Consider the following 108,323-nt stretch of genomic DNA (forward strand, 5'->3'; position numbering starts at 1 on the left):
CAAGTTTTCCAGATCTGGCCGACAACGGTTGGAAAGATGTGAACACTTCTTTGCTGTTCCAAATACTAAGCACAGCCCAGGACTCAGGTGGGTTTGAGAGGAAATGGTCCACACCAGGCCATGAATCGAGGTAGCCAGAGGAAGGAACGGCGATGAAAGTGCCGAGATTGAGACGGTTGTGGAGGATTGAATCGATGTCTCTAGTGAAAAACTCGATTGTGGAGAATCGGCGGCGATAGAGAGACTCGGCGTCGGGAGACCCGGTGAGCGAAGACAGGGCGAACAAAGATACAAGGGTTACGAAACTCTGCGTAACCGCATCTTTCGGTGAATAGCTTTAATGAAGCTTCGTTATCTTTCTCTGTTGCCATGTATACTCTGCTCCTTTCTCTCTCTGAACCATTCTTCCATTTTAGATACCAGCTTCAATCCTATTCCCATTCGCCTGCAATAAATTTTCACAGTTTTTGCAACAATAATTAATTAGTTCTTTTCTCCTTGATTCATGATAGAATTTTTCAAAAGTGGAGGAAGACATTATCATTATTCAAAACTTGGGGGAAAGGGGGTGATATTTACCCAAGAAAATACACCAAAGATTGATTCCTCATGTAATATACCTGGTAAATCATTGATCCAATAATATAGCCTTCTATATTTTGTTTTAATTCATGTGTCTCAAGCCTTTGGAAATAGTTGTCTTCCATCTCTTCTCGTGTCAAGCATTTACAAATGTTCTGGTAAATTCCTGCTTTAAGAAACGTCCACAATGAAATATGTTGAATGAGAAGAACAACGATCTTTTAGCAATTCATAGGCTAAGTTACAGATAATCAAGTACCCACTATAGAATAGATTAGGATGAAAATTAATTGTCATATATAGGCTGAAGTGATTCATTTGATATTATTTTTCGCATAATGAAATATTTTTTTTGCTATAAAAGACACTCATTGAATTACCAATAATGAAATGATCGGTATTACTTAAAAGTGTCATATAACTAAGGAGGGAATGTGTCTAGATAACAAAAACATGTAACTAAATTGGAATAGAATTTAACCAACCGATAGATAATATTCACCACTTTCGATAAAATAATTTCTAACTATAATCTACTTTTTGTTGATTTTGTAAAATGATAAATGCTTTTACATATATGATATAAATGGGTAGAACATTCTAACATTATCAGACACAAAGAAAGTTATGGTTGAACACAAATAATATTAATGTTGAATTTCTAGAAAAAAAATATATCTACACAAGAAACCTCATGGGAAATAACACTTCCTTGAAGTCTAAATCATTGACAAATAATCGATGCTGGAGAAGGAAGGGCACATACAAGGACTCCATCAAGATGGTTGATAAAAAAATATTGTTAGTAGAATAACATTTGTTGAAACCGTATGCTATTTATAATAACAAAGGAGATGCTCAGTCAATAAATTTAGTAATGGGAATTGACAACATATTGACACATCACCACAAATTCCGTGAAATGTATTTCCCAAATTGAAAAAAAAAAAAATTGATTTGATATATATTGGCTAAAGAAATATAGTAATGAAATTGGCAACATATTGAGACATCACTATCAATTCAATGATAATATATTTCCCAAAGTGTAACATATATATTCGCTCTATATTGCCAAAAGAAAGATAATAATGTATGCAAAGTTCCTTATACCCGTGTCTAGGAATTTTGCTACGGTCTTCAGCCTTTTAAAACTATTCACTCATGTTTAGAAAACAATATAACATTTCCATTAAATACGAAAATAAATACTTACAAGAAATATGAAAAAGGATGAACAATTACTCAGGCTTCACTAATCAAACACCGTACTCAGACTTCCGGTGGGAGTCATCTTCTCCGGAACAGACCTCTGGCTTAAGGCTATCACTCGAACAAGACACAAAACTGAAAAACACTTAGAGCTTCTTCGCTGATGGAAAAGATAGCTCTCAGACTTGACTCCACACTCTCTCCACTATAATGCTTCAAGAGCTTGAATACCCGATACCTCAATACTACTAATACATTGCCTTTTATAGACCAAAGTCGGACTTCAAACTAAAATTCAAACAAAAATAAAGACGCTCTGAAAACGAAACTCTCATTTTCAAAAGCAATGGAGATAATGACGAATATTTTCTCTGCTCTATCACGTGAGTTGACAGTACGTTACACACAGTCTTCAATGCCTCGTACTCAAGTCGAATGGCTTTATTAGGAAGTTGGCCTACACGTGTGTTTGCCTTTATGGAAAATAAAGTTAAAGCTTGCTTTTCCAGCTGTGCTATACTACTTTTTATCACTTCCAAGCATGTTTTGTCCTTCAAAAGATTCGTTTCCACCGCCTAAAGCATTTTCCCCTTCCAAAGTGAGATACAGCTCAGCATCCACTTCTATGGGATTCGTGATACCCGTGAAAATCGTTCAGCCACTTTTGGTCTTGGTGTAGTTAGGGCTTGGACTGTCACTCTAAGGTCGATTAAACTGTAGACGAACCAAATGCTGACTGGATATAAGACTTTATCTTGATCCAATCGATCCTGATTCTAGCCATTTTGGAACAATCGATTCATGGGTAATGAGGAATAAATCATTGAATCTTCATATTTGAGGGTAGATTCTATGTTTTTTTTTTCGGATCGATTTTGGGCAATTCCGATATGATCCGAGTTTAAAATATTTGGTTGAATAATTCAATTTGAATCGGAGTCAACAATGATTGATCCTAATTTTGGTCATTCCAAAATGACCGATTCTAGGGTTTTGGGGATTGTATTGCTAGGTTTTCAAATTTTAAGTTATATTCTAGGATTTTTTTAACCTATTTCAAATTGGTATCGGATAAAAATTGGCAAGGACCTATTCAATCTCCAATTCCAAATCTAAAATTCTTGATCGAATCGGCCAACTTGAACCTGGATCGACTGTGACTGATGCCATTTCGAAACGAGTATTCCAGGTTTTTGGGAGTGCATAGCTGGTTTTCATATTTGAGGGCAAATTCTAAGTTTTTCGGGATAGGAATATAGGATTGCTAGGTTCTTTATATTTGAGGGCCAATTGTATGGTTTTTGGAATTGATTTTGGTCCATTAGGATCGGATGGATCCGAATCAGTAAGGACTGATTCAATCCCTGATTCCAAGTTAAAATCCTTAGTCAAATCGGTCAATTCAAATAAGAATCGATCGTGACTGATACTGATTATAGCCATTCCAAAATGGTCAATTCTATTATTATTATTATTTTTTGGACAGGATCACTGGGTTTTCAGATTTGATGGCCAATTCTATGGTTATTGGGATCGATTTCGGCCAATTCTGATCGAACCAAGATCAGAATCATTTGGGACTAATTCAATTCTTGATTCCAAGTTTAAAATCCTTTCTCAAATAGGTCGATTCAGAGCAAAATCGATTGTGATTGATTCTAATTCAGTTCGTGCACTTGCACCCAAACACAGTCCAGTGTGAAAAGACCTGTGCACCCCCGAAAAAGGCGAAAAGGACCAAGGGTGCACAGGTCTTTTTGCACTGGGCTGTGTTTGGGCGCAGGTCACACGCCGAAGCAGAGCAGCGGTTAGGGTTCTTTCTCCCATAGAACATAGATAAACACAAGGAGACGCAAGCGGACACTACGCAGCCGGATAAGGATAAGGAACTCAATGATATTTTGATTCTATTTTCCATCTTCTGATTAGTTTGCTGTTTATAATAAACATGTACCCTTCTGCATAGGATCAAACCATAAAAATGGGGCAAAAAGCTTTCCTCTCACACTCTGCTTGCTACCTGGATAGGATTTACCTTCCCCTCCCCGTGACGGTGACGCGACGACATCTCCGGTTAGGCGGCTTCGACAACGGTAAGTCCTGAGTTTGAATTTTCATTTTTGTTTTTAAAATTTTTTTCTTCTTTAGTTGTTCTTCATCTTCTTCTCGCTGTCATGAACCTGAACTTTGCCCCGGCGGCTTCTTCCTCCAATCAAGACATCTCCGGATGCAGCTTCTCTCTGGAGGCATCCTGTGCGGTAAGTCAGTTGCATTTTTTTTCCTGCTTGTAATTCTTCTTCTTCTTCCTCCCGGTAACGCAGTTTCCGGTCTGTTTTCTACTTTTCCCTCTTCCATTTCTCTGTATGCTGTAACTAGTAATCTGTAAACGATTTATTCCGCCCCCCCTCTTTCTTCTTCTTCTTCCTCAAGTTCCAGCTCCTAAGACTTCCACTATTGGTGGATTCGAGTTGAGTTTCAGTCTGAACCAACTGGTACCTCCAGTTCAGACTTCAAGAGTTTGTGGTTGGTGAAAAACCTAATTTATGGAGTTGATCTTGGTCAGTCTTAAGAGGCCTAGACGTTACCAATTTATACCTAAAATCTCAAACTAAACAAAGCTCTATAGAGTGAGCTCTCTCATTTGATAGTAGGTTGGGCTATCGTGTGTTGAAGAAAAAGAAGGTAATAGCCTCTTGTGCCTATATTTTTTTCTATATTAAACCCACTTCAATTTATATTTTCCTATTGTTAGCTATTATTTCTGGTGGATTATTATTGTTAGTATAATAAGTACTTACATATTTTAACAGTCCCTTCTGTTTTTTTTTTTTCTTTATATTTGTTATTACATTTCTTAATTATATGCTATTATGCTCTTAGTTTATTGATTTGTTATTTTGATGATATGCTTCTTTATATTCTATACTTTGTTCATTATTTGTTGGTTTTCTCAGATTAGGTCATTGCTAGCATAAATATACCATATTGCATTGATGATTCTTGAATCTTGATGTAGCATATAAGTAGAATTTTATAACTTCAACATGCTATTTGGTTATTTGCTATACTAGTCTACCAAATATAATGGATGCAAAAAAAAAAATAATACTTGGATGCCTTGGTCACCTAAGCGGGTAGGAGGCCCTCCAACGGTTGCCTACTGCTTTGAGAACCTTGCAGTCGACTAACTTTCTCTCTTCATACTAGTAGGTTTTTATACAAAAGATCCTATTCCTCGCTCAGGCAAACCGGGCCTGTGTTCTTCGTTCAATGGGGGGTAATGGCTTTCCTGTTCGCACAACCCAATCATGCTTTGTTTTAATCTCTATGCTTTGCTTTGTTTCAAGTCTTTCTTGAGATCCTTTCCCCAGGATGAAAGAAAGTTGATTGTGGCGATTTGATTGCAATCTTGTGGCTGTTCAAGCACAACGCATTTCCCTACTATTAAGTAGGAATATGAAGCCTGTTTGTTCATTCCAACCACGGCAACACCCTTTCTGATTGTCAAACAGATACAAAAAAATAGATTTTCCTTTTCACCATCCTAGTTCGTTCATTTCAATATTTGGGCCATCTCCTTGTGTTCGGTAATGATTGGGAATACTTTTATCTGGTTCTTGGTTATATAGGTGCCATGTTTGAAAGATTCAATCTTTGCTTTTTGGGGAAGTTTATAATTGTCGCCCCCCTCCCCCCCCCCTCACTCACAAAAAAAAATAAAAAATAAAAAAAAATCCCCCAAGATCCATGGAAGTTGTCATCAGTGTTCATGTCCTAATATACAGCACTGAACGAGTGTACTGGAGGAACAATACCCTCATATCGCAGAAACCAGTTTCTCAGGGCTGATGTACAGTCATATTGCTCAGTCCTTTCAAGTTTGAGTTATCACTACTGCTTTGTTTTTAATCAATAGAGCACCCTCACTGATGACCTTTCAATTGCTATCCAAATTAATATTTCATTGACCCATGGATTATGATTGCCCTATGGCTTGTGAATGAAGTTCTGTCTGTACATCAAGCCGTGTGCTTTAACATATTGGTACATTGATCTTAACCTTGAAGTCCACTGAATGATAAGTGGTTGATGATGTTTGGGTTCTTGCACTAGCCATATATATTTCTGGATATGCTGTATTTGATGAATCTAGTTTCCCTTTGGAACTGCCTTACGTACTAAATGAACACATGCCTGGTTCCGTTATACATTATATTGTGATTTGTGAAATGGAATTTATTTCAATTTTCATATAACTTGTATGTTATGCACGTATGATAATTGATTGATAATGTGAAATAGATACAACAAATATTAAAAAATGAATATTCAAATTATTTGCTCTAATTTTATTTTATAGCTAAACAAATAATTCCCGAATCAATCTATATCTGAATTTATTTTAAGTCCACTTCTTTGATCGAATTCATAAATTAACAAAATGATTTATTCTCAATTTGTTGCCTTCCGAATAATTCCCCAATCCAAATTTGTCAACCATTCTCTCTCTCTCTTTCTCCGGGATTTTTCCCCCTACAATTCTTTTTAGTACTCCCTCCCCCCTCGGTGAGTATCATGACTCTTTCTGACCACTTTGCTTGATCAATTTGTAGGCTTTGATTTCGTGGGTAGAGGCTCCATTAGAGGGTAACCTTCTTTCTTGTCTCAGCATTGAACGTGGCAGATTTTCAATTTGTGTCTTATTTCTTTGATGTTGTTTTTCTTTTTGAGGACAAGTTGTTTGTATATACCCTTGTTAATTTTTATGTTCTTTTTCTTTCTTCATCTGCAAATGACAACGTGGGTTTTCTATCGATTATGAGAATTTAGCTTTTTAAGGTATCTAATAACTTCAGTTCTTATATTTGGCTTCTCGCAGGATGCTTAATCTCAAATACTCTACAGCCATTGTTACCCAAAGATTGGAATCAGTGAATATTTCTGGAAAAGCTAATGCTGTTGTTGTAAGCACTCTCCTTAAGTTTGGGGCTATTATTTTAATGTTCTTTTTCTTTCTTTAATGTTGTTTGGATCTTTATCGGATGTTATTTCTCAGCTATGTGCTGCGAAAGGCCCAAGACCAAGATATCCACGAGTATGGAAAACTAAGAAGAGAATAGGCACAATCTCCAAGTCGCAAAAGCTTGTTGAATGTGTGAGGTCCTCTTTCTTTATTATTATTATTGTCATCATCTTAATCTGCATTGTTGGATCTTCTTTGTGGTGTTGATAATTTATGAGACACATTAAGCTTTATTGCATTTTCAAAATCTAAGCAAAATCTGGGAAAATTTTGAATTAATGTTTTGTACTTTTGCCATTTAGTAACTTGTGATTCTGGCTATGCTTGTTCAGATAAAGGGATTGTCAAATGTCAAAGAGGAAGTTTATGGGGCTCTTGATTCTTATATTGCTTGGGAGTTGGAGTTTCCTTTAATCGCCGTAAAAAAAGCTTTGAAAACCCTAGCAAATGAAGGAGAGTGGAAGAGGATAATTCAGGTATTGTTTATCATCCTTCTTTTCATCTTTCCCTAAAGAAAGAAAAAGAAATTATTTTGAGGAATATTTTTTTTAACTTATTCAAGTATGTTGGCTTATGGGGATGTAGGTGACAAAGTGGATGTTAAGTAAAGGTCAAGGAAGAACAATGGGGAGCTATTTTATGTTGTTAAATGCTTTAGCACAAGATGATAGACTTGAAGAAGCCGAAGAACTTTGGAACAAAATATTTTCTGAAAATCTGGAAAGCTTGCCTCGCGTTTTTTTCAACAAAATGATTTCAATTTACTATAGCAGGGGCATGTATGAGAAATTGTTTGAGGTATTTTACTTGTCATCCCATTGCTAACTTGTTAAATTGATAAGTACAAACATAATCTGTACTTATGGCTTTGTCATGAAGTCACATTATAAAAAAAGACTGTCATACTTATTACTTTGAAAAATGGAGCTTGAAGCTTCCATCTGACAATCTTCTGTGAAAACCAATGCAAAGGACATGGCCATGTGTAAAAAATACTCATGTAAATAGTCGACTGACTGCTCTGAATGCTTAAGTTGCCCACCTTTTGATGCATATACTTCAGTATATTCTGCATAGCCACTGTTATTTACTTCACCTAATTGCACATGTTTCAGTTCTAATATAATAGCTTCATTATTGTTAATTTAAAATTAGGCATTTACTCATGATCGGAGCAGCCTTCAGGTATGAAAATTGTCTCCTATATTCAGCCTTAAACCAAAAAAATAAAAAATAAAAAGAAGAAATTGGTGTACCGTCATTTCTGTGCAGCTTCATATAATGTATATGAAGTTCATAGTTGTTCAGTTTCACGAGCATATCGTGTGATTCAGATGCATGGTGGTGCTTCTATCAGGATTTGTTGAACAGTCCTATTAATCTTATTCTAATTTGATGAAATTTCTGTATTCCTATTGTAAGAAACCAAAATATGAAATTCTGATTTGGAGGGTCATCTCCTTAATCAATTCACCCAAAGGAGGTTATATTTATAGGAAGCTGTACATTGTACAAATAGAAATATACCCTTATTCAGGAGACAACAAAAAAAAAAAAAACTCAGCCTTATCCCAACTTAATGGGGTCAGCTACATGGATCCAAACAAAACAAAGTAGGGAAAACTGAGGTCTAAACAAAAAAAAAGGGGATGAAGAGATGGAGAAGAGAGGGATGGGGAATGAGATAAGAAATGCAAAAATGGAAAATGACAAATGAAAGATTGAAAATAAAAAGAAAAATGAAAAATGGAAGTAAGAGGAATGAAGCACAACCCAGTAAGTCAGGAGAATCTCATCTAAATGGGGTCTGCTACTTGGATTCTTGCCCTCCAATGGGATCTATCTGAGGTCATACTTGGTACAAGACCTAGATTATGCGTGTCCTTGCTCACAACTTCTCCTATGGTCATTTTTGGCTGCCCCTAGCTCTTTTAACTCCTTCAATCAGGATCATATCACTCCTCCTTACTGGGTTGTCCCTGGGCCTCCGTTGAACATGACCATACCACCTCAAACGACTCTCTCGAAGCTTGTCATTGATTGGGGTAACTCCCAAGTCAGCTCTAATACGCTCATTTCTTACTTTATCCTTCCTAGTTTTTCCACACATCCATCATTACAACCTCACCTCTGCTACACATAGCTTTTCAATATGACACTTCTTAACTGCCCAACATTCTGCCCCATACATCATAGCCGGCCGTACAACAGTCCTATAGAACTTTTCTTTAAGCTTTAAAGGAATACGATGGTCACACAACACTCCAAATACACCTCTCCACTTCATCCATCTTACTTTAATTCTCTGTGAAACATCATCCTCGATGTTACCTTCCGTATTTACCCCAAATATATGAAATAGTCATTTTGCAGTATTCTCTCTTTCCCCAATTCGCACCATGTCAGATCCATCATAGTATTAACTAAAATTACGCGTCATATATTCTGTTTTCGTTGTACTAATCTTAAAGCCTCTTGTTTCCAAGGTTGATCTAAATACCTCTAACTTAGCGTTAATCCCTATTTTTGTCTTATTCACCAAAACGATCATTGGCAAAGAGCATACACCATGGGGCCTCGTCTTGAATGCTCTTGGTTAGGTTGTCCATGATAAGCACAAATGGATAAGGGCTTAAGGCTGATCCTTTACCTTGATGTAACCCAATTGTAATTGGGAATTCCTTGCCTTGACCTCCCACAGATCTCACACTATTCACCACACCCTCATACATATCTTTAATTACATCCACATATTTACTCGACACAACTCTCTTCACTAGAATATGCCGAATTAAATCTTAAGGGACTCGGTCATAGGCTTTTTTCAGGTCAATAAAGGCCATATGAAGATCCTTCTTGCTATCTTTATATCGCCTTCTTGCTATCTCTATATCTTTCCATGAGCCTCCTCAATAAGTAGATAGCTTCTGTCGCGAATCTACCCGACGTAAGGCCAAATTGGTTCACCGAGATATGAGTCTCTATTCTCAAACGAGCTTCAATAACCTTCTCCCAAAGTTTCATAGTTTCATAGTGTGACTCATTATCTTTATGTTTCTCTAGTTATTGCAGCTTTGGATATCACCTTTATTTTGGTAGATCGGGACTACAATGCTTCTCCTCCATTCGTTTGGCATCTTCCTTATGTTCATAATCCTGTTAAATAGATTGGTTAACCAATATACCCCACAACCTCCTTGGGTTTTCCAGATTTCTATTGGAATCTCATGGGCCTAGTGTTTTGCCTGCTTTCATTTTTTTTTAAGGCTTCTTTAATTTTCACCACACTAACCTTTCTTACATATCTGTGGCGTGTGGTGTCTTGTTGAATAATGTAATTGTCCGGGTCATTTCTACTTGGCCTATCTCCATTTAGTAGGTTGCAAATATACTCATCCCTTACCAACACTTTTCCATCATCACCCTTAATACACCTTACCTAATCGAAATTTCTACTCTTCCTTTCTCTCATCTTAGCTATCTTATATATAGTTTTTTCCCCTTCTTTTGTGTTTAGGTTGATATAAGGATCCTCATATTTCTTCGCCTTAGCCGTCCCCACAATCTTCCTAGCTTCATTTTTGGCATAATAATACCTCTTTTTAACCTTTGGTTCTTTAGTCCTTTGTCATGTCTTAAAACAATCTTACGTAGTCTTAGTGGCTGCTTGGACCTCATCGTTCTACCACCAAGTCTCCCTAGGGGCCTGACGACTACCCTTTGTTTCCCCTAGTACATCTTTGGCAACCCTCTTAATAGTCATCATCTCGTTCCACATCACATTGGTGTCTCCCTCAAAGTCCCACTCTCCTTGTTTGACCACTGATCAGTAAATGTCCTTAGGGTGATGCAGAACCAAGGCAAGGTTTTAGGTCTCGGTTTCGCCCTTGGTTTCGCCAGGCCACGAAACTGAGTTCTGGCGAGATCTCGGCAAGTTGGTGTATTTTCTCCCGTCTTGACTCGGTGGTGTGTTTCGGTGGCCATATGGCCAAGATAGGTCATGAAACTTGATACCCACCCTATTTTAGGCCTTCTAAACACAATGAAAAAATTAGTTCTACAAATTCAAACCCAAAATGGTATTTTGACTACGGACCCTAGGTTGGTAGTCTATGGGTAGGTGAGCTCAACCCTAGGCTATTCCCCACAATATTTAGAATACATATAATTAAAGTAGAGGTGTAAAACAACTTAATTAAGTATTAGGAATTAAAAAACATCAAACCATAAACCATTTAAGCATTAGGCATCATATTCATAATCATACATGGTGATGATTTGACGGTTTGTGAATAATTGTTAGAAACTTGGAAAGAGACATAAATTAAACAATACAAGTGTAAGTGTGTAACAAGTTCTACCATTTGAGAGTAGCTAGTACTGAAATGAGTGTCGGTGGACATTGTATCACATATAAAATCTATATAGTCAACAAAAAAGTATTGATCATGAATTTATGAAAAAAAATACCAAAACCCTCTCTTGATGTTGAAGCTTCAATCTTGAATCTCCAAGCTTTAATCTTCATTTGAGGTGAGATTTACCCAAAAAAAGCACCAAAACCCTCAACTCCAAGTGTTTTTTCTTTATAGTAGGGTCGAAATCTCGCCGAGAGGGTGCCTTTTTATAGCTTGGTTTTCGACCGAGTCGAATCCAGATCGAGATATACCACGAGATCTTGACCGAGATATTGCACAAATCTTGTATCGCTTACCGTCTCGTCTCGAGACTTCACAAAACTGAGTTATTTTTGAGATCTCGCCGAGATATTGTACCATGAACCAAGGGTGTACTCAAGGAAGAAAAAGGAGGCTGCTGCCTACCTTGGCAGCTAGCACGATTTTGAGTCTCAACTACTGCTGGTGTAACACTGTTCCCATGGTACTGTTCACGTGAACAGTGCTGTTCTATGGACTCTATTGGGTTGTTATGTTTTAATTTTTGAGTCATGTAATAAACTAATGAACCGGCTGGTGCAATTGGTCTAGTTTAAGTTATGGTCAGCCATGTGGGCTAAGTTAGTAGTCTTGGATATTTACTTTCTAATTTCATGTTAGTAGTTAGTTTCTATTTTCATAATTAATAGGTGATTAAAATAGTAGTTACATCAATTAGAAGCTGATTGTGTTCTGTAATTTTGTAATCCAAGTCAAGGATCAAAATTAGAAGTTTCTAATTTAGGACTTTCTAATTTTGTTCCCTTGCCTTTATTCTCTTTATGACAGTCAATAAATACAACTCAAGAGGCCATACAGGCCATGATTTCTATTATACAAATACTACTGCTTGCATGTTGCTTCAATGAAGCTATTTCCATGGTGTTCAATCTTGGTGATGGAGCTGGTGTGTGATCCAAGTTGATTCCTTGCGGTGGGAAGCCAAGGAGGTTACTCTTCAGTCCTTGTTCTCTTTTTTTTTCAAGCAATCCAGCCATTAGAAGACATCCCCACTCCAGCCAAGAACCACTGCTGCTGCTCCCCTGCTTCTGTGACTGGTTTGAACCTATTTTCAATACTTTCTATTTCCATTCTCCCTCTTTCCTGCCCTATCCAGCCATCACTTTTCTTCCATCTTTTGAGCACCTTTTCCCCCATCCTAGAGCTCCACTCAATCCCCATTTCAGCCCCTTCTGATCCGTTGATTGGCCTCCACAAGAAATCTCTCCAAAACCCATTAAATCCCTATTTCCTAGCCTGCTACTCAAATTGGCAGAGAAGAAAAACCTTCTACAGATCTGTTTGCTTAACCCCTTGTTTCCTACTGTCCCAGACCTATCCCTCCACACTAACCTCACTCTTGAACTAAACCATACCCTATCAAATCATCCCAGCCTTAACCCATCGAACTGAACCAATTTTCCCTGTTTTTAGATTCTGTTTTGGGACTGGTTGAGTTTTCATTCCTGTCCTACATTATAGGGACTCCCCTTTTCTTCTCCACCACCTTATCTTAGGGTACATAGGTTCTCTCCTCCTATGCTTCTGTGCACGACTGCACGGAGGCACAAATCCAGGACCACAAGTCTATGTTGGGTGGTTAGGCTCTCTCTAGGGATAACCTTACAGTCCTTACACACCATTCTGTCTGCCCTTCTTATTAGGAAGAAGTCTATTTGGCTGGTATGATTCCTACTTTTATAGGTAACTAAGTGCTCCTATCTTTTTTCAAAGAAATGTTCACAATGGAAAATACAAAACACCCTCATCTATATACACCTTTAAGTCCTCAAATGCAAATGAAGTTAGCATTTTGTCGAAACAAAAATTTACCAAAAAAAAAATAAAATTAGTTGTGAAGTGATGTAGATCAAAACATGAAGAAGAAGAGGCCAAAACACTGTTCACGTGAACAGTGTCACAGCCCCTTGATTTGGCTTGGTGAGAATATTCCTAGAAGAATCGTGGGGCAGAATAGTCTTTTATTTATTAGAGAATTCAGGTACTGGAAGAATCCTATTCGAGAGTTGCTGCTGCTGCACACAACCAAGAGGAAGGCTGCTACACACCTGTGGCTCTGTTTTATGCTCAGATTCTGCTACACCTTTGGAGGCTCAGATCTCTGCAACCATCTGCCTGATTGGAGAGTTATTCGGTGCACAACCTACCTTGGCACAACCATCTGCCTGATTGAGAGCTATTCGGTGCACAAATGTCAAATTTGCATTCTGTTTGAAAGAAACAGAGGTCGGGGTTTGAACCTCCAGTACTGCATCTCTTTTTTCCTTAGGCTGATAGCATGCTCTGATTGCTCCCCAAATTTATCAAGATGTATTAGGTTGTGTTATCTGTTGACTGGTTTAGGTTTTGGAAGTAAAAGGAAACAATCTGTCATATCAATGGGTCCTAGTCTGTCTTTGTAAACTTCATTCTCATTACATGAGTATTCTCTGTATTAACAGCAGATATGACCCTAAAAAATCTGTGGACCTTGGTGCAACGGTATGGTTACTCCATTGTGACCAAGTGGTCATGGGTTTGAGTCTCTGGAAACAGCCCCTTTGCAAAGCAGGGGTAAGGCTGTGTACATTATGACCCTCCCCAGATCCCACAGTGGCGGGAGCCTTGTGCACTGGGTTCGCCCTTTTATGACCCTAATGCAGATAAATGGTGGAGGAGGATTTATTTAGCTGACCCTAAAAAATAGTTGTGATATGTCTTGGTGAATGGAATTAGTTGGTTTTTTTTTTTTTTTTTTTCTTTTTCTTTTGAAATAAATAAGTTCTCTTTGAGGGGCAAGCCTACATCCCTCCTAAATAGATCCATTTTCAGGTTCAATTATGAAATTTTCTGCTATACACCCGCCTTTCATTTATTGTAATAGCATTTTTTTCAAATTGAGAACTTGCTCAACGCATTCAAAACTTCCCACTTGATTTGTAAATTATCCTTGATTACTCTGTTCCACTTCCGTTTGCCCACTTACTGTTTACTTTTCTTTTTAAATAAGAAGGGTGTATCCAATGCACTTGGCTCCCGCCACTGTGGGGTCTGGGGAGGATCATAATGTACACAGCCTTACCCCTGCTTCGTGGAGAGACTGATTCCCGACTTGAACCCACAACCACTAGGTTACAGTGGAGCAATCTTACCATTGCACCGAGGTCCGCCCTCTGTTTACTTTTCTTTTTGCTAGAGCTTAATTAGATCCAAAATCACCTGAGATGGCACATGCTTCTTACATAGCATAGACTTGCATATTTGTCATACAAGTTCGTCACTGAGTTAGTCTCCCAATCATGAAATAACATAGTGCATGTAAAATTAAAATGACAGAAAAACCACTTTTTTTTTTTTTAAAGAATGAAAATAGAACTCTGAGTCACATTGATCACATTTTTCCCTTCAATAACCAGTGAGCTTTAACTAAATCAAAATGTAGTTGAAAGTTTCAATTTCATTTGATTTGGGATGCTAGAACTCTGTTTAAACAGATGGGAAACTAGACTGCATGGAGCTTAACTTTTGCCATTTGTTCAAAAATCACCCCCTCTCTTTCGAGGTGGGGAGCTGCCTCTGAATATGATTTGTCCCCTGGGTGGTTCCTGCCTGGGCATTTGGAGGTTGGCCTGGCTAGAGCCTAAAACACCAAGCTATGACACCATGTGCATCTAAGAGGTCAAATTGCTTGTTAGGCAAAAAAAAATGTGCATCTAAGAGGTTTACCATTTTATATTGCAGTTTGAATGGGACATGAGATGGCTGTCTCTTGTGTTCAGCTCCACTAGGAAGAAGGGAGTTCTGTTAGTTTTATTAGTAGTTGGATGGCTTATGCTTATAGTCTTTCTTCACAGTTGGCTTATGGGTAGGAAGGTGCATGACAGCATTGACAGGGGCTTTTGTAGTGCATGCCACTTGATCTGAAACAACAGACTACTTGTGTTATGTTAATTAGACCATCCATTAACTGGATTCCTATTCATGGCCTTAGCACCCAAATGTCTGAGCATTGAATCCTTCATTGACCAATGAGAAATCTACCTTTCTCTATCACATTTCTTGAATAGTTGCTATTTTGATCTGCTGCTTGATTGTAATGAGAACTTTGGTGTCTCTGTTTTCGATGGTTTAATTTAGCTCTATGGGTCATATACTAAAACTTGAAAACTCTTCATGTCTTCTGTGTCAGTTGCATTTAAAAATAGGGAGGCTGAAGTGTAAACAATACATAATTATAACCCAAAATATTTAATTTGATTGACATAAGGTGTTGTTTCTTCATATCTTGATTAGTTAAAATTTAAGTTTCAGATATATTATGTTGCATTCAGCTAGTCAAGATCTTTGGTTTGCATGAATGAGCCTAGATTCTTCTCTTTTCTGCCCAGTCCATTATTTGGAGCAAAACAAGCTTTAATAATCTTTAGGGGTTATTATTTTCATTTAGCTCTGTAATATCACATTAAACGAATAGTAGCTTGTAGAAGTTACCCGCTAGCTTAGTCTGTAAGGTCTTGTGCTAGTAGCAGCTGAGACCTGGGATCGAATCCTGCTTCACCCTCTGTGATTATTTACCTTCCCTCTCCTCTGCCCAGATGCGCAAGTTGTCCAAAACCAATTTCGTCAAGCATTAGTATATAAATTTTCATTGCATTATAGGATCTCAACTCAGGTCATCTCTTGCAGGTATTTGCTGATATGGAAGAGCTTGGTGTCAAGCCAAACACTTCGATTGTCTCAATGGTTGGGAAGGTGTTCCAGAAGCTGGGAATGTTGGACAAATATGACAAGTTAATGAAGAAATATCCTCCTCCAACTTGGGAATACCGATACATCAAAGGGAAGCGTGTTAAGATTCAAATAAAGGACTTGAAGGATTTTGATGATGGGGGTGGTAAGGATCTAGCTGATTTTGAAGAAGAACTTGAGAATGATTGCAATGAAATTGATGAGGAAGGTGTAGAGAGTTCAAATGAACCCAAAGATGAAGCTGTTACCATATCATCCTGATAAGTCTTCTTTGATACTGTACTGAATACCTCGCCAAAAAAATATTGTTATATATTACCATTTACATTTTTGTAATCTATCTTTACAATTAATTGAAAGGAAAATCTTATTGTAACCAAAGTGGTGAATTAAGAAATTATAACCTTACTTTCTTGCCCCTTTAAGATTGTATTTTTTTTTTTTCTTCCAATGATGGTAAATCCTGCCATTTCACGGCTAAAGTCAACTATATACCCCAATGTATGATGTAAATCCTATTTGAGTATATCATATTTTGGTGTGCACCCTTTTGCACTTTTGGATTTTCAAGATTTTTTTTTCTTCTCTTTGATAGTTTGATAAACTTTAAAAGCATTAAAACCTGACATATAAGCAAGGGATCTTAAGGCCTACCCATCTAAAACAATTTGCCCTGCACCGGTAGGCTCGATATGAATCAACTGATTGAAACCTTAGCTTGGCTTGACAGATTACTAAATTATTGGACTCAAGCAACGATCAGTTAATAATTGAGTATTCTCAATACGAGTTAGTGTTTTGATAGTCGCTGGATCTGGGCCGATTGAGTATTGTGATTGATTGATAATTGATCGTTTATAGTCTGATTATTGATTATAGCCCGTTTGAAGACCTTTTGTAGTCTGATTAGTCAATTAACCCATTGAAAGCTAGATTAGCCTGATTTTGGACCAATAACTGATTGACTAAATTGAAATATATATCCATGCCCTGACCTATGAAGCCCGATTATTTAAACTAGTGGAAAAGGTTGGGACCTTAAATTGTGGGGATCAGTTAGGCCCGACCAAAACCGATCGACCAAAACCGATCGAACCCAATCGGTTGACACCCTAATGCAACCGATATTTTGGGTCAACTATAATTGGATTTCTCGACAAGATTCGTAAGGTTCAGTACTGATTCTGCTACCTCGTACCTTGACCATAAGCCTTCTAGGTTCTTGGCCAATTAACAAAGCAAGTAAACTAGGAAGGTTATTAAAATGAGAACCGGGTCGAAACGATTCCGATCCGGTACAATCCTAGATCGAAATCATCTGGAGCTGCGGATCCACCATCGATTTGGATCTGGAGCGGTTGATCCACTGTCGATTCGACGATTCCTATCTAAATCGGCAGATTCGACCGATCCGATTCCAATTTTAAAAACGTCACTGACTAGTCTTCTGCGGTGCCTCAGGGACGCAGAACAGCATCGACGCCGAAGCTGGTATGGGGTTTTAGTGTTTTGAGAGGTTTCTCATGGCCATGGCTGCCTCCGAAAATACGAAATGGTTTAGGGCGTCCATCGCCTTAATCGTTGCAGCGGTTTCTACTTCAGTAGCTGTTTCAGGTACTTGTCTACCTCCGCTGATCAGAGCAATCTCTCTGATATCGATTTCATTTTACAATATTAGAAGAGCTTGATTTTGTTTCTTCGTATGGAAGTTCTCATTTTCAGGAGGAAGTCGAGGGATTGGACTTCCAAGATTCGTGAGCTTGAGATCTCTCTCAAGGCTTCCTTAGAGAAATGTGCTGCTGAGAGGCAAGGTAGAGTTAGGGCTCAGCAGGTATTTTCTTTCAACCTGAAAGTCTATTTTCACTTATCTTTGATACTGGATTCCAAATAAAAGTGGAAAAAAGAATTTTTATTTAATATGTGGTTATGTCGTTGTAGGTTAACAATGCTATCATCTTTGGGTTCTTATGTGGTACATTAATCTAGACGAGTCCGTGATGTTGTTTGTACTGTTCCTTGTAGGCTTTGAGGGAAGCATTGACAAAAGTCACACAACATAATTCTGACAAGTTGGAGATAGTATCTTACCCCATGACACCCATTGCTGTTGTTCAATCATGCTTTACCACAAGGTAATTCGGTTATAATTATTGATATTCCTATCTCTTTTTCTAAGTTCAGTTCCCTTTTTCATTTCTTTTTGTCTTTCGTACTCTTCTAGTTATTATGTTGAAGTTCTAACCATCAATCACACACCCATATAAAATTTAAAGAGAAAAAAAAAAGGGCATATGTAGAGAGTTTAAAGGTGCATCTATTGCAATATACATTGAGAAAAGGGTAACAGACAGTGTAAAAAATGCATAGTTATATTGAGAAATGGTAATCCTTTGACCACCTAGTAACAAACAGTAGTGACTGTACATTAGGCTGATCGCTATAATGTGATCAGCATGATAATAACTTTAGTTAGGTACATTAGGCTGATCACTGCAAAGTAACCATGGGGTCCGGGGTTGGTTACTTTACGTAATTGGTAGGTGTCTTACATGCTTTATGTGGTGGGCAGATATGGTTTTGGGCGTTTAAGTTTGTAGTCAATAATGTCGAGTGGTAACTTGTACAAGGCCATCATCACTGCCATTCCTTCCAATGACAGCCTCTTCTCATAAGGGCTGCCTTTGAATAATCTGCTATTCCTCTCCTTCCACTCACCAAAGTATTATTGGAAGGGTAGCCCCACAATGGCAGGAAGAGATAAATCATGTACAATGACTGGGGTCCTGTAATTGCTTCAACAGTCAGATCGGAAAGACCAGCTCTGATGGGCCCCCTTCCTCCTAAGGGTTTTATGAAGCTGACCTTTGATTGTGCTTCTTGGGTTACTTGAACCCATCCAGTATTGGAATAATTTACATCTAATGTGGGGAGTTCCTTGGTGTGTACTGGTGGTCTATAAGTGTAAGGGAATTACTGAGAGCTGAGCTGCTGTTCCTGTGGGCTGGCATCTCTGATGTCTTCGGAGTAGGATATCAGCAGGCCATCGTGGTGGGAAATGGGCCCAGTATCTGTAGGTATTTGAGTATTTCCCTAGAGATTGATGCAGTCAGATAAATTATTTATTTGGCTTCTACTATGAACTCGTTGCATTGGAAGTCTCTGTCTGCTAATGATTGTGTATGTAATTTGGTCAAGCAAGGTGTTGTTAGGCCAAGATTGTGTCATGGGAACTTCTGACTGCCAATTTTACCCAACTTTTTGGGTGGGTGAGAAAATTTGTCCATGAAATTAGTGAAAAATCTGGGCTCCAAAAGTCTGATTGGAAGAGATTTTCTGAATGAGAGAGAGAGAGAGAGAACGAGAACCTGAAGAGCTAAGAACATTGACGGAGAAAAAAATTTGGAGCCTTTGTATCAGCTCTCTTCTTTGTAGATACTTTTATTGTGGATATTGGATCTATTTGATGACAGCTTGATTTTAGTTTGATGGAAAGAGTATAAAATTACATGTGCTCTTATCTTTGTTGCCATAAGATCAATTAGGTTCCAAAATGGCTTAGTTTAACAAATGTGAATTATCTCATGTATATAAAAATCTGTTTATGGTTGCATGGCATGTATATGCCTAGTGTTTGACCAAGGTACTTGTATCACACTGGGATATATATCATATAAATAAAAATATATATGTGAAAATATCCATCACTTTCTTTCACTTTTTCATTTATGCAGAAATGGGACACCAAGGCAACCTTTGCTTGTACCTCTTGCTAGGGCATGTTTAATATTGGATTCAAGCCGGGTTCCTCCAGCAGCCCTTGAAGGTCTTGGAGAATATTCTCATTGTTGGATTCTTTATGTTTTTCATTTAAATACAGACCTGGAAAAGTTATGGAAGCAGCCATCTAAATCAAAGTTCAAGGCAAAGGTATGTCTATGATACTCCACTATTGTTATTTACATAGGATACGTTCATTTACTATTTGTTTCTTATGTTCTTGAGATTTCTACCAAGGGGTGGCTGGAAGTGTTTTAACATGGACAGGTGAGAGTACCAAGACTCAAAGGTTGCAAAATGGGAGTTTTTGCAACTAGATCTCCACATCGACTATGCCCCATTGGGCTTACAGTTGCCAAAGTGAGTGTGAATAATGCATGCATATATTATATATCTTGTATGACCCACAAAATGTATTGTGAATATTTAAATTTTCGGAGTGTAGTGTCAGGGGCAGTAAAGTACCAAAATTGCACTATAACTTAAAAGGAGAATGATAGATTAAAAGCCATTGCTGATCCGTACCTTAATTCTTATACTTGGAATCTCGAATCTCCTATGAGGAATATAAACATCTTTTGTGGACATAATGGAGCCCTAAAAGGAAAGAAATTTTGTTACCCCTTTGTGTAATACAACATTCCAAACAACTACACTTCATATGGCTATGGGACTTGTTCAGCAATGCCATTGTAGGATTTATAGCAGGGTGCATTCCTGACAAGATGACGGAGTCAACTTCTTCATGGACTATACTGAAGTTCATCGGTTTGCACTCTGCCTGAACTAACTTAACATCAGGTCCATGGTTTGTTTCGATCTTCATATCTGCCTTAGCTTTTACTGATGAGGGCGCTAGCTGATGGAGGGGGAGGATAATTTGACACAGCCTTCTTGTATTCTTTTTTTCCTATAGCCTTAGCCTAGTCAATACACCATCCTTAAACCCAATAAAGTTATGAATGGAGGTTAGGCACGCCGCTAGCTTTATTGGAGCTAGCGGCTCAACCAATGGGAGGGGCAGGGGGGGAACTTTTCCAGGGGGGGGAGGAGAGAGGCACACACAGTGTTGGGCACAGCAGTAGTGTACCCAGCCTTTACCCAGACATTATTTAGTTTTTTTTCCTGTGAAGGGATGTGGACTGTAAGCTTGTGTACCAGCATTTCTAGGTGCAAGGGATGTTACAACCAGATTGTAACCTTACTTTGTTGCCCTTTTTGTTTGAAATTTCAGTCGAAATGACCGAAATTTCGTCCTATTTCAATCGAAACCATGCATTTTATTCAAAGGGTTCCAAAACATGGTCAAAATTTCACTGAAACTGTGAAATTTTGACGGAAACTTGGTAAGGCCTAGTTATGCACTTGCTTTCATTTCTACCTTTGTCAAAACAAAAAATATCAAGAAATTTTGGTCATTTCTATTGAAATTTCAAACATCACGAGAGAGAGGAATGTAAGTTATTTTTGTCAAGTGAAAATTTTGCCACAAAAAGTGAGATCATACTTTTATTTAGTAGTAGTGTAGCACAATATAAATACATATATTTATCTATCTATCTAAAAGAAGTTTCATCCTTCGGTATTCTAGGTGGAGGCAGTGCGAGGACGTATGGTTCTTCTTTCTGGTGTAGACCTGGTTGATGGCACAGTAAGTTTCCCCTATTGCTTTTGTGATGCACACATTGTTAAACTATCCATGGGTGTTTAGCGCCTTGCTTATTGGTCATAGCCCCAAAGCGGTACCTTAATTGCTACAATCATTTTAATCAGCAGCCTGTACTTGATGTCAAACCTTATTTACCATATTGCGACAGCATCCCAGGAGCAACAGTGCCTAAGTGGGTAATGGTAATTCTCTCTCTCTCTCTTTTTCTTATATGTATTCCACTTGCCTTCTTTGTACAAGATATTGGTGCAATTTCTCTGTATTAGGAATATATATATATTTTTTCATAGTACTATATCAAAATTGTGTTCTTACATTTTGGAAAGTGAATAATATTTTGGAACTTTCCCCCTTCAATGAGGAAAATTTTATCCAGAAAAATGAATCATCCTGTTCCGACCAGCAAAACTGATTTTGAGATTTACACCTCAGTGTTATTTAAAGATAGCTGTTGTCAATATGTTCCTTTTCTGGCTACATCACCCCTAATCAGTACCTATGCAAACTTGATACTTATGGGTACAAAATGTATTTCCTAGGCCTTTTATGGTTCAACTGTCATAAAGATTGATAAAACATTTTTATAATTATTTCTTGTATTGTGTTGCTATTAATCCCATCTAATCTGTGCAGGAGGACAATTTGTTAGCTGTTGCATCTATCAACTTCTCCCAGGAATTCTCTTCCACTCTTGCCAATTTCTGGGCGACAACTGTAAGTTTTAGTTGCAATTAATCTTTCCAACTATCAGCTCCAGTCTATTTTGAATTTAGAAAGCCTTGCTTCTTACAATTATCTTTATTTTATTGATTATTTAAAATTCAAAGCTACAATGGTTTCTAGAAATTTTCTGACAATGGCTTTTGTTCAAGGATTACTAATAAGTTAATCTATAGTCTGGGTTGTACTCAGTGACGAGTAGTGAGAATTTATGGACACAGTAATGAAAAACAGAACAACTGTAAAGAGAGAAGAAAAAATAAAGTAGGAAGTTGGAAGAAAGGATTAGACTGCACCTGGGAGAAGAGAGCTGAGAGGAAAGAGCAGAAGAAGAGAGATCAGAATGGTCGACCAAATCTGGTACAGACTGGCAGCAGTTTCTCAACCATGAGAGAAGACCCAGATCCAGTATTCTATTCAATACTTCATTATTCAACTCTGAGAATCGATGGGGTTACATAGCCATTTGAAGATGTGAAACAGAAAATAAGACCTATTCAAACTCCATGACTAACTTCGAATCGCAATCTGCAACAGAGAGAGAATTTAAAACAAGCTTGAACTCTACTGACTCCTATCCTGCTAATAACGATAACTAATCCAATATAGTGAAATAAAATTCAAATTTCAAGCTATCCCCATATAAAAGAAAAAAATAATGGTGATACCCCTATGGAACCAAAAACCAGGTTTGGACCCAATTCTTCTTAATTTGAGTTTTTCCAGTCTGGGTCAAGCCAGTCCAGCCAAGGAAGTTCAACTGCATCACTGAGGAATCTAGGCAAAGGTCTGAAAAAAGCAGTCAAAGCACATCAATGTGGCACCTACAATCTGATTAGTATAAATCCCATATGGACTGACCCTCTTATCCGATGAAGTGTACATCCAAATCTTGGATGCTTCTGAATACTCTGCTGTTAGCTTTCTCTTTTTCTTTGTTCGTCAAAGAATACTAACCCCCCCTTCCCTTTTTTTTTTGGGATAAATAAGAATGCTATTCTTTTTGGGGAAGCATATCATCTTTGATTCATGTTTTGAGATAGAACCAAGAGGTGGCCAAACTGATTGGGAATCCAGATGCTCAAATCGTTTAACTATTGACTATGAGCCAGAATTACTAAAGGAAGCATATTGTAACTGCACCACATCATGAAATGCAGTCTCATAAACTTGTTCTTTACTCTCTTTTTTTTTCAAGGAGAAAACATCACTCTATGCATCACCAGATGAGATCCAGAGCTTGATCAAGCAGGTACTTTCATGGGATATACGGTCAGTTTCACAGCGCAATCGACCTCATAATGTCTTATGGAAGATGGAAAACTGTTCTGTTGGTGATATAAGTTCAGATTTGGAAGGAGATGAAGTTTCTAGCAATGAGGGCGGGCAATTTCTTTCTAGTGATATAACTTATCATCTAATGTTGGAAGGAATTGACATATCATACAGAATTGATGTTGATCGTAACGTTATTGTAGAGAAAGCATCTCTTTCTCCTGAAGTCCACAATGGTATTCGAAACCGCTGTAATTACATGATGTGGAGAGATGGAAATGGTTAATTAATTCAGTTCAGGGACTTAAATCTTATGATTTAATTAATTTGTGTGTTATAAAATTGCCTACTACTGCATTTTCTGCAACAACATTGAACTGTATTATAGTTTTCTTACCGAGGTTTATCTTGAACAGTGTTTAAGAGGTGTGTGTGTGTGTATGTGGTTTATTCATAAAGCAGAGCGCTATTCGAATCTACTTCAACTGTTTACCCTGTCTTCATCACCAACTACTACCTTTTCTTCAAGCCAACAAGAAGTAGTTAAGAATTGTTAAGTCCTAGTTGAGTAGTTTACATTTTAAATTGTAGTTGAGAGTGTTTTATTTTCTGATTTTATTTCTACCACTGCTGTTGATACTTCTCCATCGTACGACCTTACTGATTATGATGCTCTATCTTCTGGGGATCGTCTAACTCTCATTTGTGATAGGTGCATGGATTCGGTCTCCAAATATAGCAATTGGGCATCCATTGCTCTGTTTTAAGCTAAGTTTCACTTTGCTTCTTTGAGTTATGATTTTACAGGAAGTTTGTTGGCATAAAAAACCATTAGTATCCTGTATGGGTTGCTCCAAGCGGTAGCAAAAGGGTTCAAGCAAGTAGAGATATGGGTGGTCAGTGAGGAGCTAGTTACTTGGTTAATGCAAGGCAGTCACAAGGGTTGGGTGTGTGAGTTGTTTGATATTCTGAATCAAATTTCAGTACTTGTAGCTACGTTAGATGTCTCTGTTATCTATAACACAAGTTCTTTTATATTTATAGCGTCTAGGATGGCTATCACTGTTAGAGATAGGAACCTAGATACTTGTGTTGATAGCAATATAGATTTGTTCTTATTTTATTAATGGGAAAAGGTTCTCCAAACATGAGGAGGTGAACGCCTACACATGGATTTTTTTCCTCATTTTTTTGAGGGAGAAAAATTCTAAAATAAATCATATTTGAGTACGGGTGTAAATCGATTTGGAATCGGTTATTCGGTTTCGATTCGGTTCCAGTGAGTTTTGGTGTGATCCGAAACCAAACCGAGAATCTAATAGGTTCTGAAATACGATACTCAAATCAAACCTGCTTGGTTTCGGTTCTTAACTTCTTTTATGTTTCAAAATTCGGTTCTATTCAGTCCTTACACAGTTCGGTTCTGGTTCTTGCACTCGGTCCATATATTATAGTATATTAATTCATTATAATATTATAGTATAATTATAGTATATTATAAAATATAATACTAATTTTTTTTGTATGAATATCTAACACTAACATTAGTAATAAATATTATAATATATTAGTATTATAATGAATTAATATACTATAATATATGAGTATGATAATATAGTAATATAACTAGTATCCAAATTTGGTTCGGTTTTAGTTTTGGAATTCGATGCGTTGGGCTCCTCTGTAGCACGACATAGAGTGTAGCGCACATTCAACGGCCCACAGTGCTTGGACACGCAGCCCAACACCCCACCTGTGTGTTGGATTGTGTGCCCGAGCACTATGGGCCATCGGATGGTGCGCTACACTCTGTGTCGCACTACCGAGGACCCAAATCCGAATTCGATTCCTATGTTGGACCTAGAACAAAATGAAAAATCCACCTAGTCAATGTCCCTGTGTGTGCTACCATTGGTCCTCAAGTTGCTGTAGGAGCCACACGACTGAGTAGCGTTCTTCTTCTCCCCCCCTCCCCCCAAAAAAAAGAAAATAAAATGACATCTATCTTTTAGGGGAAAAGAACACTAACTGATCGCGTGGTTTCTATGCCCTGACACAGAACCACATAAAATTACTGCTTTTCCCCTAGTGAAATTAAAGATCTCATTCAAGCTAATCCTTCTATACGTGTTCTCATTGACTAACACGTACTGGTGCAGACACTACACGACCAGACAGCGTCAGGCGCATCCACTTGAGTCTTGAGTCTTGAGTCTTGACTATGGACTATTGACCACTTCAGCAGATTTATCTCTGTCAAAAGATAAGACCGAATCCTTTAATGATTTTTGCCTTTATTACTTATGATATTAATCTATTATTATTATCTTCCCTTCCGTTTTAGTATTTTTGGTAAATAATTAAATATCTTCCCTCCCGTTTATGTTGATATTATTACCTCATTAATCTGTACGTTCCATATTTTGTAACGTTTCTAATTCAAATCCTTTCCTCATCGAAAAAATTCAAATCCTTCCCACTGTAATAATAAGGACCTAGTGATCTCTATTTGGTCGCATGGTCTCTACACAAGAGTTTCGATCAATAGGTAAACATGTCTGAATATCTACCCAGAGGCAAAAGCATCATCTCACTATACCCTGTGAGAGGGCATAGGAAACACCACCAAGTAAAGATCTTTTTTCCCAATAATATATATAAAAAAATAAAAAAAAAAAGGGAAAAGTTTTTATACACGGCTATGTAAGCCGTATAAATGAGAGAGTGGGAGTTTCAAGGCATTAATTAATGGGTGTGGGTTTATGACTTTTCCAACTCTTGGTGAGAGTCGACACGATATTAAATCTTCCCCAACCCCCCACCCCCCCAAAAAAAAAAAAAAGATTTTCCTTCCACTTATGTGTATAGTATTACCTCATTTCATTCTCTTACCAGAAATGAATCAAATACATATATAAATTCTAAGGTTTCTCACAAAAATTCATCCATCTATTAACCAACAATCATGGCTTCAGCCCCAATTACTGGTTTCTCAGTTCTTCTTTTCACTTTCTTTTTAGCTCTTTCAATCTGTTTCTGTGATGTTTCTGCATCAGTACTGAAGGAAGACTTCATTCAGCAAACATGTAAGAGCACAGACAACTACAACCTCTGTGTTTCACTGCTTCAATCTGATCCTCACACCGAATTAAAGTCGAATCTCCCCGGCATTCTGACTATTTTCATCGACATTTCAATCAACAAAGCGACTAGCAATCGTTTGTATGTTGAGAATCTCCTTAAGACAGCGAAAGACGAGGCGGCGAAGAAATGCTTGAATACTTGTAAGGAGAATTATATTTCAAGCATTTCTAATCTTCAAGAATCATTACCTGAATTGAAATCTAAGACATATTGGGCTCTGAGGATGGATTTGTCAAAGGCTCAATTGGGTGGTCATATCTGCCAATTTTCAGATTCTCCTCCTTCTTCCTTCTGTAAATCGAATTTGAAAAGTAGAAATGATGATTTTGATCAATTGTCTCGCTTCAGTTTGAAGGTTGTGGATCTTATTGATCCCAATCACAAGCCTCCTTTGGTTTAATGACTAAGAAGGAGCCAATGTAAGGTAGAATTTTTATTAATAAACTTTGTGGTGTTTGCTTCTCATTCTGTGGATTAAAATAGTTTCCAATGCTAACATTATTTTTGGGTAATTTACGAAACATCCCCTGAAAATGGAACGATACTCAGATCACCCCCTCTTATTTGAAAATACTCAGAACAACACACCCTGCATTAGAGCCCTATACTCAGATTAATTAGTCCCTACCGTTAACGTGACGACCTATGAGTTGAGCGCTGGCCGTTTAACCCCAGGCTGCAGACGAGCTCGACCCAAGATCTTGAGTTTCATTCCCACCATCTTAGTTTGGTCTTCCATTTGAATGTTTTCCTCTTTGTTATTCAAAGGGCTGATTATTTATAACTGGCCATTGGACTTGTTTCGCTAACTCGAAAACTCTTCTTCACTTCGGTCTCTCCTACAGTCCAATTTTTATCACCTGCGGTTTCCCTACCCGGTACGGTTTCCTAGTGCCTCTAATAAAAGGGGGGTGGACCCCACCCGGGCAGTGTGTTCGGTCAGGGGGTGGAATGGTCATTTCAGCTCCCCCTATTAGAGGAACCGCACAACCGTACCGGTCAGCAAACCTCAGGGGATAAAGGTCCCCTACAGTCCTACCCAAGCTTGCTGCTTCTTGCTTGGATCAGGTAAAAGATTTATAATTAGGGTTTGGGGGGTGAAGCAATCGAAGGAAGGCAAACTTAGGGGCAATAATCTCAAACTGTAGTCACGACTAATCTTTATCTCCTCCAATTCTCTTTCCACTCCAATTCCTCACATAGGAGTGAAAATGACCATCCTACCCCTTGCCCGAAAACATTGCCCAAGGTGGGATAGGGTGGTCATTTCGACTCCTATATGAGGAATTGGAGGAAATTGGAGCGAGCAGCGAATTGGAGGTGATAATTATTCGCTACCATTTCCACATAGGAGCAGAAATGACCACCTTACCCCCTCCCTTTCTTCTCTCTCCCTGCTTCCCTACTAATTTCCTTTGTCTCTTTTGCATGGTGTTTCATTCTGGCCCTCCCTTTCTGAGAGGTGATCCACCAATCCTTTTTCAACCTCAAGGTAGGTTATTCAAAATCAGCAAGAAAACCAAAACTCAGCAAGGGGGGGGAACCAGCAGTAAATCAGTTTGACCACCAAAAGAGAGCGGTGATTAAGACAAATAGTTGTCATTTCGTCCTCCATAGCAACTCACCAACCAGGATGACTCAAGGCCTCATAATAGGAACGGGAAAGATTGACACCCCCCTCCCCTCCCCTTAAAGAGCGGTAAGTCACTTTTATCAGAATAGACTCGATTCAACTAAACTACAAAGATTAGACTTTCTACCTCTAGAGATAAGACTGTGTCAGAGAAAGGACCGTCATAGTATCCCCATCTTTAGCGGAATATCTCCCTAACTATGTGGGATATATCGCCCTCCAGTCAAAGCATCGGGAAACTAACGGTGGCAACAGTCTAGAACACACGCAAGGTAGCATTTTGCTTCTTCAAACGTTTACTAGTGCAAGGCGAGATATCAACTTGCAGTGCTCTAAAGTGGTCGTAGATCACCAGCAAGAAAAGGTTTGTTGTTTGGTTTCAAGATTATTATCAATCCTATACATTTCCAATGTACAGACCCTCCCCTTCTCTGTTGAGCAGCCCGGTATAGAATCTTATTGAGGAACCTCTTGATCCTCTGCTTACAAGTGTGCAAGAAAGATATACCCCAAGTGGCCAAGTTGGCTTAAGGGTACCCCTCCAAAAGGAGGAAAGAAGAAGGGAAATGATGGGGCAATTTCCAGGCCATTAACCTCAAGGGATTCACAAGTACCCCAAGAGAGAAACCTTAGAACTGTTTGGAGTGACCCTAGATGATATACCTATGACTCATCAACAAAATCGGCATCTTACAGCAAAATTTGAAAACATAAAAAATAAAAAGAGGGAAAATAAAAAGCTTCAACCCTGAGGGAGGGGGACATGTTCCCAAACTATTCCATATATTTTACATTTATGAAGTATTGAATTTGCAGCTCACATCATACACTTTCAGAATATTAAATTGGTGCAAATTAACTCTAATGATAAAAATCCCTGTACAATAGAAGCTTTTAACCTGGCATTTGATTAATCAAACAAAATGAAATTTCCCTTGAGCCCAAGGGGTACAAATATCAGACAAACAGTAATCACCCAAGCCTTCTCGTATCAACTCGGGTATAATTATTCAATTCAAGAAACTCCGAATCATCTTTTCTCAATATGTATACAGAAAACTACTGCACAGCCAAACTTTCATCATAAATTTTAGAATCCTTTGATTGAGGCAGTCCTGCACATTAAAACCACAATACAAGTGAGAGGATGATGAGATTGTAGCCAGATTTGGTACTAAGGATGGTGGTAGAGCATGTGAGCACTGGTTGAGTAACAGATTAATCACTAGTGAGAAAGGATTAACTTACATAATAGCAACACAAACACGATTACAGTTATTAAAACCGGATCAGAGGCCAAACAAAAAAGGCCCTAGTTTCCTACTGGTATTTTATGGGAAAATTACCTAGATCCACCATATAAGAAAAAGTATTACAAAACAAGTAGACACTTTTCTTGTAACCTACTTGTTTTATAATATTTTTTTGGGTAAATTACACGTCACCCCCTGGTTTTCAAGCGAAACTCAGATCACCCCCTGGTTTTTGAAAAAACTCAAATCACCCCCTCTACAGTAACGGTGTTAGACTGCTGTTAGTTATTGGTGTGAAAGGACTATTTTACCCTTGTACTAAAACAATAGAATTAAATTTACAAGGATAAATTACACGTCACCCCCTATTTTCAAACGAAACTCAGATCACCCCGTTTTTTAGAAAAACTCAAATCACCCCCTGGTTTTCCAATATGACAAATTAGTCCCTACCGTTAGTTTTATGCTGTTAAGTGATGATGTCAGCCAGTTAAATAAATTTAAATCCCTAAACTACCCTTGACCAATGTTGAAGATGAAGGATGTGTGGTATTGTAAATTTAATTCTAATGTTTTGGTACAAGGGTAAAATAATCCTTTCACACCAATAACTAACAGCAGACTAACACCGTTACTATAGAGGGGGTGATTTGAGTTTTTTCAAATACCAGAGGGTGATCTGAGTTTCGCTTGAAAGCCAGGGGGTGACGTGTAATTTACCCAATTTACAATACTATCCTTCCTTCATCTTCAACATTGGTCAAGGGTATTTTAGGGATTCAAATTTATTTAACTGGCTGACATCATCACTTAACAGCATAAAACTAACAGAAGGAACTAATTTGTCATATTGAGGTCTAAACCAGGGGGTGATCTAAGTTTCGTTTGAAAACTAGGGGGTGACATATAATTTACCCTATTTTTTTTTATCTATTATATCTAGGAAATTGTCCCCTTTTTGTACTCCTGTTGAGGCCAAAACCTCTTTTTTTTGGGTGTGTTGGGAGGGGAGGGAACCAACAGCTTCAAACCAAGAAAAGGGGTGCTTCCAGTTCAGTCCGGTTTTAAAAACCATGAAAACTTCCCTAATCTGATGAATGAAACCTTCAATGCAAAAAGACAACCACATGTCTGTGCAGAATATCTTATATAGTCATATTATGACTGCACGAAAAACTGGTCTTAAATGGCCAGAAAAATAAATGAAATCAAATGACCCGCTCATTTCAGACACAATGCTCAATATCTCAACAGCTTATCCACCCAAAAAGCAGGAAAAGCAAGTATAACCTACGCAAATCTAGTGGTGCAACTGAAATATGGATCTCATCAACTATCAATGCAATATGCAATTATCATAGTTACCTTACTCCAACAACACACCAAAAAATCAAGAGTGGGCAGAGAGTAGGTACACTCAAGTAGATGGTAGAACTCACTCCTTATCGACAATGGGAACCATAAAAGTCATTCCTATGACCATCCGGCAACCATAAAGTCAAAGTGAAAGCCTAGATCTTGGATTTCATGATTCAGGCTATGTCCCATCCAAAAAATTAAGAGTGGGCAGAGAGTGGGTACACTCAAGTAGATGGTAGAACTCACTCCTTATCGACAATGGCAACCATAAAAGTCATTCCTATGACCATCCAGCAACCCATTAAGTCAAAGTGAAAGCCTAGATCTTGGATTTAATCATTCAGGCTGTGTCCCATCCAGAATTGATCCATCGACTGGAGAATTTGTATCAGTAGTCCATTTCGCTCTTGACAAGCAATAGAAGTTTTAAGGGAAAAGTATCTCTGAGCTGTCTACCCCACGCCCCCCTCAGACATTTTTATTGCTTTTTTTAGGGGAGGAAAAAACCAAAACTTGTGAGGGGGCATGGGCTACCCCGCCGACTCAGAGAGCACTCAAGTTTTAATTATGCCACATATTATCCCTGCATCTATTAATTTACTCTTTCCAGTTAATCCATAATAATTAGGAGTGAGGTAAGGGGAAAAGAAGTTTCAAATACATCAAGACAAACTCAACATTAGTAAAGAAGTCCAAATCGATACCTGGTCACACTTCTTGGGTTGCTGTCGAATCTATCAATTCCAGATTGCATGCCTGCATCAGTTTTACCGGTTTTGTCTGATGTAATGCTATCCATAATTTGCTTCAGACCCTGCAAGAGATTAACAAGAAGATCACATTCTGAATAGAATTAAAACTATGTCACAGGTTGTTGTGCCTTGGGTCGGGGTGGCCTTTTAGCTGTTTGGGTGGGGCATCCATGCATGCAAGCTGCATGGCACAATCCTAATACATCATCCGTTGACGCACCAAATGGTAGGTAAAATTCTATTGCGGATAATTTTATTATGTTGAGTGGCACCGCCATATCATGCAGAGTATGTGTGACAAGATGCTTTTCCATTTGCAATTGGAAGGGAAATTGGGAGAGAAACAAGAGAATTTCTGTTGGACAGTACCCTCTGTTGCAGTGATCAGACATTGAATTAGTAGGGAATTTGTTCGCTAATCCAGCAGGAATGGATCCCCATCCCTAGCATGACACACTAGTCACAAGGTTCTGTTTATAATAACACCACCTAAAAGGCTAAACAAAAACAAGTAGTGAAGAAACCTGAGTCCCTGATTGTGTGATAAAACCACGTGTCCTACTAGGAGGTTCAGGAAGTGCCTGCAAGAACATGTCCAAAAAATAATTAGATCAATAAATTAGAAGATTATATAAATGGGAATTTCTACTGATGGGAAGCAGTCAAGCAGCCACCTTGTGTCAATAATAGTATTTTTACCAATCGAACAATAGATAATATCTGTTTCTTAGATCTGCTCAAGTCCATTTTTTGAACCCTCAAAAGTTCATTGAATCTCGACATATTTTTTTAATATATGGTCCCAGACAATAATCAATATATATAAAATGTCATCTTTACCAACCAAAACAAACAAACAAACAATAGGGTCGAAGGCCAAAGCTTTTAATACAAACCTTGAAAAAATCAGTCATTTTCGGATCTTTTGCGCCAACAAATTGGCATAGGTACCACACACCAGCATTTGCAATGTCCTGTGCCCACAATTCTGTCAGCATTTGCAAAAGCAGAAAATAGCTAGTGGAGAGAAAAGACAATTACAAAAAACAGCCACACTTCAAACATAGCATCTGTTACCACAGAATAACTAGTACCAGAATATTAGCAAGTACTTGAAATGAATAACATATATGAGAAAAGAAAGAAGAGGAACTGGGAGGGAGGAAACAGCAGGAATAAAACTGAAATTAAGAACTAGCTGCACAAGAAGTGTGTGGTTTGTGTTCCCATTAACCAGAAAGCCAAGAATAAAAAAGTCAGCATCTAGTATGTAACCAAATCCAATTACCATTTACAAATGTATTACCTACAGTTAAACACTCCACGAGTTGCATGATAACTTAGTGCAAGCGCATCAAATTTGCTTTTATTGAAATATCCAATGACATTGTAACAAGCCAGTGACTGAACAAGAATATGCCACTAAGTCCGAGGTTTCAAAGGTTACAAACAACCTTCTATTTTTGGTCCATGTAAGATTCTGCTTTTATTCATGGGTAAAATAAAAAGAGGAAAGTGATGGGTTTCTAGAAGCCTAAGGGATTAGGCTCAGCAACTCAGTTGAAAACCAGAATCACAGTGACAGATTTAGAAACCAGATTTAAAAATAAATTTAATAACAGCAAATCAAAGTTTCAGATATGATCCAAAAGCTGGTCGAAGGTCAATTATAGGGAGAAGAATGGTTTCCCAAATTTGGGCTCAAATATGATGGACAGATCTGAAGTAAATAGTAATAGGTTAACCCTACTTGAGGTAGGATTCTAGAAACAAGGTTCAGAACAGTAACTGAACCCAGTATATTCAGGATACTTTAGACAACAATAAAAAATCAACTGATTTGATGGATAAACAGTGATTAGGAACCTGTAACAGCAAACATAACCAGGAATTGAAAATCAGCAATGAAATTGAAGTAGTTTCTAATTTGAGCATGTAGTAGATACTACGTAGATATTTATTGTATCTTTCTTTTTAATTTGGTTTCTTACTGTACAAGGCATCCACTACATGTGTAGGCCTCTTTTTCCTCACTTTCTATTTTCTGTTTTTCTTTCTAGAGGTTTTACAACCATCTATATATTGTATGGGCCTTAGTGCCTACACCCATGAATTATGAATGAACATTGATTTGGCTTTGTGCCCTAGTTTTCTGTGAGAAACAGTGATGGTGAGACTCCATCGTTATTAGTGCGAGACTGAACAAGGCCATAGGTGAGAGGCCTTGGTCATATCCCCCTTATTTCTCCCTTCTCTCTTTCTTTCTTCTTCTTCCTTGTTTCTAATTTGTTATTGCTACAATCTCTGTTCTGTGAAGCATTGATACATTGCATCAGTGTTGTTTGTTTTTCAAGCAGTTGAGAATTGATCTTATCAAGGACAGTACCAAGACCAAAGACTGGCATCAACCTTGGCCTGTGGCACCTGCTCTGTTGGAGCTATACTGCAGCATATCTCAGACCACATTACCTGTTATTCTGGCCAACAGAATCAATTAGTATTTGGAGAATGTAGTCCCACATTGGGGTCTTCCTTTGGAATCAATTTCAACCACAACCAGTGGCTGGATTTCCTTCTAGTCTGTGAGTGGTTATTTTTTTTTTTTTTAGTTTCTAATTTTAGTCCTAGGATGTTACCACCACATCACCATCAGATCATTGAGATCTTTTGAAGTATTAGACTACCCTCCAAGCCCTCCCTTCGACCTGAGTTGTGGCTTCATCCACTGGTCCTATCGGCTTGGGCTGTAAGCCTTAATTTTTAGTGACCACTTTCTATTCTCCGATTTGGCTGATTTCTCTTGACTCAGCCTTCAGATGATGGTGGTATTTAGAGAATTATCTTCTTTGGTTAGGGCCTACATCTGATCCAAGTATGAGGGTATTCTATCCTACGGTTTGTGAGTTGAGTTATTAATAGTTGCTATTTCTGAAATTTCATAGTAATTAATTTCATTAATCTGCTGTAACTATTAATCCATCTGTTGGATTATCATTTGGGGAAATTGTAATGTTGCTGTAGCCATCCACATGGCCTGATTTTAAGTCTAATCCAAGCTCATGTTTCTGTGGTTATTAAGCTACATATATTTGTCACACCTTAGCCAACAGTCCTATTTGATGATTGGGAATATTACTTGCTGTTTAGTGAGTTTAGCTCTATTAACAATCTCCCTGTTATTTGGTCAAAGAGACTAACGCGCTTCAAACCCTTTTCGGTTTCAGATCTTACTTTTTTCACATTCTTTTTCCCTACACTAAATTTTCCATTTTGAACATCTTCTCTTCTCGTGAAGGAAAAAAAATGCTTTTTGTTAGTATAAAATTTCCTTGACTCCTTTAGTAGATGGCAGGCTTACCCATTTGACCTAATTTGAGGACTCTTAATTTGTCCTTACTATGTGGCTCTTTAATAACTAACACACATCAGTAGTAAGTGCCCCTTGTATGGCAGCTTTGTGTGTCAAGTGAAATTAATGTTTTCCAGTCCAGACAATCCTTATTCTTAACCCCTTTCCCTTCTCCATCAAACTGTGGATACGAATAAAAATACGCAAAGACTGCAACAAGATTCCTTGTCGACAATGGAGGGCCATCGACATACGTCATTTTATTTTTAATTTTGGGGGAGGGGTGGGGAGATCATCCAACAAGTAGAAACCATGGACTTAGCATCCTGGATTTAAGCTAATATTCTCTTGGTTACAACATTCCATTATATGAAATCATTAAAACCATAATTTACAGTCCTGCCTAAACATCTAAAACTAGAACAGTTCCTGAAAGCAGGGGTATCACTGTCAACAAAAAAACATCACATAAACATGCTTCACTGGTGATACACGGGTTCAAATCAAGGAAACAGCTCCGCGAAGCAGGGGTAAGGTTGCGTACATCTGCCCCTCCCGGCCTCCCCAGACCCTGCAATAGCGGGAGCCTCATGCACTGTAACGACCTTTTTTTAGATACCAACCATTCTTACATCCAACATTAAGGCTACAAGAACATCTTCATTTGATCACCTGAATAACCTTTTCCTAGGGCCTAAAAAGTTTGATGTGCATACATTTCAGAACCTTTTTTTTTTTAATCAGAACCTCTAAACATCTTCATTTTCCTTTTTTTACTTGTATAACAGTATAAGAAGAGAATTGCAAAGCCAAAAAAATCATAACGAAGGCACCACCAGAAAAGCATATTCCAAGAGAGAAGTTTAATATAAAATTCACATGGACCACCGTTTACCTGTTTGTCTTCCAATGTTACAATCTTCCCGTCCTGAAACACAATAATAGAAATTTATAAGAAATAAGAAAACTACTTTAATGCATTTCTTTTACTTTTCAAACTAGATAACTGGACTAGCTCAATCTTATCATAAATAGTTAAAAAAGCAAGCAAACAATTAAAAGGGAAAGTAAAAAAACAATAGTTTAAAACCAGACACATCACTTCAACTAATCACATGATAGAAACTTACGAGACCACGAATCATGTCCTGTAGTGAAACCAAGTCATAGTTAATTTGACCAAGATTAGCACGAACTTCAGATACCTGTTTGACAAGTTTTAACCATCTTATGTAAATAATTCTAAAAATGCAGGAATAATTCATGGAATACAATGCTATTATGACATAAGACCCATTCAAAAAAGATAAATCCTCATTATCCTACAAGAATTCCTTTAGATCGTGCTAGGAATGCAACCAGAGGGTATGTGCTTCATGAGGGAATCAAACTGTCCCTATGATCTCTTCAACCTTTGGTTTTCCTTCTCTTTCTTAAGAAGTTTCTTTTCTTATTGATTATTTGAAACAGGGAAGAAAACAATGTGAATACCTCATTCTTAATTGATTTTGACATCTCCTTTTGATCATCCAATTTCCCATCCAAGTTCTCAATCCGTTGTGTCAAATGCCTCTTTGCAGCCTGCCCAACAAAAAGGATTCATAGGTAAGAAACTGTATACAAATTTCAGAAAAATGAAGAAACAATATTAATAATGCACTTAATAAGGAAATCTATTGAGAAAGACAATATCAGCACATTAGGAACACCATTACACCGTATTTATATGATGCTAATACTTATTGATATGAAGCCCTAATCAGAGAGGAACGGCAGAAGAGAATTCATGCAACCTGGAAAAAAGCCTAATTTAGTTTATATCAATTGACATAGGTCAATAAATGAGATATAATATTAAACTTCACATATATATAATAGGAATAATAAATTATTTAGTTTTTTTTTTGGCTTCATATGTAAATTTAATGATATTCTGAGACAAATGCAGAGCAATTGACATGCCTAATGACTCTTTTTCTACCGAGCCCATCTGCCAAATCATCCGGAGACCTAGGCATTCAGTTAAAGGGCATGACCATTGTACCAGATGACTAGTGTGTCTCAAGTTATGCATAAGTCTCCAAGGGCCACCCTCCCAAGAACAAGCCCAACCAACAAGGAGGGAAAGTCGAGCTTCACAAATCCTAATCAAGGCAACAGTTCTCGATCGCTCATGCTCGAAGATCTCGTAGCTTAGACGAGCACTTCATTAGCACTCCCAATATTGCTTTCTCATTCCTTGCACGAAAAGACCTACCCCTCAATTTTATATTTTGGTGATGGTTGGATTTGGGAGTTTGCAAAATGCAGATGCTGAGAAATTTTCAATCTATCACAAATAGTGGCAATATTGTAATTAATGAAAATTTAAACCTCAAGAGAATGGAACAAAAGGAGGAAAGTAACATATAAAGAGAGAAGGGTAGGTTAGGAATGGAAAATCAAAATATGGGTAGTAGGTAATAATAAATAAAAGGAAGGCTTTTATTCACCAAAAAAAAAATAAAAGGAAGGGCATTATGGGAAGGGGATTAAAAAGGTTTTATTTCCCAAAGGAAAAGAACTATCGAGAGAATGGGGAAAGCCAACATCTTCTTCATCCTCCAATCATCATAGGAGGCGGAGAAAACCACAGAACCAGACCAGCAGACCTGGTTTGAATGGAATCTCTTAATCATTAAAGCTCCTGTCAACTTGAAATTTCAAGCAAGACTTCGTAACACTTGGGCCTTTTAAGATCATCCACACACAGCCCGAACCAGTGCATGGAGAAGAGGATTTCAGACCTGCAACTAAATCTGGCAGTAGGCATCGTTAAAGCTCCTGTCAACTTGAAATTTCAAGCAAGACTTTGTAACACTTAGGCTTTTTAAGATCATCCACACACAGCCCCAACCAGTGCATGGAGAAGAGGATTTCAGACCTGTAACTAAATTTGGCAGTAGGGACCTGATCGAGTGTGCAATTCCCACAACTCCAGTTAGATTTGGGCTTAGGGATATGCAGGTAAGGCCGCCCCAATGGGTTGATTCTAGCACCAAAGCTTGAGGTTCAAAAGTGACTATAAGAGAGAGATCAGCAATAACGCATAAACAGAGTAGCAATAGGTAAGAGGTAACAGAAGGAAATAATAACAGAAACAAAGGCAGAAAGGATCGTGGGTAAAGGGGAAAGAGAGAAGAAGAATTGCAGAAGAGAGGGAGAATGAGAGCACACGCTCACAATTGGTAACCCGCAGGTAAAACCATCTTTAAAATTCAATTCAAACCAAAGCTTGCGTAGGTTACAATCTTGTATTTAAAGAAGCAAATAAAGACTCCTAATAGTAATCTAAAACTGAAATTAAACCCCACTCTAATTGGGACTCATAAACTCCTAAATAGACTTAATCACTAATTAGCCTAAAAAATAAAAATAGAAAATTACAAGATAAATACAATTAATAAAAAACCCTAATAAATAAATAACCTAAATATCCTACTGAGCCCAAAAATCCAATTGGACCTGGTTCATCTTCATATGGATCCCCAATGGGTTTGGGCCGGTCCAACGAATTGCTTCTGCATCAGTGGGATATGACTGAACCGTTATGTGATGTACCTAGCAGCTAAGAGCAGCATAGGTAAAATGTGGGGAAACCCACTGCTGTATGGATGGTTCAAAATCCACCTTTTGTGTGGTCCTGTCAGAACCAGTGCAAGGCCCTCTTCAACATGTAGTTATGTGCACAATTTTTTTTACCAAAAAAAAATGTGCACAATTTTGAAGTTAGGGAATGGTCGACAACCCCTTTCTGCAAATACCTTCTTCATTTGGACTTCCAGAGAGGAATTTCTGCCCCTCCCTGACTAGGGTTTGATCCCTGCAGTTTAGTAGTACACTAACCAACTGATTGGCTTTTGCTCATCCTCCTCCTAACACAATAGTCTTCAAATTCATGCATTTAGTCTTTAAATCAGGTTTCATATTTTAATTAAGTTGCTGATTTTGCAGTTGTGTACCTCTGTACAAATTCAGCTACATATATTATTATGTGATGTCTCCACCAAGGAGTTTTGTGGACAGGTGAATAGAGTTTCATGACCGCTGACATGATTGCTACTGACTTCTTTTCACAAATTTGATAATAGTGGCAAGAAAAAGTTGGTTTTGTATTACTAACATAGATTCCCCCATAAACCATTATAATGGGAGAAAGCGGCCACAACCCACCCCTCTGACTTTGGCAAGGCCACAATGAAATCCATGAAGATCTTGTTTGTATTTCCTTATTCTATATTCCATCGAACTCCCATTTTGTAGCAGCTGCAACACTGAAAGATTACAAATGGTGAGATCGGACCTCGGACTCTGGGCAGAAATCACTTTATGGTAATGGTAGAGAAAAACCTTTCAAGCACAGTACGATGAAGTTTGTAAGCTATGTCCAAGGGGGGGGGGAGTTATTGTCTATCGTTGGCCTCTATGGTAAAATCAGTCGGGGAGGTCTGAGAGGCAGTGGGCCTGCGGAAAAATAGCTTGACGCCAGGATGATAAAAAGCTTAACACTGGGGCATTATTTTTGGGGTTTTTTTTTTGTGTGTGTGTGAATTTGTAAGAAGTAAAGGACTGAATTTTATTTATTCTATCACTTTATCAAGTCACTTCTTGTTGTTTCAGTATCCTAGCTTTCTTGCTCTACTTTGTTTTTGCTTTATAGTTTTTATTCAAACTTATTATATGCGTATGGCCACTTTATGGTTAATATATGTTATGCATGAATAATTACTATGGATAGGGAACACTACAGTGATTCAAGTGATGACTCATCATTGATTCCACTTATTACAATTGGTTATGCATATCAATATTTGAAGAATGAGAGGAGTTTTGATGATGCAACGACTTCCCAAATCACAAGACAACCAATGCACACACACAACCTCACATTTCATTCCTGGATCTTTGAAATATGAAGCCCAGAAAAACATCCAAGAAGGGTTCATAGAATATTTCGTAGGTCAAGGAGCGTTTCACTAGGTTGGTATCTACCTTCAAAGAAAGAGATTTGTTAGCAAACACAAGACACATTACAGTAGAGGTTCGTTGGCGATGGCCATTTTATTAATAGTTCACAATGTTAGAAACAATGTCATCCAAGAATTGTTCCAACATTCGGGTGAAACAATGAGTCCTCGATTCCACGATGTACTGGCAGCACTACGAACATTTTCAAAAGAGATGGTACAACCACCCTCAACTCAAATCAAATCAAGTCAAAAGTATTATCCATTCTTTGCCAATTGCATTAGAGCAATAGATGGAACACACGAAAGTGCATTAATTACACTTTCAAAATAAGTGACATATGGATCCAGTAAAACAAATGAAGTTACCCAAAAATGTATGTGCTGAATGTTCATTTGACACATGTTTCACCTTCCTTTGGACTGGTTGGGAGGGTACAACACATGACAATCAAATGATGGCATTTTTAAACAGCATTCACACCAAATAAGGTTTGACCAGAATATAACTCCTTCAATATAAATCAGATTTAAGCAATTTTGGATTTGTTGGAAAGATAATTTGGTGCTCTACCTAATACAAAAAGACTCATGTAAAACCACAATCATTTGACCAATCAAACTTATTAGAGAACAAGAACATTTCTCTAAATCAAGAGCAGTTTAATTACTTATAGATAAGATCATATTTTCCAAGAACAGTATAAACCAAATGTGAAACTAGGTATACCAGGACAATGATCATTTCCAAGAACAGTATAAACCATTTATCTTTTGATTGTTTCAAACTTTCAATTGCTTGCTTCTTCAATTTTGTTGTCTTCTAGTTCTATATTGATTTTTGGTGACTTGATGTGGCTTAATGTTGATTTTTAATGACTTGATATGACTTAATGTTGATTTTTGATGACTTGATGTGGCTTAATGTTGATTTTTGATGATATAAGGTGTATATATTCACCCCAGTGCTTAGGCACCCCTCCACCGCCTTGGGTCACCTTGAAAACTATGATGCTTGGTGTACTCTGGAGTAGGTTCCAATCCAATTTGTTCAAATATAGACATAGCTGGACTTGTAAAAGAAATATCTTAAGTTTTAGGGTTACAATATTTATTCTGCCATAGTTGTCAGGGCATCTAGGCGATTCAACTTCCAAGGTGTTGGAGGGGACCAGGATGCAAGACTACACCAACAAGACACCTTGACAACTATGCATTCTGCACATAGGCCAACAAAACCTATTTCTCTTTGTAGAATCAATTCTGTAAGTAGTAACCAAACGATTTTAATTTCTGATCAAAACTTTTTCTCAAAATGATTTTGCATAAATAATTCATAAATCATAAATCAAAATTAAAACCCGACCAAAGAGAGCCCAACACTCTCCCCCTACTTTTTTCTATTGGTTTCCTCTCCTCTTCCCCTCCCCATTCCTTCTCTTCTCTCTACCAATTTTCTGTGAAACCACTAAATCAAGAAGCAATCGAGATCTCAATTTCCATCAAATATCCCCACTTCCACCCCATCTCTCTTTTCCCATCTCACTAACCACCATCTTGGATTTCTTATGCCAACTATTATATTGGAATCTCTCATAGTGAGTATAATAAATTAAACTAAGACTACATATAATGGTTTAAGATAAAGTAAGAGGAGAATCATTGGATTGGAAAACAAAATAAGGATAAGAGGGCATAATGAAATGAAGGGAGGGTAATATAAGAAATTAGAATTAAAGAGTTAAAGGCCTAAAGACTTCATCATCTTCTACCTTCGAATAACCAGGAAACCAGCAGAACACTTCTTAACTTCGATGGATAGAAGTTCTCCAAGAGAGATGCAACCGAGTGGCAACTTCAAGGAGAAATTAGAATTAGAGAGTTAAAGGCCTAAGACTCAATCGTCTTCTACCTTCGAAAAACCAGGAAACCAGCAGAACCCTTCTTAGCTTCGATGGATAGATGTTCCCCAAGAGTGGTGCAACCAAACAGCAACTTCAAGGTATGAATCACAACCCAGAACCTCTCAAATCCCAGTAATATCAAACCCAAATAAGCAATATGATTCAACCAATGAATGGTTGCAACAGATCTGGTGGAACTGTCTCAGAACCAGATCTAATTTCTGGTTATTGCTCACAATAGGGAAGCTGATGGGGTAGGGGAATCTACTGTTTGAATCGTCCAGGGAAGGGGTTCTCACACCCTAAGTTTCGGGTACGAAGGAACCATAATCCTTTCTCTGATAGAGGATCTCGGTCCCGAACAGGGGTGGGACTTGGGAACTCAACAAAAAACAAAATATAAAAGAAGGAGAAGATGAAGGAAGAGGGGACTCACAAGGGAGGGAAGAGAGAGACGAAGAGATGTCGCAGGGAAGGGGAAGAGAAGAAGATATGAGAGAAAAGGGGGACTGGATCAAACAAGTCATGCCACACGGGCACTCACAAGATTCAACTTCAATTCATTCTTTGAATCTGTCTAAATCCTTGGATTACAATCATATAAATAAGGGAAAAGACTCCAATAAGAAACAGCCTACCAAGATTTCTAACCAAAAACAGCTCTAAAACTTGAAGCTCTTCCTATGTATCCTACCCAAAATAAAAGATTACATTATATTCTAACAAATAAGTAAAATTCCTACCAACCAACCAACCATGATTGGAACCGTTTCATCATGATAGTGGCCTCCAAATGGGTTCGTTACAGACCAAGACAGCTTACTGCATCATATTTGTGTTCAGGTATTTTATGTTTCAAAAAAAAATCCCTGTTTTTCTGTTTATAAACAGAAATAGATATCATATCCAAATGATGCCTTAATGTTTTTATGTGACACATGAGTACTAGCATGAGGGGAACATAATGTCACCAGCAGACGCAGTTAAGCCTAACATTGTGAAGACATTTTTAAGTAATATAGAAGATATCTGTGGCATGAGAAGCATTACCCAAGACCTCAGAAATTTTTTCAAAAAACAAGCAGCAGAAATTGACACGTAATCAGAATACCAAAGAAAATATCAATACAGATATCTGCAGGATAGAAACTAAATATGAAAATCATTAGGTGAACACAACTTACCGCAAGAGCATTAGTTAATTGCTCCAGATGATTAGTCATGCTTGAAACAGCATTTGCCATGTGACTCTTGGTCACATACATGAAATTAGAGAAGGACAAACCCTAAAAATTAAGAGATAGAAGAGGGATGAGATAAAGCAAATCAATGCCAATTTCTAAAAAATAATTCAATACTAATAAGTCAACATTCAAAATTCAAAAAGGGAGCGGAAAAATATAAAATTCCTGAATTGTTTGCTCTCAATTTTAAATTTCGAGGTTAACATTAATTTGTTACATTTACTGAGGGAAAATGGAAAAGAACATATAGCACTGAACAACCTGAACCCAAAGTTACACGATACATCTCGACTGAAGGAAAAGGCTTAAGAATTTGTCATGACTAATCCATTACCTTCCACCACATGTATCCATAGCCCAATGCCCCTATGGCCACAGCAGGCATAGCGAAGGATGTCATGTTTCCTGCTAAAACAAATAATTCAAATTAAACTGTAAGAACCATATTCAAATAAAAAGGAGTTGAGAACATCTGACAACATCTTTATTTTACACAAAATTCCCAGCATGGAAAAAACTTGCAAGTTAAGCAGTAGGAAAAGATAAATAAACAGAAGAATATTTAACTGCATTTTGGTGCATAATGAAAAATAAGTAATTCTGTGAGGTCTTAACAACTGGCATTTAAATTTTGCATTGCAGAGGGTACCTATCTGGCTACTATTTCCATTTAAAACAGTTATCTGGCGTGATGATGCAAGTTGTCGGACCTCCATTGCTAGCCGGCGCACCTACAAGATAGAGAAGCAGAAAAGAAGAAAAAATTGAATAATAATTACAAGAGTACAATTAGCTCAATAAAAGAACATTAATAGAATCCCTGAAACGTATCACGTTTTGACTTCCTTGAGTACTTGGTTTCTGTAGAATAATCAAAATTGACATGTTGGTTTAACGGACTAGTGGTCACGGGTTCGAGTCAAGAAACAGACTCTCCATGAAGCGAGGGTAAGGTTGTGTACATTATTACCCTCCCCAGCCCCCACAATGGCAGCAGCCTCGTACACTGGGTACGCCCTTTTTTTAAAACAGACTTAAAACTGTAGCATTTTAACACATCCACGCCTACTAGCACCATCAAAATAATACACCATACTCCGTTACAGGAGATGAAAAACTATACCTACATCCCAACATAATCACCTCTATGTCTTCCATATCACCAAATACAGTGACGAGTTTCCCCTGTTTTCAATGGCAAGCTCAAGAATGGCCCCATATAATTTCATACTCAGTATTTTTAGACAATACTTTCACCTAACCAAGTGGCTCCTTGCTAATGGAGAAGATGTACCAGGAGAGCAAAACCATGTGTGGAACTTTTACAGCTTGTAATCATCAATATTGGAGTTTCCAGAAAGAATTTGAAAGAGAAAATCCCAAAACAGAACTTATGACAGATAGAATTAATAGAGAAAAGGAGAGAACAGCAAAATGAATTTAAACAGAATAGCAAAAAAATAAAGATCAAGTTAAAAATTAAACGAGCAATGTCACCAGGCTGCAAATATGGGAATACAGCAGTAAGGAAGGAGAAATCACCACGATGCTTCCTCTGTACCAGTACGAATTACCAATACCAACACCCTAAGGCTCAACTTCATTAACTCATCACACCAAATAAAGTGGTTTACCGCCTATATAGACTGCCCATCCCAATAACATGTTAACATTGACTCTAAGATGAACCTTGATTAAGGTGAGGTGAGAATGTGGGTCATAGCCCCATCTGGGTTTGAGGTGTGACAGATTGTTACATGAAGGCTTGGGAATATCAGCACATTGATCCTACTGTAGTGTTGGTTCTTAGTTGAACTGGCATCTACATTATAGGAGTTCTGCTCTGGGAGGCTCCTGCATCAGCTAATGGTGAAGATGTACAAGGACAGGAAAACTAAGTTTGGCGCTCTGAAAGCTTGTAATCATCAATACTGAAGTTTCCAAGTATTTTCTTTAGGACCCCGCATTCTCTGTACTTAGATAAACAGTAACTTAACCTGACTAGTGGAGGGCCGCCCCTTGCTAATGCCAGGGGTGGATAATATCCATGATTGAGTTGCAGCCAGATAAGTTCTGTTATCTTTTACACTACAATTACATTTTTTGCATACCTACTATCTGAATATGCCTCATTCACTTCCTTCAGCTGCAATAGTCTTCTCCTGGCTAAAAAAATTTAAACTAGTTCCCACCTTGACAGACTCAATAAGTCAGAGCCTAATTTGATGAAAGCACTCTCCAATCATTAGCATTCTAAACTGGTTCCCACCTTGACAGACTCAATAAGTTAAGTTACCTTTAAAATTTTTTCACCAGAAAAACTCATTTCTTGAAACTACTAATAAACTGCTAGCATTCGAACTATAGGAAAAGAATATCTACAAGAGATTAAACCCACCCTTCCCTTCAAATTAATCAATTGAACCAATGCTACTATTAACACCCAGATGGGTTTCTCCCATAGGCGTACCTGGGAAGCAATGGCATCAGAATATTCAGAGTCAGCATTTGACGGATCTCTAGCTTTCTCCAACCCTTTCACCAGGTCCTGTTCCAATTAAACAACAGAAGAAGTTGTCAAGGCATTTTCAAACGCATTACTTCATTCTGCATAAACCCAACAGGGGGGAAGAAAGTGACCAAAAATCAGACCTGTAGCTCGCCCAATAAATCCGACAACCGACCCTTGGTCAACAATATCGAACCAGTATACCCTGGAAGTACAAACACACACCCATATTGAAATTACAAGCTCAGAACAAAAAGGAAGAAAAGGCTAATCTTGAAACTTCATAAATCATGTAATTTTCCAACAGATTGAAACAAAACAACTGTTACCTGCTCCGACCAAAATCAGGATCTTAGAGAAGCCCATCCCAGCTTGCATGGCCATAGCTGAATAGAAACCCTAGTTTTTCTCCTTTCCTCCTGCGACCAAAACCCTGGATTTAGGGATGGTAAAAGGATGTGATTATCACGAGGTCTATGGAAGAAGTCGCTTTATACAATCAATAGAAAGGAGAAAAGAAAACAGAGTGCTTTTCCACATTCCAGAGAAAAGCTAAGAGTTGCAGAGAGCCTTTGTAAGAGTGCTTTTGGCCAAGAGAAAGGATGAGAGTAACAGAAAACTTTGGATAGGATGATAGTTGTAGAGCGACTTTGGAGAGGATGGAGAGGATGATAGTTGCAAAGCCAGCGCCTTGGAGAAGACGGCAGTTGCAGATCGCCTTTAGAGAGGATGATAGTTGCAGGAATGAGCGCCTTGGATAGAATGATAGTTGCAAAGCGAGAGAGAAGGTGAGAGTTGCAGAGAGCGAATGCCTTCGTGAATCGTGACCTCCGTCGAGACGTCGAGTACAGCACGCACAAAATTTTGTTTGGGAAATTATCAACGCCACCCCTGAGTTACATTCCAATTTTAATGCAACCCGACCAAGTACCCAAATATCAAATCCAATTCAAAAACTTTGAGGTTAGCCTTTAATTTTTAATTAGTGGTGTCAGCAAGTAAATTTTCCTTCAAAAACAATTTTGCCCTTACCTTTAAAACAATTGAACCGAGTCGCGCATAATAGCAGACATTGGAATCCTGACCTAGGCAGCCCAAGCAAGAGGCATTCTGGAGTCCCTGTAGTGCCCCGCAGGGATTGGGCGGGTGCAGTTGAAGTGTGTGCCCCCGGTGTAATCCACTGGGAATATCTTTGAGAATTCGGATCCTCTACGGTGTGCTGCCCATAGTGGCCTGAGCGGCGCACAAATAGGATGCACTGCAATAACCGTCTTATCCCTGCCCGAGCACCCTATCCGAGCGGGGCTAAGGCAATCATTATGTTGTGCCCTATTTGTGTGCCGCTCAGGCCGCTACGGGCAGTACGCCATAGACGATCTAGATCGTTGAGCTTGGAGATAGGCCCACAGTTGAAGAGAGGGTTGTAGGCCATCACGAAGGTGATGGTCATTGGGTCGGCGGTGAAGTTGGTCTGTAAGATCTTGAAAGTATTGTTGGATCGAGAGTTGAAGATGTATAGAAGGTGTGGTTGTCGTTGGCACAGAATGGCGCTCCTATAAGGAAGGAAGGCAAGGTGACAGAGAATTTAGCTCGTCTACGGGAAGCCCAGCACGCCCAGGGTACTGCCAGCCGTTGGGCTGTGCCACACACATCCTTAGGCATGTGCCGAGATGTGTGCGGCATAGCCCAACCGTTGGATGCCCCCTGGGCCTGCCCTGAGCGCTGGGCTCCCTAGAGATGATCCTGATCTGAGTGATAGAACGGTGAATAGGTAAGTCGGGGTTATGTTGTTGCAGGTTGTGGATGCACAGAGGTTGTAATAGTATGATGGGTCGTCTGTGCGGATTATCCTTTCTATGGTTTTTGTTGTAGAACTCTGTTTGGGGAGGTTAGCAGATTTCACGAGAGAATTGTGATCACCACAAACAACAAATGGGTTTTCTTGGATGCTAGCTTGGGGTTGGTTCATAAGTCAAGGACATAGCCCAAGATCAATAGAGAATTTAATTTAGATTTCAAAGGTCCTAATCCAAAATTTCATACTAGGCCAATCCAGTCTGAGACAATAATTTAGTTAGAATGCCAATCAAAATTTGATTTCATTATTTCTTTTATCAAAATATTTTAATTGAATTATTCTAAAATTTGAACCTTTCAATGAATTAAGGGTAAATGCTCTGGAGGCAGGAGCAAAGAGTAAGAGAAAGCGAGGGACAAAAGATGTGTTGTGGTGGCAGGAGAAAGAGGAGGAGATAGAATGGAGATAGCAAGAGAAAGGAAGAAGGTAGGTTGGAGAGCATTAGTCTGTACTTCGAGTTTTGGCCGGTTTGGTTGCAAACTTGCAGGTTCTCCAATGTGTTGGTCACAAGGATGGAAGATGGAGCTCGGTGCCCTATTTTCCTTCAGAGTTTTGAACTCCAATGGTAAGAAAGGGAGGCGAGACTAGGTTTTTAATGTTTTACTGTAGAGAGTAGTTTAGTCATTTGCATTACACACAGTTAACCCGTTAGTTTTTTGATTGGATTTGATATTTGGGTACTTAATGGGGTTGCATTAAAATAAGGTTGTAACTTAGGGGGTGGCGTTGATAATTTCCCAATTTTTTTTCCATCACGCCAATTTTTTATGCCAATATTGGCCATCACAACCGTGCCAAAACTCCAGTTCATTTGAAGAGCACAAAAAAAGAAGAAGAAATAGCACGTTAGTAATACAGAGCCTTGGGGAAAATTATCTCATGTGATTCTCTGTCTGGTACAGTTCCCTAGTGCCTCTAATAAGAGAGGAGTGGACTCCACCCAGATAGTGTGTTTGAGTAAAGGGTAAAGTGATCATTTCAACCCCCTATGAGAGGAATTGCAGGAACTGTACCGGGCAGGTAACCACAGGGGATAAAGGTCCAAGCCTTGGTGGCCCAAGCAGGAAACCCTTGCCCATCGTGTTTGCCATTTTTTTTGGGGGTGATATTATGATTAGGGGTGTCAATTCCAGGCCCGGCCCAGCAATCCCGACCGAGCCTGCCCGGTTAAAGCCCGACCCGATCCGAATCGACACGTTTAGTAATTAGGCGGTCCCGGTGTGAGGTCCTAGCCCTGTCAGGCACCCGATTGGACCGACCAATTCCAGGCCCTACCTAAACCGACTGGTTACAGCCCGACCCAGCCCAACCCTTTAACTTATAAACTTCCCCTCCCCCTCCCTCCAAACTTCCTGTTTTTGTTTGTTTCTTTGTTGGTCTTTGACATTTATTGGTTAGATACACTACCGTAGGTGAAATGAAGCTTAGTTTTTAGTTTTTAGATCTTACTTTGTTAGATGTGCTTCTATTTGGTGTTGTGCTGCTATTTTGTCCTCTTTTACTTACTCTGTTAGATGCGCTTCTATTCGGTTTTGTGCTACTATTTTAGTTGGGATAAGCTTTATTTGATTTTGAGTTAAGGTGTTCCGTGACTACCCAACGGTGTGATGGTTTAAACTTAAAATTTTGATTGCATATCAATGAGTAAACCCACACCGTTTAGAGACCGTTCAGAGTTAAAAGGCTCATTAACCCGTTTTGAGCCCGATTTAGGCCCGTTTAGCCCGAATAAGGATGCCCCGTTTAAAGATCGAACACCGACTGACCGAAATGAAACCGTACCATGTCCGCCCAAGGCAAGCCCGAATGCCTAAACGGTCGGACATGGTGCAACCTGTAAAATTAGTGAGGCCCAGCTAGGCCCGACCAAGACCGACCGGTTGACACCCCTAAATTTATGATTTTATTGAAAAGGGGTAAAATGGTCATTTACACCGTCAAGAAATCAGTTTGACTTTAGAAGGAGAGGAAACGACAGCAATGGATCATTGTTGCCCTCTGTCGGATCTCTCTGTCGAACTGCAGGGGTTTCCGGCGTTGCTGAGCAGAAATTTTCAGGTAGACGTCAATCTCTATCTCTTTCTCTACTGAATCTGATAAAGGGAACACCTCTGGACTAGTTTTCACTTCCTTGGATAACATCTATAAGCCCCCTTGTTGATGCGTTTGTTTTCCAGTTAGTAATTGCATTTTTGATTTGTTGAAGCTTCTTCAATGGCGGACAAGAACATTCTCTTCCTTCTCCTCATACCATTGCCTTTTATTTTAATCTTTGCCATCCTAGTCTTCATTGTTCGCCCGAGGTCCGTGAAGATCCCAATTAAGGGTCGCCATGTCTTCATTACTGGTGGGTCGAGTGGCATTGGTCTTGCCCTAGCACAACAGGCTGCTTCAGAGGGTGCTCGAGTTTCAATTCTTGCTCGTAACCTGGACAAGCTTGAAGAAGCTCGGAACTCCATCCGCCTCTCCACTGGCATTGATGTTTCCATCTTCAGTGCTGATGTTCGAGACTACGAAGCTGTTCGGAAAGCAATTGATGATGCAGGCCCCATTGATATACTTATTTGCAATCAAGGAGTTTTTACTCCAGAAGAATTGGAGACGCAGGATTTGGAGGTTATTAAGTTCATGATCGATGTGAATCTAACGGGTACTTTCCATCTGATCAAAGCTGCACTTCCTGGGATGAAGAGTAGAGGTGACCGTCTACCTGCTTCGATCGCTCTCATGTCTTCGCAGGCTGGTCAGGTATGGTGGATTTCTGTTCCTTTTGCTATGGTCAATCAGATGGTAGTTTCATATAAACGAATACTGGGCACGTTCAGAGAGTATTTTTGGGGTTTAATTGCAGTTTATAGTGGTATGGAATGCAATAGCGGTATCATTTAACTCTTATGATTTTTAAGTTGCAGTTGGTATATTTTAATGGAGATGATTCTGTAGCTGTTCTTATTTTCTTCTTTCCCTTTTTCTCCTTCAATGGTGGATTCGATTCAATTTTACTGATGATAAGAAAAACTATTGCGTATAACTTGTTTTTGTAAAATCCCTACTAGTGTCCAAAATGAGGAAGCTTCATTGATGCAGAAAGATCATGTTTATCAGGAAATTTAAAAAGAGTCACAGAACTCAAAATATAACCAACTCAAAGCTAAATTTTATAAGGGGCTCAAGATCTCTGAACAGACTACAAGATCATTTTGATATGATCTATACCAACTCATTATGCTCAAATTGGGTTCTGAATGCCTCATAGTTTCCAAAACAGTGAAACTTTGTGGACCCAAAGAGCCCATGGTTAAGGTTAACCCAAGGGGATTTAAGCACAAAGTTCTTTATTCAATGACAATCAGCCATAGAACTTGAGATACAATTAATGAACTGAAACTAAATATTTTGAATGCTGTATAAAGCATAATTCTGTCATAGCGAATAAACCAGATGTAACCAACCACAAGGAGCAATATGATAAGCATGGGGATAGCACCCAGGCCTCAGTACACAACTAATATTAACAACCAGCAACAAGGAACAATAACTAGAAGCACGAGGCCCAAACAGCAAGCTTCTGGATAGTTTTAAAACCTAAAATCGTAGACACCGTTACCCTAAAACTGCAGGGGTTTAGGGTTGTCTGCTTGGTTTGAAAGTTTGACCATAGACCATACATTATAGAGATAAAAAATCCTCCCAAAAATCATTGCAATCAACCCACGAGAGACAGGGTTCTTGGAAATTCTCCCAAAAAGTGGGTTCTGTTTGTGGTTGTTGTTTCAAAGTAGGTAATTTAAGTAGAGTCCTGGTTTATGTCTTTTGATTAAGTTAGACGAGTACTCTTTGCTAGTATATAGAAGTCTAGACATGGGATTAGTGGATGTTATTTGTTACTTGTAATAACAAATTGAATTGAGTTGAGGTTTTTTCATACTCTGTGGTTTAGTGATTTTAGTTTCTGTTTTTGCATCCACTATTGTCTAAGCTTGTGAATCATAGGTCAGGGAGTCCAATCAACTGATTTGTTTGGGTTCCTACTTCCTACTCAAGTCATTTTGGTGTTCCCTTTGAAAACTTTCATCATTTCTTATTAGTTTCTTCGAAATCTTGGTCTATACATAAATTTCTTGGATTTCTTGAAGATTCTTCAATTGATTAATTGGATTCCATAATTATAATATTTTTAAATGGCTTTGCTTTATTTCCCCATTAATCATCATCTTTTATTAGGTTAGAATCAATTTACACCTTAATAGTCTAATATATTGGTTTCTTCCATATTTGTTGAATTTTTCTTATATCATAACCTTAGGCCAAAACCTCCACTAAAAAGGTGAGAGGATTTTTCCTTACCCTAGTTGCATGGTCTGGTTAGGCCTATAATTCCTACTTTTAGAACATGGTTGGGATTGGTTACAATTTTTGAGTCTTCTCTGAAACCCTTTTGCATCATATCATTGTTATCAAGAGCTGTATCTACCTTATTCTCATACATTCATAAAACACATATATGATATATCTTTGATGAAACACACTAGAACAGTAGCTAGCATGCCATCATTTGGGGAGGCTCAATCAAAGTCATCGGTGGATGTAGATGTAGGGAAGAGAATCACGGGGTCTCTCTTTCTTGATTAGATCTGGTGGTTAGCCTCAAGTATTTGCATTGTTTTTTGATGGAAACCAAGAAGTAATAACAAGGTGGCAGATGACTCGGCTCTACAAGGGATGGTGTGGCCTATGTGTTTTGGAAAGGCTATGCCTCTTTGTTCTATTAGGGGATTTGGGCATTTGGGTTGACGCCTACATAGCGTTATGTTTCAAATTTTATGTCTACTTTGTTGTTGTTGTATTACTGTGTTGTACTTTGCTTTCTTTCTCATAAGTAAATGGTGACCCCCCCTCCCCCACCCAAAAATAATAATAATAATAAATATAATAAAATAAAATAAAAAGAAAAATATTAGAATGATAGAACCTATTTCCCTGCTATTAGCAGGGTTTGATTATTGAAATCTGTTTTTGCACCGGTGCAGTTAAATTGGCTACTTGAACATTAGTCATTTCACCTTGCCAAGGTGAGTAATGACTACATGATATGCAAATTTAATAATTTCATGACATTAACATACAAGTATATGCATTTCAAAAAAATTATGTCAAGCTACCTAAAAAGAAGTGATGAAGTCATGAGTCAAATACTTCCGAAATTATTTCTTTGATCCATTGATTCCTTTTTATATTCTCTTCAGAAAAATATTCATTGAAGAGAGGCAAAACTCATAAGATTCTTTATATGGTCCTCATCCTAGTTGTGCCATGTGGAAGGGTGATGTGGGAATTCCAACCATTGGATAGGTACTGCATGGTCTAGATTTGTCAAGTGTCAAGTCTAAGAGCTTAATTCAATCAACAACCCCCAATGTTTGGGAATTTCCCCTTGTTTTATCAGTCATCCATTTGTTTTCAACCATTTTCCAAAAGTTCCATTCTCCCCTCTGAAGCTTTAGTTGTCTTGTAGAAAATCTACATTGATTGCTCTTTTTGTTTTAAAGACATTGCTATTCATCATCTCCTTTAAGCTATGGTTTCTTTTTTTGAACTTCATTTAAAAGTAATAATCTGAACTTCTTTGCTGAGACTTGAGAGTTAATTTCCGTCAAATATTTTCTTTAGTGGGTTGAGGTCATTTTGAATTACTGATCTGAGAGCTATCTTATTTGAGTTGTTGGTTACTGTACCATCATTATTATTTTGTCATAGTCATCTTCTTTTTCTTTTTGTGAAGGGTAAACATATAGTCAGCAGGTGAATGGATCCTTTATTTTCTTTTGGTTCTCTTAGAACTTAGATCCTAGGGCACTCTCTTAGAGAGTATTTATTGAACTTATTACTTATTTTCTTCCCCACTGTCGATGGATTAAATGTTATGAGCACTACAATGCTTTAATTCTCTATATTTTTCTTATTTTTATCTCAAGTTTTATTTTTAATAAGTATTCTACCATCCTTAAGTTTGTGGAATCTGTTTCCTATAATTGTGAAAAGTCTTGACTTGGAATTTTTTTATTTTAGGTGGGCATCTATGGTTACACTGCTTATTCAGCTAGTAAATTTGGCCTTAGAGGGTTGGGAGAGGCATTGCAGCAGGAGGTCATTGCAGATAACATCCATGTGTCCCTTATATTCCCTCCTGACACTGAAACGCCAGGTTTTATTGAAGGTTTGAAATCTGACTTCAAGCTTGTAGTTTGTTGTTGTAACACGTATTTTATTACTCGTTAAAATAAAGTATAATACATTTGAAAAGATTCCCCACCCCCACTAATTTATCAGTGCATCTTGAGAGTGACAGCCCCATAGATTTAGAAGCTATTTCAAGGACACATTGTTTGAGAACTATGGTGCTTGTGTAATTACCACATGAACTGTCATGGGAGATGCATATGTATTCATAGTGTTGCTATTTGCTAATGTTATACTGTATATGTAAAATAGAGGGCACGCCTCGGTGCAATGGTAAGGTTGCTCCATTGTGACCTAGTGGTCGCGGGTTTGAGTTGGGAAATAGCCTCTTTGCAAAACGAGGGGTAAGGTTGCATACATATGACCCTCTCCAGACCCCGCAGTGGCGGGAGCCTCGTGCACTGGGTACGCCCTTTTTTTATACTTTATTTTAGTGGTGTTTCTAGAAGGATTGGATAGATATGCTACAATCCAGCCATAGTTTCTATTTTGTTAAGTTCAAGAATAATTTCTATTTTGAAGAAGACTTTAAGTTGTAAGGGAATGAACAAGCAAAATAGGGTGTCCCTTACAGCTTAAAGTCTTCTTCAAAAAAGAAACTATGGCTGGATTGTAGCATATCTATCCAATCCTTCTAGAAACACTACTAAAATAAAGAATAAAAAAGGGCGTATGCAGTGCATGAGGTTCCCGTCACTGCGGGGTCTGGAGAGGGTCATAATGTACGCAGCCTTACCCCTGCTTTCGCAGAGAGGCTGTTTCCAGACTCGAACCCGTGACCTCTTGGTCACAATGGAGCAAAGAAACTAACACTAATCCCCCTTAGGGCCTTAAATCCCACATATTTGGGCTTATGGAATTGGCCCATTACAATGGAAAACCCAAAAATACTAAATAGTCAGCCTATGATCAATATAACCCATTGGACACTCAAAATTAAGCTTATTGGTCCAATCTAATGGCTTGGTTTGCTGCTGGTCTTCTTGTTCTTTTGAACTGCGTCAAAGGGAGTTTGCCACATGGAGAATGAAGTTTTGAAAATTGTTGAAAGGTCAATATTTTCAAAAATGTTTTGGTGGCTGACAATACATGGGGAAAGTGCAACACAAGATAGGTCATATGGTTGAGGTCGGCTAACTAATTTGACATGTTGCTGGTGTTTTGCTGCTACAGCTACTAATTATTTTATTATTTGTTTTACTTGTGTGATACTCAGATTGGGTTTTCATGAATGTTACTCATTTGTTGCAGAAAACAAGGTAAGGCCACAGCTCACCAGTATCATTGCTGCTTCTTCTGGTGCAATGAAGGCTGATGAAGTTGCCAAGAGAACATTAAATGGCATAAAATCTGGAACATTTATTGTACATTGCAACTTAGAAGGGTTCATACTGTCTATAGCAACCTCTGGTTTATCACCCCAGAGATCACCCGTAATTGCCTTTGTTGAGGTAGTTGCTGCTGGTATTTTACGTATTGTAGCTCTAGCTATCCAGTGGAATTGGTATGGAAGTATAGAGAGGTGGCATGCCCAGAAGAACAGCAACTGCTCTACAAAATAAGTCTCTCTTAAAAGGGTACCAACATTCCCTTTTGGTTTGAGTTTTATTTTTTTTTCCTGTTTCTCCTTTTCTTGATGTTCATGGATATTGGTGGGAACTAACACTGTTTGAACACAGGATGATTATGTAAGATGATTCTGGAACTTGTTGATGTTTTCTGTCAAATTTGGTCAAAGGAAGAGGTCATAGTGCATCTTGTTATGTAAACCTCTTACTATGGTTGCCATCGGCCTTAAATTTTGATTATCCTTCAAAATATGTTGGTTTGGAAGAAAAACTGTTTTCCCATTTTTGTGAAGGTTAAATGCACTCCTCTAACCATAAGCTACTCACGTATTTTTTCTATCTTATTTCATTCTAGTTGAATTCTTTAAGCCATACTATTTAAAAAGTGTTTCTCGTCCATTTAATTCAGATATCATATATACGACTTAATGGGAAAAGGATTACCACGATGCCAGAGTACTATTTGCTTACATGGTTTCTTTATTATTTTCTCTTATGCTCTGACCATGCTGGCCCCACACAGATATTACTGTTCTCCGCACCGCCATTGTGGCGTTTAGATTCCCATTAATTGCTACAGTAGTTGTGTAAATAGTAACTTACCAGTTGTTAGTGACTGAAGTTCTCAAAATAATTTCTCTTTCTGGTCCATAAATTTTTCTCCAAAATAAGATGAAAACAAAAATAGAATCATACCAAAGACGACCTAAAATTTTGAATTTACTTAGTGACAAGGTGGAATCTTGATAGACATGCATAGCTTAGCTTAGGCCTTGTATCAAGTATGATCTTGAATAGAGCTGATTGGAAGGCGAGGATCCATGTAGCCGACCCCATTTAGTTGGGATAAGACTAAATTATTGCTGTTGTTGTAGGGGATGGGATAGGGAAAGGTGGCCACTTATCTCCACCACTATCATTGAAGTATTCCACATCAACTAAGAATAGTTTATTTGCCCCTAAGGTGCGGTTACAAGTTGAACCTAGTGATTCTCACAAATATAGTCTGAAAAAAAATCATAATATAAATTTACTAACATTGACTCAGATTTTGATACTCCAAAATCCAGCACAGACTTGCAGATGGAACCCTTTGCTAGTTACATGATAAGATAATAGGTTAAGATATACATGGCATTACAAGAGAATTAAATAGGGGTATTCTTGGTATTTTCTCATCATGGTTATGTAGTAACAAGATGTCCAGACTGTGTACTTGTTAGACTTTGGAGCTTTATTGAAACAAGAACCACATATTATAAATATACTGCAAGTCTCTTCCAAGATCTCTATCACTTTTTCTTAAAAGATCCAAAAATGAATATTTTGCTGTTTAGTTTGATCTCTACCAATTCATGTTTAATTTGATACCTAATCCTTGTAAATGATCAACATAAGAAATCAAAGAGTGTGATTACTACATTAGTTAGCAGTAACTAACATTTGCTCCAACCTATTTACACTGATATTACACATCCATAATCCACACACAGCCAAAAAATATTTATGTTGGTGGAAAATTATCATAATTGTGGGGAATAATCCTACCAAATGACTTGAACTAAAAGAAATAATAGTGAAAGGTTCATCAAAACTCATCATGAAAATAATAATCGTCATCATCGTCAAAATCATCATCTTCATTGTCCTCTTCGTTATCGAATTCTTTCTCAAACACTTTGCTGTAAAAAATTTCTTCATTATTGAGCATTTCATTAATTGTAAGCTTCCCATCTTTATCAGCATCAACCTGAGCAATTTTGACATTGTGATTGAGAGATTGTAAGGTCAATATAGCTTTCTGTTATAAATAATTTTGCTCCTCAAAATTTATGAGGAAAATATATTAATGTTCAGATTTGAGGACTTGTTATTGATTTCAGATAATTCAGGTTATTTTGCAAGATTGATGACAAATGTATACATATGCAATAAAATCACTAACCTCGCGAATTAGATACTTTGCATAGTATGTAGCATAAGTGATTTCTCCCGGGTAAAGCTGATGTAGTATGGGTAACAATTCTTCTACTGTCAAAAATCTGCAAAATTTCAATTGTCATAAACAAGCAAAGAAAGTCTAAAAATGAGATAAAAACAAGATAGATAGAGATGTACTTGTCATGGTTAAAGTCAAGCTCTGCAAATTTTTGTTCAGGCTTGGGTATATCATTTACATTATATTCATATTCAGCATGAAACTTGTAAATGTCATATGCATGATCACGAAACTCGACAAAATTGAGTTTTCCATCCTTATCATTGCCCATGTACCTAAAATACAAGAAAACAAATATATTACGAGGATAAAACTTTGGTTTATTACGAGTTTCATGGCATGGGTTATAAGGAAAACACATTTTGAAAAGGGAGAAAGGTGAGAATATTAACCTAATCTTTTCTCTTAACAACCATACTTGAATTTCTTCATTTTCACTATCTTTAGGGTTCAAGAAACTGCAATAAATTTTGCTTTCTGTTGACCATCAAATTCATTGAAACAAATAAATAAGAGGAATAAAGCAATAAGGTAGTCTTGTGATTCATCATGATCATACTCATTTAGTTCAGCAAAGTTGAGAAATCCATTGCCATCTGCATCTGCAATACTGAATTGCTCCTTCCACCATCCAGCTTGGCCAGGAGCCATGTCATTTTTCTCTGCTTATTAACATTTGTTTCATCATAAGTTGTAGAAAAATATATATAAATTGTGTATTGATTTAAATGAAAAATGCAATTAGAAAATGCTTCTTTAGTTCTCCTTCAGTCGTTTTGATCATTGGTTAGATGGGAATGTCTTGGATAGATTACATGTCAAATTTATAAACTTATCTCAATTATACAGTCCACCATGTACAAGGTTTTTCTCACATAAAAACTACACTTAGTACTAAAGCAAGGTCATTCTTTTAAAACATTATAACCAGTAGAAAATTTTCCCTTATTACAACCGCTAAAAAAATAATCTCCCAAAACAAGCATACCCAGTTTAGCCATGTGGAAGAGTACATTTTGTGATTAATCCAGCCATTGGAAGTCTAAAGAAAGATCTGAAAGACATTCTACCAAATTTCAAACTCAAATTTAATCATCTACCCTCCTAACTAAAGTTGTACAAACATACACTTCTGCAACAGTCCCATACACCGTCTTGATAATCCCTACTTTTTTGATTGCTTGTTTTGCCAATTGACAAACTCAAATATATATGAAAATTTGACTTGGAAGGAGGATCACCGGCATGGTGTCACAAAAAAAATTCCAGCCTCATCTCCATCTAACATCCAATTCAGCAAATATTGGTGTCTGTTGAGGAGATTCTTTCTTTGATGTATAAGACATTAAATTAGATCCTTATATCGAGATTCATAGAAATCAGATTCATTAGAAAATAGATTTATGATTAGATAATGATATTTATATATATATATATGGGGAAATGATCCCCATGACACTAGTGTGTGGGCTGAAACTGCACGCCCGCACTCGAAATACGGTAGCATCCCCTAGAAAAAAATCCTAAATACCCCTTGCCCAAAAACTGCACACGGTGTCGGAGGGAATCTCTCCCTAGAGAGAAACAACGCTGCCTAGTCACGTGTGGTGCACGGCCCTAGCACCCAGACACAGGGCCATATAAAATGACCAATGCACCCCCATGAAAAGGCAAAATTCTCTGAGGGCACGACAGCCATTTTGCATGACCCTGTGTCTGGCACATCGCATGTGACCAGGTAGAGCTTTTGTTATTGGAACCATTGCATGCCCTGAATGCAGGTTGAGGTTGAAGTTGAGAGAGAGAGAGAGAGAGAGTACCTAGATTTGTAAGGGAGAACCGATGGAGACATTCAGATAGACTAAGAGAGCCATCTCCATCCAAATCATGTAGCCTCATCTCCTTCATGGTCTTATAATTCAAACGTTCAACAGCTCTTTCCACATTCCAATTCTCAAGTTCCTTCAAACTAATATAACCATCCTTAGGATCCTTATCTATTAGAGGAAACATAGTTAACAGCCTCTTTGTTATGTTAAACGACACCTCCTCATCCCTTAAATACTCTTCTTCTTCTCTATCCAATTCATCACCATCATTGCCGGAAAATGAATCCCAATTATTCCCAGTAGTAACACTGCTTAAACTATGATGATGGTTTCCATTATCAATTGCTCCTCCACCAGATGATCTTTCTTCCATTAATCTCTCCAACTTCCCAACCAACGGATCGAACGGTGCATGCTTGTGTCCCAGGCGGCGACCTATGTGACGGTGGTGGTGGTGGTGGTGGCGGGAAGTTGGTGTTAAGGTGAGGAAGACGAGGACGATAGTGGCCACAATCAGATATGCCACAACCGTCAATTTCATTTTGGCGCCAGAGTAACTACCTCTCTGACGCCACACTAGCTAATATTTCAACCTCTTTCTTCTTCTTCTTTGGTGTTTTTTCAAAGTTTTAAGAGTTTTTGTGTTTTGACTTTTGAGAGAGAAGATGGTAGTTATTGACGGTTATTAGAAGGGAATGAAGAAGGAAAATGAATGACCAATTCTTGTTTAGGTGTGGTGTCCTAACTCCTAATTGATCGGTGGACCGCGACCTGGAGCATTTGGATCAGCAGCCGATCATTGTTTAGAAAAGTTTTTAATTATTTTTTTGTCTAAAGAAAACAAGGGTAAATCTGTCCAATTAAAGCTAATATGGGCTAGGGGTAAATGAATAGTCAAAATCCATTTCGATATTTGTGTCCGTATCCGTTTAGCATTATCCGAATCCGTTCGAAAGCTACATGAATGCAGATACGGATAGGCTGTAGCTATTCAAAAAAGTTATATTTACATGTAAACGGATAAAATATCTTATCCGTATCTATGTTTGTATCTGTTTAGCACTATCTGAATCTGTCCGATAGTTAATCGGATGCGGATGCAGATATAACACTATTCAAGTTGAATCTGATTCGTTTACAGCCCTAAATATAGGTTGATCAAAATCGGTATAGATATATCGATAGCTATTCCTCAAACCATGGCTTATATACAATCGAAGAAAATTATATGAAAATATTAGAAATATGAGAAAGCTTTTCTTCACCCCATGGTGAAGGAAACATTTGCCAATCTAAGGTTGTTATTACTCTTCCTATTTGTTTAGGTTTAAAATATCGATACCATTGATGGTCAGATTCCTTTCCTCCTTCACCGTGGCTTGTGGGAAAATTAGTCCTAAAAAATACAAGGGGAAGTGTTCCCTGCACTAAGAGCAAGACAATATACGCTCAAACATATGGAGGTGGATGAAATGACCGACCTACCCCTGAATGATCCAAATTCAATGGCCAATTTTTAACACACAGAATGTTTGGCCCAATAAAGTGAATGAAAAACCAAACCATCCATATATAGAGATTAGAGCCCCATGGTAAGTTTAAATATTTAATTAATTGGTTCAATTTGATTTTAATTTTAAAATAAAAAATACTATAATAGCTAGGACTAGAACTGATCCGGTCCGGTCCAAAATCCACATACCTGGTCATCCATAGAATCTTGGTCAACGTCATCCACTTACACGTGGCGTAATCATAACACATGGTAAACAACTCGGGAATCAAAAGTGGTGACGTGTTATTGCACCTGCATTCTATTGTGAGCTTAAAATGCAAGCTTGCAGCTGCCTTCACCATCCTTTTCTGTTCTGACACGTAATCGAACCGGCTGGTCCGTCCCGGTCCGGACCTTAACTATATTCAAAACTTTAAAAAGATTCCTCTTTTCCGCTCAATCTAGATCTTCGAGCTCACACTGTACTGTACAGAGAAAAAGGAAAAAGAGCTGCAGAACTGCAGAGAATGCAGTGAGGTTCTTCGTGTACTGGAAACGCTACCCTAAAGCAACCCTACGAAGCCACCAAAATCACCAACTCAGTTGCAGAGGAAGCTAAAAATCCACCCACCCAACAAGTTCAAATCTTCAAAACAAACAAAATGGGTTGTACACAATCCAAGATCGAGAACGAAGAAGCCGTATCTCGCTGTAAAGAGCGTAAGCAGTTCATGAAAGATGCCGTTACCGCTCGCAACGCCTTCGCCGCTGCTCATTCTGCCTACTCCATTGCTCTGAAGAACACTGGTGCCGCCCTGAACGACTACGGCCAAGGCGAAGTCCAAGACCTCCACCGCCCATCTCAGCCAACCCCACAACCACCCATCGAAACCCTTCCACCTCCTCCGCCTCCTCTCCCCAACTTCTCCCCTACTCCTCTTCAACGCGCCACTAGTATGCCGGAATTCCCAGTCTCCAAGTCCCACCATATCCCCAACCCCTCCGACACCATCCGTGAAGAGGAAGATGCCGATGATGACGCCGACGACGATGCAGACGACAATGCCGATGCCCTTCCTCACGGAGACGACGAGAATGAAGTCAGTGAACTCAATCTGCGCCGCCACCGTCTCCATCACAGCTCCGGTGGTGGAGGTGGAGGTCGAAGGGCAGTGACGGCCGAACCGCTGCATCCGCCATCTCCACCTCGTACCCCGCCTGATAACCATACCCCACTTCCCCCAGAGTCCAAGGGCATGATGTCATGGGATTACTTCTTCCCCATGGTTGAGAACATGGCTGGTCCTTCTTTGAGTGAGCCAGATGAGATTAGGCCTGTGAAAGATGAGACTGAGAGTCGGATGTATGCGATGAGGTTTAATAGAACAGAGAGTGTTGTGGGTCATGTTGATGTTGGAGGTCAGGTTGGTAACATTGAGCCTCGGTCGCCGGAGATGGTGATTGAGTCGACTGAGATGGCAGCGGTGAAGCCTTCGAAGAATGGGAAGCTAATTCATCATGTACATTCGAACACGGCGCCTGCTGAGGTTAAGAGAGTGGGTAGGGGTGCAAATAGTGTTAATCTGTTGCAGATACTGAATAAGCTTGATGATCATTTTCTTAGGGCGTCAGAGAGTGCTCATGAAGTTTCGAAAATGCTTGAGGCTACTCGGATGCATTACCACTCCAACTTCGCAGACAATCGAGGTTACTCATCATTCCTTTCCTTTGATATCCCATGCGAAGTTTCTTTGGATTTTAGATTACCGTGCCTCTGAATTTTCAAAATTCTAAAGTATTTAAATGTGATTTTTTTGGGGGCTTGGGGAAAGGAGACATTATCTGATGGGATACTTTAATCCAGTAATTGTCTTCATTAAGAGACTGGTTATGCAAATGGGTATTAAAATGAAGAAACAAGTTGACTTTTATCAAGAACTGGTTTTTTATTATTAATTATTCTTATTAGAATCTTTGTGGTATACGTGGAATTTGAGTGCGACTAGTTCTTTCATTTAATCTGTGTCAGTAATATTTACTTTCTATTATGTCATAGGAAAGTTTTAATTTTTGTATTGACACATAATTAGCTTACTTTATATGCAGGACACATTGACCATTCTGCCATAGTTATGCGTGTTATTACATGGAATAAGACCTTTAGAGGTTTAAATGCTAATGATGGAAAGGATGATTTTGATTCAGAAGAATTTGAAACTCATGCTACTGTACTGGATAAGTTGCTAGCGTGGGAGAAAAAACTCTATGATGAAGTTAAGGTGCGTCAAAACTGTTCGTATGGTCTCATCTATTTGTTATTAGTTTTTTTCAGGTGGATTTCTTTTTCTGTTGGTAGTGTTCAGTTTGAGATCAAACTATTAAGTTATGAAAATTGGAATTTTTTCATCCACTTGGTCCATTAGTTTAGGTTCTGCCAACGTGCGTTGTAATGTTCAACTAAATATTATGCCATCTTTCCCAACTGAATTCTTCTGATCAGATATTTTTATTTGTTGTTATGGTGCCTACCATCTTAAATTGCTTCTAGTGATGTGTAGCTTCTGTGAGGTCACATCATTTTTGAATCGCTAGTATGGACCTCTTATCTCAGCATAATTAATTGAATCACTATGAGTTGCCCTGTTACTTATGTTCTGCTGTCTCTGATTGACATCATGAATGCTTTGAATGTCAATAAGAGAAGTTGAAAGAATGATGAAAACAGGATAATACAACGGACAGAGAGAAACTATGGTTTGTTTGAAAAGTGTCTACAGTTGCCTACAGAATATGTGGAAAATTCAAGAAGAATTCAAATGTCTATTGGGTATTTATACTCGAAATACATGTTTTTCCTTGCGTTCATTACATATCTCTGTACCACAGTCGGGGATGTATTTTATTTGAATCTATTATCTTTCCAAAAATTCCTATTGCTTATGATTTTTGTGAAATGAGTAGTAGAAAAAATTTATGTTGTGGGAAATTTTTTGGTGTTTATATTATGGGAAAGAGTTTGCTGCCTGGGCCTCTAGAGCCTGCACGTGCATGCTGGCCAATGGGAGCGCACGCTCCAGCATCGTTCTGGGTGGGATTTCTGCCTTGCCATGGGGCAGTGCGGTACTTTTGCACGTTTCTGTGTCTAGGCGCTGGAACCATGTGGGCCACGCAACCAAATAGCGTTCTTTTCCCTTATATTATATATGAGAACAGAGGGGGAATTAGTAGGTGGAACCAAGTCTGTCTATTGATAATAATGGATCAAAAGTAGTTTAACTCCAAGCCTGGGTCTAGTCTAGTTATACCCAAAAGTTCTGATATCAGCTTCAACTCAAATTTGCAAAGCACAAGCCAAAGTAAGGGGTGAGAGGATACTGTGCCAGCCTGGCACACTAAGTGTACTTACTTGAATACTGTTTACAGAAGTGAAGCAGGTTCTTTTTACTCAGATGCCAGGAAGAATACCTCAATAGAAGTATTTAAAATGTGATAAGTTGAAAATTTAGCACACCATTATCCAACCAACAACTTCTACTTAGCCAAAAGAGAAGATGGGTCAGAGGAGGATGCACATCAAATATATTCAGAAGACATTGAGAACATGAACCTCACTACATAGGTATTGATGACATGAGAAAGCTCTTCTTTGTCAAAGTATTTCTGGTAGTTGGTAGTAGTACTACAAAGTGCATAAGTTAAAGATATTGTTGACAGTGAAAAGATTGCCTCCAAGATGTTGATGAGCTAAAATTGGAAATGGAGGGCCATTGAAATGCCTGCAAGGTTGAGAATAACTGCCTAGCACAGTTGGTAGACATGTGGAGCATAAAATCCCACCCTACCAAGAAGTCTTGGGTTCAAGTTTCCTGGTTCTCATCTTCCATCCCTCCCCCATAGAATAAGTATCTATCTGAAAAAAGAAAAATCCTGCAATAACTGCCCCAATCTGTCAATGCCTTGTTGCCAATTGAGTTTTCTATTTGTAAACTACTCAAATTCAGCTATCTAAGGTCTAACTGTTCTGAAGGCTTTATACCTAACTGGAGGCCTTATGTCTGATATCATTGTACTTGTGCTGATCACATTGTCACACGATGGAATGTTAATTTATGAAGAGCGGGCAGCATGAACCGCGGAGACAACTCCAAATATTTTCGTCTTTTTTACGATTTTGGAACGGTTACTTAGAACATTAAGGGTTCACTATTGTGATTTTGGGAGAGAAGAGGAACTATAGCACAAGCCAAGGAACCCAGAACGCATCAAAGGAATAAACATGTGGAGCAGAAGTATCGTCTCGTTAGGGAGATCATACAACATGGTCATATTTGTATTGCCAAAGTTGATACTGCAAAAAATCTGCCAGATCCGTTGAGTAAGGGACTGACGCAAAATGTATTTAATAAACTTGTTGAGAACATGAGTATTAAATTAGTAGGACATTGGCTTTGATGTTCAAATGAGAGATTATTGGATATATATGTCCATCAAACATAATTTGAAGTGCTTAAATTAAAATAATTTGCAGTATCATTTTATATGCGATTGGTTGTCCTAAGGTTTTATCTTAAAGTGTTAGCAACGAGGGACAAAATTGGGCATTCTGTTCATAGGGTTGTCACATTGTATTATATATTCTTGTAATATGATTCCAAAATAGAAATGTGAGTATTCATATTGTATGCGTATTGAAGTGGATTGTCTTGAGATTCTTGCATGGACATCCGCCAGTTGTTTAAGCAACGAGATTCTCTTCGATAGTTATTTTGTGCGTCTTGGTCTACCAAAGGTTGATGCCTGCAATGGCTATATATTGGTGGGTTAGATTCAAATTGTTCATCTGTTAATGGAAGAGATGCTCAACATGAAATCCATTTCCTGAATGGAGTGAATATTTTGAGAGAATTATTTGACTGTGATTGGACGAAATTCTGAGCTTGGTGGCAGTTTTATAAATTGTTTACAAATGCTTTTAAATATTATTGAAACCTTCATTCCGAAAACGTTGTCTGACTCGCATGTGTTAAGCATATTGCTAGCATGACAGGATCAAGGGCCCAGCTAACGCGTGAAACACTCTGCTTGGGGAGTACTGTTGCAAAATCGAAACTCAAAGGAATTGACGAGGGCTTGCACAAGCGGTGGAGTATATGGTTTAATCGATTTTCCTTTTCTAAGGATCCATAGCCAGTGAATTGTTTTTATCTCCTAGGGCTCAGATTTGCCCCTATCAGCATGAAACTTGACTACACAGATTCCGTTCGGTTTGACCAGAAGGATTAGTTACTAACAGAGGCTAGCCTGTTCATCAGTTCGAGGGCCGGCCTAACAAGCTTACCTTTTTATTTAAAAACAGGGAAAGGGCGAGCCGGGTGGGTGGTGAAGATTCTGTGTGTAATAGCGAAGTGCTTCCATGTTGGAAGCTCTAAAGCATGAAGGATAAAGCAGCTAGTCCGAAGGCGACGTTTGCTGCCCATTGCTTTGCGACTAAAGGTTTTTCTGTGGGCAGCTTGGGCCTGCTTGGTGACACACGCAGATATCTCGCTTCCCTGCCTTTTTCATAAAGTCTTGCTATTTGATCAGTGGATCGTAAATGGGCTTGGCTTGATTTAGCTGGCCTTGCCCACCATTTCCCCCAGATCAATGAAGAAGGGAGAAGTCAATTGATTCTTCTAAATAATCGGAAGCGAAGCGCTATGCTAGGGTGGGGGGATGAAGCGAGCAATCGAGTAGCTTACACCCTGCTAATGAAAAAGTAAATACACCAACTACAAAACCCCTAGATAATAATACGTAAGAGGAGTGTTCTATAAAAGTTTTATGTCCAATCTATGATTGGGATTCTCTGAATAAGTTGTTCCGATGGTTTAGGGTTTTTGAATAAATCCACTATGCGATATCGTCAAGTGTAGAGACTTAAATGTAGTTATCTCTATCACTTAAAGGGGTTTTAAATTATGTCCATCCTAGGTTGCACTTATGAGTAAATAGTTTCAGTTACTTGGATAGGGTTGTCCTCTTAATGCTATCTACTCAAATTGAGTTAGACCCCTTTAAGGCAACCTAAGTAGGATCATCCAATAGGATCCCACCACTTGGCCTTTAGTATGCTACAAAGATAGAGTCTTGCAAAATTATAAAAGAGCAACTAAGGGAAGAGAGAAAATGGCCCATGGTTTTTAGTCTCTCTCTTATCTTCTTCTGGCCTCTCATCCTCCATTGATTGTGAGTTCGGGTTTTGAACCTTTGAAGGGATCGTTTGCTGTTGTTTTCTCGTGCAATCGTTGCTAGAGGATACCCATGTCTTCCTTGTTTGCATCTGAAGTTCAAGTGATGTATGCCATTGGAGGTGTACTATGCTTGTGGTACGAAGAGGTAACACTGAAACTCGGCTTTAGTGTTTTGTTCAAATACCCTAATGCTTGCAAGAAATAGTTCATGTTTGTAAAATTTTGATTTGGCATCACTGCTGCTAACATGTGTTGAATATGACACCAAAATAGTGTCGCCATGGGCCTCACGGTGACACCTAGATGTCTCCTCTGTACGCCCTATGGCGATATTGATAAAAAGTTGTGGTAGGCACTAGGCAGCGTACTTAGGGAATGTGATGGCCGGGAACGTAAATAATGACTCCGACTTCTGCTAATGATGGAAAGAGAAAACAGTTTGAGATTTCTAGGTGAAGGAAGAGTTGCAGCTTTGCAAAGGAGGAGGGTAAGACAGTTGGGAAGATGAAGTGGGGCTCTACCTTCTTTTCTCCCCTGTTAGGCTTATTTTTGGGTTTGATGTCTGCTTCTTTGTTGTGCGTAGAGGTTTTTGTTTTTTCCTTTTCTCTGCTTTCTTCTACTTCTGTTTGTTCCTTTTTTTTTTTACCACTATGGGTGGCTTCTAGAACTAGCTTCACTTGATGTGGCAGTTTGTAAAAGCATTCCTTCGTTTTGATTTATTTTCAAGGGAAAAGGTTCTTGATCCTCTGGGGTAGGGTATGCTAGCACGTATGTGTTTGTCTCTCTCCTCCTAACATGAAATGAACTTGCAGCCCTCCAATGTACAAAACCGTTTTGTCGCAACTTGTGGGTGCACTCCCCTATGCTGCTTTCTCAGAGAACCCTCTCCTTATTTTCGATTTTAATTTTTCCAGTTTTGAGATATAATGAAAACTGCTCTTGGTAGCAATTTAGGCATGGCAATGACAATATGACAGTAATAACTAAAGGCAGGGGTATCTGAGTCATCTTGCTATCAAAAAGGAGTTTCCTGTTTTTCAAAAGCCTTATTTGCAGAAGCTTTTCCTGACATACCTACCATGCAAATAAATGTACAAGGGAGACCCCAAATGCAAAAACCCCTTAAGGGAATGGACACAAGGGTGCACAAACAGATCATAATAGCCATAGAAATGTTGGTGTTGAATACGACACCAACATAATGTTGCCATAGGCTTCATGGTGACACCTAGGTGTCTCCTATGTAATGCCTCAGGCAATTGGGTGGTCCTTGGGGAAAGGGTATTGGAGTGCACTAGGCAACCCAATGTGTGCCTATAATGTAGACGATCACCCAGGCAGCCAATAAATGTCTGTATACGCTCCTTCACACAAACACATGTTTTATATACTTGTGATACAACATGTAATTATCAAGTATTGTGAAAGTTCTAATTTTGATAAAAGAATAAGGTTAGAGTATGTAGGCTGTGTTTGTTTTATGTTCTCTTTCATTAATATATGCAGTTTGTCAAGGAAAATGGTTGGGAGCACCGGCCCAAATTCTTTGATGTGGGATCGCCTATTTTGAAGATTTATAAAGCTGAACTACAATAAAGAGGTGGTGGGAGAGTGTTGGGGCTGATGGGGTCTAAAGAAGAAGAAACTGGGAAATAGATGAGAAATAACTCTTAGAAGAGCAGTTCAGTACATAGTTGTCAAGGCGTTGCCTAGGCAACAAGGTGGTTCTTGAATGCCTAGGCGTCTGCTTGCCATATTGTTCAAGGCACCCAAACAGAAATAGGAAGAAATGAAAGGGAAAAAATAAGAAAAGGGGGAAATAGGAAGGAAAAGAGGGGAGCTGGGGAAAAAACCCAGAGAAAGAATGGAAAAATAGAATAATAATATGGAGAAGAAGCAGTAGCAGCTGCCTCTAACACCAGAAGGTTGCAGTGGCATCCACTGCCACCACCATAACCGACATCAAGAAGAAGAAGACCCTCTCATATTTCTAAGTAAAAGGAAAGAATTTATTATTTTACACAGAAGTCCCCCTGTAAAATCAAAACTAATAAAACATAAGTTTAATGATTTACACAAAACCCCCTTCTTTATGTAACATGACTTAGACTGCCTAGGCTCGCCTTAGAAAATTGACAACTATGGTCATTAAGTTTTTTCTTACAGATCTGGGAAAGAAAGGTGGGAAAAAGAAGCAAATAAAGAAAGGAGAGATGAAAAGAATAAAGAATAGAGCAGAAATCAACAGAAGAAATAAGTAGAGATAGAATAATGGGACAGATTACATTTAAACAACAATGCAACATGTACCCTTTTCACTTCTTGGTCCTGATCCTATTTGCAATTGGTTGGCAACCTGAATTGCAGTCAATAAATTGCAATGTCGCCAAAATCCTAACTAACTCTCGAGAAAATAAATAATAAGAAGTTTAAAAAGATTCAGTGCCTTTTTTTAGTTGGCTAGAATAAACTTCTTGGGTCAACATATTATGCATGTGCAGTTTCTGATTCAAGTTTTTTTTTTCTTCCTTTTTGGTTGGTTGCACCAATCATGTTTCTTTTTGTGCTCTGAATACTAAATTTTATCATATTTTGAATTATGTTGGAAAGGCTGGTGAACTTATGAAACTGGAATATCAGAGAAAGGTTGGTTTGCTGAATAAGCAAAAGAAACGTGGAGCTAGTTCTGAGGCGCTAGAGAGAACCAAAGCTGCAGTGAGTCATTTGCACACAAGATACATAGTTGACATGCAGTCAATGGATTCAACAGTCTCTGAAATAAACCGTTTACGTGACCATCAGTTGTACCCCAAACTCATTGCCCTTGTTGATGCGTAAGTTAACATGCCGCCCAAAACTTGTTGCATCAGTTATTTGGATCATCTAATAATTTTAAATTAGATGCCTTCAAATGCTTACTAGCCCTTTATCTATGTCACTCTGATATATACCAGTCTATTTAGAGGGTAGAGGCAACATTAGGGGATTTTATTCATTTTTGTTTTGATACTAACGCTTTTGTTGCCTATCACGTGCATGTGCCCACTTAGGGTGGGGGGAGAGGAAGGGAAATAGAGAAGTGGACGTCAGTTGAAATGATGAAAGTTCTTTCATCTCAAGTTAAATTCCAAAGCTGTTATTTCAGTATGCATATGTATGTTTTGTTTTTCTTTTGGAAGGGGGGGGGGAGAAGGGGGTGTGAAACACCTCACTGTAAAATTTTAAATGCTGTGCGATTTAGTGATTAGAAGTGTGCATTGAAACTTGAGCCAAAAGAATATGGGGAATTGGGAATAAATGGAAATACAAGAGACAGCTAGCCTAAGAGCAATGTTACAGAGATACAGGTATTAGAATGACAGAAACGACACTCAGATATAGTTAACCGTAATACTGGCACTAATGCTAAAGACTTAGTGGATTTTATTTTATTATATTAGTTTTTGAGTCTCCAATTATATACTGTCTGTTAAGTTGATGGATGATGAAATTTTCATGAATTACTTGCTTAATCAATGACCATGATAATACCATCTTAGTTTCTTCTGGTGAAATTGTCAAAGATATGTTACATGTAAAATGATGTAGTATGGAGAGTGTTGAGGATAATCTCTTGTATTTTTGAATTTTTAACAGTTCTTTAATTTTCTTCAGTTTATTGTTCACTTTATGCATTCCAATTTCATTTTTATGGGCCCCGCCTTTGGGTTGTTGGGAGGGGGGGGGGGAAGGGCTAAGCATGCCACTGTAATGTTGTGTTGAACAATCTAATGCCTGGTTCTTAACTACCAGTGTTTTACTGCCTACCCATGAAAATTGAAATTATAACTAATGATTTGACACATGATTACTTTACATCCATATATTAACTGGATCTGTCTGAACTGCCTTGAGCACTGGACCGATCATTTGTTCTAGGTAATAATCCACACATGCTACAAAATTACCAACTTGGTCATGCCCTTGTTTGATGTCACTATAAATGATACAAGGCGTTGAGAACCTCATAAGTTTGACTCGATGGAGATTTTCATTTTTCTTATATCAAAACCATCAGAATAGTGTATGTCTTGCAGCTATTGTTCTCTAGTTAAATGTAAAAAGTCAATATGTTCTCAATATTGATTGAAGGAGCTACAAGAGGTAGGGGCAGGCCTAAAATGACTGTAGGTGAGGTTGTGAAGAATGACATGCATAGTCTGAGTCTTGTGCCAAGTATGACCTCAGATGAGCCTATTGGAGGGCAAGGATCTACATTGTCGACACCATGTAGCTGAGATTTTCCTGATTTCATGGGCTATCCTCTTTCCTCTCTTTCATTTTTCATTTTCCATTCCTCACTTTTCTTATCCCATTTCTTCTTTTTATTTTGCATTCCTCTTACTTTCCTTTCCCTTTGTGAGGATCTCAGTTTTTTCCTACTTTGTTTTGAAAGGATCCATGTAGCCGACCCCATTTAGTTGGGATAAGGCTGAGTTGTTGTTGTTGTTGTTCACCTTTCCGTTATAATGGCTTCATGCATTTTAGATCGCCCTACCCACCTTTTTTTTTCAAGGTGCTTATCCTAATATCATCTCACCTTGTAGACTAGGAAATGATCATGTCCCATGTTTTCATTTGAATCCAATGTCCATCTGTACTTTGCGACTTTTCTCATCTTGTATAATGGTTATGCTTGCATCATATATCCCCATTGTTTTGCTGAGCGTCACTCTACCCTACTAATCCAAGGACTCAGTTGGTGTATGCCCAAAATTTTCGCTAAACTCTATGCTCATTTGGAATATATCTGAATGTTGATCTCACCCTGTTCAGTTGCTGTGCATATGTGTAGCCACAAAATTCTCAACTATCAATCTCACATTGTGAAGTAACAAACAATAAATTGGTGCAAAATTTTTATTAAGGCAATTACTAATTTGCTTTGTCTGATTGTTTATTTTAAGTGAGGTCCTTCTGGAGAGTGTAGTAACATGTAATAGAGAATTTTGAGGCCATTAATTAGTGTCTAATATCTTTACCGCAGGATGGGCAAAATGTGGGAATCAATGCATGCTCATCATGTTGACCAGCTTAAAATTGTTTCAGACATCAGATCCCTTGATATCTCCCATGCTCCCAAAGAAACAAGCAGTCAGCACCATGAGCGTACCATCCAGCTTTGGAATATTCTCCAGGAATGGCATTCACAATTCCAGAAGCTTGTGGCCCATCAGAAAGAGTACATTCGTGCCCTCAATCTCTGGCTAAAACTAAACATCATCCCTATTGAGAGCAGTTTGAAGGAGAAAGTCTCTTCCCCACCAAGGCTCTTGCAACCCCCAATCCAGGTCCTTCTGCATGCCTGGCATGACCATCTTGAGAATGTTCCGGATGAGCTGGCCAAGACTGCAATATCCACCTTTGCTGCTGTTGTCAAAGCCATCATGGAGCATCAGCAGGAAGAGATGAAACAGAAGGAAAAATGTGAAGAGACCAGGAAGGAGTACATGCGTAAGAGCCGGGCTTTTGATGACTGGTACCACAAATACATGGAACGCCATATGCCAACTGATGAAACAGAACAGGAGAGGACTGATGATGCAAACCACAAGGATCCTATCACTGAAAGGCAGTATGCAGTTGATATCCTAAAGAAGAGGTTAGAGGATGAAGTGGAAGTCCACCAGAAGCTTTGCAGGCAGGTGAGAGAGAAGTCATTAAGTAGTCTCAAGATGCACTTACCTGAGCTCTTCAGAGCGATGTCAGATTTTGCTTCTGCTTCTTCTGATATGTACATGAAGTTGCAGTCCATTTCTCAATCACAAAATCCAACTGGAAACTGATCGTAACGTAAAAGAATGTTGTGTGTGTGTATTATGTATCTATGTTTAACTTTCAGCATGCTTTTCATGCAGTAGTTTATGTTAGCCCACTTATCTTGTATCACTGTGCTGTCAATTTGCAAATTACAATCTCTATTTTGTGAACTTGGAGATAAAAATGGCAATATTTCACTATCTTTTTCAGTATAGTGGCTCTAAATTTGCTGCAGTTTTGCTGATATTAATTGACTTACAACTGGGTGAAGTGAAGAGGTGGGTTCATTTTTTAAATGTTTGGATGCTCCTTTAGTTAGAATTTGAGCATCCCTATGAAGCTGAAGAGGAATTTAAGAAAGCAACTGAAGAATTAGACTCTGAAAGAATTGTATTGTTTCCAATCTGAAGATTTTGAGCTAATAGCAGACTATTCTTCCATAGATGTATCAGAAAAGGATCTACAGTGCTTACACTTCGCCCGCACAATCCTCCTTTACTGTTTTTAACAGCAACACCTAGGGGTGTCAAACGGTTGGTTCGGCTCGGTTTCGGTCTTGGAATGGTGAGACCAAAACCAAACCGTTAAGAAATTTCGGTCCGGTGCAGTTTCAGTTTATTTCAAATTTTCAATTTCGAGTTATTATTGGTTTAGATCGGTTTGTTTTCGGGTTTGAGGCACAATGAAATCTTAAATTCATAATTTATAGTGAGGAAATATTCGATAAAAACACATAATTCATCTTCCTCAAAACAAGTATACAACTATAAACAAGAAAATTGATTTAATATGTTCATGTTGTAATTCAAACAAAGAAGAATAAATTATAGGAAAATTTATGAAACACCCCCTAAAAATGGGCCGATACTCAGATCACCCCCTCATAGCTGTTAGTTGTTGGTGTAAACGGACTGTTTTACCCTTGTACTAAATCATTAGAATTAAATTTACAATACCCTTTCCTTCATCTTCAACCTAAAATACCCCACTGCCTCTGCTTCGCCCAGGCAGCACCGCCGCTGCCGCCTCTGCTTCCTCACGCCTGCAAATCAATCCCGGCAGCCACCGGTCTGAATCAAGAAATTTAAGAGTTTCTTATTGAAATTGTCAAGAAGTTGTGAGGTTTTGTATAAAGTTCGTATTTTGGGGGTGTTGTTCTGTTCTATAGGATTTGAGATTCTGGTTTAGGTTAATTGAAGAGTAGATGGCGGTCGAAGGTGAAGAAGAAGTTGATTATGAGAGCGATCCAGAGGAGGTGATGCTGACCTTGGCGATGCGGAGGAGGAAAACGAGTGATGATGAGGAAGGAGGAGAGGATAGTGAGAAGCAGCTGAGGAAGGATACAAGACCTGGGATCGGTTCGGATGTCGAATCGGAGGGTGAAGGTGGAGCACATGCGTATGATGATGAAGAATCTGAGGAAGTGGGAGAGGAAGAAGAAGCAGTCGAACAAGCAGAGGAGGGAGAAGGGGAATTTCCAGCGTGGCTGCAGGGTTCTTTTCTAGTTAAAAGAAACTCTAAAACACCTGCAATAATTCGATAGAGGGATGAGTGCAATAAAAGCAAGAGATTGCCAGCGGAAACCCTCTTTCGATGCAATTGATAAAACTCATTACAAAGGTTTCAGGTTTCAGTTTGATCTAAGCTTTTAGGCATAGATTAGTAACACATAGATCTCTTAGGGATGGGCAATAACAATATCGGAAATCAAGTTTTATTTCAAGGAAATATGACATAAACTACTTGTGGCGGTAGGTTTAGATTCAGATTTGAAAGTGGTTTTGAAACCCACTATTCCAGCCAGCTTTGGAGCTTAGGTTCAACAGGATGGGTTGCCCAAAGGTAAGGCCTCAACCCCCAAAATCTGAGTAGAAACGGAGGATCAAGGGAGATTGATCCAACTTTGTGGGGCTGTTGGTGTTACATGGAAAACAGAGTAACAATGTAGGTTTAATAGAAACAAAAATAAAGAAGAGAAAAGGGAAGAAGAAGAAATAAAGAGACAACAGAAGAGAGACATTACTTGGGATGGGAGAGAGAATATTAGAGAGTAGATAGAGAAGAGGAACGGAGAGTATGCTCCCGCCGCTGCAATCGATCAGGAAAGGAGACGGAGAAGATGAAAGGAGCAGGGGTAATATTGAGATTTGGTTGTACAGGTTTTTCCCTTCAGGCTGGTTCGTTGAATCTTCACCTTTCTCCACGAGGTACGCCAACAGCGGAGGCGGTGGCGGTGTTGCGAGCAAAGTTGCAGGAAAAGGGTGGGGTATTTTAGGTTGAAGATGAAGGAAGGGTAGTATTGTAAATTTAATTGTACAAGTTGGGTTTTTAGATCTAAGGGTAAAATAGTAATTATATTCTTCTCAAGGATAGTTTAGGGTTTTCAAAAAATTTAACTAGCTGACTTCATCAGTCAACTAACGGTAGGGTCTAATTTGAGTATAGGGCTCTAATGCAGGGGGTGATCTGAGTATTTTCAAATATGAGGGGGTGATCTGAGTATCGACCCATTTCAGGGGGTGTTTCATAAATTTCCCTATATTATGGGGAAGAATGGAAGATATATTCAAATCAATGGATAGTTATTGTTACAAATCATATAATTATTTATCATTAATTGTACGGGGAAGATAATTAAAATTGAAATCAAAGAATAGTCACTGAGAAGATAATCAATATTGAAATCACAGAATGAACCCTACTTTCAAATCATTTATTTGATAATCAACTAATTTTGTATAGTAAACAAGGAGATTAATGGAAGAAGCATTGTTAACATGAAATTTCTTTTTTTCATAACCTCATACTCATTGATTTGTAACAATTCCCCTTACAACCAGAAATTTGTTCACTAACTCAATGATTTTTCTTTATCAATTCACTTATTCATAACCTTATATTCAATGAATTTTTTTATCGGTTTCATTCGGTTCGGGTTTCGGTTTGCTATTGGTCAGTCCGGTGTGGTCCAGTTTTCAGTCGATCCCGTCATACCCCAGTCCAAAACCAATGCAATAAGGATCGGTTCGGTTCAGTTCGGGTTTTTCTGGTCAGTTTCGGTCACTCTTAACGGTTCGGGCTAGGTTTTGACACCCTTAGCAACACCCCTATGAAGAGAAGAACTAGGTACCCGCTTGATAACCTTACTGTTGTTTCTGTGCTGGAACTGTGCTGAGAAACAACATAACAGTTTTTTCCATTTTCTGTGCTGAGAAACTGTTTTTGACCCTCTTGGCAAATTTATTCTGGAAAACGTTTCCAAAAAACACCTAAACAGGTCAGAGATCAATGGCCCCAGAATTTGCAGGTGGGATTTTTGGGTTTAAAGGACTGAAACCTGTGAAGTGAAATTAGACCGAATGAGCTAGCAACCAATAAGCTCTGGCACACACCATTATGGAATAGAAAGAAATTGACAAAAAAAACTCATACACAAGATCCATTGATAAGTTATAGATGCTCTGGCCCGGCATTGTTTGATGAAGAAATATGAATAAACATCAGAATCTCAAATACATAAGAATAAAAAATCAATTCGAGTTTCAGCTTCAATGAATAACCAAGGGCTAAACAAACAAAACTCATACACAAGATCCATTGATACATAGGTACAGAGACATGGATTAAACAAATTTAAAGAAGAAAAAAATGAAGCATACCTGCCAGGAGAGTTGAACCACTGGGCTACTGAAAATTGTGGGAAACCAAAGGGCTACTGAGATGCTCTCCCTCCTTGCTGTGGAGATGTTGTATCCCCAATGCAGCGGCCTTCAGAGCTCGTGAATAGGGTATGTTCACGCTTAAAAAAAAACCCAGATCCAATCAGTCACAAAGCCAGAGAGAGCGAGAGAGAAAGACAAAGACATCGAGAGAGAAAGTCAGGGGAGATCGACATTAGAGGGTACCTGAGGTCGTCGATAGATCTAGCATGATGCCGCCGTTAGGGTTTTCTTCTCAGACCCTGTGAAGAGGACGAAGCTTGTGAGAGCTGGGTAAGTTGGAAGAGTGGTTAGGTATGGATTTTTGAGACTTTTTATCGGGAACAAGTTTTTAATTTTGTGCTGAGAAACGACAGTGTCAAAAGTCTTCCAGGGAGCATAAATTTTGATTTATGTTTCCAAAAACAGTCACAAAAAACACTTCGTTATCAAGCGGGTTTTGGTGTTTTCCCATTTTTTCGGAACGGAAAAACACCAAAAACTATTTCTCGTAAGGTTATCAAGTGGGTACTAGATTCCCACACACCATTGAAGATATTAAAATGGTTAATAGAATGATGCAAGATTGAAAAGCACAAGGCAATACTGAGCCTTGTCCTTGCTATACACAAAGGAGTTTTTAGCTTTCTAGATTTGCCAAAGAATTGATACCCATTGAATTCTAGTATTATTTTTGTTAGGAAATCCATGAGAATGGAGTAGAAATTGAGAAAAAAACTTCCTTAACGATATTTCCTTGTAGACTTCTTGCATTAAGCCTAAAGAAGCCGTTTGTCTTTGATAATTCTTGTTCGCATTGCTAATAGTGGATTGTGTAAAAAAACCTATTACAATTTTATGTGATAATAACTCTGCAATAGCCATAACTAGAGATCCAAAATGTCATTCTTGTGCAAATCATATAAAAAGTCAATATCACTACGTTCGCCATGTGATTAAAATGAAAGAGTAAATGTTCAAAGAATGTCATTTAAGTCAAACTTGGTTACTCCCTTTACCAAATGTTTGCCATTTGATGTATTTGAAAGCATATTTTGAACATATGATTATGTTAGGACAAGTCAGAGATTGTTGGAAAATTTTGAGTACTTGTTCAAAGAATTCATTTCTTCACATCGACATTTACATTTCTACTTTTTTGTGTGACATGTGGCATATTTTTGTGGCTTGTGAAATTGATGATCATCCAGATGAGTCACTTTGTCGTTCTTGGCTTATTCGCACCCATTATAATGCATGGCATGCTAATTTTGAAATGGGCTTGAACTAGTTTTGAATCCATTGGACATGGTGGCCCAAAAGTTCAAATCTAATACCTGATATACCATAAAGACAATCCAAAATAGAAGCATAAAAGCTTAGCAAGAGGGTGCAATTTACATGATTTAAACAGTTAGAGTTTGTCAGATTTGAACTTTGCTTGCTTGATCATCAACTTTTATACTCTTAGGCCTCTTTGGAGCTTATTGGGCTTTGTTACAGCTCACAATGGGCCAGGGTATTTAAAGCCCATACCTCTATTGTTTTAGTTCTTTTTTATAACCCTAGACAATATAATTATTGACTAGAACAATAAAAAATAAAAATTGACTTGAGATGATTATAAGAAGTTTCTATTGCTTGCTCATTCTTGTATTAGTTAGTGATAAGCATGATCTAATCATCAAACCATGTGTATATGGCTTACCATGAAAAACAATGTCTTTATGTTGGTGACCTTACTAATCCTGTAAAGTAACAATAAACAATAGAATAGTTGCAAAGTTTTAGGTTTCTTAGGAATAACAAGGTAAAAGGGTTGACTAAGAGATCTGATCTCCCAAGGAATGCCTATAGATGACGGTGTCAAATGAATACTACCAACACCACCCCCCCCCCCAACACACCCAAAGAAAAATATATATATATATATATCAACTCCTTCCATGCATGACAAAAAGTACATGGTAATATATTAATTCTCTTGTCACTATCGCCTTCAATATCTTACATATTATGATTATTTTTTTAGGGAAAGAGACTGATGCTATCCGGTCGCGCAGTGTATGCCGCTCTTGTGCCTTGATTTAGGGACACATGAAATGATCGTCGCACTCCCTGAAATCCTAGAAATAACTAGGAATGCGGTGGTCATTTTGCATGCCGTTATGTTAGGGAACAAGGGCGGTGTGTCTGGCTCAACCGGGCAACATTCTTTCTCCCTTATTTTTTTAATAGAGATCGATGAGGGAGGACATCATTTGTGTTATTTCTTCTTCCCTTAGTTAAAACAAAGTGATTTAGAAAAACGTTTGGCTAATCTGGGTAGTAGATGACCAATAAAACCATTTTTCACTATTATTTAGAAAATGGACCGAGTTTTCCGTAAACCAAGTGAATAAGAATTCATTTACTGTGGGATTTTAGATGCACATGGGAGGATATTTTTGAGGAACATACTAACACTCTATGGGGATTTGTAAACCGTAGGATGATGTGGTGTAGGAAAATTTTCTCCTTAAAAAATTATGGGAAATATTATTATATTTATTTTGTTAAGGAAAAAATAATGATTAAAATCATCACTATGAGAGGGTGAGAAAGGAAAATTTCAAAATTACATTCCTCCCCTGTACTTTGCCCCAATTATAAATTACTCCCTTCTAGCCGTTAGTGTCCGTTACAAAATCGTGACGTGGAGATGGGGTAACCTATTTAATCCCCAAAATACCCCTTGATGCATGTTACATTACCCTTTTACCCTTATTTTAACTAACCATCTTTTTCTTCCTCTTTACATCGCCAGGGTTGGAAAGCTTAACCACGATCAGCAATACCTGCACACTCCTTTTCTCTCTCAAATGAATCTTGTTTTTCGATTTAGTAATTTTCTTCATCCATTTCTAAGATTCCCAAAAACCCTAGAGATCCAATCTCTCTTTGAGTAATCTCACCCTAGACCTGTAACTCATTTTGGTGGGTTTCTTTAATTTTGTCGGTGATGCCGGGAGAGAGTGGAAGCAATTCAGGGAATTCATCAGAGAAGAAATCATACTTTTGGTGTGTCTGCAGGTTTTTCTGAGTTTTTGGGTGGTGAAGATGTTGGGATAGATTGTGGAGAGCAGGGCCGTAGCTTCATTATAATGGCTTTGATTCGGCCATTTTCTGGGTGTTTTCGAGGTTTTCGAGTGGAGATTCTGGGTGAAGAGTTGCTTGATTCAGAGAGAGTTGAGGAAGGAGTAGAGGGATGTGATGTTCTTCATGAAGTAGATGGTGATTTCAGATCAATTCCATAAGTCAATCCTCCTCCACTTATACAGGAATACATTTGTAGACACAGGTCGTTCAGAATTCAAAAAATTATAACAGATGAATTAGACAAGAACGAATTCAGCAAAGAAATCTCACAACCAGGTGAGATCCAAGGCCATTAAGCCCATAAAAAATAAAAAATAAAACAGAAACAAATTCAAAAACCGGGGAAGCAGCTAGAACCCTAAAAAATAGGATTGAGGAGGGCTAATTGAGGAAGATGATGCTGGGAAATGATTAAGGGTAAAATAGTCTTTTTTAAATTATAATTAACACCAGGCTAATATCATCAATCGGAGGAGTTCCGAGTGTAATAATTGAAAATAGAAGAGAGAAATTTATAATTGGGACAAAGTACAGGGGAGGAGGATGTAATTTTTTCTCCTAAAAATTATAGTATTACTCTACTAGTGTTGCTCACCAGGGAGAGAGTTTTATGAGCTAGCAGTATGGAGAACCCACCAAACAAGAACAGGTTACGGTTCATCAATTAGTGACTAATGACAGGAAGAGAGAGAATGTCAAGAGGAGTCATTTTCCTATATAAGTTTTGTATCCAGAGCTACATAAAGTTTCTAGATGACAACTTGGATATAGAAACAATTAGGTTTCACATTTCAAGACATAATAAATTGTGTAGGCAAAAAATTTAGACATTGCCGCTTATGTATTTTACATAATAAAAGAGGGGAGAGGGTGTTCTGAACAAGCAACATAGAGAAACACACCTAAGAGATGCGGTAAAATAGTATCATACATTGAAGGACATCAAAGATATTTCATGTGAGGAGGAAAGAGTTAGACATAGAGGTGCTAGTCTACCTACACCAGTGGCTTACAAACCTTTTTCCATTAATAAATTACACATATGATAAGTTGTGCACATTAGAGACATACACCACATTCTTCTCCATTCAAGAATAATTTAATAATTGGGTTCTAGGGTACAGTTCAAGTATATGGAACCAGGGTGGGGATCGGTTCTATTGATCTTATCCAAATCGGATTGGATCACCCAATTTCCTCTAACCGATCCAAAAGTAGGATTGGGAAAAAAAATTGGTCATCCTTAAAATATTTTAAAAAATCACCCGCAAAGTGCAATTTCCCTCTCACATGGGTTGTTTTATTATTTTTTTCCCTCTCATACTCTGAAAATATGGGTTTCATGTGGATGATATCTTTTTCAGGACACTCATTGGCGTGGTGTGCACTTTGAGGGTGGGGGATCCTCCCCACACTGATATAGTCTGGGGAATCCTCTCCCTTTAAAAAAAATATATGCACATAGAACCTCCTCTTTCCCTTTGCCATCTGATTGATAGTTGAAGGATTCTATATGTAAAATTCTTAGCATTTAGGAGGGTTGGTTTTCCTATCAAGTATCTGAGGCTACCTCTGAACTCTAGCAACTTGAATGGTATGGATTGTGTCATTTGGTTTCTAAGATCTCCTACAAATTAGGTTCTTGGAAATTTAAGAACCTATCCTTTGTGGGGCAGTTGGAGCTGATAAATTCAGTGTTATATGGGATCATCCTTTTTTGGTTTAGTGTCTTTCTAATTTCAAAAGTGATTCAACCCAGCATTGAAAGAATGATATCTAAATTCTTATGGTATCTAAAGAATTTTCAAGGTCTCTAAATATGATAATGTAATTCTATTTCTATATCATAATTATTTTTAGCCTCAATACAATATTCTTTTCTTTCTCTAAAAAAGAAAAAGAAAAAGAAAAAACGGGTGAATTGGGTCGATCTGAATCAGATCGCCCGATTCACCTTGGAATCTCTATAAGCGATGGTAATCAAGATCTGGTGTGTTCGGTTTTAATTTGAATCGAGTGATTTGTTCGATCAGATTCATTACTAAAGCCATGATCTAGGATCGGAGTGAGACTGCTGATCCCAATCCAACCCTAAAGTTGACTCCGGATCGTATACGGTTCAGAGGGAACAGGGGTCATCTGAATAAATGAACCGTTTTTTTTTTTTTTTTTTGGTGAGTTCCATTGGTATTTGTATCTGTGTTGATCATAATCATGGATAGTTAAAGCGGAAATGACAAAAAAAACTTTGTTCGATACAACATGTTTCAAAGGACTCATAATTTAAACGGCACGATAAAAAAAGGTTAAACATTTCAAGTACGAAAAGAAAACAAAAAAAAAAAAACAGATGGTACGAGTTTTAAACATTTGAATTTGAAAAATACGAGACTATTACACACATAAAATGTGGGGCTAACTCATGTCTTATTAGTTAAATATTAATATTTGATGTGTAGGCCATAGACCTATATAATATTGAATAATTTGTTATGAATCAAAATTTTAGTTTTTTAGTAGTGTTGTGTAAAAAAAAAATTTGATAAATGCATTTTAATTACGCTTAAACTAGATTGCATACTTGTTAGTGTTTTTGATGTATTTTTTGAATTCATACGAAAACAACAAAAATGGCCAAAAATAAAAAATATGACATGTAAAATGCATTTTAACCAACTATGATAGAAATCATTAATCCAATTTCATTACCTACAAGCTGCAACTTTAATGAGAATACAAATCGTTTGAGGGCAGTTCACGAATGACTCTGATACATCATAAATTGAGCGAGTTTTCTAGATCATCCATTATTGTAAAGTAGAAAAAAGCTAATTTAAGACATTTTTGCCAATTCACCCAACCACAAATGTAATCATACAATTTTGTTGGTAAAAATGTAATCATACAATACTATCATAATGGGAGGAGGTTCTCTTAGCATGCGACATAGAGGGAACACATCATTGAGGTGCAACAAAACAGTATCATACATAAGAAGACAAGAAGGTCATTTCATGTGTGTGTGTGTGTGTGTGAGAGAGAGAGAGGTGTGCTTGCATATTTTCTATAGTGAAGATCGCTACCAAGCTGTGTGGCGTTGCACAAGTGCATGGGCCAATAAGAGTGCATGCAAGAACACCAATGGGGGTGAGATTTTTTCATTTCAGGGGGTGGGGTGGTCATTTTCCTTCACCCACGGTCCCTTGACCGAGGGGTTCAGATGGTGCATAATGGACATTACGACAGTAAAAAGGTATTATCGACTTCATACTATAGGGAATAGAACATTTATGACTCATTGGTGCATGAAAATTTTATCCTCATCATAATGCTCTCGTGATGTTTTATTCCATCACACAAATTGGGAAAGGGAGAGGAAAAGAAGACCATCAGGAACCAACTGATCCAGAATACATCTGACCAGAATTTTTTTTTTTTTTTTCTTTTTTTGCCTTTTTAAGCTCCAAAATCCAAATTAGGGTTTATATATAAATTAGGTCTAAGTTTCTCTCCCTTCACCCACGTATCATTTCTTCTTAAATTGTAAAACGAAGAAAATGATCGAAATTCGCGGGATTTTAACAGCGTTTCCCATTCGATGCGGACTCCAAAGGTCTGAGATCCCCTATCTTTGGTAAAACCACGGACTTCAAAACCCAATTAAAGCGGACCCCAATATTAGTTTCACGCACGTAAGAGAGAGAACGAGAGAGAGAAAGTGGTGATAGAGAAAGAGAGAGAAAAGAAAATAAAAATTAAAGAAAAGAAGGCAACAAAGAGAAAACAATAGAGAGAGAGAGACAGAGGGCAACGAAAAAAAGCTTCGTTTTCCCCTAAATTTCCCATCCTCAAATCTTCTCAAAACCCTAATTTCATTCGTTGTCGAATCAAGCCTCGCGCGATCTACAGACACCGTTCTCGCCTTCGGATCGCCATCTACGATCGAGGATCTACTCATCTACATATCTCTTCTTCTCTAACTGGTTAGTAATATTTCTCTTCTTTTCTCTCTTTGCTTCTTCTAATCGGTCGCTTTCTTCTTATTCTCCTCTTTTCTTTTGGTTATGGTTTGTCCTTTCGAATTTTTTTTAAATCTTTTATCTTATGTGGTTACCGTTCTGGATTTTAGATTTTGTGTGGTTAGATGTTGGATCGGTTTTGTGGTTTTCGCGATTTGGTCTGTGGTGATGTGGAAAAGTTCTGGAGTCTCGTTGCATGGTGGTTATGGTTTTCTATGATGTGTAGTTCGAAGGTGTTGTGTTTTTGTTTTATCTTTTTATATATCCTGTCTGGAACGAAGTACTTCCTTGAAATCGCTTGAAATTGTTAGGGTTACCTTCTTTGCTAGCCTTCAATTAGGTAATTTGCTGATGATTTATGGGATTTTTCTTTACATGTCGAAGGCTTGAGGTTGGATTTGGTTAGGGTTCTTAGTTGCATGATTCATGGTTTTGATTTGAGTATGGTATGCCTATGAAATGATTTCGGTTTGGTTATTAGATTTTTTTTTTGTTTGGGAGGGGGGGGGGGGAGAGTCGTTTGGGTTAATTGTTTTTGGTTTGTCTATATAGTAGATATCCTCTGGTTTTCCCTATATTTGCTATTCCTGAGGAGCGAAACAATTTTTTGCGTCAAACATTATCGTTTTTAATAATCTATTTCCTGTCGCATGTCCAATTCAGTACAGTTAGCTTTGAAGACTCAGTTGTGTTAGATTGCCAGTCCTTGCCTAGCGCAGATTGAATTGCATTGTTTATCGAAGCAGCTGCGAAGTAGCATGTCTGTGTTTGAGACTCCTCCCACCCCCAATGCCCCGGCCTATGGACCCTAGATGGGGCTGGAAACTTCTTAAAAATAAAGTTGGGTTAGAATTATATTCCTGTTCCCATACTGCTGGTTTTATTGTTGTGAGTTTAAGAATGGCTGTTGTTGGACTTATCCAGTCCTTTGTGCCATCCACTGTGACTACATGGCGTTCTAACGATGCAAGTGGTTTTATTGTGGACTTTGTGGTGCATTGGTTGATGTAGGAACTCAATAATTCATTTTTCTCAATTGGAAAATGTAATTGTAGAGTAGGAAAATGGTTTACGAGGTTGTGTTTTCCTCCTGTGGTGCATTTTTTGAAACTGGATGAGTTGTGACCTCAGAAGGCTCTAAACTGTTTGATGTTAATGCTTTTGGCTTTCACAAATTATGGAATATAAAATTTTTCAGTCGTGTTCCATACAGCTTAGAATTCTAGTGGTTTTATTCACTCATGATGTCTTGGTGAACGAAATTACTTGAGTTATTTGTTGGCTTGTAATCCTTATTGTTTGCTTTGATCAAATTCCATTCTTTGAATGAGTGACCTATGGGCCAGTTAATAACCACTGCTGCTGTTGTTTGATGTTGCATTTACATGGATGTAGAACTTGTACAATGAATGAGTATATTCCAGAAACTAATACTTTATTGAATATTTCTGTCCTTGCTGATGAAACACTGAAAAAATCCCTTACAATTAATGTTGTTTATTCCCTGATAGTGTTGACTTTTTCTATTCCTGTTTATTCTGGTCAATTCTCTTCCTTATTATTTTAATGTACTTGTGATCGAAGAAAGATTTTTTTTCCCATTCCTTTAACCACTGCTGCTGTTTGATGCTGCATTTACATGAATATAGAACTAATGAGTATATTCCAGAAACTGATAAAAGAGCATCCCAGTGCACGGGGCTCCCACTACCACAGGTCTGGAAGGGGCAAATGTATAGAGTCTTACCCCCTTCTTGGCAGGAGAGGCTGTTTCCAGAAACTAATACTTTGTTGAATATTTTCTGTCCTTGCTGGTCAAACACTGAAAAAATCCCTTACAATCTATGTGTTCTCTTCCCTGATAATTTTGACTTATTCTTCTGGTCATTTCTCTTCCTTATTATCTCAATGTACTTGTGCTAGAAGAAAGATATTTTCTTCTCATTCCTTTAGCCATTTGGAGCTCTGTAGGAGAATGTAGGAAGAACGGACTCAATTGTTGCCCCTCTGTTCTATTGTTGTATTTAGATTCACATCTGCTATTCACAACTGGTTCATTGGATCAGAGTTTCAGCCAATAAACCTTGATTGTGGCAACTTGTGATGGAGCGTAGTACTCCTCGGAGGATTCAAATATGGTTTCCTTTTTTTTTTAAGAATAATCAAAGTAGCATTTCCAAAGAATTAGAGAAGTAGCAGTTCAGCAGGATTTTTTGGATTATTGAAGTGCAGCCTATTTAAAGATTTCATCACAACCTAGATGATCTTTGAAAATGCAGTAAGCGTAGAGGGTTGCTGCATCAGGCGGAGGGAAATTTTCTGAGGGAGACTGATTAGGAAATTCAAATAGATAAAGACAGCCATTGAAGAAGAGAGAAGGAAAAAAAATATATAGCTGGGAAGGTGTTGACAAGGATTAACTTTTGTTTGCCATTGGTTGCACAATAGTACTTTTCATGATAGAATGGATTTGCATGATTTATTGTCTTGAACTATATTTTTTATTTCATTAATGGGCACTATTAACTCCTAAAGGACTTGCTTGCATAATGGGGAGCAAGGTGAAATTCATGGTAAATTTATGTAGTCTTAGAAACTAAGTCATTGGCTGGTACTTCGAACTCTAAAGAGAACATGATAGGGGTGGTATAAGGGCTTGAATTGGAACTTCAGGTTAGATCAGGCAAAAGTCTTAGTATTGTTTATCTGCTGGAGAGGATAGAATGAGTCAATGCCTAAATTGGAGTTGGGTTGGACATTTTTAATTTGATGATGGAAGTGCTCAAGATGCTCTTTGTGACCTCTATTGACTGTGAGGGTCCACAAAGATTTGTGTTTGGTTTGATAGAGCTCAATGAGTAAGAACTAAGAGCTCTTGTTGGGTTTTTAATTCTCCACAGAAAACTAAAGAGCTTCGAAGTTGGAGTTGGTCTTTTTGTAGCCAAGGGGCATGGATCATTCATTACAAATATTGAGTGACTGGAAATTTCTGCAATCAGCTGTTTTTATGATTTCCATTGTAAGGGCACCTTTACCTGGTCTCTTGTTTTGGCAGCTCTTCATATAGATTCTTGGTTTTTAATTAAATTTGTTGTGAACATATATTGAAGAGATTTCTGGTGTGGGATGATGCATAACAATGCTCTGAACTATTTTAAAGTATGTAGTATACATTTAAGGTCCATGCTTTGTCTAGAATCTGTGTGACTCCAAGAAACATTAAATATTAGTGGAACATAATTGTTTCATAATTTTCCTAGATTTGAATGATAATAATAGCAGATGGTAGAGTGAAGTCATTATATAAAATTTGTTGCTTTGGGATCCAGCATCCATAAAATAACGGTGGCATTGTCTTGTTTGATAATTTCACTTAATTGAAATAGTTGTTTTTCTGTTGCTCCTGCCGCAGGTAAACATTTGAAACAAGTCATTGTTAGAAGGTTATTTCTTGCATCTTCCTTTCATTGCCCTTGGATCCATGTAAACTGGACATTTAAGACTATCATCAGTTGTTGGATTCTGTGCTGATGTTCTTTCTTTTTCTGAATCATATATATATTATTTGTATATTTTTGTCCTAAAACCTAATTTTTTTTATTACAAGTTTCTTAGTGGACAAATTTTTCCGAAAGGAGTTATTTGATGTTCAATATGAAATGCTAACTTAGTATCTGCTTGAGCCAGATGTGTGGGAAATGGTTACCTTACTGACTTCACCTTTTATGTACATAATTGTATTTGCATTCCATTATTTATTCAAAAGTTTTATGTGTTTTGAGCTTCGGGTTATGCGTAGTCTGCTGTATTTTCTAATCTTCTAATAAAATTTCTGATTTATTAAAACCATAATTCTCTCTTTAAAATACAGGGAAATTTCTGCTAACAGAATTTTGAGGAATGTCTCCAGCATCCAAATCCAAATCCAAGGATAAGGCTGCTGCCAGGGCAGCCAAGGAACAGACGAAGGCTTCATCCAAGCCTTCCGCCCCTCCTAACACTGGGAGTGGCATTCCAGCCAGTGCATACAATCCACTTTTGGGAACATTCCATACCCTTGAAACTGCACTAATTGGCTCTTCACCACCTCCACACAGCAATGGTCGGTTCCGGAATATAGATGAGACTGATGATCACTCAGGTAGCTCACTTGGGACTGGAGCGGAGTATGATTCTGTTTCCAACAATGATAGCTGCTCTGGTGAGTCAGAAGACCAGAAAGAAAAATTAGCTGGCACTCCTGTTCGGCAGGAGGCAATTCCTGGTGCAGACAATGACAAGCGTGACAAGATTAGGCAGAAAAATGAGAAGAAGCATCAGCGTCAGAGGGAGAGGCGAGCTCAGGAGTTGCGTGAGCGGTGCAGTGGGTATCTCATGTCTAGGAAGCTAGAAGCACTTGCACAACAGCTTGTGGCAATGGGATTCTCTTCTGAGCGTGCAACAATGGCCCTTATATTGAATGAAGGAAAGGTGGAGGAATCTGTTGCATGGCTATTTGAGGGAGGTGAGGAAGCTACACAACAGAAGGACTCATACTTCGATGGTGGAAGTAACTTGAAAATTGATATTTCTGAAGAGCTTGCTCGAATTGCGGAGATGGAGATCAGGTTCAAGTGCTCAAGACAGGAGGTTGAAAGAATTGTTGTAGCCTGTGAAGGTGATTTAGATAAGGCAGCTGAGACCCTACGGTCACAGAAGCAGGAACCTCCTGCTGCTCTACCAAAGCTGGAAGAAACTGGCGACCCTCCGGTTGTGAATAATGGCAAGGTAGTTTCTGTCAATCAGAGCCCAGTGAGATTACAAGCAAAACCTGCTGCCTCGGTTACTATACAACAGAGAAGGGATTCAAGAGATTTTAATTACACTAAGGCAGCACCTACAGTTGTGGCATCGACAGAATCTGGAAATAGAAACTTGCAGTCTTTGAAGAGGATTCAGTTGAAATCAGACTGGGCAAGGTCACAAGTGACAACACCGGTGGAGAAGCGGTGGCCCAATGCTGCAGCAAGCCCTTCTCCTTCATATTCCTTAGCATCTCCTTTGCAGGTTTCTACTCCACAAGCGAAGACAGAGGCTCGTTATGTGGTTGTCGGAAGTGAAGTTAAGAACCTTCAAACGGGAGCAGTTAGAGAGCCTGTGATCATGATGCAGCGTCCTCAATCCATCAACAATGCAAAGCAGAATCCTGCAACAAGTGTCAGTGCCTCACCCCCTGTGACAGCTGGATGGTATCCCAACAGTGCTGCTGGTGTTGAAATCATGAAGTCAAATGGAGGTTTAGCACATATTCCAAACACAAGCCTTGGACCAAGCAGTCTGAACTCACAGCAGGTCTACCACCAGTCTCAATATCAACCATTTGTGTCCAGCCCTGTAGAATCCCAAGCAACTGGATGGGGAAGCTCATGGGGCACAGCAGGGACATCTTCTTCTCGTTCTGTCCCACCTTCTTTGGGGCTTTTCTCAGGTTGGGGCTCAAATGGTGCTTCGGGCTCATCTTCACCGGTGGATTGGAACACAGGAGGCTCAATGCCACAGTGCGACTACACCAACATAGACTGGACCTTGGAATCATCTTCGAACTCAAGGTCAAATGGGTTGTGGCTGGGTCTTGCATCAATCATGAAGAATAGCCGTATGTACGACTCATGGTCACCTTCAACAATGGCGGGTGCAAAGCCTGCGATGAGGTCGGCAGCTGCAAATGGTGTCTCCATTGCTGGGTTGCAGGAAGGTCCAGTGGTAGTGGATACACCTTCAGCGGCGTCTTCTGCAGGTTCACATGAGTGGACATCTCCTTTCGCAGGGAAGGATCTCTTCAGTCTGCCCCGGGAATTTGTTACATCCCCATCTCTGTAGGATGAGGCAGGACCTCAAAAAATAGAAATGAAAGGACAGAAAGTGGGTGCATTTGTTGTTGGTGTTCGTTCTTATAATGTTGATGGTTGCTGCTGCTTAACCAAATGATAAGGGAAAAAAATTTAGGATAATCTGATTGGTTTCGTGGTCTCTTTAGCTTGCTCTTGCCACTTGTTTTAGTTCAATTTTAGGATATGATTAAGTTTAGGCTGAGGCATGAAGGTGTTGGTCATTAACTCACCCTATGAGAAGACCCATTAAACGGTGTCGTTGAAACATTGGGCTTTTAGTGAGTTGTGGTGTAGGTCCTTTCAGTACCTTTTTTTCATCTTAATTTCTCCTTACACATTAGGTTGAGGACCAAGTCCTAAAATTCTCTCTCATTGAGGGATTGGTTTGTGGTGAGGATATCAAGTAAGGAGTGATGATGGAAGTGCAGCAAGAGTGGTAGGGAAGTTAGAAAGTGGGTTCAAGGGTTGAAGTGGTTGAGGGCCTGAGGCTGCGGTGGTAGTAGTGGAGGGGGCGGGGTTTGGGTTATTTCCAGCCATGAAGTGATCTCGGTGGGGAGCCAGCTCGGGTAAAGGGTTGGTGGTGGTACCAGCATGTTTAGCCTCCGGGGAGTCAGGGAAGAGTTCTATCATTTTCACCGATGTCCTTCGAGATGATCTTGCAGAACAACGCTCTGGCCACTGGTCCGGTGAGGGAAATTTCGAGATAGGATGACTCTCTGGGTAGAGGATCTTAATCCTTGACGAAAGAGGCTGAAGTGCAAGATCTTTCCCAACTTGAAGATACAATGATTAGAGTTTAGCTGCTCTCTACAGCCTTAACAATAATAGATTCCTCAAAGCAAACTGAAGGGATGGAAATGAGTTGCATTCATTCCCTGAAACTCTCATTTTCTTTACGGTGTTCCAGGTGGAAATTGAATTTTTATCTGTCCGGTTCTCTGTCCAGTTCCTCTCATAGGGAGGTGGAAATGATGATTTAACCTCACTCGGGCAGTGTGTTCGGACAGGGGGTTAGGTCATCATTTTCGATCCTCTATGAGAGGAACCGGACAACTGTTCCAGGCAGGGAGGAACCGGAGAGGATAATGATCCGTGGAAATTCCACCTTGAAATGTCCTCTTGCAAAAACATGAATTCTTTTGGTGTTTTAGGTGCTCCACTGAGAAGCAAAGATGATTCCCAAGTGATTTTCCTACATTAACATGGCCAATCACGTAGCCATGCTGCCTGGCTACGTGGGCACTGCACCAGTGTGAGGGCCAATGATAGTGCATGTATGGGCATCCAATCAAGAGGTGGGATGGATGATGCCTTGTGTCTGGGCCTAGGGGGGCACTCCCGGTCAGGGTTCTTTTTCTTTTTTGGTTTAGAATTGGAAAGTTTTAATAGGGGGTAAGAAAATTTAAACTATTTCTCGAGTTGTGCATATTATCCTTGCGCAAGAGCCTTGCTAATCTTCTCTGTATCGTTCCAATATTACCGGATGTCTCTGAAGAGACTTCTTTTTCTTATTCATTTTTCATTTTACCATATAATGTATCAACCTATGGGCCATGATTGATCCCATCCCATAATTCAAATGCATTAAATGCAGTCAGATTGGCCCATCTCCGATGTACGAATACCTTCCCTTTAACCATTGATATGCTCTACCTGCCTTACCCGTTTACCTAACAGGTAATGGGGTGTTTCTAAGCTACCCTACAGGGAAGGGTAAATCCGGGACAACACTATAAAGTATGGGTAAAGAACCCCCTACACCTCTTGGAGGGTAGGGGTAAGGCCATTAGCTGACCCTACCCTACTCATTGCCACCTCCACCTCCAATGACTGCCCTCACTGGTTTGCCCATGGAACGACATCAAACCTGAGCTTAAGGGTATTGCAGATTGGGTGGTTTCCATTTATGATCAGTAGTGTGCATCATGTGTGAGAACCAGGCAATCTGATTCAAATTCTCATAGTTTACCCAAATAAAGAATATGAGATCCCTCAGAACATATCTAAGGAAGCCATCCACCTTCCCAATCTTATTGTGACATCTCACATGTGCCAAGCAGAAAATGACCTTAATCCTAAAGCTTCTGTAGTTTCTTTCCCTATCCAAATGGTACCTGCAACCTTCATTGATGGTGTACCTCCCCAAGACCTTTCCTTGCCTGTTTAAAGATATGGAAAGCTAAAACTACATTTAATCAAGTACATTCAATGGACAATACGGCCCAGTCTGAAGAGATTAAACTAAGTCCGATTAATGGATATAGAAGAGAAGTGAAAATCATTCACTTTTTAAAGACACACCTCCCTACTAGTGCTTTTGCTAGTATTTAGCAGGAGCAAGGGTTTCCCAAATAAACTTGTATGGTAAGGGTATTTGGGGAAAGGTCATGGAGGGTATGGCAGGAGAATTCATTTTCAGGTTCAGAAAGGGGAAAGTGGTTGATGACTAGGGAGAATTTTCCCTAATTTGTGAGGAGGAACCAAAGTGGTTGTACTCTTTTTTTTTGATAGATAGACATTCTCTACCTTCTCTTCTATAAAGGAAATGCCAAGCCAGTCTCACACTATTCAGGGTTATATGTTTGATGGTAACCAGAGTTTGACTCTATTTCCCCTACCAACCTCTTATCTACAAATAATGAAGTGGTCTATAGAAAAGGAGAACCTAAAACGATGTAGAAAAATTGAATTGAAATCACAAACAAACAATCAGACAATACACACATGGATTTACGTGATTTGGCAAAATTTTCTATGTCCATGATGAGAGGAGATCTACTTCACTATCAATGGAGAATAGGGTTACATCTGCTCGTCTTCATACCTCTTTTAGATTGATTTCAGAAGAAGAACCCTCACTACAAATATATAGTGAAACCTTCAAGACCTATGGCCTTTAACATACCTTCGGAATCAGGCCACTTATGCAAGTGATGGAATGCAAAACATCATACCCCAACGGTGGTCTTATCCTAATGCTCTTCCATGAGGTAGGTTTAATGTAATTGGTCAGACTTGTTTGTAAAGCCAATTATTAGGACACAACCATATAGTTAGGACACAGCATTATGACCCTCCCCTCCCCAGACTCCGTGTTGAGAGCTTAGTTGAAAGAGGAAGAAAAATGAGAATCTCCTTCAAGAAGAAGAAGAAAAAAGAAACCTGGCTTCGAGGCACCAGAACCTCCAATTATATTCTAGAAGAAAGCTAAGAAGACTAAAAATCACAACCCTCAATCCCACCCTTATTTACATATTTATAGACCATGTGTTAGCCCAATTGATTCTAACTACTTGACTAACCACCATAACTCCCTAACCGACTCTGTTACAACCAATTCCTTCTCTGTAGCTAATCCTTAAGCCTCGCTGGCACCTCTCTCTCTCTCTCTCTATTGCTGGTCCTTCTTACTCTTGGTGAGTCAACATGGCTCGTTACAGTCGCCTCCCCTTGAAAAGGAACCTTGCCCTCAAGGTTCAACTCAGGGTAATCATGCTTCAGGACTGAGAAATCCTCCAAAGAAGTAGCTTCGAGTGGCAACCCATCCCACTGGATTAGAAGTTGTTGTATGCTCTCACGCCTTCGTTGAAATACTCTACGGTCGAGTACAGCTAGAGGTTGACAAAGGGGTTGAGTGCCTGTGGAGAGCTGTGGTAAGGTAACCTGAGGTACTGTTGGATCCCCCCTGAACTGCTTAAGTAGGGAGACATGGAAGACAGGAATGGATTTTAGCCCAATTAATGCAAAGTCTAATAGACCTGAATGCCCCAGCTTTGAACCAAGTAGCATTTCTTTCCAGGTATCTTACCCTTAGGCTGTGTTTGGTTGGCAAGAAATGGATAGAAAAGAAAAGAAAAAATTTTAATTTTTTTCTAATTTCTAATTTTTATGTTTCTTTCTTTCTTTCTTTCTTCCTAGTTCTGTTCTAAAGAGCGTACCCAGTGCACGAGACTCCCGTCACTGTGGGGTCTGGGAGAGTCATAATGCACGCAGCCTTACCCCTGCTTTCACAAAGACATTGTTTCCAGACACGAACCCGTGACCACTTGGTCACAATGGAGCACTCTTTCCTTGTTCTTTTCTGATTACCATATTTAACATTCATAATTGACAGCAAATTTCATACATACAAATGGAAATAGTACTCCTTGATCAGAATCTGAGAATGAAATGGAGCAATTGACTTCTAAGACAAAGCAATGAACATACTTGCAGGAATCTTACTCTGCAATACAGCAAAAGAAATGAAAAAATAATAATAATAATAATGAATTACAAAACTGACTATTAACAGTCAAAATTCCCCAACTGAATCCTTACAAACTTATATAAAAGGACCCAGCAAAATATAAAACAGAATGAAAAAAAAAAGAAGAGTGAAATGAAAACAACAAATTGATAAGGAAGGCAGATTGCCACTCACTATGTTTCCATGTAGTAGTAGCAGTAGTATCTCTATCTACACCAAATAAAATATGGCTTAATCAATAATATTCACATAATCTACACCATATTGTACACAACATTCCTAGCTAATCTCCTTAATAAAAAGCCTTGGCTTTGTTTCCAGACATTCCTTTAAAAGCTGCATGAGGTTCCTAATCTTTGCTTCAGTCCCATGCTTTTCCTATCATCAAACACCTTTGGCAAAAGTTTCTCAAAACACACTAAGAACAGTGACCATTCCTCTTCATTCATGCTTTTAAATGAAATACCATCTGTTTGATCAAGCTTACGTTTTGGCATAGAGAAGCTCACACTCTTTATCAAGCCCCCAACCTTATGATCATCATCATCTTCATCACCATTGTTGCCATTGTTATCATCATTAGTATCATCAGCATTATTACTGTCACACTTCTTTGCATCATCACCGTCGCTGTTACCATCGGCGTCTTCTTCTTCTTCTTCTTCATGTAAGTGAGAAAAGGTAGTGTCATGGCCGGGGAACACGCGCATTGATTTTGAAACCGAAAGCTTTGGTACTGGAATTTTCGGTGGCTTATTCATCCCTGGACGGCTTTGTAAGAGAGGAGGAAGATCGAAAACACTGACGCTGCAGCCATCTTCAGTTCCTATCTCATCAAATTCAAAAATTTCAGTTTCTAATTCTTTATTAATGATCTCTTCTTCGCCATCACTAGTTTCATCATTGATACTAGCCATGACTTTGGTACAAAGGGTCTCTAGTACACTTGGACCTTCTTGATTCCCACAAAACTCCCGAGTCATCATGTCCCCAATGTCAGCAAGACAAAGGCCAGCATTGGCAGCACGCTTCAAGAAAATGGTGCAGAGCACAAGAACACGGATTGAGGATTCTCTAATTAACGAAGGAAGTTCTTTCCTCAGGAGAAATGCATCTTTAAATGGATCAAGCTTTGATATGTACTTCAATTCTGCCTCTGAAAAGGGTACAGAGGCTTGTGGCCAATGAAGCCACTCAAAATATGGATCATCAAGCATTTCAGGCAAGCAAAGTCCATGGTCTATTGGCACAAGCTCTGCATCTTCAACATAGTTGTTGCTGTTTGATCTGCTATTATGATGATACTTCACAAGAATGTTACCCGAATGCCTATCAAGGTTGAGGATTCTTACATCGAGAATTCCAATTCGGTGAATGTAAGAGACAGAGAAGCTGGAGGGTCCAAGATCACCTGCGTCTGAGTCATGTTCAACGAAACGCTGAAGAGAAGCTATCTTAGAAAGTGGTGGTGCTGTACATGTTGTTGTTTCTGAATCATCATTATTAGAGTTGACATGGAAGGGAACCTGTGAAATTTTAACTAGTGCTGTTGGGGGAACACCAGCAAAACTGCCATGGTCAAGGAGGTAAGCAGCAACTTCACGAACACCAGTTTCACCAACTCGAATTGAGCGTTTCAAACCAGGTTGGCCGAGAATTCGACCTGCAAAACCTTTTGGGTTGTTAATAGCCCAAGGTTCCTCATCGATGGGCTTCGCTACAGCAATAGTATCACCATTACGACTGCGCAAATAGTAAGCACCGCCGAGCCCACTTGACACAGGGACAAGCTCAACACCAGATGCAACAGCAATAGCGGATTCAACTACAAGGGCACGTACACGTGGGGCTCCACTGCCACCAACAATCTCGACTCTAGGAAAAGGACTAATGTTGGCTTCTTCTTGATCAACGAAGGACAGGCAAGGTGTGGAGAAGCTTCTTCTATGGGTGCTGGTAACTCCTCCATTGATGAATTGTTTCAATGATTGATGAGGGAGCTTCTGTTGTTCCAGTTCGAACACAGCAGAGTCCAGGTGAGTGAAGGATGAACGAAGTCTGCATCTTTGGGTTTGGGTAATCAATGGTTTGAATCCATGGTTATGATCAACAGCTACTGCCATTTGGGTAATTCTCATGCAAAATGAAAATAGTAGCTGTAGGACCTCTTGGTAATTAAACTTTGCTGATCAAACGTACATGTAATGGGAAGTTTCCCTGGGGTCAATCAATCATATCGCCATTGTAAATCTCTGCAGGAACATCAAGTAATTAATTACAACACGGATTAATAAGCATAAGACTTAATTAGAACCTTATTGTCTTCCTACTTGAAATTAATTACAATACGGATTACACTTGTTATAAAGAGTGGAAATTGATTCAGAATATTTGATGCACTTTTTGAAATACTTATTTTAAAACATGCTTTCAATTCATATGGCACCAAAGATTTAGTAGGAATTTGAGCTGGTGCATAATTTCAACCACTACATTGGCTTGATTCAGATTATAATTAGGGCATATGCATCCAATACATGAATATAGGAATTGGGTATGAGTTTTAATCTGTTTCTTCAAATCTTTATTTTTTTTTTAAAGAAACAAAAGAAGAAAACTACAAGGAAGAAACAATGACAACAAACCGAAGGACATGTCTTTCCTCACTACTTCTCCTAGGGTCATTTTAGGCCTGTAAGCGAAGTTAATTAATTGGAAAGTCTCTAAAGTCCTCAGCCCAACAACTAAAATCACAATCAACTTCTAAGACCTTTTGCTTAAACCTCGATTAATTGCCCTATTTGTACTCTATTGATTCACTTTATGCTTATTAATCCTACATTGAAAGTAGAAGAGAAAACTCATAAATAAAAAATAAAAACTCAATTTGATGGGAGAAGATATATATGTATGTATTGCCTTTAGGGTAGTTTCTTTAAGGAGGCAGTTTTCCTTCACTATGGTATTTTTTCATCATGGATGATGATAGCGGTGGAATGGGCTATAATGAGGCAGATATTCATCCTATAAGGGAGTAATAATGGTGGTAGATTTGTGGGTATTCCTTTCTTCCACGGAGAAGGAAAACTTTCTTCTTTCTTTAATATACCGCCAGCAGGGAGGGAAGGGGGGGGGGGGGGGAAGAAGAGAATTACAGGTTTCTTTAACAATTGCATAGCCGAGTCAGAAGAATGGATTATAATCTCCACAATTTACCTAATATTAGATTTGGTGTACAAGTAGTCAGCCGCTCAAATAGAGTAGGCTACATGATATCCTCTGTTCATGTGCTAATAGATTGTGCTAAATTCCAAAGTAAAGCATTAAAAACATTGAAAGATACATGGTTTGAAAAAGAAATGGATACATGAAAGTAGAAAATAAAAAACCTAATTAATAACAGTAAAATAGGCAGGCCATGAAATAGAACATGTTAAGTATTCTAGAGTGCACTTTATTTATACCATAGATTGGATTGAACAGTACATCATCCTATACATGTATCCAGGCCACCCCATATGACTGAAATTTTACTTGATAGACAGACCATTTAGGGCACATTGTTCCCAAGCTCTATCTATCTAGGTTGCAAATCCTCTGTAAGTTCACCATGCAAATAAAAGAACAACAACAGCAACCAAAACTAACAATAAAAACAACAGAAAAATAGAAACAATTTTAGAAACAATTAGGGAATTAACAAAACTAATAAAATTAATTGATCTTACATTACACGAAGAAATGAACAAGAAAACTCAAAATCACCCACCTATTGTCCGCCGCACCTCCTACGACACCACCACCATGAACTACTGTCCCAAAAAAACATTATAGAATCACAAGTTAGGAATCAAAATTTTAGCCCACCTCTCAATTAATAAAAATAGTTATAAATTTAACAAAAAATGAGAGAGAGAGACCATTATAGATTGAAGAAGAAGACGAGACCCTGAATGAACACTGCTGTGGTGAAGCATTCAGGGAACCGACCTAGCAGCAGAGGAAGCGCGAGGGAGATCTCTCAATCCCTCACAGAAATTCCACAATACCTGCCTAACTCCCCCTGGGAAACCCCACCGTTGGCGCCAACTCCCACTCTTTAAAGCCCCGAACCCCTTTCCACCTGTGGAGCCCACACATCTCACTTTTTTTAACTTCTCCTCCGATTTCATCGTTTAGGTGTTTCTGTTTTTTTTTTTAAAAAAAAAACCCATTAATGGTAAAGACAGCCTCATCCTTACCCCCATTTTCTTGGGCCGGTTAGGTTTGTTAGTTATTACCACCACCTATCCTTCACCGTGTCTCCTCTTTACCGCTATTAGCCGGTTATGGCTTTGCGCTTGACACATTATCCTTCATTCTCGCAAAATGTGGACACGTTCTGTCGGTTACCATCCATTGGCCTTTATATTTCTGCACGTGTTTTTTTTTTCTGCCTCCTTATACAAGGAGCACAAAATAATCTCTCTTAGTCATCTTCCAAAAAAATGCAAGAGATCAATGTCTGGTCATGTAGCATCTGCACCTGTGTAAGGGATCAATGATAGTGCACATATAGGTATCAACGTAGATGCAATTTTTATTTCAAGAGATAAGGGGGTACTTTCAGATCCTCCTATGTTTGGGTGCACAGGTGCCACACAACTTGATTGCATTTTTTAGTTTAATCACGGTGGCAAAATTTAAAACATTGAGGATGCACTAGCTATGAGAATGGATATACGTCGTTTGTCTTATTCCCAAAGGTTATTTTAATCATGGATAAAAATGGGTTTTCAAAATAAGTTGAAAGTGATTTATCATTATATCATTTTCAAAAGTTGTTGTTGTTCATATGTAATGACAAGATTACTCCTAAATTAAACAACATTTGAGAATAAAACATGAGGCAAAGAAGTAAGGTTACAACTTCTTAGTTCATATACTTGAAGCTATAGGAAATACTACTGTTGGTACTACTGTGCCCACATTTTCCAAAACCTAATCTGTTTCCAGTCATTCTGGATTGATCGATTCTAGTGTTTTGGAACTTGATTCTAGGGTTTGCGTGGATGGAGTTGTAGAGAGGTGGGAGCAGGTAGAGGAGAGTGGGGGTTGCAACCTTCGTATGGGGTTGTAGAGGGGTGGGAGTAGGTGGGTTTGTAGGAGGAAGAAGAAGAAAGGGAAAGGATGTAAGGGCAATAGGATAATTTCCTAAAGGAAAAAATAGGTATAATTGTCAGGTTTCTTAGGTTTTCAAATTAATCCGTTAATTAGCATTAAAATATTAACAAATTGGAACTAAGTGAAGCCAAGTTTGAAAAATAGGGGAGGTCCGAGTAATTGTCAGAAATGCAGGGTAGATTCTTTGAATTGGTAGAAAGGTCAGGAGAGGTCTGAGTAATTTACGAAAAATAAAATTAACAATGTATGTGTGAAATAATATATACGCTATTACAATAGAGAGTAAGTATTTAAATTTGAGGCTAAATTTTGATCCGGTCAAACAATCTAAACCATTTCCTAATATCCAACCGTTGTCAACTATAAAATCCTTCACATATATTGGTAAATAATGCTTAAAGTTAAGAAAAATTCCCCTCCCCCCCCCCCCCCTTTATTGGGAAGAAGAATACAAGTTCCTCATAAGTTAAGACTTTGTCTCGTGTTAAAACAGTAAAATTTGAGTTCCATCCAATCTGCCACAATAGCAAAACTATAACATGTTCTTAGTAATTTAATCTCATTTGACAAATGGATAAGGTTGATTGATTGGACATTCTAAAGTATGGATGCATTTCTCCAAAGGGTAAAACTGTTTGTAACCAACCCGGTTACAACTGACTTTTGTAACTTCTTTTTCTTTACCCTTAGATGAATCACTTACCATCTCTTTTATTACGGACATTTCTGGAATTTCATTGCCTCCTATCTCCTTCCCTTACCTCTCTTTGTTTCAGACTTGAAGTCTTCATTCCCACCGGAACTTAGCAAGCCACCCTGCCTTGACTACTCTGTGTTCTCCTCTTATGTCCATCTCTCTCTCGCTTCAATAATCTCCATGGAATCTGAGAGAAAGTGAAGCATTCTTCTTCATACACCAAAGGGTAGGGTATGAAGATATGTGATGACCATCAAAGAACTCGTCTTCTTCGTTCCTACCTCCGAATCTGGCTTAATTATGGCCAGTATGTAAGTAAAATATTCTGATGAGTGATCCCATTTTTATAAATAATGAAACGAATTGTGCGGAAAGGAAATAGGCATCTATGTTTGTCTGCGAACCCAAGTTTGAGTGTGTACTGCGATTGCAATAGAGCACAGACCATAATTTGGGGGTTTAGTGGGAACCATTATAAGTGTAGTGTCGTTATCTTGAGGGAAATTGTCTAGATGGCAAAACCCCGTTAGGTACTTTGTTTCGATCAATGGATAAACGGGGAAGAGAGATTTTATAGTTGATAAACCCCAAAACTACAAAAAACCCCATAAACGATAACCTGCAACTCACATAATCACTTCATTTCAAGTGTATGCTTTGGTTGATTCATTGATTTGGTTTCTAGGATGGCCCGTCTACCTAGCTTTGTCAAAAATTTTCAAAGACTTCTCTGGTTTCGTCCCAGAGCCCTCTTCAAGATTGAACAGTTTTCACTTGCAAAATTTCAAGCATGGTTCAGCGATTCCCAATAAAAAAAATACAATTCTTATTTAGCCCAGAATACCATTAAAGCAGATATCATCCCAAAGAAAAACCCACAATCGAATCAATTTCGTGCTGGGTTCATGCCTCCTTCCCCTGAGGACGCACTTTCTATCTGATTTCGAGCCCCAGCACATTTGCGGGGTATTTCACTCCATTATCAGTGTTGTCGAGTCACCCGTCGAAGGGGGAGTAGAAGTTGCAGGTCTGGGGAGGAGAGAGAGGAAGAAGGGAAAATTCGGATAACAGAGAAAGAGGGGGCTTGACAGTTTTGGAGAAGAATCGAAACTTGGGCAGGATGAGGGTAGCGATTTTACCTATTTAACCTCATGAAATAATTGACGCATCATTTGATAGGGGTAAAAAATATATGGTTACAAAATCTGTTCGGTTACAAACAGACGCACCCTTCTCTAACATAAGATCTATAAAAGGAAAAAATTTCCGTACACTCATCCCCCAATTAGTTGAAAGTCCAAAATGCCCTTCCCCTATTTTTAACACTCATCCCACTGCAATGATCAGTATCAGTGAAGGAATACCTCCTTCACTTGGGTGCATAGAATTTACATTATAATAAATCAAGTGCAATGGAAGACCTATTCTCGGATGAAAAAAAAAAGAAAATTATCAGTGCCACCCCTGACGTTTGCCTATATTTTAAGGCACACCCATTAACTACCATAATGTCAATCATTACCCATTTTTAAACGGTCTAAACATATGAAATTTCTTTGACCATAATACCCTTTACTCTAAAACATAAAAGTACAACAGAGTCTTTGAATTTACCATTTTCAGGTACAATCTTCATCGTCACTCCTTCAACGAACCTAAGTTGTTGTTGTAAGGTCGCACTACCACCGCCGGCACCATCCCTCACCGCCTGATCTCCTTGACGACTGCCACAGCGACTGTGACTCATCTTCATCAATTATTGACGATGGTGATATTGGCTCTTCCGCAGACCCTTGCTTTTCAATCTTATTCAATCACTCCCCCACCTTCTCTGTTCTTCATAAATTATATGATTCAGAATCTTTTTTTTTTCTTTCAATATTACTACTGCAAATTAATAATATTTGCTAATCTGAAGAGCAAATCCATGAATCTACCATACCTTCACCTCTAGAAGAAACATTCTCCGAACCCTTCTCTATCGTGAAATCTTCCACCCCAGTTGTTCCCATTCTAAGCTGTGATGAATCCATCGATGGAACCATTAACGACCCTTGAGATTTAGTGCCAAAAGCTGGTGCAATGGCTAATGGGTACCTTGGAGGTGTGCAGCAGGAGGAGAGCCCGAAGCCTGTAGCAGAGATTGGAATGTGAAGATCGGGTTCTACATGCTTAGTAGGCTTTGATGAGTCTGTTTTGTAAAGCCAACTCAGACAGTTGTTGGTGGTTATTTATAGAACCCGGGGCGGACGAAATGGCACCACCAGCGGGGTTATTAGTAGAAGCAATAATGTTGGAAGAAGAAGAAGACGAAGCCGAAGAAGCGAATGAAGGTGGGTGAAAATTCTGTGCAAATGGGCGTAAAAGGTAGTTCGGCAATGGAGATTCCAAATAAGTGGACCTCATGGTGGTGGAGGCTGTACTGCTGAAGAGATCGAACCTACTCCGAGGGAACGGCGACGCCGAAAAGGGAGGCGTGGGGATTCCCTTGAATTCCTGCACCATCGCCCTGAAATTCGACGTGTCGGTGGTGAGAAAAGGGCATCTAGTCAGAAGAAGATGAAGCTGAAGGTTTTGCGCCGTTCTTCATCGACGTATGTAATGGCACCGTCGACGATAGCCTTGGAAAGGACCAGCTTGACCAACTGAGACTGGTTGGGCCGAAGAAGAAGAAGAACCCATCAGACCGCTTATTGGGATCTCGGTGCAAGTGGGTTTAGATCTTTGAGAATCCCTTTCAAAGTTATCCTCCTTAAAGTCATCGTCTTTGTCTTTGTTGTCATTACTTTTGTTATAATCTTCTAAACCTACTTCCTCTTGAGTATCAATGGAAGCAGCAGGAGAAGAAGGATTGACAACAGGGGCAACCATATCAACACTAACCGAGGAAGAATATAAGTAGTCTCACGTGTCCAAGGTAGAAAATCTTGGGAGAAACGAACATGAAATACCAATAAATAGAGGAAATGGGACATCTACTGTACTCGCCGGAGTGAGGAAGATGGTGGTCGGTTGACGCCGGCTGCTTTATCGTCTGAAGGTCTCTTCTTCAGAACACGGTAGCGTGAGGAAGAAGAAGGATATGTGGGTGTTTTAATTGAAAGGGTACATTAGGTACTTCGCCTACTAAGAAGGGCAGAATTGTCTTTTAAAAAATATTAAATAGTTGACATCATCGTTTAACAGTTCTTAACTAACGATAGGGAGTTTGTGTGTAATTAGTTTGGTAAACTAGGGGGTGACGCTGATAATTTCCCAAAAAAAAAAAAAAATAATTGTTTTTATTGTTCAAGAATGTAAAATCAATCTAAAAATCATTTCAAAAATACATACCAAACACAACCTTAATTTCATCATTTTTTACATACCATGCATGTGCACAGTCGAACACATAACCATGCGATGAAGAATCATGTGCGGCCATGCATGCGTGTTTGATGGGTCTTAATGACCCTAGTGTTCTTTCTTCCCAATGGAGATTCTACCCGGGCTCTTTTGAATTAAATAAAATTTTATTCTGTTGACCAAAAATATATTCTAAAAATTTCTTATATAGTTTATGATACCCCATTGGAAGAACAAATTCATGATATAGAGTGGGATCCAGGTTTTCAATCCAAATGAAAAAGGTAGTATATATACAATTTTTCACCCAAAAAAAAAAAGTATATATACAATTATATAAGAAAAAAGTCAAAGATCCAGAAAGAAAATATTTAATTAACTCCAGAGTTTTTAAATGATCTACCAATTTTTTCAACTCTAGGCAAAATCAATATTTAGATACCTTTAACAAGGATTTATTGCTGTAACTAGACTAGAGATGAGTTGACAACATGAAAATTTTGAAATAGTTAGTTAACCATGGCTTAGTTAATTAGACCTGTTGTTGGTATATTTACTATGAAAAAAGTTCCCTGCGTGGGCCACAGGGGCCATGCCCACGCACAGTGGGTGACGGAATACCATGTCCCCCATGTATGACGAAAATTCCACCGCCCATTGTGTTGCCACGTGCATGCAGTGTGGCCCCTGCATTCCATGTAGAGAATGGCTTCCCATTTAATATATGTTTTAAGAGAAGAGAATCACTGCCAGGCTGCGTGGCCCTTATGCTAGTGCAAGGGCTCCAACGGGTGGAATTTTTCATTTCACAGGGCGTGGGGCTGTCATTCTGCCCTCCCTATGTCTGGGCCCAAGCACCACGTAGTCTGGCAGTCTTCTTTATCTTTTAATTAAAACAAAATTAATTAATTTTCAAATGTATTCTCTCTTTAGAGGGCAGGCGGGCCTTGGTGCAACGGTAAAGGTTGCTCCATTGTGTCCAAGTGGTCACACGATCGAATCTGGAAAGGAAATAGCCTATCTACAAAAGCAGAACAGAGATAAGACTGCATACATTATGACCCTCCCCAGACCCGCAGTGGTGGGAGCCTTCTCTCTCTCAAAGATAACCCCATAGATCCCATCTGACCATCGCTCCATCTTAAATTAATTTTCATTGTACTTTGTACCCAGGACAGTTGTGTATTCATGTGCCTGTAGACGTGCAGATTTGTTCTAATTAACATGGGCTAAGGGATCTGCATTTATTAATGCAATTTTTTTGGGGTTTGAGATAGACAAACCAAACACCCTTTCAAAGGCTCAATATAGGTCCACAACTCCACAGAAACTAGCTAGAATCACTTATTGAATTCCTGTCTTTCTTTCATGGATTCTTAATTTATTTATGTCAGATGATTGTAATGCTATGCACGATAACCTTTGAAGGAATACTAAAATCAATCAAATTCAAAAAAGTGTCTTAGTGGAGAAAAGAGAATGATAGGGTTTGTTGTTTTCAATCTTCTTCCCTAAAGTCACAAGATCTAGTCCTCTTATATAAACATATCTACATTCCTTCTTTAGAAGTTTGGGTTGGCAGTAGCAAATTAGAGAAGAACACAGTACTGATCATCAGTACCCTTCCATTAATTTCCATGGCCAATCCCTTACTTTGCTTTCTTCTTTTATTAATTCTCTCTGGTTGTTCATCTTCGAAGAAGATTGAAGCTAATCATGAATTCAAAGAAGTAGTGTCTGCAAATCTTCATCACCATAGTCATCTTATTACAGTTAGTCATTCCTTAATGAAGCCAGAAAGAGTTTGTTCTACGCCAGCCGAAGGTACTACTGATCTAGAATTTTATTAATCTCAGTGTTGTTCATATATGCTTGGGTGGATATCAGATCTCTCTCAAGTATTACATTAACAACTAGTACTGCTACCTTCCATGCTTTCAGGTTCTGATATCTTAAGCAAGCCAATACTGCAAGTAGCTCACATACATGGACCTTGCTCACCATTGAAAACAGGGAATTCAAAATTTCCTAGCCTTGATCAGATTCTCTTGGATGACCAAATCCGAGTCAAGCACATCCATTCAAGAATCTCCAACTCCCACCAAGGCACTGATCCTACTGTTGCAGTAGCTTCTTCTGCGGTAAACCTTCCTGCCAATTCCGGGCAATCTTTAGGGACTGGAAATTTCGTAGTTAGGATTGGATTTGGAACCCCAAAGCAAAATTTCACGGTAATCTTTGACACTGGCAGTGATCTTACTTGGATCCAATGCCAACCATGCGCTGGTCTATGCTATTCTCAACAAGATTCCATCTTCAACCCTTCTCTATCCTCTACCTATTCCAACATCTTATGTGGTTATCACGCCTGCCAGCAACTGCAATCTGCCACACACAATTCACCAGTCTGCACCAATGCATGCATCTACCAGATTGCATACGGTGACGGTTCATTCTCTTCAGGTTACTTTTCTCGCGACAAACTAACACTATCTCCTTCTGATGTATTTCTCAAGTTCAAATTCGGCTGTGGTGAAGAAAACCAAGGCCTGTTTGGTTCTGCAGATGGATTACTTGGCCTCGGCCGCAACAAGGTCTCTATGGTATCACAGACTTCACAAAAATATGGGAAGATTTTCTCTTATTGTCTTCCATCCACAACCAACTCCACTGGTTATCTTGCATTTGGAAACCAAACTCACCCCACTACTACAAGGAAAATTCACTACACTCCATTGTTGAAGGATACAAGAGGCCCATCATTCTATTTCTTGAATCTGACTGGTATCAGTGTTAAAGGGAAAAAATTGGCCATCTCATCGTCAGTGTTTACAACTTCAGGAACCATTATAGACTCTGGTACTGTCATTACTAGGTTACCACCTGATGCATATTCAGCTCTTAAATCAGCATTTCGTGGAGCAATGTCAAAGTATCCGCTTACTCCCGCGGTTTCAGGTCTCGATACATGTTATAACCTGGTTGAATACAGTACAGTAAGGATACCGAGCATAGTCTTGCATTTTGGTGGAGGTACTAACCTGAATGTTGATAAGTCTGGGATTCTTGTTCAAGCAAACTCAACTCAATATTGCTTCGCTTTTGCCGGAAATAGTGGTGCCTCCGATGTGGCAATCCTTGGAAATATGCAACAGCAGACATTTGAGGTGGTTTATAACGTCGCAGGTGAAAAGCTGGGATTTGGTGCCAAAGGTTGTAGCTAATGAGAACCAAAAGAAAAAGAAGAAGATTAGGGATATTCCATCTTCACTTGTGTGAATGGAAGGATCCCCTGCACACAGCCAATAGCTAGCTAGTGTTTGGGATTTCTTCCCAACAATTTTGGGGGGGTTTCCTCTTATTTCTTGGTTTTTCTACATGATTCAGATTCTTTCCCTCTGATAATATTTGGTAATAATATCTTCTTGATTCCTCAGACCAGGCTCTGTGGGCTTACCTGTCTTCATGTGAAATCATGGGAGCCACCCACTCTATACGTGCCCAGTCCAATGATGTTAGGAGGATTGGGTGGTCCAACCATGGGACTTTAGCCAAATATTAATTTTTTTTTTAATTTTCTCTTGGTTGTCCTTTGATTTATGTTACCTCTTAAGCTTAGTTCTCATATATTTCAACTGGTAGTTTGCCAATCTTCGATCGAGTAATGGTTGTATTTTCCTAAGCATGAAACAAGAAGGGGGTTTGATTTTCGGTTTAGCTAGTTCATAAGGTTTTCACTTTGGAGCTTGGATTTAGTTTATGTGTTCTGATGTTAATTTTTATTACAAATACATCTTTTTTTTAATGTTTATTTCAGTAGTGAAGCTCTCACCAATTGAGTTTCATCTTATGCCCAGCTTTGCACTAGCAGATTGCTTAAAATAGGTACTGAGGAAGATTTTTTTATGTCAGGAACTCAGGATCCTCTATAAGAGTTCAGTTTTGTTATTTTCTATATTCTGCTATTAGACAACAAATTCTTTACCTATTCTGAACCTATTTATTTTATATTATGAATTCACATCTGAGATTTAAGTTTAGTCCTGCTAGTATACTGTTTTCTGGTTCATATCCTCTCTGTTCAGATCTGAAACAGCATTAATCTTATTTTCTGTGACATAAATCAAATCTAGTGCTCTCTGATAATTTCCTATTCTGATTTTCCTCATGGTTCTGTGCTGATTTCTGAACTGTTACCTGATATAGTCTATCAAACCCCTACATATTATTATGTGCCTCCTCTGTCTTTACTAAGTCTGAAACCTACCTAGAAAGTCCCAAGTCCCTCAATTACAGATGATTGGAGGAGAAGCATTGTGGTCCCTATCTACAAAAATAAGGGTGATATTCAGAGCTGCAATATCTATAGAGGCATAAAACTAATGAGCCATACGATGAAGTTATGGGAGAGGGTTATTGAATCCCATCTGAGAAAGAAAACTATTATTTCGGAGAACCAATTTGGTTTTATGCCAGGAAGATCCACGATGGAGGCTATTTTCTTACTTAGGAGATTGATGGAAAGATGTAGAGCGGGCAAACAGGACCTTCATATGGTCTTCATTGACCTAGAAAAAGCCTACGACATAGTCCCTAGAGAGTTAAGCTGGCATATTCTAGAGAAGAGAAGGGTGCCACATAAATATGTGGACATAATTAAAGATACGTAAGATGGTGTGGTGACTAGAGTAAGAACTGTAGGGGATCAAGGTAGTGAATTCCCAATTACAATGGGTTTACACCAAGGGTCAGCCTTAAGCCCTTATCTGTTCATGCCTATAATGGATGATTTAACCACAGACATACAAGATGAGGTTCTTTGGTGTATGCTTGTTGCTGATGATATTATTTTGGTGGATGAGACTAAAGTAGGGATTAACACCAAGTTGGAGTTATGGAGATCAACCTTAGAATCAAAAGGTCTTAAAATAAGTAGAACAAAAACAGAATATATGGTATGTAACAGTAGCCATACTAGGACAGTTAATGAGGTGGTGAATATTAACGGGAGGGAGATTCCACAAGTGATTATTATAGATATCTGGACTCAATTGTAAATAAAGAAGGTGATATAGAGGATGATGTTCCCTAGAGGATTAAAATAAGATGGATGAAGTGGAAAGGTGCATTCGGAGTGCAGTGTGATCGATGCATCCCTTTAAAGCTTAAAGGAAAATTTTTTAGGACTGTCATTCGACCGGCTATGATGTATGGTGCAGAATGTTGGGCAGTTAAGAAGCATCATATAGATAAGTTAAGTGTAGCAGAGATAAGAATGTTGAGATGGATGTGTGACAAGACTAGGAAGGATAAAGTAAGGAATGACCTTATTAGAACTGAGTTAGGAGTAGCTTTGATTCATGATAAGCTACATGAGAGTCATTTGAGGTGGCACGGCCATGTTCAACGAAGGCCTTGGGATGCTCCAATATGGAGGAGTGCTTTGATTCAAATTGAAGGTGCTAAAGAGCTAGGGGGAGGCCTAAATTAATCATCGGAGAAGTGGTGAGGAAAGACATGCATAGCTTAG

The 108,323-nt window shown here is 38.6% G+C and overlaps 10 protein-coding genes and 1 non-coding gene across 16 annotated transcripts; 7 read left to right on the forward strand and 4 right to left on the reverse strand.

Moving 5' to 3' along the window:
• The first annotated feature begins 5,594 nt into the window (after positions 1 to 5,594).
• LOC122667685 (pentatricopeptide repeat-containing protein At4g21190) lies at positions 5,595 to 16,420 on the forward strand. Of its 3 annotated transcripts, none has more exons than XM_043864064.1 (6): positions 5,595 to 5,644; positions 6,674 to 6,758; positions 6,851 to 6,949; positions 7,150 to 7,293; positions 7,403 to 7,615; positions 15,940 to 16,420. In XM_043864064.1, coding segments are annotated over exons 1-6 (867 nt in total). In that variant the 5' UTR covers positions 5,595 to 5,642; the 3' UTR covers positions 16,264 to 16,420. The 3 variants fall into 3 exon arrangements, with proteins under 3 accessions (XP_043719999.1, XP_043719997.1, XP_043719998.1); XM_043864062.1 differs by having other exon boundaries at positions 5,608 to 5,644; positions 6,674 to 6,755; XM_043864063.1 differs by lacking the exon at positions 5,595 to 5,644 and having other exon boundaries at positions 6,614 to 6,755.
• Positions 16,421 to 17,474: 1,054 nt separating this feature from the next.
• On the forward strand, positions 17,475 to 23,863 carry LOC122667683 (tRNA (adenine(37)-N6)-methyltransferase). Of its 4 annotated transcripts, none has more exons than XM_043864058.1 (9): positions 17,475 to 17,616; positions 17,712 to 17,833; positions 17,941 to 18,134; positions 19,734 to 19,929; positions 20,047 to 20,139; positions 21,371 to 21,430; positions 21,556 to 21,630; positions 22,082 to 22,162; positions 23,367 to 23,863. In XM_043864058.1, exons 3-9 carry the CDS (start codon positions 18,094 to 18,096, stop codon positions 23,727 to 23,729), a joined length of 909 nt encoding a protein of 302 aa, XP_043719993.1. In that variant the 5' UTR covers positions 17,475 to 17,616; positions 17,712 to 17,833; positions 17,941 to 18,093; the 3' UTR covers positions 23,730 to 23,863. The 4 variants fall into 4 exon arrangements, with proteins under 4 accessions (XP_043719993.1, XP_043719991.1, XP_043719994.1 ...); XM_043864056.1 differs by having other exon boundaries at positions 18,025 to 18,134; XM_043864059.1 differs by having other exon boundaries at positions 17,488 to 17,616; positions 17,725 to 17,833.
• Positions 23,864 to 26,408: 2,545 nt separating this feature from the next.
• Positions 26,409 to 27,035, forward strand: LOC122668342 (cell wall / vacuolar inhibitor of fructosidase 2-like). The gene has a single exon (XM_043864927.1). It carries the CDS (start codon positions 26,409 to 26,411, stop codon positions 26,985 to 26,987), a length of 579 nt encoding a protein of 192 aa, XP_043720862.1. The 3' UTR covers positions 26,988 to 27,035.
• Positions 27,036 to 29,107: 2,072 nt separating this feature from the next.
• LOC122667684 lies at positions 29,108 to 46,077 on the reverse strand. Its single transcript, XM_043864061.1, has 14 exons — positions 45,926 to 46,077; positions 45,740 to 45,801; positions 45,558 to 45,635; positions 43,737 to 43,818; positions 43,422 to 43,492; positions 43,028 to 43,129; positions 36,425 to 36,514; positions 36,064 to 36,138; positions 35,829 to 35,861; positions 32,481 to 32,558; positions 32,109 to 32,165; positions 31,537 to 31,646; positions 29,297 to 29,335; positions 29,108 to 29,259 (listed from the first exon to the last, which is right to left on the reverse strand). The coding sequence occupies exons 1-13, from the start codon at positions 45,978 to 45,980 to the stop codon at positions 29,311 to 29,313; spliced, it is 918 nt and encodes a 305-aa protein (XP_043719996.1). The 5' UTR covers positions 45,981 to 46,077; the 3' UTR covers positions 29,108 to 29,259; positions 29,297 to 29,310.
• Positions 46,078 to 49,515: 3,438 nt separating this feature from the next.
• LOC122670115 (3-dehydrosphinganine reductase TSC10A-like) lies at positions 49,516 to 55,346 on the forward strand. The gene is made up of 3 exons (XM_043867080.1): positions 49,516 to 50,202; positions 53,524 to 53,671; positions 54,946 to 55,346. The coding sequence occupies exons 1-3, from the start codon at positions 49,669 to 49,671 to the stop codon at positions 55,254 to 55,256; spliced, it is 993 nt and encodes a 330-aa protein (XP_043723015.1). The 5' UTR covers positions 49,516 to 49,668; the 3' UTR covers positions 55,257 to 55,346.
• A 1,343-nt stretch (positions 55,347 to 56,689) lies between these two features.
• On the reverse strand, positions 56,690 to 59,631 carry LOC122668343 (calumenin). The gene is made up of 7 exons (XM_043864928.1): positions 59,082 to 59,631; positions 57,821 to 57,923; positions 57,654 to 57,719; positions 57,381 to 57,536; positions 57,208 to 57,304; positions 56,794 to 57,012; positions 56,690 to 56,760 (listed from the first exon to the last, which is right to left on the reverse strand). Exons 1-6 carry the CDS (start codon positions 59,629 to 59,631, stop codon positions 56,851 to 56,853), a joined length of 1,134 nt encoding a protein of 377 aa, XP_043720863.1. The 3' UTR covers positions 56,690 to 56,760; positions 56,794 to 56,850.
• A 1,442-nt stretch (positions 59,632 to 61,073) lies between these two features.
• On the forward strand, positions 61,074 to 72,848 carry LOC122668130 (protein ALTERED PHOSPHATE STARVATION RESPONSE 1-like). The gene is made up of 4 exons (XM_043864708.1): positions 61,074 to 62,292; positions 62,692 to 62,864; positions 69,426 to 69,649; positions 71,842 to 72,848. The coding sequence occupies exons 1-4, from the start codon at positions 61,248 to 61,250 to the stop codon at positions 72,638 to 72,640; spliced, it is 2,241 nt and encodes a 746-aa protein (XP_043720643.1). The 5' UTR covers positions 61,074 to 61,247; the 3' UTR covers positions 72,641 to 72,848.
• A 10,379-nt stretch (positions 72,849 to 83,227) lies between these two features.
• On the forward strand, positions 83,228 to 89,379 carry LOC122667534. The gene is made up of 2 exons (XM_043863833.1): positions 83,228 to 83,433; positions 87,341 to 89,379. Exon 2 carries the CDS (start codon positions 87,370 to 87,372, stop codon positions 89,326 to 89,328), a length of 1,959 nt encoding a protein of 652 aa, XP_043719768.1. The 5' UTR covers positions 83,228 to 83,433; positions 87,341 to 87,369; the 3' UTR covers positions 89,329 to 89,379.
• A 1,356-nt stretch (positions 89,380 to 90,735) lies between these two features.
• LOC122670177 lies at positions 90,736 to 90,838 on the reverse strand. Its single transcript, XR_006334153.1, has one exon. It is a non-coding gene; the product is annotated as a U6 spliceosomal RNA (small nuclear RNA).
• A 2,848-nt stretch (positions 90,839 to 93,686) lies between these two features.
• On the reverse strand, positions 93,687 to 95,811 carry LOC122668344 (phosphatidylinositol 4-kinase gamma 8-like). Its single transcript, XM_043864929.1, has one exon. The coding sequence runs from the start codon at positions 95,724 to 95,726 to the stop codon at positions 93,918 to 93,920; it is 1,809 nt and encodes a 602-aa protein (XP_043720864.1). The 5' UTR covers positions 95,727 to 95,811; the 3' UTR covers positions 93,687 to 93,917.
• Positions 95,812 to 101,702: 5,891 nt separating this feature from the next.
• On the forward strand, positions 101,703 to 106,036 carry LOC122668345 (aspartyl protease family protein At5g10770-like). Its single transcript, XM_043864930.1, has 2 exons — positions 101,703 to 101,781; positions 104,735 to 106,036. The coding sequence occupies exons 1-2, from the start codon at positions 101,703 to 101,705 to the stop codon at positions 106,015 to 106,017; spliced, it is 1,362 nt and encodes a 453-aa protein (XP_043720865.1). The 3' UTR covers positions 106,018 to 106,036.
• The last annotated feature ends 2,287 nt before the right edge of the window (positions 106,037 to 108,323 follow it).

The sequence above is a fragment of the Telopea speciosissima genome, chromosome 7, assembly GCF_018873765.1.
Source record: "Telopea speciosissima isolate NSW1024214 ecotype Mountain lineage chromosome 7, Tspe_v1, whole genome shotgun sequence".
Lineage (NCBI taxonomy): Eukaryota > Viridiplantae > Streptophyta > Magnoliopsida > Proteales > Proteaceae > Telopea > Telopea speciosissima.

What these genes read in the sequence shown, in the direction of transcription:
- LOC122667685 (XM_043864064.1), top strand. An exon ending in CGCAAAAGCTTGTTGAATGT is followed by an intron (nt 6,950 to 7,149) that starts GTGAGGTCCTCT and finishes ATGCTTGTTCAG; the next exon opens with ATAAAGGGATTGTCAAATGT. An exon ending in TGTATGAGAAATTGTTTGAG is followed by an intron (nt 7,616 to 15,939) that starts GTATTTTACTTG and finishes CATCTCTTGCAG; the next exon opens with GTATTTGCTGATATGGAAGA.
- LOC122667683 (XM_043864056.1), top strand. Translation starts at nt 17,526, where the DNA reads ATGGCCATGGCTGCCTCCGAAAATACGAAATGGTTTAGGGCGTCCATC. An exon ending in TTGGGCTTACAGTTGCCAAA is followed by an intron (nt 20,140 to 21,370) that starts GTGAGTGTGAAT and finishes TCGGTATTCTAG; the next exon opens with GTGGAGGCAGTGCGAGGACG. An exon ending in CAGTGCCTAAGTGGGTAATG is followed by an intron (nt 21,631 to 22,081) that starts GTAATTCTCTCT and finishes TAATCTGTGCAG; the next exon opens with GAGGACAATTTGTTAGCTGT.
- LOC122668342 (XM_043864927.1), top strand. Translation starts at nt 26,409, where the DNA reads ATGGCTTCAGCCCCAATTACTGGTTTCTCAGTTCTTCTTTTCACTTTC.
- LOC122667684 (XM_043864061.1), bottom strand. Translation starts at nt 45,980, where the DNA reads ATGGCCATGCAAGCTGGGATGGGCTTCTCTAAGATCCTGATTTTGGTC. An exon ending in TGGAAATAGTAGCCAGATAG is followed by an intron (nt 43,493 to 43,736) that starts GTACCCTCTGCA and finishes TTGTTTTAGCAG; the next exon opens with GAAACATGACATCCTTCGCT. An exon ending in CAAAATCAATTAAGAATGAG is followed by an intron (nt 36,139 to 36,424) that starts GTATTCACATTG and finishes CTTGTCAAACAG; the next exon opens with GTATCTGAAGTTCGTGCTAA.
- LOC122670115 (XM_043867080.1), top strand. Translation starts at nt 49,669, where the DNA reads ATGGCGGACAAGAACATTCTCTTCCTTCTCCTCATACCATTGCCTTTT. An exon ending in TGTCTTCGCAGGCTGGTCAG is followed by an intron (nt 50,203 to 53,523) that starts GTATGGTGGATT and finishes TTTTTATTTTAG; the next exon opens with GTGGGCATCTATGGTTACAC. An exon ending in AACGCCAGGTTTTATTGAAG is followed by an intron (nt 53,672 to 54,945) that starts GTTTGAAATCTG and finishes CATTTGTTGCAG; the next exon opens with AAAACAAGGTAAGGCCACAG.
- LOC122668343 (XM_043864928.1), bottom strand. Translation starts at nt 59,631, where the DNA reads ATGAAATTGACGGTTGTGGCATATCTGATTGTGGCCACTATCGTCCTC. An exon ending in GTTCTCCCTTACAAATCTAG is followed by an intron (nt 57,924 to 59,081) that starts GTACTCTCTCTC and finishes GTTAATAAGCAG; the next exon opens with AGAAAAATGACATGGCTCCT. An exon ending in TTGTTAAGAGAAAAGATTAG is followed by an intron (nt 57,537 to 57,653) that starts GTTAATATTCTC and finishes CTTGTATTTTAG; the next exon opens with GTACATGGGCAATGATAAGG.
- LOC122668130 (XM_043864708.1), top strand. Translation starts at nt 61,248, where the DNA reads ATGGGTTGTACACAATCCAAGATCGAGAACGAAGAAGCCGTATCTCGC. An exon ending in CAACTTCGCAGACAATCGAG is followed by an intron (nt 62,293 to 62,691) that starts GTTACTCATCAT and finishes CTTTATATGCAG; the next exon opens with GACACATTGACCATTCTGCC. An exon ending in AACTCTATGATGAAGTTAAG is followed by an intron (nt 62,865 to 69,425) that starts GTGCGTCAAAAC and finishes TATGTTGGAAAG; the next exon opens with GCTGGTGAACTTATGAAACT.
- LOC122667534 (XM_043863833.1), top strand. Translation starts at nt 87,370, where the DNA reads ATGTCTCCAGCATCCAAATCCAAATCCAAGGATAAGGCTGCTGCCAGG.
- LOC122668344 (XM_043864929.1), bottom strand. Translation starts at nt 95,726, where the DNA reads ATGAGAATTACCCAAATGGCAGTAGCTGTTGATCATAACCATGGATTC.
- LOC122668345 (XM_043864930.1), top strand. Translation starts at nt 101,703, where the DNA reads ATGGCACCACCAGCGGGGTTATTAGTAGAAGCAATAATGTTGGAAGAA. An exon ending in AGCCGAAGAAGCGAATGAAG is followed by an intron (nt 101,782 to 104,734) that starts GTGGGTGAAAAT and finishes CCATGCTTTCAG; the next exon opens with GTTCTGATATCTTAAGCAAG.